This window comes from Myripristis murdjan, chromosome 11 (assembly GCF_902150065.1).
Source record: "Myripristis murdjan chromosome 11, fMyrMur1.1, whole genome shotgun sequence".
NCBI lineage: Eukaryota > Metazoa > Chordata > Actinopteri > Holocentriformes > Holocentridae > Myripristis > Myripristis murdjan.
Genome location: NC_043990.1, coordinates 30,328,392 through 30,444,845, shown reverse-complemented (window position 1 = coordinate 30,444,845; position 116,454 = coordinate 30,328,392). Strand labels below are relative to the sequence as shown.

Below are 116,454 nucleotides of genomic sequence, written 5' to 3'. Positions count from 1 at the left end.
CTTTGCTGCCACTTTTCTGCTAATCTTTTCCCAAAGCAAGAAGCCGTATTTTCGAACTCCGATATCATTTTCCTCTCTTCTCCCTTTCCTCCAGCCATTGTTTTCCATTTATTCCACTATGATATGAAAATGAACTTTCAGAGCCTTCAGACTTTCTTTGCACCAGTATTCCATTGCCGTAATAAAGTCGGCCACGTTAGTTTTCCTAAACGCAGAAGCACGGTTGGGTTTTGATGACTTGAACTGGGTGGAGTGAGGCCGTCTCTGCTGGAAAAATCTATCCCAGGAGAACATTTGCTTCACAAAATCAAATCAGATATCTTTTACTGTCACTGTACAAGGATGCACAACGAAATTTGGGGTCTGCACCTCTGAGTGGTAACAGAAGACAGTATCAGAAAATAAATAAATAGAACTATATGCACAATAAAAAACAATAGAAACAGTAAAAGACAGACATAAATCAAAAGTTATTGCACACTTAAGTTATAGCACTCATGACTACTGCTGCTTTATCAGCCTGATGACACAGGGACAGTAACTGTGTTTGAATCTGGTCAGTTCTCAGTTCCATTTGTTAGTAATGACTTTGTTGGCTGCAGAATCATCATAAGGTGGCTGTTTGAACCAAAGTTTGTTTCAACTGAAAAAGTGTGTTGGCAATTGTGAGGAAATTGAGCTAAATATTAAAAATCACTGGTTTAGTCCTGTAAACACTGATGGGCCTTGCATTCCTGGGCACTTTGTTGTTTGATGATATAGTTTTCTTATTCACGTTGATAACTTGCCAAACAACCATAGTTGGAGCATAGCTGGGTGTTGATAACAGCATCAGCAGTAAATGTCAGGTTCAGGTGTCGGTGCTGCGAAATGCAAGATCAAGGGCTTCTTCCTGGAGCCTCCCTTTGGCACTAATGCTTAGCATTCATCCATGGAGGAGTCCACCGTAGAAGACACACGTCTCTCCATGGCTAGTGGCTTCAACAGGCCAGGATGCAATGTAACCACAAGTCAGTGTGTCACGAGTGGCACAGCCCTATCAAATACACATTCATGTTTCCTGTCTAGCTGATCAACGAGCAAATCTGTGTGCATCCACCTCGGATTGAAGGCAGCAAGCATGTGCCTTCTCTGGGCCTTTCAAACGCCATGCCGGGAGAGACAGAAGGACAGAGAGAGCACGCTGTGGTACCAGAAAATAAATAAGCCTTTTTCAAAAAGTAACTGGATCACAAATGTTGTCAGGCACTGGGATCCCAAGAGGAGCCTAGTCCTGAGTCAGGCGTCCACTGTAGCCTCTGCACACAACATCAAGACTGCTGCAGATGTTCATGGCTCCTTAGGTAGTTGGACAAACATACATAACCCATACATAACAAATTAATTTGTTGGAAATCTTATTATAATGTTTTATAATTAAAATTTCAAAGACTACTGTCTTTTGAACTCCCAAACAACCTACCCACCATTCACTCACCTTGACAAATAAAACTGATTCATAAAAACGGTAAAATAATTAAAGTAAAATGTAAAAATAAAATTACAAGAGTTACCAAAAGTTATACAAGTAATAATCAAGACAATGATGTTAATGTTAGATTTGACGATACGGCATGAGCATCACTTCAGGATATGTTTACAGTTTCCCCTTCTCTTCTCCTGAGTTCCATATCCTTTGCCTGTTTTATTCATTTGTTTTACTATTTTTTGCCAATTTGATCCTTTTCCCCTGGCCATTGTGTTTACTACTTTCTAACTTATTTTCAGGTATTTCTTTTTAATTTGCTCATCACCTTTATTCCAATGTTTTTGAAAGAAATCAAGTGAATTTGCTCAGGTTTCAAACATCTAAATGTCTTAAATCCATTTGTTACAGGTCTGCTTTCTCATATATTGCTAGGTTTCTTTGTGCTGCAGAGCACTTGCTGGATGAATCTAAAACATGTCAGTACTGTATGCTCTCTGTCTGAGAAAAACACATTGCGTAATTGTGAGTCATCCACCAGGAAGACAGGTGAGCTCTGTGAAACTGTAAACAGAATTGTGCCATACGTCAAGGTACAATGGTGTTACAACAGTTAGTTCAATATGTGACAGTGGGTGGGGTGTTTACTGTTTGGTTGCTGCTTGGACCTCTAATACCTGGAAATGCTGCTGAACGTAGAGCTGTGGGGGCGCTGGAGGAGACTGCTGTTATTGGGGAGCTGAGCCAAATAATCTGACTCACTGAAAAGAACCAAAATTCTCATCACTATTTCCCACAACCCCCCTGGTTCCACATGGAGACCCACCACTTGGTTGGGACCATTACAGAAACAAAATCCTGGAAGTCTTACTTGGCATCAGTCTTTAGGTGTTGCAGACAACCATGGAAAAAACAAACAAAAAAAAAAACTAAGGCACTCCATCTTTGAATGAAGCAAAATAATTTCTTCTTTGAGCAAAGCAACCATGGTCAGGACCCATATTTTGAAAATCCTTGAGCTATATTCCCCAGTAAAGGTTATATACTGTCGTCACCAACAAATCCTCAAGTTTCCAGTTCACTTTCCATCCTTGTGGTGGCAGCTGACTCCTGTTCCTGGAGTGAGACGTGGTGTACATGTGAAGAGTTTCTATGAGGAGTGACTTGTTTATCTGTCATCTGAGAGCTTGTGCAACTGTTCCCTCCCGGATATTCTCTACTAGATAAACATGAAAAAACAAACAAACAAAAAAAAAAACATCTAGTGAATTAAGTTGATTTGTGGAGATGTGATTTTCAGTCACTGATTTTGACTCTGGATTCATGCATTCATGCACTGCCTGTCCTTCACCATGGCCTGTTTCTTGTCAGTGTGTGGGGGTTTGTCACGCCTGCTTCAGCCGCTCTGCCAACCTGGGAAGGAAGGAATGTTGTTTCTCATTCACTGATCAGGACAGATCAAGGTGTTTGACAGCAGAGGAGGAGCTTTAAATGTATTTCAGAATGTATGGTCATACAGCTACAATATTTGTTAATAAACACAAAATCTAAATGAAATGATTATTTTTCTTAGTTTTTATTTTATTTGGGTATCTCAAAATGATGAATGTACTAGCAGTAAGCCAATGGACAAAATGTTGTGAACCCCAAATATTTTCAAACACATTTTGAATTTTTGTGATTCTCAGCAGGTCAAACATGACAAGCATGTGTTTTTAGAGTTTATATTTGTTTCTACACAAGTTAGCGTCCTTTTATTGTCCTCATGTCTGTCATTTGATTCATTTATGATGGAAAACAGTGAAGTGCAGCAACTCTCCTAAAACGCTCTGTGTTTTGCTATGGGAGTTAGTGTTAGGCATTATTATTTGTCTGTAAAACTTGGTGCTCTTTCCAAATAATGATTGATGATACTCTATACTGTAGGAAGGATTTTATGCATTCTTAGTACTGGAGGTAATGGCAATGTCCGATTGCTCTAGACTCAGTGGCGGATTTAAGAAATTTGGGGCCCAAGGCAGAGGCAGGCATGGGGCCCTCTGAGATGAGAGGACAACACACAAAACAGGGGCCCCAAGACACACATAATACAATAAGCATTCTGCTGGCATTTTAGCAAAAGTATTTTAATCAAAAACATAATTAATGTGTGCAAATAAGTAATAACTGTATTAACCATAAGTGTATGAGGAGTTTTATGGGGCCCTCAGGAACTTGGGGCCCTAGGCAACCGCCTAGTTTTGCCTAATGGTAAGTCCACCCCTGTCTAAACTAGCATGTGGGCTTCTGACAATTTATATTAAATATGATGTCATGAACAAAATGCCACTCAATCTCAAGGCAAGGCTGATTTAGAGACTGTTATGTGTTACTTATGGTCAGCTGCCCAAAGGCTGTGTTGCTGGTTAAACTGGTAAAGTGCTGTGTTGCTGGTTAAACTGGTAAAGTGCTGTGTTGCTGGTTAAACTGGTAAGTGCTGTGTTGCGTTAGGTTTCATGTATCTATTTCCAACCAGTGCAGAACAGGTTCTGTTCAGGACTCATGGAACCAAGGTGCTGACCAGTGAAATGGCCCATGTCTGCACCAGTTTAGAGTGGAGCCGCTGGGACGGTGGTGTTGCTGGGTCTCTGGTCACTGACTGTAGCTATGCTGTGGCTGAATGCAGCCCCAGTCTGCTGGTTTGCAGGTCTGTGACCCAGCACACTGGCAAGAGGTTCATAACACTCCCCCATGTTACCTTGTCTAGAGCCATTTTTCATGAGGTCCCTTCTGGGGTCTTGGTACTCTTTCTTCAGTTTTTTTTTTTAACTTGTTGATAATTTGGTCCTGGGCTCCAACAAACCCAGCCTTCACCAACTCTGCAGCAATTCTGAAATACAGTTTACTTTTTCTAGAACTCACTTCCATATTTTCCATGGGATGTCCAGATTGAAAGCAATTGTTTTGTTTCTTTGGCACACCACTGCATGCACTTCAATTTCTCTGTCGTCTCCATTTTCCCCTGTAGAATAATACACCCCAACTCTTGTCGCTGTGGCTTCCACTTCAGGTGTCACGACTTCCAGCTGTGAACCAGAAAGGAACCAGTTCATTGTTGGTTGAAAAGGAGAGAGACAAACTAAGTTCCTGTGTTCAGATTGTCACTAACCCATGAGATTGTGGCCCGGACTTCCTCTTGCTTGCTGAATTCAGCCACTGTAGCTGCTTTCTATTCTGGGAACACTAGAGCTGACTGGACACATATTATCCAACAACTCTTAAAACTGTATCATTCTGCAGTTTATGACATTAAAATAGCAAATAATATATATGGGGTCTATGAGCCTGAGTGACCATATATAAACCTCCATTTTCCCAGTGTGACGCTGTGTGATGGTAATCCTGACCTCAGGGGAAAGCTTTCAGTACTGTGGAGGAAGCTAATCAGAGTTTTGTCTTGTTATTTTCTGCAATCCTCCACCCACCAACCTATACACACACACACACACACACACCATCAACTGGTGTCCCTTCTGGGCAGTGATTCTGATGAGACTGAAAATATGTTGTTGTGAAAGAGAGCCCTTTTCACACTTGAATTCCTTAGCCTTACCCAAGCTAAGCCTGAGGCTACAGTTAGCCCAGGGCTTAGATCAGCCTCTATTCAAACTTGTATTAACGTATTAAGCGTGGCCTTACAGTTGGCCCTGGGTGAAGGATGCACACCTGACAAAGCCCAGGGTTCATGTCTTCAGTACACTGTGAACACAGTCTTGATTGGACAACAAACATTGTGTTGGTTTTAAAAAGTATTTAGACTATTGATTTTGTTACAATCTTGATTCTTCCCTGAGTCACATGACAGACCTTGACCGTGACTTTTTGAGGATATACCCAGGAAATCAGGGCGAAGCATACCCTTGGGCAGGGCTTTAGTTGGGCAAAGGCCATGTCCCCAGGCCATGTCCCCAGGCCATGTCCACACTAAGTCAGTTATGTTGGTCTCACCTTTGGCCTTCTGTCCACACTGACACTAGGTTTAGTTAGTGTAAGGTTGTTGTTATAGGCCCAGGCTTTAAGAGGAACATCAACAACAGACAGACAAAAGACAAAACAAACGAGAAGACGTCTTGGCACGTCATGAGTCGGTATAGTGTAAGTTTCTTGAGTCCTACAAGACAATGTAGTACAAACTACTTCCTGTTTGGAAACAGAGCTTACAGCAGCGCTCCCTGATCACCAGGACTCTGGCTGGGTGGACATCCTTTGTTTGTTCATGTTACAGCTCTCACTTCCTCCCACTGAGCTCGTACCAAGAAACTCCCAGCACGACTGGACACATCTATTATTTCACAAAACAAACACTGCATTAAAAATGCATTGTGTCAGTGAAAATAGGAAACACGGCCTCATAAAAGTTGCTTATCACACACAATATTCACTTCTTCAAATTTTGCAGTCAGTCAGTACAGTAATTTCTTCTGGTTTTATCTGATTTATTAACTTTCTGCCAGCCTACAAAAAAGGTCCTATATAACACAAATCTACAAAAAGCACAGTGATTGTAATGTTCTTGTGAAAAAATTATTTTGCTATCATAATTAATTAATAATTAATAATATTACACCAGCCTTTATTACAAACAAATCATCAATCAAGCAGTTCCTTAGCCACAGTCAGGCCTGATATATAGAACATTTTTCAGACCGAGATAGTCCAGATATTGCAAACTCATTTAGTGGTACAAGTTGGAGAAACTTCCAGCTTGACTGCACATGACATTGTACATCATTTTTAATAACTTCCTAGTTTGCAGCTCCAGGACATGGGCTTGAACGAGTGTATTTCCCCCTCAGAACATGAAGTACCCTGTGGTGTCTGTGATGGGATTCCCGTGGAGTCCTGTGTGTGTCCTCTCCCATCACCTGGCAACACAACAGAATCATATATGCTATTATATGTTGCCATGCGTTGCCAATATTTGTGGCAGGAAAGAGTTCCAAGTCCAGCTCCTTACTCAGTGCTGTCCCAGGAGGTTTGGGGGCCCTGGCCAAAATTAATCTGGGGGTCTTTGTGCTTTCTCATGAATGGATCAATGTAGTTTCAAATGATGAACACACTGTCTGACACATGACCTTAAGACTTAGCAGCATTTTGTTTGGAACTGTTTTAATGTGTCTTCACTTCAATAGGTACCAAAGATCACACTATGTGTTCAGATTGTACCCAGTCTTCAGTAAAACTCAGGTTATTACTAGTGTACATGGAACTGCATGTTAGCAGAAGAATGGTTAAAGGGACAGTTCACCCATTCTCAAAAATTGTATATTGTTTCCTATGTGTTATGTTCAGAGCTCCCCCTGGGGTGAGCTGAGAAAAAAAAAAAGGAAATCTCTTGGTTTAGGAATCTTTGCACACAGTTTACAGACCATGCTCTTGATTTCATAATCAATACCCTCGGATTACGAATAGGCTTGGTTAGAGTACAGAGGGTTGAGTAATATCAAATTTTTCAAAATGGATGAGGCGCCCCTGTAAGGTTGAATAGATGACTTCTTTCCTTGTGGTGCAGCTTATTTTCCACTTGCTTTGCTGAGGGTATAGCCAGACAGTGCATTCCCACCCTCACTCCCACCCAGGTGTGTTTATTTATTGTCCTTTCACAGGCCCTCATATGAGTATCCACACACACACACACACACACACACACACATAGAAAGAGAGAGAGATCGAGAGTAATGTACAAATACTCATGATGATATGAACAGAGCGATACTCAAAGGTTTTCACATTTGAGCACACAAGTACAATCAGATACAGTTCACCTGCAAGTTCGGTGTGATGCAGGTTTCATCTTGCATGCTGTGGTTGACTGTGATGTTGTATGTGCAAGCAGAGAATAGCTTGGGGTGCTTTTCACTGCTTTTCAGAAACCAGCTGAGGGCGGCTGTATTGGCTGTTTTTCAGTCGGAGCTTGTTGACACTTTGCTCACCTTCAAAACAGCAGGGGGGAGTGGCCCTGCTCTGTTTTGACTGAAGACTGTTTTACCCTCAGGCTATTGATACAGGCTTAATATCCTTGAAACATGACAATACACTACGGCTGCGCACGACCAAGAATTTTCCTAGTCAGCCAGTCATTGCACATTTATGATATTAACTTACTTATTTCAATACAAGGTTTTGGGCTCGTCAGAAAACGATTTGCGTTCTGGGACAGAGAGAGGGACTGCTGTTTCATTGCTAACACTGTGTAATATCCACAGTCTTTGGTAATTTAGCCAAGCTTGTGACCAAGACATTCATGACAGCATGACCTGAGTAAAGCCAACCTCTGTGGCCAGCCGAGCCTCATTTTGACAGGATGAGTCAGCCAGCAGCCCCTTCCACATGCTGACACGGAGGTTACAAGGTTAAATGCGGCTCAAGCTCTGTGACTGCTGCTGAGCGTTTCAAACAGAGGTCACAGTCATTAGAGACTGAAAACAACTATTATTATAATGTCCGTTAAGCATATCAGTTTATTTATGTGTGTGTGTGTGTGTGTGTGTGTGTGTGTATTACTGGAATTTTGCTCATTTTGTTAAGAAGGTTAAAGTGAAGATTTCCAAGAGTTAATTAGCTAATAAGTTAGTTTAGTTTGTTAGGTTTTTTTGCTTGTTTCGTTTGTGTGTATTTTAACCTATAAAAATACCATTGCTGTTACTTCCTGAAAAACAGTTGAGAAATAATGTACAAACAGCAGCCCATGGTCCTCCGACAGTGGCATGCTGTTTTCATGCAATACACTCACAGCACACTGCATGTTTTGCAGTGCTGAGTGCTGATTTTTCAGTGTGATTTAGAATTAGCTCTTTCAGCTGATACGACTCTGGGGCAACTGCTCCAAACTGCCTATCACATTGAATTAACCGTGATCGTTGCAGACAGGTAGAAACAAAGCCATGGTGTTTTTGTTTTTTTTTCAGGCTCAGATTAAAACTAATGTTGTCAATTCCCTATGAGTATGCAAAGACATAGAGAAAAAACACCAGTTTAAATAAATACTGACACTGGAGGCACAGAACAATCGCTTCATCACATTTTTGGAATAGTTCTTCAAAAATCACTTGAAAATGACTCAGGCTGTGTGAGCACAGGCTGAGTCACTTGTAAAAAGAAAGTCTCCTCCTAAAGCCAGCTCCTCTCAACAGAAAACTCTGAACTTCCTCCAGAGGATGCTGACATGGCCTGCCTGCATGGTAGACGCATGAACAAGGCCTTCAGCCAATCACAGAATGCATGACAGCAGCTGCTCGGCCAATAGTAGCTCTGTTCATGTTTCTGCAGTCGGAGTGTAATGAAAAGGGGAATTTGTATTCTGGATGGGTGGAATGCCAGACACACACACACACACACACACACACACACACACACACACACAAAAAAAAAAAAACAAGAGGAAACCACTGACATGTCTAGTTAGAAGGCAAGAATCATGAAATCATATAGTCAGAAGGTGATTGTGTAAAAATAGAAAGCACAAAGTCGTCTCTGTTTTATGCAAATGTCTGACAAGGAATTTTTCCTGTGTCCTGTACTTGGTTTGTGACACATTACAGATCAAAGTGTGTTCATGTTACTGTGGTCATTTCTCTTTTAGCACAACTGAAAGAGCAGCCTGCTCTTATAACTAATATCAGGGAAGGGGGAAAAACCGCTTACATGAAAACACATGTAAAATTCCAATGTAATAATGTCATATGTTATATGTTTTGGTTATGAGCAAGGCATGAAAACATAGAGGTCTTCCCTCTGCCATTCCCTCCTCCTGTCTGAAGAAATGTGGGTGAAGATAAAAATACACTACAAAAATGTTTAAATCCTTGTTTGAGTTTGTAATGTGTATATATTATTAAAGCAATCTGTCATTATCCTGAAGGAAATGCCAGATGTGTGTGACATGGTTGAAAGTTTGTGGGTAATTCTGTTGTTTCTGGTTTAAGGGATGGGATGGCTTTATGGTACAGAATATGGTATGATGTCCTCTTAACTCAGGAGCCCATGGGCAGGCTTTCATATGTTCTTATGGTTCTTTTTTCTTTTTCTTTTCCTTTCTCTTTTTTTTTTTTTTTTTTTTGAGGGAATTTTGTGGTGATTATATCTTAATCATCTTGTAATTTAATTTTAAATATCTACCCCAAAATTTGACAGATTTCATTCATCTAAGCTCAGAGAAATGTGGGTCTTCTTAACCAGCGTCTGCTCATTTTCACCGATGCACGGATTATTATCATCTGACTCCGTCTAGCACAGTGTTAGCCTCTATGCTGCCCCCTGGATGTGCAACCACAAATTCTTGTAAGTGGGATCTTCTTGTGTAGACTATCTCTGATAAAACTGACTGGACCACTTCCCATTTTCAATAACAGGTCATATCAACCCCACATCAGCATATTCATCTGTCACCATACACATCATACACTTCTACCTGGTTAATTCAAAAACACATATGTTATATTATAAGATATTATTGATATACAAGGATACAAGGAAGTTTATTTGTCATTATACAACAGGTTGAATAATAAAATTAAAGTGTGGTTCCCTCTTGATTGATTAATTGATTGATTGTGTGAAAATAGAATTACTAAGCCTGGAGGAGTTCATAATATTATAGCAAGTATAATATTATGAATGTTTGCTCATGGATCTTGGGTATTTAGTCCTAATCCAAAGTTCCAGAAGTATACAGCACCTCATTGTTTTAGGAGACAAGACTGAGCTGATGATATGATCAGACATGCCTTTCCTGTAGTGAAGCACAGCCAAACCCCACCGGAACAAACAGGGGAGGGGAGGAGAGAGGAAATAGATGCTTGGAGGAAACCCACAAAGAGACAGGGTGTGCTGTGACCATGCAGCATGTGAGTGCTCACCCTTGTGAACAATGGCTTCAGCCAATAAGGAGGCGATTCAATAGTTGTCTAAGCCAATCACAGAGCCTGTCAAATAGCAGAGAGGGCAGGGTGACGCATGCAACGCCATGGTATCATAACAGTACTGTATGTATGGGTTGATGCCTGTAATGCCAAGTATCTATAAAATGCTTTAGCCAAGAGGTTGGAAATAAAGTTCTTTACAATAGTCAAGAAAGAGATTAGAAAACCCAAACAATAAACAGAGTCAGAGCTGTGTGTGTGTGTGTGTGTGTGTGTGTGTGTGTGTGTGTGTGTGTGTGTGTGTGTGTGGTTAAGTAGACTAGTGAATGACAGACTGTAGCAGAGAGTTGTGCTGTGCTCAATGAATGGATCTTGAGTCATGAGTGACTGAGAGCAGAAATCTGCTGCTTAAACCTGGAGAGCTGGTAAAAGACGTAAGCTTTTTCCACAGTGGATAAGAACCAGTGGATGTACAGGGGTGAAGATGGAGTATTCCTTTAAAAGGATTCTGTGTCTCCATAGAGTTTATTCTTGTCAGGGTGGAAACAACACTGAGACCATCACATGACATGAACGCTCCCCACTGAAGAACAGCAAAGAGGACATTTATTTATATGTAAATGTCATGGAGCTTTTTTTTTTTCTCTTTTTTTTACCATTGACTGGAGCAGTCAATCTCTGGAGCTCAGTTTCCTAGAAGTGTCCTACTAGAGGCACACTGTGAATAGAAACTGGAGCTCAGATTCCTAGAAGTGCTGCACATACTGAACTCTTGACCAGTGTGTGTGTGTGTGTGTGTGTGTGAGAGAGAGAGAGAGAGAGAGACTCCTGTATGCTGTCTAGTAGTCAATATACACCACAGTCTTTTTGGGCAGAATAGGTAGATTAATAGCAAGTATTAAGTATGTAGTTTGGAATTTTAACATAGAAATATATGTTTTACATTCCAATAATTTCATCAGCCACCGATTAAGCTCCCTGCATTTTGCCACATCGCCGACTTTGCAGTGCTTGTGTCTGTGGTGACATTCCCAGCATGTGGAATAAAAGACCTTTGACATATATTTTCGGAGTAATTTTGGCTGTATAGCCCCTTTAGAGCTTGACAAACTCCCCACAGGAGATGTTAGGGCTCAGCCAGAATATAGGCTTTAACTCCTGTCCTGCAAAGTTATTAATAATGGAGAACAAAGCATCTGGGAAATAAAGCATTCATCTTACATGAAACAGCTGCCCTATAAGATACTTGTATGGATAGGTACTGCCGATAATACTGAATGTAATCATCAGCATAATACGGAAACAAATACACGTGTGAAATTATTTAAAATTCAGAAATGTGTTAAATTATATTATGGCTTTTTTATGCTATTGCTACTGACATTATTTCATTCTTCTCACGGACCAAAATGGGAGTCTTTTTCTCCCTTCTTACTATTGATATGTGTCTTTTTGACTCTTCCAAGACAATGTTTGTGAACATTTTTTATTTTGTCAAATCATAAAGTGGCACTGCAGACTTGGTTAGACCACGTGTTTTTTTATGTGTGATGATGCTGGATTCTGCTTAGCTTTTAGTGGATTAGTGATGTTATGCTTTAAGAACATCACTTGGTGACTAATGTTTGCATCCTGTAACTATCCTTTGGGTAGTATACTGAGTCTGTATAGATATGTTTTTCATGCATCGTTTGTGTATTATGCTATTCATTGCAATATATTGTCTACATATTGTGGTTTTGCTTATAATGTGGATTTATATTTATAGCCCACAGATATTATGTATTGTCGCCTGTCACTTTGGAGGCTAATTTGGTTTATCTGTTGACTCAGTTGGATATGCCTTTGTCTGTAAGCGCCACCTCCACTGCTCGATATTTGTGTATAAGCTAATGCAGCCACTTCCTTGCAGTGTGCGGGATATCTCTCTTTGATGAGTTACACATCCCATGTCCCACACACATGCAGAAGACAAAAAATATGGATTGTGCATGTTGATGCCCACAGTCCGATGATCATGTTCAACACATTGTTTGTCCATGTTACAAACCGGTGGCATAACGGACAGGGCTTGATCACCTGATAAGAATTTAAAGATAAGAAATTTCTCTTGGGAGAAGTAAAGCTCATGGTATCTTTATGGCTGGTTTGGTCACATTATTGTCTCCTATTTGTCATCTCATCTCCTAACACTGTTGTTTGGTGTCTGAGGCTGTGTCTGTAACTGACCTAAGGACAAAAACATTTGAAAGAAAACTTGGACATAAGTTGTCAGCGTCACCTGGCCTGCACAGACATCCATGGCTGTCCTGCTTCATTCACAGTGTGACTGTGGGACGAAGGGAGCCAGAGCACATGTATCTGGAGCAGACATGACCTCAGCACTCAGGAATTTTCAATGAGTAACTGTTGGTTAGTAACACAAAATGTAATCCTTGAATTTATTGTCATGTACATGTACATTATGATCATCATACACAGCAAATCAATCATGTCTTTTCGAAATATGTGCAATTTAATCATGCAAAATCTTCCAAAATTACTGCTCAATATTAGACAATTTACACATTTTAACACATAAAGCTCCTCATTTGTTTTTTGCAGCTTTTTATTTATTTATTTTATTTATCCTTTATTTTACCAGGAAGGTCCCATTGAGACACAATGTCTCTTCTTCCAGGGAGTCCTGGTGGTTTTTGTGCACAGATTTGACTGCATGAGGAACGTCTCATGGTTGCGGTGATTCAAAACCTTTGATCTCACTACTTGCACTCTCTCTCCTCATTCACTGAGTACGTTTACATGCACACCATATTCCTGTATTATTTGGAATATTCGCAATATTCCGGTTGCGCACAAGTCATGTAAACATGCACCAAACCTGATTAAGGTCATATTCCGGTTGGAGAGAATTCCGAATAAAGACCCCTGGCATATGCCTGTTCCAACCGGAATATTGTGCCATGTAAACACTTAGTCAGAAAATGCCCCGTACCGGAATATTCAGTTATGTCTGCACATGCTCGATTTGCAAGGAATCCTGGGGTGTCTTTGTTGCTATGGTTACTGCAAGCAGGGAGAACAACATGGCAAACAGCATGGCGAAAAGCAGCAAGGACCAGCATGTTTGGAGTGAGGAGGAGACTGCAGTCTGCCTTCAGCTAATGAAAGACTTCATCATGGAGGATATCGATGGGAGAAAACACAGAAATAGTGACAGCTTCTTCTTCTTCTGTATTTCCGGCAGACCAGACGCCTATACATGTACTGTTGCCCCCCGCGGCTGAGTGTCACATCATGTAAGAGAGTGGAATACGCCGAAACATGGGAACATGCCAACTAACATGTACATGGAATATTCCAGTTGCCGCAGCGCATATAAACACCTTATCTGGAATATTACCTTAACTGGTTTCAAAGAGTTAAACACTCTAATACATGTATTAGCTGTACAAGAAGCCATAGAAGTAGTGGTGGTAGAACTAACAGTTGTAATAATAGTAGAAACAGAAGTGCAAGAAGCAGAAATAGGAGCCATAGAAGAAACAGCAGAAGTAGCTATCATTATTGTAATTATTATAATTATTATCATTATTTTCTTTATTATGGGAACTAGTTGCTTGATATACTGTACAAAGTGAAAATCAAATCTCCTGGTCTCACTATGAAATAAAAGGAAACCTAAAAAAAAAAAAAAACATTCACCGCATATAGTGGAATTTCCACCATCAGAAAATCATTATGAAAGTAAAACTTACTATGGTTTGTAATGAAGTTATCAACTATTTTACCTGCGTTAACATTGCAACATTTCTCAGGATTTGAAGGATTGAGTCATGAACTTCAGATAAAGGTTTCTTTATCATTTTGTGTCTTGGCCACAGGACAGAGGGAAGTATCTGTGAAACCTGTTTCCTTTCAGTTGCCTTGTGTTTCAGGCACGAGTCAGGCTGTGTTGATGAACTGGTAAGCTCGTCAGTGGCCAGCCCACATCCATGCTCACACCTGAAAATCAAGTGTTCAGAGCGTGACAACCAATTACAAGCTGCATGCACAGCTGCTTTGAGCCAATCCCTGCTTGAAATGACAGTGCCATGAGTTGATGGTGAGAGTGTGATAAACAAATGGACTTTTTTTTTTTTTTTCCCTTCCACTCACCATGAGAAGGCCTCAGCTGGGCTGGATGAACAGACTTTCCACAGCAGGCCCAGTGGAAGCCTTAAGAGCCAAGCTGGTGTGTGACTTAACCTGTCTGTCTTATGGCCTGCTGCATGATTTTCCTAGACTGTGAATTAGGAATGGGGGAAAATGCAATTCAGCTGCAAATCCTGATCTGTTTTTTTCAGTTAACCAGTTTATTTTTTTTCAAGTACACAAGTGGGTAAATAATGAACAGACAAAATTCAATTTCTTCATTAAATTAAGTTATTAAGGCATTCATAATCACAATTAAAGGCAAATGAGTAGGAAAAGAGGAAAAAAGATTAAAAGTCAGTAGACATTGCTGTTAATAGTAAGGGGAGAGAGAAGGAAGAGGGGCATGGAAAACTAATATAATAACAATATAAATACAATGATAATTTTTAAAGTGTATTGATCAAATGATTCAGCATATTTTTGATTTAAATTAATTTAAATCACTGACTTTAAGAAAAAAATGTAATGCTTAAGATGTATAAATAGAAAACATCCCATGCTTTATGTTACCTTTAAAAAGATGTAGCATATGATTATGGGACCAAAAAAAATTTGCTTTATATGATATCACTGACCGCAGATGAGTTAAGTATGAATTAGGAGCATCACCAATGATGGACATCAGTGCCTATTTAACTTAAGGATGCATCTTTTGTGTGGAAACATGTTGGTGGGTGAGCTGAATAAATTCTATACTTTATATGGAGAGACGTGAGCAGCCTTCATGTGTTGGATGTGACTTTGAGACAAAGGTTACCTTATTTTGTTTCATGGCTCTGTCTTGAAGGGTTGTGGACTTGGCAGACAGACACAAACAAAAACACAATATATCTCTGTGTACAGTATGTGGGATGTAAATAACTCTATTCCATAATGGGAAATATAGTCATAGTCAGATATAGTGTTCACCCATGGCTTACTTGGCATCGGTGACAGTCCTTCTCTATAAATGCCAACACATAATGTGGTGGAGGTGGAGGGGTGAGGAGTTTCCTCTCTGTGGGAACAGCTGCTACAGGGGTAAACAACGGTGTCTGCTTTCTCCATGAGCTTGGGGCTCATTGTGGATGCTGCCTTTTAGGTAGAGAGAGAAAGCCAAGCCCCCAGCATTGACTGCTATGAGACAGAAGAAAGCAATACAGTGTCTGAGCCATTGGGGTCAGTGCTGAGCATTTGCCAAACAGACTAGACTATATGGCAGTGAAAAGCCATACTGTCAGAAATAGGGGTAAGCAGTCCATTTCTGTATTCCAAGGTACAGTCTATACAAATGAACTAATTATTCGACCTCAAGGTAATTATGTGAACCTTTTTCAGAGCCAAAAATATCCACATATATGTTTCCAGGCAGTACAAGGTCCATATACAGTATGTGCCCTTTCCTCTAAATGTTAAGGTACAATATCAAGAGACAGTGTTTGTTTGACCAAATACAATCACTTAATACATAAATGATGTAGTTGAGTAGCCTTGAAATGAAATAGGTTTTATAGATTTGTGGACATGGAAAATAGGTCATACAATTCTCCAGTCAATATCGTAGTCATAATTTAGGAAAAAGACTGCTCTCTTTAAGATACAAAACACAAGGGGACAAATAATTCCCAATGTCAAGGGTACAAAAGTTGCAGCTGAGGGTCCTGCCCCACTGACAAACTGCTGGACCCCAAAAGGTACAATTATGAGCTTTATTTTCTGAGAGAGTATATAGTGATCACTGCATTTGATTCCAAATATTTACCAGTAACTGGACTATTACTGTCATTTTCACCAGTGTATCACGTGCACACAGTCTTACCGTAACGTTTTTTCCTTTTACGGACAATTTTAGAAAAACAAAAGTTTTACCTTCTTGACAGTTCACGCCGAAACTGTCAAGAAGGTAAAACTTTTGTTTTTCTAAAATTGTCCGTAAAAAGAAAAAACGTTACGGTAATTTACTTAGGACATAATGAACCTACACCACCTGCACACAGTCTTACTGTGAAAGGCAGCCTCAAGCTGCTTGTCATTGTTTTTCTATGGCCTGTTGGTGGCTGGACATCAAGACCTCTGGAGTATTCTGATAATTAATTATCACTAACTAACTAACTAACACTAAAGATATTGTGATGGTGGATTTTTACTCTAAATGCACCCATAAATCATTATCAATAAAAAAAAAGAATACAATAATTCATTATGTGCTATTTTTTCGGTCCATTCCAATGGATGAAAAATCTGAACGTGAGAAACTGCCTAATAGTAAAAATGCTGATAAATAGTCTTAAGAGACCTCTTTCATCAAATGAGATGAATGACATGAGTTTATTTATTTTACATGAATAGTTAACTCATATCTGTGAATACAGTGGATAAAGTACTTTTTAACACATTGCATGTATATTATATATTATTTTAACAAAATTATTGGTTAAAAAAAAAAAAAAAAACTTAATTTCCCAAGTATCTTCAGAAAGCAGTATGTTCAAAGCCTCCTAAGTTGTATATTCTGTGCACATAATCAATAGGATGCATTGTAAGCTGATGGCATTCAGATCACCTGTCCATTCTAATGAACAGATTTTTTTTTTTTTAATTATAAGCTATAATTTTTCATGTGATATTTTTACATGTATAAGTAATATAATAGCTCATGTTTACCTTAAACACAGTTTAAGCATAAATGATATACTTTAACAATATGATTAATAGATGAAAGTCCTCACGGTCAGCCATGCTTGTTGAAAAACAGGGTGTGGCTCTACTACAGTCCACTGTAAATGATGTGGAACCCTGATTGGCTTATAGACATCCAGTCAATCACACACGTAGTTAGGAGTTAGATAACAATAGTTATAGATCTCGGCATCATAGGAAAGTTCAATTGAAACTGAAAAGTTAAATTATAGTTAAACTAAACTATCACACAGATGATGTGCCACATTTTACTTTCATTGTGACAGCAGTCAGTGTGTTTTGTTGGTATACACTGAGGTAACAGCTGGGCATGACAAGCTAGCAGAACCTGCAATAGCACTTCCAAGAACTTGCTCTGGTATTTGGGGACTCACATGTTTCCAAACACACTTGCTCGCGGTGCATTACATAAGATGGCACTGGGTTACTGGACTGCAGTGAGTACAGTCCACCTCCCAGTCCTTATTAGGGACCAATCTCCTCTCTGCATATCAGTTATGAGAAGCTTAGCAAGCCAATTCATCACTTCTTCTTTGAACTCCTGTTTCCATGTTAGCAAATGCTAAGGTTAGGGTTAGGGTTAGAGAAATGTTATCAGAGATAGGGGTAGTTGTCCCTATCTCTATCTATCTATCTATCTATCTATCTATCTATCTATCTATCTATCGTCATTTTCTTTCCATATTTACGGATTGTCAAATTGAGTCAAATCATCTGTGTCATTATGTTAAACAACAAACTGTCATGTCAAGTTCACAGTCGAGCTGTAGAGATTGTTTAAAAAACACATGTATTTGCATTTCCATCTGTACTAATTGAGCATGAGTCTAACAGCATTCTAACATCATCTTTCCTGGGCCTGGCTGGACATGCAACATTGTTGTCTATTGGATATCAATATTTTGCAGCTATGCAGAATCTGAAATTGTGTTTGACTGGTTGTGTGTCTTCTGACAGAGTGCAATGACTCCTTCTGTAATCACAGTGTCTCTGATATCGTTGTCTAATTTCATTTCAAAAGCTGGCCAGTAATATCTATAAGTAATATTCTCTTAATATAGAGGGCAAAGCTGGAGTACAGAATCTGAGTTTTAGTCAATGCCAGCCAAAAGGCCACCAGAAACCAGGGACCATGTTGGAGAAATGTGAGAGACTTCAGAACAAACAATACTTGACTACCAGGAGTAAGAAATAAAAAGCAAACAAATTTTTATATTATTGCCATCATTAATAATAATAATAAAAAAAGGGGTCTTCCACCAGCACATCATAAGAGCACATCACTACAAGTTGTGGAAATGCATGAAAATCCATCAAACTACAAGCAGTGGACTCACACTTCTAAAGTATGTGAAAAAGGGTGGAACCAATCACAAGCCCCCTTTCTCGGGTCCTGTCTCAACCCCCCAACTTCTCCTGTACCCACACTGATAAAACACACTAACAAATCAAAGCATTATTTGTGTACTTCTGAATATCGTATTCGGGTTCAGGTACATACTGTACCTAATCTCAGTCCCCTGTGTGTTTATTTCATTAATCTGATCTAAACCATGTAATTTATATGAGAAGTTTTCAGAGATCCTTAGTTTCAGTTTGAATAACCCAGTAACTAAGAAGATGAAACATCAGACATCTTGTAAAAACTTGAGGCTGCAGAAAAAGGCTCAAAGGTAAATTATTCATGCATTGGTATGTATACACACCTGATGAGTCATGAAGCCCTGAAAGCCAGAAATTATAATCACCGTCAGACAGACTAATAACTGTCTGTACCATGCTTCCCATGTGTGAATCACATTCTAGCCTGAGGGCATGTTCGTTGGTTAGTTGTTGTAATCAGATATTTCAGTGAGGTGTAATCACAATCTGAAACAAAAGTCTTGGATCTCTTAAATCCAGACACAAACCAGCGATAAGTAAGAAGTCTGCTTAATCCCGCTAATAAATAATAAACTTTATAAAGAATCAGCTTTATTTTAAAAAAATAATAAAAGGGTATACAAGTACAAAAGTGCAAAAACTATAAACAGTAAAAAAAAAAAAAAAAAACTAATGTATCTGATCTAATGTAATCCACTGTAATGTAAAGTAAAACATTCTAATCTAATCTGATTTAAAGAATGACAGCGCTCTAGTTTGACATAGGTGACATAGTCCTTGTAATACAATGCCAAGTATGCACACTGGTAATGGTGTGAAATACCAAGTATTGATCCAGGACATCAAGAGTTACCAAGAGTGTCCAGACATTATAGTGTGTGTTATGCCAGACTACGTTTCTACTTTTGGCCTTGAAGCTGCTTCATGATGTAGCTACAATTTCAAAACCGCTCCTGTCCTGGACATTCCATCCAATTCGCCTTGGATTGACTTTTCTCTCCATGTGGCAGCTGATGTCTTGGTCTCTACGTGGCTCCAGACAGAGTTAAAAGCTTTGTGGCTGGCCTCAGTGAGAGAGTTAATGTTAGGCTTCTCATCATTTGGCAGCATGTTCTTTGTTTCTTTGTTATGACAAAGAGCCAGTGGAATGACAGGATGATGTACCAGTGAGACTGTGTGGCTGAGACAGGGGAAGGACACTCGGTTCCCCTGTTGGAGAATCCTTCCCAAGTGGCCAGGACCACTTCCAGATGTGGCTCTTGCAGAGATGGATCTATACATAGTTGCATGTTTTTTCTTGCATTACCATTCAGGCTGCATATGTGGCTGTATGTGGGTTCAAACTCCAATTGTAACTACGCGGACCCCCACGTAGCCCCCACGCAGGCCCCACACAGACAACAAGAGCTATGATTGGTCCGCTGAACTACATCATTTCCGGGATTTCGCCCCTCCGGCGTCACGTCCTGTTGTTGTGCCGGCAGCGTCATTTTTAAAACAACATGCTGCTGTGATCGCATCTCGACTCGTCGGTTGATTTCAAATTGTTTGGAAAGTTTGGATGTCTTCTATTCCGATAACAGCTGCTGCTCCTTTTAAAAATGGCGCTGCTGGCATCCTATGTCACAGGGTCTACGTGGGTCTGCAGAAAAAAAAAACGCGCCCCCTAGCGTTTTGGCGGAGAATTGCTTAGCGTGTTACACAGAGGCATACAGGGCACACACCATCAACTGCGTGCGCGTTGCGTCGAGTGTCCACAGAACCATAATCCGGCCTTCAGTGTAAACAGAGTCTGAGAGGCTACTCACATTACCCTACTTGTGCCGTGCCCAAACACGTCTGACCCCAAAATCTGGATTATTTGACTAGTGTGAGCGCTCTGCTCCGTGCTTCAGTACAGTACACTTCCTCCGCTCTGGCATGGTTGGAGGAAGTGTGCTTCAGTACGGTACGGGTGTTCATGCACGAGCACATGCACGGTCACATATGCAGTGCGTGCACAGCGTGATTAACTGTGAATCACCACATTGCACAATCAGTAATCAACCATGTTGTCTGTGTCGTCTGTTGTGCTGCTGCAACCGCGTTTAAACTAAAGTCGATTTATGATGACGTCGAGCCATGCGTGTGTCGTATTCCAACGTGATCACGTGCGTACCGGAGGCAATCGCGCTTGAGCACATTTGGGCTTGGGGTAATGTGAATGCAGGCCAGCAGGGGACTGGGGAGGGGGGGCATTCGTGCTTCAGTACAATATGGGTCACCTGGCCCTAATGTGAGTGGGCCCTTAGAAACACAACCAGCGCCCCTAAGGATGTCCAATATGGCCACTAGAGTCAGGTCACCTGAAAGCTGTCCATACACCCCCAACACTGTCAATGAAACACAAGCAATCTGTTTTTTTTGTTGTTGTTGTTGGTGTTTTGTCTGCCAATGTCATCTCAAGTCACATGTCAGAGGTTATTTGTGTGGTCTTCAGCTCTGGCCACTTCCCTTTGGAAAAAGCTACTCAGCTCTCCTCAGCCTCTAATCTTAACTTGGTCAACAGTGTTTGCAGTTCATCGTCTGATTACTCCTGGCTGATATGAAAATACACACAAACCACTCCCACCAAGGTCAAGGTCAGGAACGAGTGAGCAGGTGTGACATACACATCAGAGTGGAACAGTCTCCAGGGAAATGATAAAAAGAGTGGCGTGGGTGGTTTGCAAACAATACAGTGAGCTCTCTGCCTTGTCTTTGGCTTCCCATCTACTTGTTCACTTCAGTCAGCATGCTGTTATCTCCAGGTGACTACTTGTAGAGAGTATATTCTTCTCAACTAATCTAAGTACTCCCATTTTTCATCTGTTGGAAGAAAAATAGAGGACCATACCAGTGATTTTGAATGTTTGACCACTTTACAACAATTTACCCACATTTGACATTGCAACAAACCATTTAATAACCATGCAAAGGCAGTAAAGATTTCACAACATATTATTAAAATCCCTTGATTTTCAAATTTGAATTTTTGTTCAATGGCCATTGACAGTCATAATCACAAAACTGATAAGTCTTAGCAGAAAAGCAAATATTTCCCCAAGGACTATTTTCCAGTGGAGAAACTGTTTCACTCTTCCCAATTTCAAGTCATCAAAACCCGACAGTGCTGCTGCTTTTAGGAAGACTAATGTGGAAGACTTGGTGATGGAATCCTAATGTGAAGAAAGTCTCTGAAAGTTCTTTTTCATATTGTAGCGGAATGAATGGAAAACGATGGCTGGATAAAAGGGAGGAAAAATTAAATTGGAGTTCTAAAATGCTTGCTTTGGAAAAAGATTAGCAGAAACCCATTTTGTAGGTATTACACTAAACATGCAAAATCACTGGTATGTTCCATTCAGGCCAATATATACAGTATATATAAGCCTGTAACTATTCAAGCCTGTCCTGAGGGACCTTAAATACACAGGCCCAATCCTGATGTTACCCCTCATGTGACACAGATCTAATGTTTTGTGATGATGTTTTGCAAACAGCAAAAAACTGCATGGAGTTGCACTTTGAGGTCTGATCTGGACCACATGGCTATGTGCTACACAGTCACTTCCTAAGCATGCAACATACACACATGTATTTGCCTCTTGCATCATTCATCTGACACAGTTGTCACTGAATCAGCTCAGCTGAGCCAACAAGTCAATGCACCATGGAGGATGTGGCCAAAAATGCATGCTTATTTTTGATACCTGCTTATTCATGAGGCACTGGGGCCTATTCCAGCATGCATTGTGCAGAAGGCAAGGAAACACTGTGGGTATGGCACCGGTCCATTTCAAACACACACCGATGGACAGCTTAAAGTAATCAGTTTTACCTGACCAGCTTGTTTGTGTGGGTTTCCTTTGTGTGTACCAGCTTTTCTCATCATCCAAAAACACACCAAGAGAACTTGCTAACTCCAGAGGTTAGTCTTCAATTGAGCTTCTTACAACAGTGCTAACTGCTGAGGCATGGTGAGACCAAACAGAAGGAAATGGCAAGTTGATGCCTTAATTCACTCAATACCCAAAGTCACATACATGAACAAAATGTCTTGGAACAAAAATGGATGTGACCTCTTTTGTTATTGGTGCTCACTGCAGTGTATATTTCTATGGGATATATGAGTTACATCTTAGAATACATATTAGCATTCATCCAAAAAAAAAAAAAAAAAAAAAAAAACAGATTTTATTTTATTTTATAGCCTCCCTCAACAGTGTTGGACAGGGGTTATGTTTTCACCCTATTCCTTCTTTTTGTTTGTTAGCAGGTCATGTCAATGTTATTAATGGATTTGCAAACAACTGTGGAATAGTTAATCATGGGCCAAGAGAGAGCTGATTCACCTCCATGGGTGTGGTCTATCATGAAAAGGTGCAACTTCCAAACAGAATCCCATAAAACTCTGTAGAAAGCTTGTTCATGGGGCAAAGAAGAGATGATTAACCTTTCATGCTGAACGGCCAAAGGGGAGTGAGGAGGTGGGCGTGGCCTACCTCAAAAAAGATGCATACCTCCAGCAACTGAAATACTCAAAATCAACCACACACACATAACTATTTAATATTTGAATTTATTATAAATAAATTATAAAAAATATTACCTTCCATTAAAACATAACATTTGGTCAACTATGTGATGTGGAAATGGCAGATCTTGAGAACTGCACAGTTTCTGGAGGTATACACTCTGCTGAGAGAAATCAGTCTTACTGTATGAACAGCATTTCAAAACTGATCATGACCACATGAAGCCAGTCAGGCCCTCCAAAAAGCCATGAGCTGGAGCATCAGCTGGAGCATCAGCTGGAGCTGATCGGTGAGAAGGTTCAAATACATTTCTATTGGACTTGTATGGACTCAAAGCTTTAGAAGCAGCAGGGCATTTAGTGGGGACGACCCAAGTGTGACCCAAAGATAACAAACTATGTCCTTATCTATGAGCTCCCAGCAGAGGCTGCATGTCACCAACATACGCAAAGCAGAGAGCATACCAAAGGAAGACATATGCACAAGCCTGTCTGTGCATGACAGCAATACAGACTGGAATGATTTGTCAACTATTCTACATAATATTAACTCCACATTGATCAAGTAGTATTTCTTCATGTGATAACCCCCACCCCCCACCGCCAAATGCCAAATACCCCCCCATCCCCAAGAAAGGGCAAAAGCAGTTCATATTTTTCCAACTTTTATTTTATAGAAAATTAACCCATAGGGTTTCATACAAAAATACTTGCATATAAAGTATTAAGGATGCATTGCAAAGTTATTTTCTCACAGATCAGTCTTTAAGAATGATACATTTTTGTGGAAGAACAATAACTGCGATATGCCATCACAGGCATCTTAGTGAAATGTTGTCTAGGACAACCCCAGATAAGTTACAATGATTATTCTCACATAAAGTGCTTTCCTTTATGTCTGAGTATGGACGATCCTGTTTGGCACTTGTGTCACAAAATTATAGCTCTTCTTCAAGCCCCTACCTTACGGAGCAAAATTAGGTTTACACACTGTGTGGGGGTTTTTAAGGATCAGATACATTCTCTTACATTAAAAACATTGTTCAAACATAAGGATGGAACAAACAAACAAAAAAAAAACAGGAACTCTTAGGCAGTAGTACAGCAAAATGCATCAATCAGAAAGTGCAATACCATATAGGAATAAACCACATTTTTGAAAATACTGGTACAGAACAATAAATGGGAGATGCATGGGAGTCCCTTAGCATCTAAGGATATATTAAACATGCAGTAACTCTCAAACGCAACCAATATTCCCTTGACTAATATCTTTCAGGATCTTAAAAAAACCAACACAAATTGCCTGGACTACAGATAACAACAAAAGATGGTTCCTTTTGTGAAATCCCACAAGGAAAAAGAGCTGGACTGGAATGACAATACATCATGAGGAACAGACAAATCCAACAAGCAAAGATACTACTATCAGCTGACGACAAATGGATAAGTCGTGCTTGGCCCCATTTGTAAAGTCAAGGAGTGATTGCATGGTTTATAATGGAGAGAGAGACTCACAATTTCTAAAAAACAAAACTGCAAAGTCTCTGGAAGGAGCAGCTTATTCATACACAAAGGCTCTGTGGCTTGATCTTCAGGTCAATGACCCGAAGAGCACCGTGAGGAAAATTCAGCATCAGCTTAGATGGTGAAGCGTGGTAAAGATAGGCACACATCAAACTCTTTCTCTGGACTTTCCATTCCTGGATGTAGTCGTCTGTTCAACACGTGTCAGTAGTTTGGACCTTTCAACTCGTTTTCAAGTGCCTTAGATGAAGACAGGTCCCTGAGAGCTGGACCACAGTTTAAGTAGTGCCACTGGGTTTCAGCAGACTGGCAGCATACGACTGTTTCCATTATACTCCTCCTCAGTCTGAAAATCACAAAATATGTCAACATTAGTGAAACCCTCTCCATTTCTATACGGAAAAGTGCTGTTCAGTGAAGGCTCTGTTTTCTGACATGAAAACTGGTCAAGGCGCTCACCTCAGTGTATGCTGGTGGTGGTGGGAACTGGAAGGTGGGTGTGTTCATGAAGATGGGGCTGTCATCTCCATCAAAGTCATCCAGCAGCGGCGTCAGAGGCTGGTCCAACCGGCAGTCGCGGGTGACATCGCAGTAGCTGGGTGGCGCAGATGGCATCCTGAGGGAAACCCAGCTCTGGGAGGCGTTGCTGACTGAGCCCTCCTGGCTGCTCACGCTGTTGGATCTGCTGCCAAGGCCAGCAGTCCCAATGACCAGAGGTAGTTCAAGTATCAGCTTCTCACTCCCAGGGATGTGGACGTAGATCTGAAAGAAGAGATATGAACACATCCTGAGTATTTACCTTAATAACATGAGAGCCACAAAATCCAGATCAATCAAAAGAGAGCCAAAATCTATGCTTTGAGCAAGATGCACAATTGCAAGATGGCTTACCATGAGAGCGTATTCCACACGAATAATGTTGCAGCCCAGCATGGAGGGTTTGATCTTGGGCACCCTGATGGTCTTTCCTTGCCAGGCATCACACATGCCAGAGATGATGTGGTTTCCACGGACTGAAGACAGCTTCTGGCGGAAGACCTTAGTCCTGCCGTTGGCCTGGTAGGTGTGCTTGGAGATGATGGCAGCCTTGGGCACAACAATTCGGGAGCAGGTATTCTCAAACTTGGCACTAATGCAGATGTCTTCACCTTCGCAAAAGCCACGCCGGTCTATTTTGGCGTTAAGTGACACCTGACCATCAGGGATGAACATGCAGGTGACTTTCTTCTCCTTCATACCACCTGTAGGAGACTGAAATATGCAGAACAATTACTCACAAATCATCAGAAGCCTCCATATCACACTGACTTTTAGGTATCACTTCGTACAATAATACAAACTTATTTTTTAAACTGGACAACTATTTGGTACTCAAGGAGAAAGGACCAAGTGGCCAAAACTTAGTCTGTGGGGTGTAAATCCTTGTTTTGTTTTGGTTTTTTTTTTTCTTTTTTTTTTTGTCCTAAGACAATTGCACATGAACTTACCAAAAGATCTGGGGTGTTGACATCCAGAGGCTCCTCCACTTCAAAGGGTGTCTTAGACTCAAGGGCAGGCTGGCCAGGTCTCTCCATCAGGGCCTTCACGTAGTACTGGACATAGCCAAACTTTCCCTTGTAGGATGACACCAGCTGCCTGTGAGCATGAATTTAGAATGGGTTAGGCTCATCTGTGATAATATTTAATCAACCATTTTCAAAGTGCATTATATTTCCTTCAGTAAACTGAGACAAGGATTAGATACTTACCCATGCTGAGGGAGCTCAAATCCAAACATGTATTCATACTTGTTGCCAGGCCTCAGGACCACAGATCCATCATTATCTGTTGCAAGACAGCAATAATATTAATACCCATGTTACTCTACTCCATCAATGAAATACTAGGCACCTCTACCGATTTCTGTCAACACCAGTATGAGTGGATGCCAAGGCCTGAGGGGCCCTCATCAGATAGGTCAGCTCTAACAGCTGGTAATCCACTGTAACTGAGGGGGGTGGGGTGGGTGGGGGGGTGGGGGTGAATATTAATATCACTGAGGGAATACCAGTGTAGTGAAATATAAGAGCTTCCACCCTACTATAACCTTAGAGTGCGATTGACTTGAATGAGCATGTAAGAAGTGGGAATTTCCTGGAAGAGGGGAATCCCATCCTCCGGTTAAAGGAGTGACTTAAAACTATTACTAAGCTGTTTCCCACAGTAAGTTTCAACTACTTGCATTATATTAACTTTAAGTAAACATATTCAAGAAAACGCCGTTCTAAATTGCTAAATTGTTACTAGATCCATTCCGCTGTTAGTTAAAGACAGTTCTACCATGAGAGTTATACCAACATAAAAGGTGACAGCACATTCTATGGGATGTTACCTGTTGCCTGGCCGTCCAGGTGGACCACTTCCTCATATCTCAGGTACTCGGTCTCCTCTCGGCAGCGCTGCTTGCCTTTAGCGTATTCCACCTTGGCACAGCCCAGACCCAGCACCCTCATAGCTGACACACGGGTCACCTCCGACACCTCCACCACCACGCGACCAGCAACCTTGTCTCCACCGCAGTAGAAAGTCTTGCTAGGATCCGAGAAAATAACCTGGAAGGTTTTGACCCTCTTCGTCATTGCCACCATGACTGCTTAAACAAGATATCCACGAACAATGAAAACTTTGTGTTTAAGCTTTGCTAAACACCAATGAACGGTGTACGCGATGGATTTCCGATAAAAATTTTTCTACTGTCCGTATCCCTCTCTGCACATGCTAGTTCACTCTGCTGTAAACAAAGGCGACGCCTGGGTTTTATATGACGAGCCTGAACTGCGCATGAAGAGCAAGAATGAACAGCATGGCTCAGCGCGTGCACACCGCTGCCATTGGTGGAAAAGCGATGTTTGTGTCGGCACTAGCCAATCAGCACCCGAGAAGAACGCGTGGACACCGCATGGCTGAGAGACTCTAGAGCATGGTCAGCAGATGTGTTGACGCGAAGATTAGAAGCAAGAAGAAACACAGCCAAGGGCACATCACGTAGTAAACATTTGAAGGCAGGGAAACTAGCTTAACAGCTACATTTAATGAGTTCAGTGAACACAACAAATTTTCTCGCAGAATATCAGCACCAAACAAACGCCTCTTCAGACCAGACACAGAAAAATTTCACTGAGATGGTTTTGGAAAAGATGTAGAAATATGTTTACAGTGAATGAAAGTAATGATTATCATGACCTATTAAAAAGTGCAGTGTAAAAAAGTGCAACATATTAGAGAAGCATTTTAAGAAAAAACAGCACCTCTCAAAAGGGCTCCATACATTAAGGCTGTACACATAAAGTGCAGATATTTTACATGTGCATAATATTTGCATACTTGTAAGTCAAGCACACATTTGTTTGCTTTACTTATGCACATAATATCATGTCATCACAAATGACTTTTTTTTTTTTTTTTTTTTTTTACCCAGAGGAAAGCCACTCCTACATGCCATAGCTGGTGTATCACAGGTTATTACCATGAGGTCCTTAGATACAGTACCTAATCAAAATACCACTGTCTCTTAGACACAAAAGCAGTTTACATACTTTATAAACCTCTGTATACATTCCAAGCACATTCTCAGTGACAAGTGAGAAATTAGCAGGTTAGTAGTGAACCATATATTTGCAGTTAATAAATAATTGTAAGTGTACAGTGCTGTTAGGTGTGGCTGACCTGGCCACACTGGACCATATTAAAAGGAGGGGTCAAGGTCATAAAGATAGAGGGAGCTTCCGTGTCAGACTCAACACCGTAAACTGTCATTTAGAATCTGTGAAAATGCTTTTAATGGTAATACAACTTAAATCCTGAGTATTTGATCTTTTGAAGACAAGTAGAAAAGATCTATATGCTGCCAAAACAATTCAGTCCACTTTTTCAGTCTTCAGGTCAACTTTTTAGCAAAGACCTCACTTAATTCATTTAATTTGATTAACCAAATATTGGACACCTTACTTTGACCTGGTAAACAACCTCTGCAGTGTGTGTGCCCTTAAATCACAGAACAAACCACAACAACAAGAACAGCTAGAATAGACTTGATTACCCTTGATTATTGTACCAGTTTATCACAGGTGAGCCCAGGGCTAGTTTCCACCCCCAGAGGAGGTGTTTTTGAGTATAGTATCAAAAAACTTGTGTTTTCTTGAAAGAATCTGGGCTGTTTACAGGTTATCAGATGCTTGCAGGTTTTAGATCGCTGGATATTAACATAATAAGACTGTAGTCTGTTCCATAGATTGAATTTTTACTCTTGCTTTCTCTTGTGCCGTATGTGCATCTGATTAGTCAAGTCCAGTCTATTGCTGATGTGAACTGTATGAGTGAGGAAATTTCACCCCTCACAGCAGATGGTGATTAAAGTCAATGGAATTTTCTTGCAACATTGTTGCAGATGGAGAATTTAGGTCGTTGCTGCAGCAAAACCAACAGGATACAGTCATGACATGAAAGCACTCTGTTGGGGGATGACTAGAGGGTGTTTTGCCTGGTGAGCTGTCTCGGAAGTAACAGTTTGTTCCAGAGGATGAACTTTCACCCCCTTTACTTTCAGAGACCAGGACGCCATCTAGAGGACGGTTGAGCATCCAAGCTTTACTGTAACAGATCTGATTTCTAAATGAAGGCCTGCAGCTCCACCCAGGGGCACTATTTGGCACTTGTGTTTTGTGGTCATTTGCTTTTTGTAAAATTGTCTTGACAATATGAATTGAAACATGTAAGTGTTACATAATGATAATTCTAAATAATGGAGAGTTTTCATAAATTAAGGCTTAACGATAGCTTCATGTTCCAGGTCCTTGTCAATAGCCATGCATTGTTGCCATATGAAGTTTCTCACAATCATCTTTTTAAAGGAATTTAGATGTATAGGATTATGTTGCCTATGAGATGCAAAAATATTTCCAGCACTGTAAAGACCAGTGGTTCATGTGTCCTCAGCTAAATGAGGATTAGTTTAATTAGTTTCATTTCACATTTAATTCACTAGAAATTGCTAAAATGCAGAAAAATGCATGAGGGATTCTTTCTGGTTTAATCTCAGCATGATTTGTCAGTGTAAGACAGAGAAACAATCTAACCGCTTTCACACGCATATAATACTGAACACACACTATAGGGCAAAATCACTGGCTTGTAAGTCAACTTGGGGGTCCAAAACATGAAAAAGTCTTAAAACCCCTTGTATAGACCTATACAACTAATCAAATAAAAGTACATATGAAATTATAACTTAATTTTTAAATGATGTGGTGTGCATATTAGCCATTTATTTGATTAATTTGGATTCACAGCACTTGTTCTGTAGCCTATTTGCTGCATAGTGTTTTAGGTACTAATCTTACATCTAGACGTTTTTTTGTACCCTAACTGCCTCTAAACATTAATTAAGAAATATGTCATTTTGGTCCTCACATTGAATTAAATAATAAAATGTGAACAAGGACCTCTTATTTATCTGCTCTAGCGGTTCATCAGGGAAGAGCAAGGATTCTCACTGATCATGTCTGAGTCTTTGTCATGGTTGTTATTTCCTACCAGCTGATTGTTGTTGGTGGCTGTAGTTTTATGTCTCCTTCATTTATGTCTTATGTAAGTAATACAACAGAGTTGGAGCTTTTAATGATATGATCCAATGCCTACCTCAGGTTAATCACATGACTCACGGAGTCCACAGTTAAGGTATTTATTAGGAATTCACTGATTCACAACTATAAATATACATATAATTTTTTTTCTTTTTGAACACATTTTTTGGGAAATTTTCTGGTCCTACTCTTGTAACGTTTTCAGGTTATTTCTTTTTAGTTTGTCCCATTTTTTGGCAAATTCCTTTTCATATTTCTCTCACATGGGAAAAACATGGGGAAAAAAGGTGATTAGCAAATTTGAAAAAAACATACCAGAACATTTGTAAAATAAATAAAAAATAAAATAACATAAAATAAAAATAATACAAGAAAAAAAAATCAGAAGATGATATATACATACACACACACACATACACACATACATATATATATAGATATAGATACACACAAACACACACACACACACATATATATATACATATACATATAAATATATGTGTGTGTGTGTGTGTGTGTGTGTATACACACACACACACATATATACACACATACATAAGTACATTTAAAAATACAGTCAGTTGTTCATCGCTGTAGTTCCACAATAGCTGATGACCTCAGTTGTAGCTGCCTGAGGGTGTGTTACATCGCATTAAAGCGCTCTATTCATGATTAGAGAAATGACTACAAAACGACAGTGTAACAAAACTCTACCAAACAGACTGGATTATGTTGTTTATTAAAGTGAAATGAAAGGTACAAGTCTGATGCCTGAAAAAAGATCCCAAACTGTCACTTCAGTTCAGTAACTGTCAAACACATATACAATACTTCACTGCCTAACTGCTGTCTGACAATTGGACATATTAAACACACAAATAAACGTGTTAACCATGCACACACAGTACTCAACAATATAAAAGGCAAAAGGGTGTGACTTTTGAGTTAGCTTTCTTATAACCATTTGTAAAATTTATTATGGAACTAAGGAATGACTTCAATGTCAGACGTTCCCGCTTACTGTCTAATATACACATTGCAGGCAGGCGCGCACACACGCACACATGCACACACGCACACACGCACGCACACACACACACACACACACAATCCAGTAAAGCCATAGGTGAGTATTTAAGAGGATGTAGGATCACACTCTAATGTGGATTGTCTTGCGGTAAAACTCATAGTCTTCTGGTACAGTATCTGCAGAAAAACAGAGATATGGAATTAGGAAATTTGAGCATTAGCATTATTCCAGCAACACTGAGCAAAGGGCATCACAAAACATGTACGCTCCTTAAGCCCACCAGAAAAGACTCTGAGAAACAGCAACCTTTCCTTGCTTTTTGCAATGGAACACACAAATAACCCACCCATTGTGGCTGACAGAAGGTATATCCATTTGGCCTAAGAACTTAAATGTGACTTGTGATGGATCTCATTTGAGTGCCATTTTTTTTTGCTTGGTCTTTTTTGGGGTCTGTACTCTTTCAGTTTTTTTCATTTGTAATTTGTTCCTGGGTTCTAATGAAACCAGCCATCTCCAACTGATTAGCAATTTCAAGATACAATTTACATTTCCTAGTACCATCTTCTATATTTTCCTGAAATTCAGGAAATGTCCAAATTGAAAAAATACTTTTTTTCTTTGCAGACGACTGCACGCTCTTTGATTTCTCTGTTCTTGTTGTTGAAAAGGCCAATATGTGACCATGACCTAAAAGCTGATGGATGGCCTACCATTGCACCGGTAGCCCAAGTTGGACCAGATGATTTGCTCTTGGGAGAAACAGAACACGCCCAATCTGCCTCCCTTCATGGAAGAGTCGATCACCACACCTGAATCTGCCACCAGTGTTGTGCCTTCATATAATCTCACCCTGCCAACAAGACAGTTCATTCAGTTAACCTTACAACATACACAAGCACTGTTACACTTGGAATGTGCTGGAGGGGTTCAAGATACTGCTGTGGACAAAAAAAAAATCATAATTCAGTAATCAGAAGAGGAAACAAAAAAAGATGTGCCCATGTACACCTACAGAAAAAAAGACACACCACAGGAATGAGCACTTTACGCCAAAAGTCAAACATTGCTACTTTATATTTTGTCTGTGTTAATGAGTGACACCTGATGTATCCCACATGTGGGCGATGACTGAGGTGCCAGCGGTAGGACGTCCGGTCCCTCCAGCCCACATTGCGAGGGTCCTTCCACAGCAGGGTGACCTCACCCGCGGTGTCACCCGTGTGCCACAGGGCATTACGCAGAAACTCACCTGGACCTGTACGGGATTTCACAGCCTATACAGATAAAAGAGGTCAAGTCAAGCTCTGGCAGGTGCAAACTGCAGTGCTATAGAACATCTCTGGCTGTCGTTGCTCAAAGGACGCTGATTGGTCCTGATTGCATGTTTTGAGGCTTCCAGTCAAACTTATGCATGGGGCCTCCATTCAGTGGCCTTGAAAGCCTAGCACACTGGAACTTAAGAAAACACATTCAAAAAAGAAAAAATAAGCAAATTAAGAAAACATCTTCATCAATCTGACAACACATGCAGCATTTAGAAAACATGTTGTAAACCCAGCCAACACCACACAATATAGAAAGACGCAACATTTAGAAAACACGCTGCAATTCCAACAAACAACATGGAAGTGTTTCCAGAGGACACTTAAAAGTAATGAACAACAGTGCTGTCAACAGTGGGCGTTTCTCAATACCAAGTTTGCCAAGTTCGGATTTGCAGACTTTTGAAGTTCGGACTTGGCGAGGTCGACTCAGGAATACAGACTTGGAGGACGGATGGTTGTTCTGCAATTGGAACAGCAGTGAACTTAATGACTTCTTCATCTCAACTGTCTTGGCAATATTTAATATAACCAGATATCCTATAGTGTTTATAATAAAATAGAAAAATTATATAAACACTATTCTGTCTTTTCATAATCATATTCCATTGAATTTAGCTAATTTAATTTAAATAAATGACAGCCTACAGCTCAGAGAGGTACTATTGATATTATAATAATTACTACAACTCTGCCTCATTCTCATTTTCATGGGCTAATTTATAAATTTTACAGTTATGAGTTCTCTCCTCCAGTGTTGCTGGTTGGTGCAAAATGCATGCTGGGATACCTGGCTGTTCCAAGTCCACATAAGTCATCAACCGATGCATCCTCGCTAAAAGGGGCGGAGCAAGAACACATCCGGGAATTTGGACCGAACTTGGTCAGATGGGAACTTTGAATTGGAACAGGACTTGGGTCGTGACTGATGACGTTTCACAAGTCCGCAAGAACACAAGAACACAAACACAGAAAAAAACGCCAAGTGAGAAACGCCCAATTAGTTTAGAGACCTTGGAAATGTGTGTTTGATTGAAGAAGACAAATGTGCAAGCCTGCCAGTGTTTTTAGCTGACCTTACATGGACCTTTTATCAGCCTACTAACATTAGTCACACTTAAAATGCAAAATTCATTTTCAGCATTCCTAAACTAATTTTGAGAGTCAGTGTTTACAGCAACCAGACGTGTTCATCATTTTTAAGCATCCACTGGAAACATTTCCCTTGTTGTTTGGTGTAACTGCCGCATGTTTTCCAAGTGCTGCAAATGTGTTGTCAAATTGATGAAAATGCTTTCTAAATGTTTTCTATTTGCATGTTTTTTCCTCAAGTTGCAATGCGTTGAGCTCTCAAGGCCTTCATTTTACAGCTCCTTTAAGTACGTAGTATTACCAAAATTAAAGTAACTCAATCTCTGTAGCTCTGTACCCTCACCTTGAGCTGCAGGCCTGGCTGGGCCATGGCCCTGAAAGGAAGAGACTGCCAGTATGTCTGCTCAGTCTGCTTCCACATCACCACATAGAAACTGGATGAGTCCTGGTAGCCAAATATGAAGCCCACATAGTCATCATCAGTAGCTGTGTTAATGTGGAACGTCCCCTCAAAGTCCACTCCATTAAAGGCTGTGTACCCTGACAGGCAGAGGGAACATTTCAACTGACAGTCAGTAAGTAGGACAAATTCCATGTCAACATAAGCAGAAAAAGCAGATGGGGGAAAAAGAGAGGCAAGTAAAGAATAGCTCTAGGTTATATAATTTAGGGTTTGCGGATTTACCTATAGCTAAACCTGGGTCACTGTTCATGGTTTGGACAATCTCCATGCCCTGAAAAAAGGAAAATATGTTATTCTGAATATAATGGCATTAAAATTTAGCTATCAGTCAGCATTAATAAACATTCAGACAAAAATCAGTCTGTGATCCATGATCTCATAAAAGCCATGACTATAAGTTTGGTTACCTAATATTTCATCTCATCTAACAGAATGTAATCTATTCATCCATTTATTTTCATGTTAGGAATGGACATATATTTTCACCAGTGGCCACCTTATTGAGGACTATCCAGTTGGGGTCAATTTGAGCATCTCCCTCTGGATCCAAGATGACCGTTTGGAAAGAGCGGAAGTCAGTCATGGTGACCTCTGAACTCTCTGGACAGGCGTCTAGTGAGTCTACCACTGAGTCACCATCAAAATCTGTCTCACACAAATCACCAACACCATTTCCTGGTTGAAACAGAAAAAAGACAGCTTAGACAGCTTAGACACAAGAAAATAGCTTTACTGTTGATATTTTTTGGAAATCACAATCATCAAACTTAGATTTTGTTTGTTTTGTTTTGTTTTCAATTAAGGTGGCTATTTCTAGGAATGTTAGCTGGGGGGAAGTCCACCTCAATAGCAGGAGGCTAACAGTTAGCATTTGGGGCATCCAGCCAGTATCCAGCACTCAGTGACAATGAGAGGAAGATAGAGCCACTACTGTCCTACATAACAGTGAGGGTGGAAGTGAAGTAATCTAAACTTTTTCAAAATCAGTGAACTATCCCTTTAATGTTCGTGACAAATTTTTACCAGTAAAGCCATCCATACCATCATTGTCTAACTGGCTGGGGTTTGCAACAAGTCGGCAGTTGTCCGGTCCAGGAGGTCCTATGTCAGGGACACCATCATTGTCATCGTCATCATCGCAGTCGTCTCCAACCCCATCATTGTCAGAGTCCAGTTGAGAGCTGTTAGGAATGTAGGGACAATTGTCTCTGCTGTCCTGGTGGCCGTCACCATCCCTGAAATCAACACGGTGTTAACATTAATCACTCTCAGATACAAGACTAGACTTCAGAAACAGCACAGTAGCAACTCTCATGAACAAACATCTCTTAACTGATCCAGGAAAACTAGTTTTGTCGGGTAACATCCTGCTGTGTATTCATAAAGTTCACCATACTGGGTTCAAGCTACTGTTGGTTTAGTGCCTTGGTTATGGCAGTGGTGGAGTATTTTTTGGGAAACTTACAACCTGTACTGCATTACATTTCAATGCCAAATATCATACTTTTGCTTCCACTACATTTCGATGAAGGTTGTCATTACCTGAAGGTTGTCATTACCTGATACATTTAAGTATAATTTTGAGGTCAGCTGCTGATTTTTTTCTTCTTGTCTAAAATGTGATTGGCCAGATGCTGAATTCCTCACAGGAGAAAAACCAATCACTGTACCTGCTCTCAACTGGGTTTGATGTACAGTTAGGTCCATAAGTATTTGGACCAGAGGCGGTCCTGGCTAGTTTTGCGCCCTGGGCGAACCGTCCCCCACCCCCACCACATCAGGCCTATCATTTGTTAACATCCTATTAACTAAGAATAACACACTAGAAATTACTCCTAAAGCTATATCACATATAGCTTACAAAATGTCATGTCAGTGTATAGGAAGTTATTTAGGTTACCATAGACCCACGTATAGCAAAAAAAAATTAAAAATTCCACAGTCAGGACATATTGTTTACCAAATCCACAGACTAACAGGCCAATGTGAACTTGCACTTGTTGTGTTGCAAACACAAACTAGCCTATGGGTGAAATTAATTCCATGACATGATGCCTAAAATTCTAATAGTTGCTAGTTCAGCAAAACTAAAAACCAAAAAAACCAAAAAAACAAACAAACAAACAAAAAAAAAACTTCTGTGGCTAAGTGGCAATATATTAGCAAGAGGCTAATAAATAGGGTATAGGCTACTGTTTCATTACATGCACAATTAACGTCACGCATAGAGACTTGCATACCTTTATCTTTTGAACGTTTCTCCTCTTCTTCTCTCCTTCTCTTTCTGAACTGGGCACCTGATGTTTTTTTTTTGGCCTTTTGTCCATGATACTCCATTGACTTTTTGTTGTTGTTGTTGTTGTTGTTGTTGTTTGGCATTTTCACATAACCCAATAAATTACATGTAGCTATAAGGGGTCTATATTAATTTTATGAATGAAATACAATTTATTTGGAAGCAGCAGTTTGTGTTGTTTGGCCTGGGATCTTTCATATCAGAGGTTAGTCTATCCCCCGCCCCCCTCCCCTTTGCTTTTCCTGAGACTCACAACCTGCGCACAGCCTCTGCAGTCGCAAGTTGATCCCCCGCCCCCCTCCCCCTTGCCTTTTCTTCTGACACACATGACCTGTATACATGACTCTCAGCAGCAAGTTGACGTGATAGTAGGGGCGCCTTAGCGCCCACTGCACCAACTTGACATGGAAATGAGCGATATTAGTGTAGAAACGATTTTTTTTTTTTTTTTTTTTTTTTTTTTTTTTGCGGACGCACTTTTTTTTTTTTGGACGGCGCTTGTGCGCCCCCAAGTAGATTGCGCCCTGGGCGGTTGCCCACATTGCCCATAGCAAAAACCGTCCCTGATTTGGACAGTGACAATATTCATAATTTTGCCCTTGTATAGCACCCCAGTGGATTTGAAGAAACGTTTTGAATACTTAAATATTTTTAAAAGCAGGTACTCCAGTATGTTAATTCACATAAAAATGTGACTGAGTAGGGTAGGCACTGAAATATCTATAAATTTAAAATGATGAAAAATACGAAAGTCTTAATACATTTTTAGTCATTGAAGGCATACTTTATTTTCATAATTGCTCCTATGTTTGAAGCAAACTGTAGAAAAACATTGTTATGGTTTTGAACTAAAGGACAAGCACCCCTATTGGTTGTCTTTGTTCTTTCCTCTGGCAAAACCTTATTTGGGTGGAAAGTTTAGAGTGCGGGGTTGCCTTTCCATATAACCAAAATCGTGGAATGTGCCTTTAACATACATATAAAAATTAGTTAATGTAATGTATCCATGGACATTAGTCAACAGGGTGTCACTAAAACTTAGACTTGCAAAGCCCTTCAAAGGAATAGTTGACTTCAAAATGAAAATACAGTCATAATCCACATGTCACTTCAAACTGCAAACTACTAAAGTTAAAATCTTTTTACTTCCTCCAAAAAACAAGCGAATAAAAATCCAAGATTTTCATCATGATCTCATAGTTATGCATGCAGTGTTCTGAGGTCTGAAATGAGGGTTATCCTGATGACAGTTACTTACATATCCTCGTTGGTGTCACACACATCGCCCACCAGGTCGTTATCTACATCTGACTGCGAAAGCGGGAGGAAAAATAACAGGTATTATACGGTACATGGCATATTTCTAAATGAACAAAAATGGATAAAAGTATGAAAACTCATTGTGTAAACCACTGCACAGTGAAATAATGTATAAAAACAAGGGCTGAAGCAATATAATGGTCTTTTTTGGAATATCAGATATTGGTGTGTCCATGTGTCTCCATGTGAAAGAGGTAAATCTTCAGTTCTTTTGAAATGATTTATTCAGTATTGTTTGACAGAATTTCTCTCAAATGCTTTGAACTTGCAATATCCTTTGTTCACCTTGTTTAAACATTCAGTAAAAAGAAATTAATTTTTGCATATTAACTTTAAAATCCACAGATATTGAATATCAGCACAAAATATTGGCCATCAGCATCTTCGATTAAAAAGAATACTAAAAGGGCATTACTGGTGTGAGAGAGACTTTTCACATCCATTTTGGAAAGTTTGGTATTATTTCACTCTCTCCCTGAAAAAGAAAAATTTCTCGGAGAAGTAACATGAGCTACATGAGCAGCCAGTTTAAAAAAGAGATAGACTTTAAAAATCTTGAACCATTCCTTTAATTTAAGACAGGGTGAAATGACTGAAAAAGAAATTTTGATGGGTCAGTTAACTAACTGTCCATGTGATTTCACTAGATTAGTGGCCTGTCTGACCTGCATGGGGTCATTGACATCAGGGCAACTGTCACAGGCATCTCCAACTCCATCTTCATCCCGGTCTGTCTGCATGGGGTTTGGGATCTTGGGACAGTTGTCCAGCACATTAGGAATACCTATAGGGATAGGAATAGTGCTATAGATTAGAAGTGAAAAAGGCCTTTAATGATGTAATCACATCTACAATTGATTTTCTTTTATCTGAATCACATTGGAAAATGTAACTTTGTATGCATGTACAGTTTTGCGTTTGGTTAATTTAGCTTCACACTGCCAATTAGTGAAGAAAGTAATCTTTTCCAAGCATAGATTTGTCTCATTAACTCGTAAACCTCTTGGGATTGTATCCTATTCTATCCTTTTTGTAAGATTATTTTTTGGCATTTCCACTTTACTAGACAGTGACAAAAGAGAGAGACACTTTCCAGTCCCTCCAGGATTTCACAATTTCATGATCAAAATAACAATGCAAAGTAAACCAAATCATGTGAAATCTGCGCAACCTTGCAATTTTGTCCTATCTCTGCAAGTTAGCATTCTGCAACCATTGCATTTTACCAAAGTATCATTGCACACATTACCAAATTTCCATTTTTCATGTTCTGAACAAGCAGGCATGTTCAACACCAATGTTTTACATTTACCAACAGAAATTACTGCCAGAGACATTGCAAAGTAACTTCTTAATCACCATGATAGAGGCTACAGATCTAGGCCTATAGGAAGTGCTAAAGATGAGTTTTTAATTTTGAGTTGTTTCTTCGGTATGGCCAAAATTGCACCAAAGTTTTTGAGAGAAGCTGCCATGAAATCAAGCATTTTAGGCTGCAACAGTCTCCAGAAAACTGTGAACTGCTGCAGGCAGTTCTGCGATTGGCCTCATAATTCGTAACTGAGCTCTACATGACTCTAATTAGAATGTGAGGTCTAAAGAGACAAGACTGAAACAAAGAAAACTTTGAAATCGACAGAAGGTGGACAGCTATTATACCATCTCCATCAATGTCACTGTCACAGGTGTCTCCGATGCCATTGCCATCAGTGTCTCTCTGGCTGCCGTTGGGGACATTGGGACAGTTATCACAGGCGTCACCATATGAGTCAGTGTCAGAGTTCTGCTGGTCTTTGTTGGGGACAAGGTAACAGTTATCCTGCAGGGACATAAACAGACCAACACAAGACAGTATAACCAGAGCTATTTAGTGGCTTTGGCAGACAAGGATATGACATCCAATATCTCTGTCACACTGCATTAACTGTTCTGCATTAACCAAAGACTGGACATTAATATAGGTCAATGTAGGTTGGGACAGCCTTAAAAAACTGGGAACTCCTGAACAAAATTTCTGTTTCCTAAATGGAGAGTATTCTAAGTGACTGATGAATGGCGTTGTACCTTGAGAGTTTTTGATCGCATATCTGTTCTGGTTTGATTTTAGTGTCTTGTGTTACAGAAAAGGCTGGTGAGGTCTGTACCAGGACTTTGTTCAAGGGATCATATGATCAGAAATCACTTTAAGAAACTGAGCTGGTTGGGAATTCAGGCCAGAATAACAAAACCAACGCTTAAATAAGGTCAATAAGACTGTCAAAATCAGAGCTCCCAAGAACCTGGACAACCACTCTGAAGAACCATCACCATCTGACACACAGTCCCCCCGATCAGTTTCGAAAAAAGACAAAGCAATGCTTTGTTTTATATACCGGAGCACTAGATTGAAGGAGCTTCTTACCTTTAGCCTTTGACATGATAGTGCTTCTATAAATGTTAAGACTGAAGGAAACAGGTGGCTCTTTGAGTATCCTAATGAAGCTCAATCATTATGATACTAGATAAATGAATTTAAGAAAGCATTGAAAAATGCTGTGTCATGTATTATGTATGTCTTATGTAACATGTATGTTATCCAAAGTTGACATTCTGATAAATGTCTGAGGTCAATAAATTGAGGACTGTTTCTATGTAGTTACACAATATAAGTAATATTTTCATGTAATTACAATAATTTGTGGAAGTACTATGAGGTGCTTTGTTCCTGATTCAAGGTTACTATGATTAGGTTATTTTTTCCTAAAAAAGAGTACTTGGTCTTGTTTTTTATATTAGCACTTTGTTTGAATTCATTTATTTGCTAAAAGCATAAGAGATGTTTTGCTATGGAGGTGAATAGAGACACAGTATTGTGGATCAGCAGCTCAGAGAAACTAATGAGGATATATAGCCGGTATGTGGATTCATATCACACCCATGTAACTATACAACCCAACACACTTAAATTTTGCTCTAAAAGGTCCCTATAAATCATAGCTTGCCCACCTCCACTGGAATGTCTCACCTAGTGGAGAATCTTGGGGGACGTTTGGGAACAAAATAGCACCAGGAATGAAATGTAAAAAGTGAGCACTTCCTGTATGTAAACAAGTTAATGTGCTTTCAGGTGGAACTTTCCTGTAATTTCCAACTCTGTCTCAAATAAATCACTGCATGTAAAGCATCAAAATGAAACTTCCGTATGAATAAATCTGCAATACATGTTGAAAACAATTGCCAAACACTTATGTAGGATGAAATAATGTCAATGTTCAGTCTTGGCCAACAGGGGGAAATAAAGTTTATAGATTTCTTGGCCCCTCTTCTACTCACCTCCAGATTTTTGATGCCATCTCCATCAGCATCCTCATCACACCGATCACCTATACCATCCCCATCAGCATCCTCCTGACCCGAATTAGGCGTGTTCACACAGTTGTCCTGTCCAGAAAAACAACTTGTCCGTAAAACAATGGTTTGAAAACACTTCAACATAAATTTGAGATTGCTTTGCAAGGGTCAAGGAAAACCACATTGACCACAAATAATACAGTTAGGTCCATATGTATTTGGACAGTGACACAATATTCATAATTTTGCCCTTGTACACCACCACAGTGGATTTGAAATGAGGAATCAAGACGTGATTGAAGAGCAGACTTTCAGCTTTAATTCAAGGGGTTGAACAAAAATATGGCATTAACCTATAGTTCGAAAAGGTTCATTTGGTCTACTTTTTTCACATGAGAGTTACTGTTCCTTTCCTACTGTTCCTGATGGATCTGTCAGATCCACCAGATTGACCAGGCCCCCTGCTGCTCAGTGGTCTCTGGAGGAGAGAGTCCCAGGTGTGCAAGAGCATGAAAGCTCCCTCATCCCGGTTGACGGTATCCTTAGCCCACTTCAAGATCACAATAGTTTCATTTTTTGGAAAGTGTTTCTATTGTCTGTTAAAGTTGGAAGTGAGTGTAGACTTACAGGTCGGCAGTGGATGTCATTGTCTATGCAGGGCAGAGCTGAATCAGGGTAGCCATCTATGTCCGAGTCCGGACCGCAGGTATTCCCGTTACCTGCCCAGCCAACATTACACTACAAGACACAAGACGTTATCAGTGTGTTGACGCACTACAAAAACATTTTGGGAAAACATGGTCATCTTATGTTTTACATATAACCACAGATATTATCACAAAAACATCATTGTATGTCTGGTTAATATCTGGCTAGTAGTGAAATAATAACAAATTTTCAAAATGGCTGAACTGTCCCTTTAACACAATACAAAAAAATCCTCCCACACAGTTATGAAATGCTCTTTTACACATCAATGTATACATTAGACTGACATCAATCAAAAGCAGCTAATACATCAGTTGACACTATTAAGTGCAATCCCAGATGAAGACTGTGGGAGGATCATGTGTGGGACAGGAGGCAGAGGGAAAGAGACAAGAGTCTGACCTGACAGGAGACCTCGCCGCTGCGCTGCATCACGCAGTGAGCGTTGACATCACAGGGGTTGTAGCCCAGTGAGGCACAGGAACGACGCAGGAAACAGCCAGTGGTCTGGTTCCCCTCAAAACCCTCCTTACACTCTCCACACCTGAAGGAGCCCTGTGGGTGTGGGTGTGTGTGTGTGTGTGTGTGTGTGTGTGTGTGTTTGTTAGATACAGCACAAGTGTTTTTAAATTAATTGTAATGAAACTAGCCAGATAGCCTGACCAGAAAACACGCACAAAATATGATCAGTAGGAACAGGACAAAAACTGGTGCTAGTTTACTGTTAGAAAATATGGAAAAAGAAAAAACTAAGCAGAGGACAGCCTGAAACATGATGCTCCATAGGCAAAGGGCATGATTGCACTGACACAATACAGAATACAGAGTACGATACAGACAACAGACCGTGTTCACAGCAGCCACATGAAATAGCAGGGTAAACACAGGTATTACTCATGCCATTAAGGACCATTTAGGTCTAACAGAGCCAGTGTCCTGCTACTGTTCATGCTGGATTGCTGGAAAGGCTCTGCCACACTTAAATACAACAGATCTTTACATTAGTAACACCTGTGTTTACCCTACTATTTAATGTCAAAATGGTAAGTAAATAAGTTTTTTTTTTTTTTTTTTTTTTTTAAGAATATACAGAGGGCTTGTAAAGCGGTACAATAATAGTGGTTACATTGCCAGAAAATCTGGTTGGTGATAGTGTATGTTGCTGATGTGGTTTGAACTCACCTCTGTGTTTATGCAGACTGAGTTGGGAACACAGGCATTGGGAAGCTCCATACACTCATCTACATCGTGACACTCCTGCATACAACAGCAGCAGCACATGAGGGTGGTGTTAGAGTTATGGGTAGAAGGGAACATCATCCACTAAAGGGACATGAACTATCATCTATTAAAGGGGCAACAAGTAAGGCTTTTACTGCCCTGTGGTAGTAGAAGTTGCAGTTTATTTTATTAGTTTCATGCCACCTTGGCCGATCCCACAAGGGATTATACATCATATTTACAGAATATAGCTGAAATATAATGCATGGTCTTGCTTTGTACATGACCTTATGCTAGTCAGGCAAAGAAATTTTAACTAAAGTAAAATAGAGCACCTACAAAAAACAGGAAAAAGCACTCCATAGAGTGTTTACCTCCACCATCACTCTGCATTTGTCAGGATATGCCAGTTCCACATGTTAGATATCCACCAAAAATTAATAAAACACATTGCCACACCCCTTTTTGGCCAATCAGTGTGAAAAACTAATCTGTACTTCCTTGCCACATGAACAACTTTTCCACAAAGTTTCACAATGCTGCATGAATCAGTTTTAAACTTACATGCATTTATATGCCACACAGAAAAAGTTCTGAGATTAATCTCAGAATTCTGAGAAAGTAAAAATCTCAGAATTCCAAGAATAGTCATTCGTCAGAATTCTGACCTTACTCTCAGAATTCTGACTTAAATCTCTGGATTCTCATGTTAAGATCAAAATTCTAAGTTTTTCCTCAGAATTCTGAGATTAATCTCAGAACACAACTTTAAATGTTTGTGTGGCCCTAAGCCTCTTCTGTAGCTGCTGCTCCTGATGTTTAGCCCAAAGTAATGTCTTTATTATCAATGTATCTGGTTTAATTGGGATCAAAACTACGCATGCCTAATATCTGAGTGCTCGATGACGGCACAGAAATGATGTAACAATAACAACAACAACAATAATAATAATAATAATAATAATAATAATAATGACAATATAGGTTGCCTTTCTGTGTAAAATGTGTCATGTTTTCATCATACCTGATGGTGGCTCTTGGCAAAGTCAACTCCAACCCCACTGAGTTCAGGCCCAGAGTAGCCAACAGGACAAGGTTCACAGCTGAAGCCCTTGGCAGTATTCACACAAGTCTCCGGTCTGAAGCATGGCTGGGCCAGGATGCACTGGGGGCAGGGGGAAGGGGTTTAGCTTTCAGAGGGAGCTTGATGAATCCACAACACGACCGCTAATAATCCCACCACAGCAAAGAACATGCTAACAAATGATGAGGCTAAAGCTGGGCGATATGGACAAAATCAAGTTTCACAATAGCCTTGGTTGAATACTTTCACATCGATATTTTCATCCATATTATTATTATTATAGGGATGACTGTTAATGCTTTCACAAAATTTTCTTCACAATACAGCAACCCATATCACAATATTATGATATCCAAAATCCCAGCGGATCTTTAGTCTTATATCACAATACTGATATAATATTGGTATACTGCCCAGCCCTAGATGAGGCCCATTAAAATTTTTGTTTTCAGCACCATATTGGATTTGAAGCCTGATTAAAAAGTAAAAGTAAAACACGTTATGGCCACGGGTCTGCTAATGGCCATTTTTGCTTTCAAAATAATTGCTTTTTAAGGATAGACTCCTTTGTATTTTTGAAATTTCAGGGAACAAAATTCCAGAAAGGACACTTCATGCATACACTGTTGCATTCTTCTAGAAATACTGTACTAGTAGCTACACATATAATACCTCATCAACATCCTGGCAGTAGGTGCCATTACCCATCATGCCATCGGGGCAGAGCCCACAGTGGTAGCCTGGGTATTCCCTGGTCTCTGTGCAGGACACACCCTTGTAGCAGGGGTTGGGCTCGCAGCGAGACTGGGGCTCATGGAACCCTGAGGACACAGCAAGACACTGCAAAAAATGTTTTGGTGGACTCCGCCTGTAAGAAAACTCTTTGCACCTTGTATCTGTGTGCTGTGCCATTCATATGTTAGGTTTCCAGTCTAAGAACTAAAGTCAGAGGTGTGACACTGATGTGACAACTTTGCTTTATGGCTCACTGCTCACACATCGCCACCACAGTCCAACACAACACCTACATTACTGCATCCAGTACACCTGACCAGAGGTCAGTCTCAGGATTCTTCTTAACCTCACTCATGAATAAGACTCCAGAATACCTGCAATTTACCTCCAACTGCTCTCTTTCGACCTGGATAAGTCAAATCATCTCTTTAGCCCTTCTAGTAATAGGGGCTAATGGCCCACTGATTGCCCAAGGGCAAGGCACTGCTAACCGTGGCCTGGGGCAGAGTCAAGGGTCAAAGGCAGGGCTTACCAGGCTTTCCCACTCGCACAAAATGGGCAGGATGGGTGCCTTTTACACTGAGGCGGCATGTTATGGGCAGGTTTTGGGGCAATACTGTGGAGCTATCAACACAACAGTAGAAACATAAATGGTACCCTTTTTGGGCTGAATTTCTCTGAGCATGAATTGCGGTGAATAATACACACAGGGGGAGTCAGCCTACCCTTGTATGGACACAGTCTGTTTCTGCTGGAATCCCATTAGCCTGTTGGGAGACCTACTAACCTGTTGAACTTAATTGTTGGAGTCATACTAACCACAGGCTTGACACTCCAGGATTGTGTTCCTGATCAGTGACATCTCCTTCACCTGCACAGGTAGCATGTACATTTCAGCAGTCATTGCTTCAAATAGACTCAGTAATAATCAAGCTATTACCTTAAAATGTTGTGCTTACATGACTGCCTTGCCCCTCTTCTTTATATTTCTCACCTGTTCCCTGATGTCTTCTCGGAGCTCCCCCAAGATCTGGTTGAAGATAATCAGCTGGCTAATTAAAGCCTTTGTATGGTCACCTGATTCAGACATGGCCAAACAAAACATGTGTTCAATTAATTTCAGTGTTTTCTCATAATAATTTGTATCTGTCTGACAAGTTTTGACTGGCATTGCTTCGTTCAGCCCAGTGAGACAGGTTGGCTGAAAACCAACTCCAGTTCACAGGGGACCGGTCCTTGAGATCTGTTGTTTAAAGTGCATGTGTATTCTTTCTAGGAACCAAAAAGTATTACTGTTTAACAATGGCCCAGCATAGCCCATTCAAATGTGAAGCTTCTCATATTGAAATAACTGTACAACTGAATAATTAAAGGTGCCACATGTATTATCAATGGTGTATAATAAATACATCATTATCATATTAAATGTAATACCTTGGTACAATTCCTGTAAACAAATTAGGTCATGGTGGAGATGACTGGCAGCTTCTTACACCAATACAGTGGTTAGTGATGGTGTTTCTCTAAATGAACACATTTCCCAGAAACCATGTTGCTTCCTGTCTCTGCTCTTTGAAGAGGATAAACATGTCACATGTAACTTTTCCATCAGCCTTCCACCATTTGTCATTGCCCAAAACCAGTAAAGACCAGTCTTCTTGGTATTGGTCATTTGTTTGCATTGATTTTTAATTCCAGAACACACACTAAGATTTTTTTTTTTCAGAGAGAGAGATCTTTTTGTACAGCTCATCAATATCTGAAGCGACATTTATGACACTAAAGAACAGAAGCTGCTCCTTTCCTCATATCCTCTCGAAGTACTCTGTCAAATGACAGGAATCTATCTAAAGAGAGATCACTAGCAACAGAAATGTTGAGACAAATAACGTCTTTCATGTTTAACATGTAACATGTTTAACAAGACCAGCTGGATTTTGTTGGACTCATTTCCACACACAGTCTCAGTTCCAAAACCATTTCATAGATAGACTAAAATTTCAAACCATCAAACAGGGCCATCTCACTCACTAGTGGAAGAATAAATAGATAAATAAATAAACAAATATTAAGGGAGAGTATGCAACAGAGAAGAAGAGATGAAACTTGTTTAAGGTCATATAGTGGACTCACCCAGAATTCCATTTGCATCAGTGCTGACTGCTGAACAAGAGGGGAAAAAACCTTCAGTCCATATGATCTCCACTTCCACACTAAAACTAATGCCCTTAAAGTGGCAACTAGTACAGACTAGTTGGTTTATAATAGAGCGAGTCTGACACATCATAGAGAGGGTAAAAAAGTTACACCTATAATATCCACTCAGGATATTATAAAAACAGTAGGCTAATACAGCATACAAAAATGCATCCAAATAGTAGGGACTGCAAGGTAAGATATTTGTAATTCATTTAGCACAATTACAGCATGACACCTACCTTACAAACAGCTACTACAGTAGTTGCATTCCACTGCTAAAGTAATAAATTCACACTATGTGTATCTCTTAGCTTTTCAGCTTATTATTAATAAAGTATCATATTATCATTTCATTAATTTCCGTGAGTGTACGTGACAATGCTGAAGGCAACATGGGCTATTTTAGGTGGTAAATGTAACCTAGCGATGGACGACAAGCAACATCTTGGGCTCGGGTCAGGTTTTAATACAAAAAAAGAATGCCTGTCAGGTTCAGGACAGGCTCAGCTACTATGTTCCCGTCTTGGGATGGGTTTGGACACAAATATGTGGGCCAGTCCACACTCTAATGTGAATATGCATACCTGAGTTCTGTGAGGCAGCATCACCTTGGAAAGGACAGTCAGCCAGAAGTCCTGCTTTGGCCAAGGAGTCTCCAAGAGCCAGTTTTAGAGTGTCCAGTGAACCCTGAAATATTGGGAAACATAGAATAAGTCATGAGTTAAAGCTTGCAATATCATTACTGATGATGCAATCAATGTAAAGTCAGGGTAAAGCACAACTTGCCTGTGTACACTAAAACACTTTTTTTTTTTGTTATTGTTGTTTATGTAGTATTTGTATTTTTGCCATTTAATGCAGACAACAGTCAGACTAGACTCAAACAATATTGGCAAATCATTTATATTACGTTATACAACAGTTAGACCCGACCAAGTGATTTGTTTGAACAAGACTCATTCTGTGAGCACTGACATCCAGTACAACAGCACCCAGACATTTTAGTATTATGTATAATTCTACTTCACAAGGGTTCTGTTATAGCACAAATCAGTTCTGATGGAATTATTTGTGTTGGTGGAGCCGAAAAATTGGTGAAATAAATAAATAATCCCTATCTATTGTAGTTTAGTACAGTTAACTGAGAAATGATGCTGTTTGTAGAACTGTAGAGCTGTGATTATCTTTGGCACTTGGCCACATCACAGCCATGCTGATATTCAGTGGGACAGCACAACCTCACATGTGATTTTGCTTAATTTTGACCTGCACTGTGCACCAAATGGAGGTGCCAAACCTCAACCACGTGACAGGAGAATATTTGAACAACTTGAGATGTGGACATTATTACTACAATTCAGATTCAGAGGTCAGGCACAGTAAACCAAAGTTGGACAGCTGCAGTGGGACATCCCTTTACTGCTTCCAGAGCACAGGAATGCCCACTGCTTTGATTGGCTGGCGGAGCCAATTAAAGCACTGAGCCAATCATAGCTATGTTGTCATTACAACAAATTTCTGCTTTCGAGTTCAGAAGCATATGAACGCACCTGTTTTTTATGTCTAACATTGCAAATGCGGAGACGGGAGCCTCCCAAAAATCCACTGAGTACATGAACGCAGTGTAATGGCAATATGACAAAGTCTGAATTGACTTCCTGCATGGAGTGATGTCACATGTGTCAGTTACCTGTAGTCTGGCATAAGCCTTCTGCCCATTCCGGATATCCACCGCCTCTGCCGGGAGCGCAACCAATGAGGGCAGGCCTTGTGCCGAGTCAGATAATCGACAGTTGACATAGAGCTCCAGTAGGAGGTGGCTGCGTCTGAGCCCACCCACCCGGAGGATCAGGGACTGACTGCGTCCATCAGAGAGAGCTGGGTTCTGGAGGTTGACGGTGTGAAGCTTCCCGTCCTGGCGAACATACCTCACCAGAACTGACAGATGTTAAAGGCAGACCTATAAATCTGCTTTATTAACAGGAGATTGTTTTTTACACATTTTCCCCTCTACTGAAAACAGCATGTTAGCATTGTGAGCAGTCTTCATTGCAACAAAACAGAACCTCTAACATAACAAACAACACATACAAATATTAACAATTCTAATAATGAAATAGCAACCAAATCCCACACACACTCTTTGATGCAATTTCCAGTCAGTTAGCACAAATTTGTTAGTTTCCTGTGAAAAGGCAAGGGATGTGAAATCCTACATATTTAAGAGGCTAACATGAAATGTCATAGCTACAAATAGATATGCAGACGAGGGTCAGGATGATATGTATAATTTCAATATTGGCCTTTTATTAAAGAATGAGTAACACCAAACCCAAATCTTTGTAGAGCCTGACATCTAATGGTATTTGGTGCCATGTCACCTTCTACAGAATACAATAAGTGGTTATATCACCTAGTGCCAATGATCAACCAATAGCAGATGGCAATTTCAGAACTACTTTATTTTGACTGTGCACAAACACACACACACACACACACACACACACACACACACACACACACACACACACACACACATATACATAGATAGAAAAAATTCTTGTAACTCATAGCCCGTAGCTCTGGTGTTGCCCAATTCAAGTGTGATTTCCTGGTTCTGCCAGGAATTGGTAAAAGTTTAATTTATCAACTCGCCCTGCAAGGAGCCCTAGCTCTGTCCCAGGGAGATAATTTTCCTGACTAGCCTGTTGTTAGCCTAGCCGGAGGCTTAAAACTGTCCAGCCATAGAAACTAACTCCCTAGAATCACCCTGCCTTCAGTAAATCGTTGGCCCAAATATCTTTCATTGGCCTTGGAGCTCTTACATTTGTTATGACCCCTTTAACCAACAAATTAACTTGGAATAAAAGCCCCAAAGTGTCAGCATTTACTGACATTTCTGTGGCTGGCTAAAGTTGCTAAGTTAGACTGATCTGCAATAGCACTGCCATATACACCATAGAAACTGAACTGGACGTCAGGCATCCCATTCAGTTTCTATGGTTGACTGAAAACGGCGTCCCAGCGGTTGTCAGTCAGTAGTGAGTAGTTAGTGTTTGTTCTGACAACAGAAACTGGCTAACACGGGTACAACTTCAGACTGAGTAAGGGAGTGGAAATGGAATGGTCCTTCAGTCTGAACATCGGGCTAAACTGAGGGCAAAATGATTGACTGGAGTCACTCATGTTTGCAACATGAAGACTGACAGCCTTGGCTTGCCGTGGCAGTACTTTGTCTTTTTCCTTGATTTCCCCCTGAACCCTGAAAACAATTTTGTTTTGGCACCCAACCAAGTCCCCTTTTATTTTTTTGTGAATAAAAGAATCAGAAACACTGCAACATTTTTGGAAGTGTTAATAAATATCTAGGTGGAAGACAATTTCTAAAAGACAGTTAATATAGGCATTACCCTCACACCCTCACACAAGTGTTCAATTCCCAATGTTTTGAGTGCTAAATCAATGATTATCTTTTTTCTGGGATTAAAAAATAAAGTAGATGAAAGTAGAGGAAGATTAATACAAAAGTAGATCAAGCTTAAAGAAAAGATCAAAACCAACAGAGCTGGAGCTTTGCTGGTATTTATTCCACCCATCTAATTAATGGCTGTTTGATACCTGTGTGGCTACGTGAATGACAAAGTGACTGAATCAGAAATACCTTTGTTGACCTTGCCCATTAGCGCCACCTCCAGGTACTTCCTGTTGTCGTCTTTGTTGTAGAGGCCCAGCAGGACTCCTCCCAGCTTGGGTGGCAGGCGGACAGTGGAAACCAGATAAATGTCTGATGCCACATCCAGTGCTGCTGACAGCTTGAGCACAGCCTGGTCCGCCTGCCTAGCATCATGCAGCCCTAACAAGTCAATCACTAGGAGACGGATGGAAGAGGGGTAAAAAGGTTTTGTCAACATTTGATTACCAGCAGCCATTTGAGTGAGTATGAGAAGGATTACCAGTAGTATTATCCAAGGATGGAAGAAACAAGTTACATTTTCATTCATTTATTTTTATGTAAATATGTGTTCACTTAAAGGGATAGTTCAGCCATTTGAAAAACCATTATTTCACTTCCCCCATAGCTGTTACGTAGGACAGTAGGGACCGCAGTGGTGCTCTCCAGGTGCTAAAGCACCAATGGCTTCACCTCTTGCCTGGGACTTGATCCAAATGGCTGCTACTGTTTAAACATGTGAGTACTTGAACAGGAGTGAGCCACGGGTAAGCAGCAATAAATAATAACTAGAAGGTAGCATAAAACTATCCCTTTTTTTAAATGTTTGGTGCTTATCTTGATCTACACAAAAGCGTTAAATGACCCAGAACGACTTTTATTTTCATACACTGTAAAAGCAAATGAATAAAAGGAATTTATCACCCCTTTTGTCAGCAGGCATAATGCATAAAAGTAGGATGTATTATAATGGCAACAAATGATTTTTTGGACCCTTCAGTGGGTGTATGCAATATCAACAAATTGTTACAGTTTTTAATATAGTATAATCAGATAAAATACAGGAGAGGGACATTACTGAAAAAGGATGGAAACACACCAGTTAAAACACTAAGTGCTATCATAACAACAAGACTCATATAATATTACAAACACTAACTTATTAACTATCTGCTTAGAATACAATTGCATTGCTACAATAGCAAGTGTTGTAGCAACTGGTTATAACTACTATATAACTACATTTTCAGCTCTTGATGTAATAAGAGTACCAACTAACAATGTAACATCTTGAATTACTGCATTCTAATTATTCTAACCAAGTACTTACTTAAAGGACCATACCATTGATTTTGAATGTTTGGTCCATTTACCACAATTTCTCCACATTTTACATTGCAGCAAACCACTTCGCAAATCATGTGGGGGTACTCAAGATTTCAAAATATAATCAAAATCCCTTGATTTTCAAATGTGAATTTGTGATGGAAACACTCATCTTCTAATGTTCTGTTTCTGCAGCTAACAAAGTCATCAACATTCGAAAACCACAGAACTGATAATTGGCTGGGGAAAGCAAATGTTTCCTCGGGGACTATTTTCCAGTGATGGAATACTGGTGTGAAGAAAGTTTGAAGTCTCTGAAAGTTCATTTTCATATCATAGTGGAATGAATGGAAACCAATGGCTGGAGAAAAAGTTGGAGAATATTGGATTTCTAAAATACAACTGCTTACTTCAGCAAGAAGATTATCAGTAACATGGAGTGAATACATTTTGTAGTAATGATGCCAAACATGCAAAATCACTGGTATGATATTTTAAGCCCATTATTACTCAGTCAAAACAATATCCACCCCTTATGAAGTACTATTCATCAGTTAATATTATGATGTTGTTACATTATTTGGGAGTTAATTACATTAACAGGTAATTAATTAACAATTTCATTTGCGAGACCCATTTTATTACATTTTGATACTTATATATTATCAGTTGCTACATAATGAATAAACTCATTCATTTGCCCTTGGCCGATCAGACACAGCAGCCCTCTAGCTGACTGTATCAGCTTTGAGGGGAAGGTATTTCGTCATTTTAAGCGACTTGAGACTTCCCCTCCTCATTCTCCCAGTTTTTGTAGACCACATGGAGACTAAAGGCTTAGCAGTGTTGAAAGGAGGAAAGATCAACAGGACGGCAAGCTTCTTGCTGAGAGAGTCCTGCCTTAGATAAACAAGCTTTAATACAGCATACTGCTGCTTTGACTGATGACCTTAGATTGCATTCCAATGGCTTTGCAAATGTGTAGTGGTGACCTTTTACTTTTAGAGCTCTTTTGGGAGCATTTTGGAGGAGAAGTTACCATGCAGAGGCTGAACTGTAGTGGCAGCATGGCATGAAAATACCATCTTTGTACTGTATTTCTATTGTATTCTTTTCCATACTGCAGCACTAGTTCTCATTTGATTTATAACAAGCATTGTTCATTTTTATTTAGTCTTTTGAATAAAATGCATTTTAGTTTGAGTCACATTTAACATTTAACATTTAAGTAGTTTTAAGTAGTTCACTGTTTTGTTACATAGTCTTTTATATTTTTTTATTTTCTCTTTTTCTATACAAAGTTTTTTTTATTTTTCTCTACAAGTTTTTATGGCCTTTGCTTGGGGTGGGGGCACTGTCATTTGAGATGCAGAATAACCTTTTTAAACTAATGCTCTTACTTTTACAATGATGGGTTGCTTCTTGTATTTCCCTATGAAACATAGCTTTTGTTATTATACTGCACTAAATATCAAAGTAAAGACTGTCCATATGTCCTTTCTTCTTTTTTCTTCTCCAAAACGCGCTGTTTTTAAAGACATGTCACACAGACACTTTTATGTAATGCCCAGCTAATTTTAACTCTGCGTGTGTGCTGGTCATATCTGTGCTATCCAGTGGTTTGTTCCTTTGTGCCCCTTGCCAAACTAACATCTGGTAAACACAACCTCTGACCTCAGTTTGGAGATACCCTCCAAACTGAGGTCAGAGGTTGTGTTTACATTCATCTGTTTCTGGCAGTATGTTCTTTATTTGTTGATAACAAAGATGAATTTTTACACAATTTTCATCCAGTTTTCATCCTACAAAAGGTTTCGTTGATGAATACTGTTTTAGTCAGTTAAATTAAGACAAATAATGACAAGAAAGCTCTGCACAGAAATGACAAAGCTTTGTAAGAAAGTGACAGATTTATGTAAAAAGTTTATGTAAATTTATCAAGTACCAGAATAATCTCACTATGATAACAATCAGCTCCTTCTTTTATTTTTTTTTCCTTATATGCATAGAAAAAGAAATAAAAGTTCATTCACAAGAAAAAGTAAAATAAGAAATTGCATCTGCTGACATTTCAGTCTCTGCAGAAACAAAAACAAACAAACAAAAAAACAGCCAAAATAACATGAATTAATGAGTCAGAACATTGGCTGGAAGTGAGAGAACAAAAATACTGATGCAGCTGAACTCATCTACTACAGGAAAATGCCCCAGTGTTCAGCACATAAAATAAAAGGGGAAAATGAGATTCATTTATTCTGATCAAGGACTGAAGTCACGAAATCCCTTTTATTCCAGGACCTAGTTTTTCATTAAAACTTCCCCAAAACAGTTTGCAAAGCTGACCAGTTTTACAAGTTTAAGAACAGTTTGTGCAGTGCTAGAAACTGAACACAAAACTGATGTGTGAACATGAGGCTCCCTCTTAACTGACTAAATACAGACTGCTAAATCCAAAGCCTCAAGCTTACATTTACATGTTGTGCCTAAACTCACTGATACATCATCATTACACAGATAAAGTGCTGAATCCAAAGTTCTAGAAAGTGAGTTGAGCTCTGAAAGTGAAATTTCTTCTCACCTTGACTGTCTGAAGCTCCAGTTGAGCTCCACAGTGCAGCCAGGAGTAGCAGACCTGAGACCAGCCTCTCCATCGCCAGCAGAAGGACAGCAGACACTGTGAAAGCCTCTGAGCACCAAGATACTGAAGGCTGCTCCGAGCGGCAGGAGGAGTGGCATCAAACTCCTACCCAAATCAGAAACAGGAGCTGATCTGCAGTCAGCAGGCTCGTCCATCAGTGGACTTCAATAATCCTCAACATGGGGTCATGGCAGTAAAACTGAACCACTGAGCCCAACACCAAGGCGGGCTACTACTGCTAGTTAACATCACAATCACAGACTTGTGGGACAAAATTCAAGGTTCAGAAGTCACAACATCAGTTATACAGAAGTGAACTGAAAGGGACAGTTCACCCAATTTAAAAAAAAAAATTATATAATTTGACTTCCTCCTTAACTGCTTTAATCCACTCAAAGAGGGTTTAACATCACTTTCCAAGTGACACTTCATGAGAAGTCCATGTCCACACAGACACTTTTTTGAAAACTATTTATTTTTTCTTTAAAAAAAAAAAAAAAAAGCTCCTTCCATACAGTAGCATATCTGAAAATATCTCTTTACACATGAAGATGCAGATGTTTTTATAACATGAGCATGTGCCAAGAAGCTGAGAAGTGACTGCAGTGGCTTATTGACATTCTAAAGTTCAAAATGTCAAAAGTTCCTCCTGTGGTTAAAGTTCAAAATCTCTTCATGTCCAAAATTGTTGACAGAGGGTTTAAATAAAAGATTTTTTTTTTTTTTTTTTTTTTTAAATATCACCACATGGATGTAGCATCAAATGCACATACAACTTACTGAGTGTACGCAGACAATAGTTTTGCTCAAATTACCATTTCTAACTGTATTTTTCCTGCACTTCCTGTCTTACTCCACTCCAGAGGAGCAGCAGCCAGCACAGAGACAGACGTCAGTGCTTGAGTTGGCTATCATTTGCTTTCCTCGAACACATGTACACATGTTAGAGGACAGAAATAACAACTTAGTACTAAACGACAACTGACGAGCTTCTTGTTTTCCTACAATCCGTCCATTACTGCCATGCATCATAACTCAAACTGTGTATATTAAACAGTTTGAGTGGTTTAAGTTACTTTTCAGAATGTTAGTTGGGGGGAAGTCCAGCTCAATGGCAGGAGGCTAACAGTTAGCATTTGGAGCATCCAGCCAGTATCCAGCACTCAGTAACAATGAGAGGAAGAGAGCTCCACTACTGTCCTACACAACAGTTAGAGGGAAGTGAAATAATATATAATTTCTCAAACTGGATGAACTGTCCCTGAGTATTAAGTATCCTTCTTGGCACATATGCTCCATCTGGGACTGCTGTACCCTGTACATATTAGATATTTTTGGAGTCTCACAAAAAAACCCTAAGTGCTATTACAGTGAGCATGATGGGCTGCCTGTTATATACTCTGTATTCCAGTGCACTAAACGCCAAGTCAGTGTCAGGCAAGGCAAAGGCTAAAGGAAACTTTGGAGCCTCTCACCGAATACACAATGAGACTTACTGTGAGTGATTTACTGTCCCATTTTACAAAGAACTTGAGAAAACGGGAATCCTGTGACAGAATAAGCCAAAATATGTGAGATGTTTCAACAATTTTATTATTAATGACCTGAAATCAAGTCAACATCCCGTTTGCCAAAGTGAAACCTGACAAAACATCACAAGAAAGGATCAGCCCCCCCACCCCCAGTCACATTAACATCCACAAGCAAGGTTACATACCATTTTTGAATTACATAAATAGTCCTTGAAGATTAAGAGGTAGGTGATAGTATACCTCCTGGGGGCAAAGAGAAAAAAATAGTAAACAGTAAAACAGAGGCTACCTTCTTGGCATGTTAGCGGTTCTGATTACAAAAGTTTACCACCTTACTGGTGGTTGGGTTACTGAGGAATGCAACTCCATTACCCCCGTTCAATCTTCCAAAGTACATTACAAGTATGTGAAAGCACTCATGTCTCTTGAAAAAGATGACCTGGAGCTGGCTCAGTCCGCTTCTTCGTCATCAGCACGCTTTCGTGCCTGCAGAGCTCTTTGGGGTTGGACCCGCTCAATGCTCACAATCCCTGTTAAAATAGCGTAGCCTAGCATGGCTCCAAATGCAAACAGTGCAGACAGGATCTGGTTGCGTCTTAAGTGTGGTTCACTGTCAAAGTCACTGCCATCTGCATGGGTGGGTGTTTTGTGGCTTGAGTTGTCTGAAAGACACATGACAAGACAGATAAACAGAACGTGACAAAAAAGTTGCAAACCCAGTAACTGCAATGGTGTTTTACCTGTTCATTTTTAAAAGCTGCACTATAAGATTTCCATGTAAACTGAGTTTGGATACCTGATCCGAGCCTGTCGGGACCCATTCGGACAAAAATTTTGAAATTGTGTTCAGGCTTGTGTTGGGTTTGGTCCCGTCTGCATTATTTTAGTGAAGTTATAGTGTGAAAAAAGGCAACACGTAGGCTATTTCAGGTGGTAAATGTAACCTCGCAATGGAGGACAATCAAACTCTGGGGCTCGGGTTGGGTCGGACAAAAATATGCAGCCTGATCTACACTCTACTGTAAACATATCCAGACCAAATCAGGGACACTGTAGATCTGACAAGTTTGCCAAAATAAACCATTTGAAGGATTAGGGTTCACAACAGCCAGTTTGGCATGAAATAGCAGGTAAACACTGGTGTTACTAATAACACTAATGAAGGTTCTGTTCCATTTAGGTCAAATGGCCTGTTCACACCAAACAGGATTGGAATTATCGCATCGCAAACTTGCACGAATATGGCTGCAATTTTTTTACTAGTGTCGAAGAATTTCAGCTCACGCGAGTGATGTTGATTTTACAATTCTGTGTCATTTGCAAAGTGAAAATTTACATCGGCTGCTACAAAATTCACATCTATTTGTATCTTTGTATTGACTTTGTATGCAATTGCATTGTGTGAAAAACTAATTTCGTGTTTGGACTGAACACAGGAACAGAGCCAGGGCCTTGTTATTGTTCATGCTAATGTAATTTTACAAAATAACATCCAAAACACAGACTGATATCCCTTCACTTCACTTCAGAGAGAATTTATCAAGCTCCCTGGCTTTCTTCCTGTACTCAAAATTCCATGATATTCCAGTAAGTCCCCAAGCAATGGGAAGCCTTCAGCATCATTTCTGTGCATCAGCTGAGTGTGTTTGAGGTCTCACCTTGGCCTGTTGATGGAAAGTAGAGCAGCAGGATGTTGGAGCAGAAGTTCCTCAGATTGTCCAGGGAGTTCAGATGCTGCTGGAGCTTTCCATTGGGCAGTTTGATCTTCAGCAGAGGAGCTAGGTGGCCAAACACATAGGCATCCAATGAGGATGGACTGGACACACAAAGAGAGAACAAGTCATTTTTTTTTTAGATTTCACCACATATGCTTAAACACTATTTGGACAGGATTAGTTTTCCAGGTGGACGTCAGGTCATTTGCTGTATCACAGATGTCTTCAGTGATTTTAGTGCAGTCCGAATCAACCATGTCTGAGTTTTTTAAAAGCTAACCTCTGTGATTATTAGAGAGCAAATGACCTGCTGTTTTTCACCTCAGCTCAACTCACAGCTCCTATGACAAATTTAATCCCTTTCGAAAGGAAACCTATGTATAGGATTTAACAGATGGGCATTTAAGTAATGATTTGACTGCTTTAGAATACTGTTGGCCCTATATGATTACTAAGGCTCAGCTGCACCAACCAAGGATGAATTCAACTCTAAAATTAGATATACTGTGTCTCCTCAAATAAAAGCTGGTACTGGGGTGCCTTAATGTCTCACCTACTACAGTGCATACCACATATCAAGGCTGAGTCCATACCGCAGTGGCCTGGGTTTGAATCTGGCTCAGGCCCTTTCCTGCATGTCATTCCCTTTCTCTCCCCTGCCTTCCCTGTCTCTCTCTACTGTCACTATCTAATAAAGCAGACATGCCAAAAAATTATCTAAAAAAACAAAGCCAGTACTTAATTAAAGCCAGGTCTCCAATAACGGCCAACTGTTTTTGTCACCAAACCCAAGCAGCCACTGCTTTTCAGCCATGAAAAACCTCTTAAACGTCCTTTTGAAAATAGGAAACTCACCACATAGTCCCATAACTCTTTTTAGCCACTTTCTGTTATGAATTTCCCAATCACCCGACTCGCTGTGTTTCTGTTGCTGCTACGCAGCTGTTACATCATCTAATGATGATATCACTTGCACACCTATGGAGTTGCATTCAAGAAACTTGGATATCAAACACTTTGACAAGAAACTACCTAAACTGAAGCCGACCAGAAAAGAAGGAGGCTAAAATATGAGCAAATATACTTCAACAGAGGGAGTTAGAAATAAAGGCCTCTCTCTAATAAAAACCTCCTGAAAAAAAGGCTTGGTACTTGCTGCAGTTCAGGTAAATAAAGGCCCTGGCCACTATTTGAGGAAATACGGTAATCAGTTCCCACCAGAGGAGCAGTAGCCATCACAGATTCTAATCCTTTCAGAAACATTTAAACATAAGAAACCTGACACTGATCCAGGGGATACTGAATTTTGTTTTGAAAAGTATCACCTGGTATGTAATGAGCCTTATAGACTTTGTGTTTAAATATGAAATGTTAATTGATAAAATGCACATTTGTTTAGAATACGGATAGTTGAAATATTGTCTGTGTGACTCATAGAACCTAATCATGTGATTTGTAAACTGACAGCATGTACTCCATTTCTGTTGTTTCCCCTCTCATGCCCACTTGCATGAAAACTGGAGATCAGAAGGGGCGCAGCCAAAGGCAAGGTCCTCACTGTGACATCACTGATTGAGTGTAGCCAAAGGTGCAACATGCCTAAACTTGACTTGCACAGCTTTGTAGGGCGCAGGGATTTGATGACAGTTGGTCCATCATGTCGGTAAGCTAAATAGTACCATATTTGGCTCCTGGCACCAGTTTAGCTGGAATGGAACCAAGTTCAACACACAGTGGATTTACTGAAGCTGCTGAATGTTTGAAGCTGTCTGTGACTGCTGTAGTTCACTGTCAAGAATAAACCTGAGGCTGTCTATTCCAGTCCTCCGCTGTCTTATTTTAAAGGGATAGTTCACCTGTTTTGATAAGTCTGTTATTATTTCACGTTCCCCCTTCCTAGTAACTCATTATTACTGAGTGTTGGATACTGGCTGGATGCTCCAAATGATCGAACTCTTCTAACTGCCTTCTGCCATTGAGGTGGACTCCCTCTCCCAACTTACATTCTTGTAAGCTATGGACTTAATCAGGGCAACAAAGAGGGCTCAATATCACTTTACAGGTGTCATTTTTCAAAACTAAAATGCACATACAACTGAGTCCACATGGAAAATATTTACCATTTATAACAGAATTTTTATTAACAATCGAAAAGATCTAGCAACTTATGCACTTTTGTAGAATTCTAAAAGACAGCTGGCAAGTAATGTGGCTAGTTTCTTCTTTTCTATCACATTTCATGTATACCAGCCACCGCTGTATCTGAGGACTGCAACCACAGCTGCAACCACACAAGAAATTAGTTCTAGTCTAGATATTTTCTTTTTTCTTTTTTAAATGGTCAACATTTTTTGAGCAAGTTTGGCCTCTAAAAATTCTGCTACTAATCATTAAAGTCAAACTTTGTTTTTTTTTTTTGTTTTTTGTTTTTTAAAGAATGTTAGCCGGGGGAAAGTCCACCTAAATAACAGAAGGCTAACAGTTAGCATTTGGAACATCCAGCCAATATCAATAAGAGGAAGATTGCACCACTACGGTCCTACATAAAAACTAGGGGGCAAGTGAAATAATATCCCATTCTTCAAAATAGGCGTACTATACCTTTAATTACTTAGTCTGCAAATAAATGTCCTCTGAGTGTGATGCTGAAATGGAATTTGGTCAAAGTATTTAAGGCTTATTAAATTCAGTGCTGACACACGACTGAAATCTCAGCAGCTAGCTTATTGTACTTATATCACCATTTCACAATGTTAGTAATACACAGTTACCATTTTTAATGGTCTGTGTTGTTGGAGAGTTAAAGTCACTTACAAGTCACCAAAGAAGAACTTGTGAGAGCCCAGGCGCTGAGACAGCAGAGTCATACACTCTAAGGCGTCTCGATAGAGCTGTGGAGAAAACACACAACGCTTACATGGCTGCTAATATCGACAGTTAAAGGCAGGGTTTCCATCAAAGTATGTCATTTATGATGTACCAAATTACAAAAAAGGAAATGGCAATTAAAAAAAGTAGCTGTGGTTATATGTCCATTTGTTGGCACAGCAAAGTGTCATACATGTTTCTCGAAGATGAGTCTCATATTGTATGAACATTAGCTGGTACATCAAAATATTATAGGTGTTCATACTCCATCCTAACCTGACAAATAACTACTATTTTTCATCAGTCAAGAGGCGTAATACCAATTCCTCATTGAATGCAGCTTCATGACAGATTTTTTTATTGTTATTATTATCATCTTTGGGACTCAAAAACAAGTAAAAAAAAATATCTTTGTAGATTGACAGATTTGCAGAAAAACAGCCAAAAAAACATTTGTAGCAGGATTCCCAATCGTCTTATCTTTAATAATTTCTCTTCAAAAAACCACCTCACCAAAATGTGGTCCAACAGGTAATTAACTGTCTGACCTACTTACTATATGTTGTGACAACAGAGTGTGTTTTGGCTTTTTGGGATTTATTAAGTTACCACCCCTTTAAGTACAAGCCTCGGCCAATAGAAAAGTGGGGAGTTAATTCATAGCCTTGTGGTAATTGCCATCTGCCAGTTTCAATCTGCTGAAATCCAGTCAAAGGTACAAACTTGTTTCAGCTGACTTGGCTCACACTGAGGTACAGTGTAGTTCACTGTAGCTAGAGTGGGGCACTAACACCGTCAAGATAACCATGCATAAACTGAGTCCATGTTAATGTATTAAAAAAAGGAATGAATATAAGTCCTGTGGTGCAGCTACAGCGACTAGCCTAGTAACATGAATGTTTGAGTCATTAGCTTATGATGAGTAGTTTGGAAGTTAAAAGTTACACACACATACACATACACATACACATACACACACACACACACACACACACACACACACACACACACACACACACACACTCAGCATTAGAAAGGCCTAGGTATAACGCCAACAGGCCAACATGTTAAAGGACATAAATATAATTCTAAATACACTCCTCATCAAAATTTTAAGACCAGTTGACAAATTGCAAGAATTTACATTTCGCACTGTTGCATCTTGAGAAGGTTCTAAGTAGAGCTTCAAACTGCAAAAAGAAGAAATGGGAGTGAGACAAAAAAAAAAAATTGAGTAAGCAATTTATTGCAAACAACCATTAAACTGAAACAGGCCGTTCATACCTGACAGAAAATGACACTGAATCCACATTTTTGCCAAGATTTGGGCTTTTAAAGGCTGTGGTCTTTGTGTGACTTTTGATCAGCTGATGAACAGCCTATTTCAGTTTAATGGTTGTTTGCAATAAATTGCTTACTCAAATTTTTTTTTGTCTACCATGTTGTGGAAATCCATTTCAAAGTTTTGCATCTTTTTGTGATAGGCCACACCCACTACCACGCCCCATTTTGGCCAATCAGCAAAATTCGTTGTTTCTTTCCCCATGACCAAGCTTTCCACAAATTTTGCCATGATTTGGAAGAAAAGTCAGTCATCTCTTTCATGGGCCATGACTAACCTTTCCACAAAGTTTTGTACAAATCCATTCATAATTTTTGGAGATATCTTGCTAACTAACAAATAGACAAGCAGACTGAAAGGGGCAAAAACATAACCGCTGTCCAGCTCTGCTGGGGGAGGTAAATATTCGTCCATTACAAGGTTTCAAAAATCTAACAACACAGAAAGTCATCAAAAGTATGAGCCCAACACCAAAGCATATGTGGACAGAGGGCAGACAGAAAAAGTTTACTTGTCATCCTTGTCAATGATCCATCCAATGCTTAGAGATGCATTGGTCCACCTCTTTTCAGTTCCAATTTGATACAATTCTTAATCCATTCTTATTCTTATTATCATTATTAATATTATTATGTTGTTGTTGGTGGTATTATGTGTAATGTAACATGGGGCTGTAGAAAATCATACAGCACTTCTTAACCAACTGTTGCTGGCTCAGTCAGTGGCAGACTAATGGTACATGTCCACAGGATCCGTCATTTCCATGCTTCGCATTCACTGTCTGTAGGCAGCCGTGCAATGCATTCTGGTAGCGTCGCATTGTGTTTCAAGAGATGGGGCATTAGCGTTGCCGTCTCCTAATTTGCATAGAGGTGAGGTCTATTAGCCAATTAATTTGTCAAAATTTTCCAGACCTGTGAAACCTGCTTTTGACATGTTTCCTCATGTCTCAGAGGAGGCAGATGAGATCCATTACCTCCTTTTCCAGTTGCTCCCCTGGCTCCAGCATGGGATCTCCTCTAACCAGCCTCAGCTTCTCCAGCTGCTGGTTTTGCATACGGTTGGGCAGAAAAAAGTTGAGGGGGAAAGATATATTCTCTGCATACCAGGACCGTGTCACATCAACGTAGTTTTTGGAGTCCACCCACTGGGTGTAAATCTGGGGGAAGGAAATGGACTAGACTGGAACATGTCAGGCGTAGAGACAGAAGAGGACATAACGACTAGAATATACAACATTGACCTTACGGGTTTAAAGCAAGAAATCGTTCTGAGCCTGAAAAGTTGGCCAGATGGAGATGTATACATTATATTTCAGTGATGTATTTTATGAATCTACAACCGCTGTAGGCCTAAAATCACACGTTACCTAAGAGCTTCAAGCCTCAACTTAAGACTGCAAACATACAACAAACTTTGAACCATTTTGGAAAAAATGTTCCAACTGAAATGCTTCTCTGCAGGTTAACAAACTCAGCAACTCCCTGTGCTTCATTCATTCCATATCAGATTTACCATAAATGTGAGTTGCTGACTTGGGAAAAACACCCATGACATCTGTTTTCTAGTGGTAATTACAAGCCAGAGGAGCTTGTTATTAAGAACTGGTTCCAATTTAGTCCCCGTTCCAAATTGCCTATTTCACTCGAACTAAAAAATTACTGCTCTGATGATACATGCTTTAGACCATTTATTTAGAGTTTGAAAAAATGAGAAAGGAGGAAAAAAAACATGAAATCTGCTTGTGCAACATAATCCAAGTCTTCTGAGAGACTGACTGCATCACATAATGGGCATATGTACAGCCAAATAAAGTGGTACACACAAATAGGACATATTTTTTGACACTTGTTCTTGTATCATGTTCTCTCAACTAATGTACTATACCACATGTGTCTTAGCTGTTTTGAAAAGTAATTCTATGGCAAAAATAACTTTACATGGCAATTTCTTTTTTGAGTAATATAGTTAATGCCATTAAAGCTGTATGTAGTCTCTCACCCTTTAAGGCAGAATCTACAGGAATTGGATTTTTTTTGTAACCAACTTGTGGTTTTTGTATGCATTTGTAAATGGAAATGGTAGTGGGTAGAAAAAGATAAACAAGTATACAAACATATCTCTCCTACCCTTTTTCTTGCCACCTTTAGAGTTACATGTGTTCATAAGCCTAAGATCATGGATGAAACATAAACATACTTTACTAGGCATTCCCACAGATAATTAAAGCATATACATTCTAATATGCCTTAATACACCATAATGAATATACTGTATTACCACTGCAAGTAAGTATGTAAACACACACACTTACCATTGTAGAAATTTTGAAAATGCCTACCATGTAGATCTAAAACCCTAACAAAACCCTGACCTAGAGGCTGGATTTATGGATCTTTTTAGTAGGCTTTAGCAGGAAATTTTCTACTTGAGGTCACCAGACATTTTAAGTGCAGACTGTAAACATGGGAGGAAATCCACTGATGGCAGGTAATAAAAGGAAAACTGAGATTAGTTTAGTTTATTAAGTTTAGTACTGCAGGGACAATGAGCACTGATAAACATTTCTGCAAATGTGCCAGTTTAGCCAAGATGGCAAATTTTCAACTAGAGGCCCTGAGCAGGAGAAATGGAATCAATCAAATTTAGAACAGGAACACCATCACATATATCACAAACCAATAAAGACTAGTATATTCTGCAGGCATGTGTGATTGAGTGTTAAATTCATAGATAAAGATGATGTTGGATGTCTATAAAACAGGTGAATGCTTTGAGCCCTTTGAAATCTAAGCAAATTCACTTGATTTCTTTCAAAAATGTGAAAAATGGTGATTAGCCAATTAGCAACAAATTACCAGATCATTTGTAAAATAAAATTAGTAAAAAAGGTAATCACAAGATAAGCAAAACAAACAAACAAAAAACATGCCTGAAAATTAGTACAGTTTCAAGTGCAACAATTTATTATCAACATAACTATATACTGCATTTAAAAATCTAAAAATTTAAAAATGATCAGTGATGCATGATTGATGTCAGATTTCTTTAACGTTTTAAACCCTTTGACCCATTAGCAAGACTCTAGTAAAAGCTTACAAGAAAATTAGCAAATTATTAATGGAAAATTAGCAATAACAAATACAGAATGTAAGAAAACTACTATTATAGATAAACATTTAAAATTTAAAATTCAAATTTTTTCAAGAAAAATGCCATAAAATTATCGCAAAATAACTAGAAAATAACTTGAAAATAAACAGAAATTGAATTTTGTTAAGAGGGAGAATTAATATTACTTGTTAATTCTACTTCCTTAAGAAGGTCCTATTTTACTATCAACATGTAAATGTGTTGGGCAGGGGTGTACTGTGTCACTTCTGAATACCTAACTGTCTCCTCCCAAAAGAATTGAGCCCGGGGCTGCTGAAGATGTTCCGACTCACTCGTTTCCAGATGCATCTCTTTTCCTCAGTGATGTCTGTCCCTCATTTCTTTATCCTCCCCCGTTTTTGTTTTTACACAGGAAGCCAGACATTTTAATACAGGAAATGTTGCCCAATGTTGGTGACAGTAAACTATTAAGACAGTTCTCCTTAGGGCCAAAACTAGTAAATAAGGACATTTAGCATGACCCCAATCATTTGACATCTGAATGTGCAGGCAGCTTGTCATAAGTAATACTGCTTACTTTGAATACTGTTTGCTTAAACCAGGTAGAGCACATTTCCCAAAGTGGAATGCAATCAGCATGTCTACATGTATCAGAGATTTAAATTATGCTATTTATGAAATAATTTCTGACATCATTTTCATCATATTTGAATGAACATTTCAGTTCAGTATAAAGTGCTTCACATTTTCAGGTAGGAATGTGGTTGGTTACTAACTATATGTGTCCTTTATCTACCCATTTTTCCACCACAGAAGTTGGGACAGGTATGTACAAGGATATTCTTACATTTCTCTACACTGGTCAGTATGATAGCAGTATAGAACCTAACACAGCTATAGATGTATAGGTGAGTTAGGTTAATACAGAATACTAGTTTTCTAACACATTCAGATTTAGAGTTTTTTAACCTCAAAACCTCCAACAGGGAAGAGCCTGGTTAATAAAATTAGATAAAACGTTAAGGTCAAATTAAAACCAAATAAACTCAAATTTAACACAATTTCATGACATCAAAGGCCTAATATATCTGAAATTGAATTCAAGAGATTTTTAAAGACTGTATAAAGGACCTGCAGACACCCTAATAATTATTTTTCTGTGTGTCTGCACTAACAGCCATTATTCACCTTAGGGCTGAATGATATGGTAAAAAAAACAACAATACAATTTTACTGTAAACCTCATTAAAAGGACAATAATGTGATTTTTGCTGGGGTCTGTACCAAACAAACATGTTTTCTTGCATGTGGAAATACAATTAGTAGGCCAGGGAATCTTTGTAGCACCATAATACTTAATTATAATGCCATTTTGTTGCATCTTTCACCTTGAAAAACAAATTGCAGCCTGTGCAACTAGGATATTGTACTTGTCATACTGGGATTTCAATAATATGTCTATTAATTGTTCAGCTCTAACTGACCTTGCTGAAAACTACAGCAATGTACTTAGGACGTGTCAGGACAGGGAACTGTGAAAGGTGATGGGGTCTATAGCGAGACATTACAGTGTTGCTTTTCCCTTTTCTCATTGACTTGAAAGCATTCCTGAAACCACAGGAGGGCCTCCTCCTTCTCTTCCCATGGGCACACTTTGAAAGGACCTAGTAGCTTTGATATTTTTAGCACCAGGATCAGGAAAAAGTGCCTTTCTCCTAACCTTCTCTTTAACGTGTCTGCTGCATAGCATGGGGCACAGCCTTTTACTCTACTGACGCTCATCAACACCCCAAGCCCCTTCACAGAATGTCTTACCAAAGCAGGCAGCAGTTTCTCCTCCAGTAGAGACACAAAAGCCAGAGTGTCTGCCCCCTCCTTGGCTGAGAGGTCATAGTCAGCATTATATTTCTGAAAGAAAGGACAATGTAATACACTCCTCGTAAATAAACCCACAGGGAAAATCCAACTATCAAAATCAAACAATGCCACAATCTCCATTTAAGTAATATGTGATGAAAGCCTTGGTCATTACATACTTCATTTCAGGTTTTTGGCAACTATCCACTTTGCAAATTTAGATTATTTTTGTGCTCCTGCCAATTTTTTCTCCTGTGAATGACCAATATACAGCCATGAGACCAATTTTCACAAGGCAGAAGCATGAAGCAACGCTAAACATGTTGCTGTAAAAGATCAACTACAGTATAAAACCAACTCACCTTTGAAGGACGATGACAGTGATTTTGAGTGTTTGGCTCATTTAATATCTTGCTAGTGGAAAATTGATGGGAACAACAACACCCCCTGATTCTAAATTTTCTGTCCAAAGGGCCTCAACTGCAAATGAGGTAAGAAAGAGCAAAGACTGCCAACAGGGGCACAAAAACAATGTTTTTGTTTGCCCCAAACGTAAGGACGTTGTGAACGAAAATCTTGAACAACGTGATATTATGTCACTCACCCTCGCTGTTGTGTAGGACAGTAGTGGCTCTATCTTCCTCTCATTGTTACTGAGTGCTGGATACTGGCTGGATGCTCCACATGCTAACTGTTAGCCTCCTGCCATTGAGGTTGACTTCCCCCCAGCTAACATCATTAAAAGGACAAAAATAAACTTTCTCCCAGGTACTTTAAGATAGCTGTAAGTAATGCTGTGCCTAGCTGCTTCTTTTCCTCTGCTCCCCTGTACTGCACACATTTCATGGACCTTTCAGGCTCCTGTCAGCCACTGTTTTAACTGAGGACCAGCACAGAGAGCTGAGGCCACACAAGAAGTTTCTCGATGATTTGTGGATCGTGTCACTCGCAGTATGAACACACAGCTAGACTCAAAAATACTGCTTACCTGTTTTCTGAGGTGAATGATGATATTACTGGGTTTTGAAATACTGCCCTCCTCTCTGGTTTTCAAAGCAGGTAAGGTTCCTGAAACAAGAACCCAAAAGTGTTCGGCATCAAGATGAAGAGACAGCCACCCTTACCTCTTTGCTATCAGAACATTTCTGGTTCTTGAATTGGTTCTGGTTGACATTCTTGGAATCAAGGTGCTGACTAGTGAGGCAGCCTCAAGTTTGGAGTGGAACCACTGTGTCAGAGGTGTTGCCCGGCCACTGACTCCAGCATTGTTGACTGATAGCTGAATTCAGCCACAACAATGCCAGCTAGCCACTTCATAATACTAATCCATGTTACCCCGTCCAGTGCTACTCTTAACTGAGCCATGGAGTCCACATACTCCCTCCTCAGTCTATTTTTTTAAACTTGATAATTTGGCCTTTGGTTCTAACAAGCCCAGCCTTCATCAACTCTTCAGCAATTTCAAGACATAATTTACCTTCTTTCGTACTCCCTTAAATCGAATTTCTGAAATTCAGGAGATGCCCAAATTAAAAGTAACAGTTTCTTGGGCAGACCACCGCATGCTCTTCAACTTCTCCATATTTCCCTCTAGAATAATATATGCCCACTCTCGCTGTTGTCACAGTTCCCATTTCAGGTCCAGCTAAGTTTTTGTTCCAGCTGGATACCAACTTTTCAGGTTCTGGACAAATTCATTTTTGATCACAGTTTTCAGAACAGTTCAAAATTTTGCAAAATTTTGTTTTGCAAACTGGGATGGAGGCAGTTCCAGTTGAAAAGGCTGAACTGTGACCTGAAGGACTTTTGGAAGAATGATAAGAGCATCAGGTGCTCTGTGCCACAATGTGACCTGCTTCTTGGCAAACTTATTTCATTTAATCGAGGGAAGGGGAAGAAGTCAATCAGTACCTTGCTATTTGTTATGAGTTGACTCATAAGCTGATGATTTCAGCTCATTAGCGTTAGATCAATTAGATTGACATATCATTGTGTCATGCATTCATATGTAGATGTGAGACAAGTATTGGCCTGAGCAAAAATGGCATCTGGTCTAGCCAGTGGATTCTATCAATATTACAATGGCTGTCTGTAGTAGGCTCTTAACCTGAACTGATTCTAATGCAAGCTGTTGATCTGATTTCGCTCAAGTACGCAGGAAGATCTTATGGTTGCTCTCATGTTAACTTCAAATATGCCATGTTGATTTTTTGAATTTTACAGCTATTCCCATAGAACTATTACCTGGATGTTCAGGTAGAATTGCAACTATGTCTCCAGTAAATATAATAACCTCTGAATACACAGAGGTTACCAATGATGTACAGGTCTTCTTGTGCAAATCTGCAGTTTATAATTTATTAAGTAAAAATTCAAGTGCAAATGGACCTATTTTGGTTAAAAAAAAAAAAAAAAAAGAGTTTTCCTGATAGTATTAAGGGGGCATTTTAGTTTTAGGCAGACAATTTCTTGTTCTCTTTTTATAGACAAATGATTTTTTTTTTTTTTTTTTTTTTAATCTTTCTCCTGTCATCAGAAATGGAAAAAGCACTGTATTCTATAGAGCATGTATTGTAATGTGATGGGTGTCATTTTCATCCTCACTACCTAGGGCTACACATCGACATTCTCACCTGCAGATTATTGGAAACCACCTTACTTAATATGTAATAATTACATAAAGATTAATACTCTGATCCAAATAAAGTTTCTATTACAAAACATTTTGTTTTTGCATAATTCGATTTTTTAGTTATTGTGCGGCTAACTGTTTACTTCTGCAAAAATAAGGTGAATAGCCTTATTTTGGGTTTACCTCAATATAATGCAAATAATCACCGCGGCGGTTATTCGGGTGGGCGTTTAATACGCAAAATGGGTGCAGACCCCAGGCGTTTATAAGAACCAGGCGGCTATTTGCAGCCAGGTGATTAATTGGTGAAATACGGTATTTATTTTTGAAATTCAGCTTGCCTTTGCAACCTTTCCTGGCCACACAACAAGGGTGTTTTTGGGCACCGAAAACACAACTTTTGGAAAGCACTCTTAAGTGTAATTTTTTGGAAGCACTATTTTCCTTGAAAACACCACTATTTAAAAACACTGATGTCTTTGCTTCTGTGTGCATGCTGCCAGCATGGCACTGACCTCACACAGGCACCACTTTGATCCTGCAGTTCTTTTCTACAACTTGAATTCATTTGTGACTTTTAGGAGGAACTCAGCCTCCTCCTCTGTCCAAATAAACCACTTAGCCTTGTTTTGATCATTCCACTTCCTTTTCCCTACTGTTTTGGACATTTTAAGACATTTTGAAGTCGATTTTCTCTTACATCTATAGCTAACTGGGATGTCAGCAAGCTGCTGCACTTACTCACCTTCTTTGCTTCGCCGTTGCTTCTTTGCTCATATCAAGGAAACATATGCATTTTTGTGCTGTTGTGTATACAGAGATATTTTTAGAGTTTAAAAAAACAAAAACAGATAAAGTTGCAATGATGAGCAGGGGCATGCAAGACACTCCTGTGATTTCTCAAAATTTGGCTTTGAATTACCATTTTTAAGTTTTGCAAGAAAAAATGTTTCACAAAAATCAGTGTGCCACTGTACCAACTTAATAACTAACTGAGTAAGTGAACTTAGTCCCATGTTTGTCAAAATGTCAGTCAGGTGTGGGTTCCTATTTAACCAGGTGGGGGGCGGGTGGACTCACCTGTGGGGCTTTTCCAGGGGTTGGTAATCTTGTGAATTTTGAGTGGAGCACCAGCAAACTTAGAATATGCCTAAGAGAGAGATACAGATGGTTTAAAAAGAAATTCAAAGGTGTCATAATTATGTGAAAAGCTGTCACACCTTAATGTTGCTTTGATTTACAAGATCTGGTTACAAGGAGTCAAGCAAAGGCTGACCAGAAGGAATGAGGCTAGGCCAAACACTTGTCTTTCAATTGTACATCTTTTTTTTTTTATTATTATATCGCGCAACAGGACTTTAAAGCGAGCATCTACTTACATTCACTTTAAAAATGGAGGTATCACTTATAAATGCCTATGAAAGGTGTTTGATCTGCCTTCAAAGAGTAGGGCTACACAATATGGTATAAAAAATTATATTTCAATTATTCTAACACATATTGTAATTACTTCTGGAGAATAGGAGTTGTAGTTCAGGGTGTCTCTGTAGCTCCAGCGTACCTCATTTCCAACAGTACACAGTCACATTTAACCTTTATCAAGTAACTGCTGCAAGTTTGACATTGCTTTTATCCATACTGCAATTTCAAAACAATTTAGATTTTTTGTGCAATCATATCACAGACATCTTTCACAAGCATTTCAAGAAAAGAAATCTGACACTGAACCAGCATCACTAATCTGACATTTAAATATGTTAGTGCAGTGCCTGTTAAAATTATGGGTGGGGGATAAAATGAAGTCTGATGTCTCACAATGCTTTTTTAATGTTTTTTTATGTGTGATTCATATGTGATGATGTTCGCCCTCACAGTAGCCATTTCACTGCAGTCAGACCGTTTTTTGAAACTTGACATCACTGCATAAAATTACCTACAGTGACCTTTAGGATAATCACAGCCTAATGAAATTCAGGATAACTCAAAAAACAAAAATTGCAATAAACCGTAAAATTTAATCACAATACTTCAGAATCACAATACATATCGAATCAGCACTCAAGTATCATGATAGTGTCGACTTGGGAGATAAGTATATCATCCCAGCTCTAGTTAAAATGTGTGAAAATGTTAAGAGTATACATGTGTTTTGGGTGCAAAAGCTGAAAAACATTATGAATACATTATGGCGTCAGTGCAACATTCAATGTGAATGAGTAAGATCCAGATTTGACATGGCTCAGTAGTGTGACTTGAGGTGATCTGGACTGACTGGAGATGTGTCCACATGCTCCCTACACAGACAGCAGCAGCATCCTCACACACATCGAACACCCCAATACCGGTGTGTGTGTGTGTGTGTGTGTGTGTGTGTGTAGCGCACATAATGTTGAACAGAATGCGGAACGTAGCGCCGCGGGACATCGTTGGTGGGGGAACTGTTTTTGCAGTTGCGCTCACTAAGCAGTGGGGACTCAGAAAATGAAGCTGAAGAACTTTTCCCAAAAAGAGGAGCTGTGTCGGCTGTTTGGAAGTTCTTCTGCTTCAAAAAAACCGTCTGGCAAAGGCAAAGAAACTTTACAGGCTACAGCAGCGCACTGACATAGATTGTGTAACAAAGTGAAGAGTTCCCTCTCGGCTCTATTTTCACTGGCTAACAGCAGCACACTGGCTTAGCTTGTCTATTCAGAGAAGAGGTATCACTTCGGCTTATTTTTCAATCTATGTTATCACAGGCATACTACTGCTCATTCATTGGTAGCTGAATTGTTAGGTCTGTTTGATAAGTAATTAACATTTTTAAAATAATAATAATAATTTAACATATTGTTAAATTAGTCAAATCAGTCTGCATATTAATGCAAGTGGCCTTAAATTTGCATAATAAAAAGGTTCTGTATTTTGACTGCAACTGTCATGTATTCTGATTCCTTCACTTCATTAGAATCATGAGTGCCACCTCTTTGCATCATTTTGTGTTGCCATGTAAACCTGTGTTAATACTAGGGTGGACAACTTCAGTATTCATTCCTCATGACAGTAAAATAGGTCATTCTAAGTTAATTTACTGCAGTAATTCTTCTCTAAATCATTAGAAAATGTGGTTAACACCCAGTCGTGCATGAAAAAAGAAAATACCGTGATATACCGTGAAACCGTTATAATTTTGAAAAATACCATGATATACATTTTTGGTCATACCGCCCAGCACTAATCCTACCAGCCGTCTTAGTTCTTCCTGGCTGGTTGGAATGATCTTTTTTTATAGGTGGTGATGTTTCCCTCGCTTCTGCCCCCAGATCTCTGAGTTCAGTTGGTATGTTACTTGTTGCTTCTTGGACATTCACTGCCGCTGTTCTGCTCTCTCTCATCATTATTTTACCTCCCTCTTCTGTCTCCTTTCCTTCTCTTTGCCATGTTCTGTCTCCCTCCTCTATCCTTTCTGCCTCATCTGTAATAACACTATTTTTGACAAAAAAAATAAAGGTCAATTCTCCAGCTGTACAACATAAGTAAATGTGTCTATTAAAATGAGTGTCATATTCCAACGTATTCTCATGAAACGGTTCGTATGATATCGTACGAAAAATAATGCACAAATTTTCGTGCATATTCCTACAAATTTCCAGCAGCACGAGCGATCAGCGCGCCTGCGCGAGCCCCGAAGCGAGAGCCTTAAGAAAAATGGCGGACATTCCTTTTATTCTCAGTGGAAAATGCAATATTTTAAGAGAGCTTATGCATTCAAATGCGTTTTGATAACATTTCTAGCGGGAAATGTGCATTTCATTTCCAAAATCTTCGTTCAGTTAGTGTATATAATGTTTACTTTGTTAGTTATTACGAAGATTCTTTCAGGTTTCTATCGTTGCTATGGCTGTTGCTATGGACGCTGCTACCACTGTCGCTGATGTAGCTTCCGCTCGGAAGTCCCTTCCTCACTGACTGTCACCGTGGAAATGTGGGGAGGGAGGCGTGGGGTTAACCTGCTCTCACAGAAATCTGTGAAATGAGCATGACCTCCTAATAACGCATTGCGTGCTCCTCGCATGTAACCTGTTTTAATCAATTTCTATGGTTTTAATTCTGTGTGATCACCACACAAACGGTGTTCACTGGAAGTCGGCGAGAAGTGACGTCACGCTGTGGGTGGTAGTTCATAGATCCCGGAAGTGCAAATTTAATCGATATTCCGGAAAAAGGTCTGATTATTAGCCATAACGTTGTAACCATCCAAGGCAGACTTACCACGAGCTATGAGGATGTGTAACGATGGCATGTGCTTCAGCCGAGTCCACAAGTCCCGTATAATATCAACTTTATTTTAAGAAAACACGTTTTATTTGCGATGTCATATCACGGAGAAGCACTACATTACCCATAATCCTAGTGTTTATCAGCGACGTGTCTGATTTTACTTTCATCAATAAAGTCAATAAAGTGTAATAAAGTGCATGAAAGTTGATAATATGCTGATATGTTAGGCCATTGAACACAACCCTTTCAGTCAGCGAAACAGAGCGGGTGGAAAAACCGCGGAAACACGTCAAAATAGCACTAACGATTTATATAGTCTATATATATATATATTTTTTTTTTTTTCATAACACATCTTTACTCGTGGTATAAACATAGGCTACATGTTAAGGTTATGCTTTTGCTGTTGAAAAACTACCGTATGTATGGTTTTTAAACCTAAATTCACAATGTTTATCCTAACCCGGAAGAGGGGTACCAGAACTACAATTCGTGCAGAGTTGCAACACACAGAGGTGTCCTGCGCCATAGATTTTGTAGTTCTAATATGTTATGTCTATTATGTGATGTTGTGATCACTAATTTTTCAATCTTTATTATAGTTTTTGGGTGTGGGAAGAACGCCTGTTTGGTCAGATTTTATTTATTTTTTTCTTAAGATAGTGAAATCATGTTTTTTCCATGTTTTGACACTAGTCAGTGGCGCCCCCTATTGGTTTGCCATCGGACATGATAGTAGAGGTCAAGAGCTTTCCAAAAATGTTGACCCCATGTCTGTGCCATTTTTTGTTGCTGCACTGTAAGCCTTTAAAAGTGTCTCAGGTGGCCATATTAAGTCAATGGGAAAATATGAAATATGAAACACTGAGTATTTTAAGGGGAAAATAAGCTTTGAAATGGTCCAAATTGAAAAGTATGACTGTGTTTAAGACTAACATCAATATTATAAATAAATTTGGCCATTAAATCCCCCCTTAAAGAAGTTTGACTGATTTTATCAAGCTTGGCCCTAAAAGAGGTCTGCAGATGTACACCTGAGACAGCCTTGACTTGGAGCACGATGAAAATCAAACTTTGTCACAGAACAACAATGAAGACATCGTTTGAAAGTTCTTGACCTATGGAGTAACATATCTCAGTATGAGACCAGTGCGCAGTTCCTGCTCCCCACGAGTGCCCTTAGAACCTTGCACCTGAGACACTTTTAAAGGCTTACAGTGCAGCAACAAAAAATGGCACAGACATGGGGTCAACATTTTTGGCAAGCTCTTGACCTCTACTATCATGCCCGATGGCAAACCAATAGGGGGCGCCACTGACTAGTGTCAAAACATGGAAAAAACATGATTTCACTATCTTAAGAAAAAAATACATAAAATCTGACCAAACAGGCGTTCTTCCCACACCCAAAAACTATAATAAAGATTGAAAAATTAGTGATCACAACATCACATAATAGACATAACATATTAGAACTACAAAATCTATGGCGCAGGACACCTCTGTGTGTTGCAACTCCGCGCAGATTGTAGTTCTGGTACCCCTCTTCCGGGTTAGGATAAACATTGTGAATTTAGGTTTAAAAACCATACATACGGTAGTTTTTCAACAGCAAAAGCATAACCTTAACATGTAGCCTATGTTTATACCACGAGTAAAGATGTGTTATGAAAAAAAATATATATATATATAGACTATATAAATCGTTAGTGCTATTTTGACGTGTTTCCGCGGTTTTTCCACCCGCTCTGTTTCGCTGACTGAAAGGGTTGTGTTCAATGGCCTAACATATCAGCATATTATCAACTTTCATGCACTTTATTACACTTTATTGACTTTATTGATGAAAGTCAAATCAAACACGTCGCTGATAAACACTAGGATTATGGGTAATGTAGTGCTTCTCCGTGATATGACATCGCAAATAAAACGTGTTTTCTTAAAATAAAGTTGATATTATACGGGACTTGTGGACTCGGCTGAAGTACATGCCATCGTTACACATCCTCATAGCTCGTGGTAAGTCTGCCTTGGATGGTTACAACGTTATGGCTAATAATCAGACCTTTTTCCGGAATATCGATTAAATTTGCACTTCCGGGATCTATGAACTACCACCCACAGCGTGACGTCACGGAATCTCGCCGACTTCCAGTGAACACCGTTTGTGTGGTGATCACACGGAATTAAAACCATAGAAATCGATTAAAACAGGTTACATGCGAGGAGCACGCAATGCGTTATTAGGAGGTCATGCTCATTTCACGGATTTCTGTGAGAGCAGGTTAACCCCACGCCTCCCTCCCCAGATTTCCACGGTGACAGTCAGTGAGGAAGGGACTTCCGAGCGGAAGCTACATCAGCGACAGTGGTAGCAGCGTCCATAGCAACAGCCATAGCAACGATAGAAACCTACACTGAGAATAAAAGGAATGTCCGCCATTTTTCTTAAGCTCTCGCTTCGGGGCTCGCGCAGGCGCGCTGATCACTCGTGCTGCTGGAAATTCGTAGGAATATGCACGGAAATTTGTGCATTATTTTTCGTAGGAATTCCTACGAACGTTTCATGAGAACAGCCTGCATATTCTTTCTAGATGCATAAACAATGTGTAGGTGAAAAAAAAAAAAACGTGCTATGCCTTTTCCCACATAAACTGTGAACAGAATGTGCTTTTTGTGTTTTTTTTTTTGTTTTGTTTTGTTTTTTTTGGTATTTACACATATTGGCAAAATGCCACATTTACTAAGGTAACACTTATTAATTTAAATTGCTTTTGTGTGATTAATTTGATCATTCTTTTAATTTACAACAAGTCAGAGTCAAGTTATCCTTAGTTGTGACACAGCTTATAATGTCAGTTTAGATATGAGTGCTAAAAAAGTATCATGGATGCATTTCTGAGATATCACCACAGATAATTATTAATTTGAAAAAAAAAAAAAAAAACAGCTCCCCTGGTTTCCAAGGGTTAAAGACAGAGGAATGTCACCAAAGTGAGCCTTTAGGAACACAGCTAACAGAGCTTCATGCTGATGAGGCAAGAAACAAGGACTTTTTCCACTTAGAGCTTGTGAACATAAAACTTTATGACATGTACGGTCTGATGAAAAGACACAACGAGTTCTGCTTTCTTTAAACGTGTGCTCAGTGTGAGCTGAGGAATGACAAATATTCAAGGAGCCAAAATTATGATTTGAAGTCGCATTAGCAGTGGGAGTTGAAAGAGTGTGAGAACATTATGATGGAAGAAGTCTTCAGGCGGTCTTTCTGAGGTGCGCAGGCCGCCCCGCTCCACCCACTGCCAGGAAAACTACAGCAGAGAGACAAACCGGAGACAGATACCTGTCGAGTCAGAAGGAACGTCTGCACGTTTTCAAGGATCGTGCACAGTGTTGGCAAAGTTAATTTGAAAATGTAACTTGTTACTTTTTACTCATTAAAACTAGTGTGGATGTTACATTATTACTCAGTGGATACTGATTATTTGGCTTGTTATATTACTTTAATATTACCTTCATTAATGGTAAAGATAACAGAAGTAGTTCCCTGTACTTCTTACGCAAATCCATCTACTTATTTAAAAATAGCAGAAAATATTTATGTAAATAAATAAATAAATAATAAATGAATAAAGTGCCGTAATCAGGATTCAGATGGGCTAATGCCTACAAGGTATGACATTATTACTTTCTGTACATACTTATATTACTTATACTAATTTAATCCTTTGAAACCCAGAAGCATATGGCTGTGGATTTATTTCACGCTCCAAATTCCCTTTATTTCTTTTGTAATTTTTTGGTTGTCTTTTTTTAAACAAATTTTTGTGGTAATTTCATTCTAATTACATAATTATAAAAAAATACAAATTCTTATGTATTTTTTAAATAACTGTTTTGGTACTTTTATGGTCATTTGTTTTTTGTTACATTTTACTCTTTTTTTTTTCTTTTTTTTGCTCTTTTTCTCCATGGTTTTGAAAGAAATCAGGTGAATTTGCTCAGGTTTCAAAGGGTTAAACCCTTGAAACCCAGAAAAAAATAATATTACTTTTAAAAATAGCAGTAAATGTTATCATCAACAAATAAATAAAGTGCCATATTTGGAATTTGGGGAGCTGAATGTGCAAACAGAAACACTGCTCCTCTGGTGCCAAGTGACAGAGGCCGTGCAGACGTTACAGGATCTTTCTGGATGCTGATTTAACAATTTGAGCGGATTAAAGTGGTTACTTTAAAGAATGTCAGTCCAGCTCAGTGGCAGGAGGCTAACAGTTAGCATGTGGAGCATCCAGCCAGTATCCAGCACTCAGTAACAATGAGAGGAAGATAGAGCCACTACTGTCCTACAGAACAGCTGGAGGGGAAGTGAAATAATAACACATTTTTCAAAGTGGGCCAACTACCTCTTTAACATTCCAGCCAATCAGAAACAAGTATTCACCAAGTGTTTTGTCATGGATTTGGATTACTTTAAACTGGAAAATATATGAATGGAAGACGACCAATGCATAGGGTCAATTTAAAAATTAAGCAACAGATCAAACTAGGTTTTAGCTGGGAGTCTTTTGTTGGTTGGTTGGTTTGTTGGTTTTGCCTCCACTGGATAGTTTTGTTAGTGGAGTGGTGTGGCAGTGTTGTTTAGACAGCTGCGGGGATTGGGGGGAGATGGGGTGGGGTGGGGGCGGCACATGCTGAGGTCTACACAGAATGTGATAACAGGCCAACCCGACTCTGAAGCCAGGATAAAGTCAGCCTCCGTTTGCCCACCAGTGTGTGTGTTACTTATGAGATAAAATGTGTGTATGTGAATGTGAAGCTCTAGACTTAGTATTTTTACTTGTATATGGGTGATTTCAAAGTAAAAGCACATCTGGACTTGACCGATGTTTAGAGCTACTATAAACTTGTGTCTGGATGAGGTCATCTGGAACATCTCAAAGTTTACTTTGGACTATACTGTACATCTGATGGATGTTCATCTGGATTTGATTATACAAATTGTTCTGTTTGCATGGTTGGTGTTGTTAAACAGGTCATATTTTACTAAGTACTGTATTCTACAAAGATTAAATAAATATGAAGCATTTAGTTACTGTCTGATCTCAACCAAGTTGTGAACTTCTGATGCTCTATTGTAAAATGAGGCTGCAACTTTGATGGGCATCTTAACTGAAGAGCTGAACACAGCTGGATTCAACCAATCCAAGATTTTGAGCCATGCGCTCATGTCTGAAAGGACAAGGTGGCGTTCAGAGGCTCATGCCAGACAGGCTCGGCCGAGAGATGCCATATGTCAAGAGTCTAAATCACCAGCTTCATTTCGTCTTTGTGACATGCCATGTCAGCAGAGAAAGCTGTTGACAGTTTTTAAAATGTGCGACACATTACACAGTTTCTTCAAAAAGCCTACCATAACATAACAAGAGCAAACAGCTGAAGTACTTGTTAGAGCAATGATGGACTGGTGATCTCGGCCGTGTGTCAGCTACAAATACACACATTTGCATGTAGGGTTAATTGTTTCTGATATATCCTAAGGGTGCTAATATGTGATGAGCATAAAATATGAAAAACACTATTTAAATGCAAGGTGCACAGCTTTAATCAACTGAAATCAAAGATGTCACATGACTGTTTCTTTGTTGCACATTTTGGCAGTGCTGCACAGGTGCTGGTGGCGGTGTTGAAAAGAATAGACCCGTTTACAGCCTACGTCATCGAAAAGCTGCGCGCACAGTTTGGCAACAGAAGTACTAGTATTTTGCCCTGGCCGGACAAGTTAACAGCGTTAAATAATACTGTCAACAGCATCAACATGTCGGGCTGTTGTGTGTACAGTTGTCAAAAATCGGTATTCTAAAGGTGGACTCACGACCATTTCAAAGCAACCGAAGGCGGCTGTAGCTTCAAGCTGTCAGGTGTGTAGACTGGACTGAGGACATGATCCAAACTGCTCGCGTCTGCAGTGCCTGTTTTATACAACCCCTGGCAAAAATTATGGAATCACCAGTCTCAGAGGATGTTCATTCAGTTGTTTAATTTTGTAGAAAAAAAGCAGATCACAGACATGACACAAAACTAAAGTCATTTCAAACGGCAACTTTCTGGCTTTAAGAAGCACTAAAAGAAATCAAGAAAAAAATGTGGTAGTCAGTAACAGTTACTCTTTTAGACCAAACAGAGGGAAAAAATTATGGAAGCCCTAGCGTAGCTTGACAAGCAATTGTTCTCTGCCATACTTCCGTTACCTGAATGCGCACACAGCTCACGTTCATCATCTTTGTTTACAAACAGTAAACGGGTCTATAGCTCAAATGGCACATTCAGACCCTCCAGAATGTTAAACATGACACACAGCAAAAAGTTTTCTCTGCATTAGTTGCAACACCACCACCTGCCATCTGCAGCAGCACTGAGTGCAGTGCTTGACTTTTTACCTGGTGTTCACCAGAGACCAGGGTTTTCCCTGCCATTAGCACCAAAGTCTAAGTCTAATGTGGCCATTAATGCCATAGTCTAAGTCCTATTAGATATAACAGATGTTGACAAAGTTTTCCTTTGGGGACAGAATTTACAGTTGGAAAATTGTAATATATCACAATATGTGTTATCACAATACTCAAGATCATGTATAATGTACAAAAAAAAAATTATATATGTATATATATATATATATATATATATATATATATATATATGTACACATATATACACACACACACACACACAATTTTTTTTTTTTTTGTACATTATACATGATCTTGCATGTAGGGTTATTTGTTTCTTATATATTTTGCCAATTTTGCTAATATCTCCTGCTTTGTGGTGAGCTTATATATACATATATATATATATAGGACATATATATATATATATACAGTACAGGCCAAAAGTTTGGACACACCTTCTCATTCAATGCGTTTTCTTTATTTTCATGACTATTTACATTGTAGATTCTCACTGAAGGCATCAAAACTATGAATGAACACATGTGGAGTTATGTACTTAACAAAAAAAGGTGAAATAACTGAAAACATGTTTTATATTCTAGTTTCTTCAAAATAGCCACCCTTTGCTCTGATTACTGCTTTGCACACTCTTTTTTTTTTTTTTTTTTTGTACATTATACATGATTTCAGAAATCAGGATCAGAAATCCTTTATTGATCTCCTGGGGGAAACTGGGTCAGTTGCTCAGTTGTTCAATTCTCAAGAGAAGAATTAAATTATAATAAATAGAAAAAGAAATAAAGATAAAGAAATATAAATAAAAAATAGAAATATATATATGCCTTACAAATTTTGAAAAAAGTATGTGCATTATGTACAAAGTTGTATCAAAAGTATGTGCATGATGTGCATTGAGTCTAATCATTTTAACATGAGGGCAGTGTACAGCAGCAGTGCTGGCAGCACTGAGCACGGCAGGACCCTGCATTCAACAACAAAAAACCAAACGACAAAAGTCATGTATGGAAGGACTTTGCCTTTGAGGCAGATAAAGAAGGAAGCAGCAATGAAGTGTTTTTATTTTAACACAGATCTTTGAGCCTGATTTATTTTTAGTCATGCAATTATGCTACTGCTGATTTTTTTCCATGCAGCCAAATTTCAGCAATGTTTGGTAAGGTCATTTTTCTGTTCCACAAATTTGAAAGCAATAATGCATCAAGTTTTATTTATTTATTTATTTATTTTCTTACTTATTTACTTGAAGGCTATATGCCTCGATATTATGAAGGCTGTGTATATTTATTGTTCATTTGTTATACTAAATCATATATTTATACTTAAGTAGAGGTGATATCTTTTTCTCAGTAATATCAAAACTGGTATGTAGATTATCAATTTTTACTGGTATTGGCATTGACTACCCAAAGTGTGTGTGTGTGTGTGTGTGTGTGTCTGTGTGTGTGTGTGTGTGTGTGAGCTCTGCAGCCAGGCTGAATTCAGACAGCTTTGGGATACGGATGTAAGTTTGATCTCACTGATACAATAACATTTATGTTACAATAACATTTATGTCACCAATCACCAGTGTTTGGTCTATTCTATTCTATTCTATTCTATTCTATAACCTCTAGGACTAGGTGACATGGACAAAATCAGACGTGACGCTGATATGATTTTTACTCAGAAGAGATTTATCAATATAATCTCTTTTCAAAACCTTGTATGTCCAATTTTGGTGATTTTCAAGCTTTAGCTTAATTTAAATATGTGCAGGCTTCTCTGGGTTGAGAAAGCTCTGCAGCCCTTGGAGTTAGGAAACCTTTATAAGACAAATTTAGGAACTGAAAAATGTGTAATTGTCACACTAGCGACAAGACTGTTTTTATTCATTTCTGAGCAGTTGAAATTATGGGAATACAAGGTTTTGGTTGGGCAGCAGCAATATGCAATATTACCCATATTGCTGCTGCCTGGGGGGGCCCGGGGTGCGCTCGGTCCTGGCACCGCCCCTGCTGGTACTGGTTATGATGAGCCGGGCTGTCTAGGTCACGCCATCGCTGTCACTGCTGCTCAACAGAGCGGAAAAAGCACGCCTCGCTGCTCTCTGTCTCTGTGTAAGTCTCTGTATCTACATGACCTCGCCCAGCCTCGTTTAGTGTCTTACCAGGACGGTGAGACACTCGGTATCTATGGACGGTAAACCCCAGTCTCCTCTCCAGCAGTACAGCTCCAACGGCGCCGCCATCTTTCTCCGAGGTGATGCCCTTTCATACCGGAAGCTCTTCGGAGAGCGCTTCGTCTTCCTCCCCTTCGTCTTTTCTCATTGTCAAAATATGAAGCGCTACCAAAGAACATCTAACATTTTAGACAGTGTCAGGAAGAGAGGATTACAACGCTGACATCATTTATAGTGCACATGTAGCAGAAATTTATTATATATAACATAGGCTATATTATATATAATTTATGTGTGTGTGTGTGTGTGTGTGTGTGTGTGTGTGTGTCTGTGTGTGTGTATGTATGTATGTATGTATACACACACGCACACACAACACGCAATAGCATACACATACATACATATATATGTATGGGTTTTTTTGTAAAAAAAAAAAAAAAAAAAAGTTTCTGTATGTTCTACATTGGAGGAACCTTCACTAGAGAGAGTAATTGACCTCTTTCTGTCATGATGTTCCCAAAGGATGGAGTCAGGATCAAGAAGGGCCTTTTATTAGAAAGCCACAAGTGTTTTTCACATTGTTCTTTTTTTTATTGACAATAGCACAAATCACATGTAGGTAACATGTACAAGGATCTATACATTAAAAAGTGTATATTGTCATGCCGAGGAGAATAAAGGTCTATTTTTTTTTTTTTTTTTTTTTTTTTTTTAAACATGAGATAAGCTGCTTTTTGCAGTTTATGGGGAATTTTGACCCCAAACCCAAATCTGTGTGAAGTGTGACGTGGCAGCTGATGCCACAGGTGGTGCTATGTGTGGCCTGGCCTGCAGCAGTCTTGGATTTTTTTTTTTTTTTTTTTTTTAAGTTTTTAGCAAGTACATCAATGTTAGCTATGGAAACACACATACAATCTAACCCTTATACTGAACTGCCAAAACCAGGGTACTATATGTATACTACAAGGAAGTGGTTAACATACAGTGAATGTGAAAAATGTAAACAGCTGGAACACAGGCAGCCATATTTAACTCTGCAATGTTGTTTTAATGTCTGGTAATACGATCAAAAATTAAAACAATAACAATATAAGACAAAAAAATCAAACAAGATGGAAGTTACCTATGCATAGCAAATTTCAAGTTTTCAAGCATTTCACATTTTTTTGAACATGAATAGGAGTGAAATGGTGTAATGGCAGGCATGAAAGAGCTACAAAAAGCATCCTCTTCTCGTCTTTTTTTAGCACCATGTATTACAATTCTTCTTTGCAACTCAGCATCTCTCGTTTTTTAGGAGTTGACATGGAATGGACACTGGTATTACTCCGAGGCATACAATGATGATTGAGAGTAAGAAGGGTGCAGAGTGATGGTCTAGGCAGCATTCCATAATATTTAAAAATAAATTGCCTTGCTCACAGCTTTCAGCTTATGGATCTGCGAGTTTTTCACACTAGCAGCTTGAAACGGCAGCTGTCTTTACAAAACGGAGGCGACTGCAGCAACTTAAAGTACAATAAATAGGTTGTTTGGCTGTGCCATTTTAAAGTTATGAATTATAACACACAGTTGTTAATTTCATCCATCCTGAAATATTGTGGCAGATACTGTACTATACAAATACCTTCTGTAGAAAGCAATTTTCTGCAAACTTGCTTGAGTTGAAAAACTTCATATATGATGTATTCTAACTGCAATCCACTATATTTTTTGCATGCAGATTATGCTGCCATTTAGTATATAAGTAACCATAAGACAAAATATACTTTAAGAATATATATTTATATTTAGCAGATAATGAAATCTTTAGGAAGACAACACAAGTTAGTTTTAGACTCTTCTTGAAAGAAAAACACAATTCCACCCACTGATATGATTACAACTATCCCCAGAATCAGTAACTGGCTCAGAAACATTGCCATCCCCAACTATAGACAAACCTTTAAAACAAACATCACGTAAGGCATCCAATACTCCATAGAAATACTGAACTGAGCTTTGGCAGAAGGGTTTCTTCCATGTAATCTCTGTAGTCTATTAACAAATGTACCCTTCGACCAATCAGAGCACACTCATGTCACACTACCATCTTTAATCCTAACCGTCTCTAAACCTTACAGTTTTTATCACTCCAATATTTGGTAGTGCATTTCATTTCAACTAGTCATGTAACATGAGCACATGACCTTCTTTCCCTCAGTAGTGCCTCTGTAAGCTGCATCCTTTCCTCCAGACCTAGAGGTATGGGTGTGCTGAGCATCTTGGGACTGTGGTGCCTCTATGAACTGCTACTGAGTCTTCGACGAAGCAGAGAGGCTGGTTTAGTTTCGGAGTCCTCTACATCGCTTTCACATTGTCTCTGGAGGAAAGGAAAATGCAGTCAGCTTCAGAGCTGTCTTCAGGTTGGCTTTTGAGATATACAAAAAGTGCAACATTATTGTTGCACACAGCAATGGTTCTCAAATGGGGCACATGTACCCATAGAGGTATTTTTTTTTAATGTTAATTTACTAAATATCAGTTAGGCATAATTGCTAAAACAATTATCCTGTGTTATAATAAGTTCAATAAAAAATGTAACTGTAAAATCAATAAACCACATTTTATATTCAGTTTTCCCTCTCTTATTATGCTAAACATGCAAAATCACTGGTAGAGTCCTGTAACTAACAGACAGAAGAAAGTGAGTGTCAGACCTGAACATGAACAGGTTCACAACAAGGCTGTGTGCTGTCACCACTGCTCTAAATTCTCTACACAAATGGACCCGTTCTACTTGACATTATATTCTAGCTGACTTCAAGAGTTCCCCAGCCCCTACCTCTTCCCAACTCGGATCAAGGACAAAGATTGTCAACAAACACCTAAATTGAGGCAAACATTTATAGGTGATTTCTCCAAAAAAAAAAGTCAACTGAAACTTTTTTTCATAACTGAGCTTTTCTAACAGATAAAACTTTCTTGACACTCTATGAATAATTCATAGAATGCATCCTGACACACTGTTTTATCTGATGGTTTGGAAATGTAAGCTCAACAAACCTAAACAAGCATTTCAGGATTCATAAGATGTTCCACAATATTACTTAAGTTTCACAAACAACCCTGACCTCTGTAAGAGCAGAGCCACACCCCCTTTATAATGACTTCAAGCTGCTATCCTCTGGAAGATAGTTCTGTGCACTAATAGGAGCAGATGGTCCTTTACTGCATCGGTTACTGCACTCATGAACAATGTCAGATGGCCCTCTGCCTGTCTCAACTATGCATCAATGATTATTTATGTTGTTCAGTTGACATCTGTTGTCCAGGAAACTAAGGAGATGATCAGAGATAATTCTCTGATGTCCTTCCTGCCATCAGACACGTCTTTGCAGGCTTTACAGACTATATGCAGCTGTGGTCATGAAGGAACCACCATCATGTCAAAACTGGACATCATCACCTGGACCATATCTAAAGGCTCAATGTATCAGTCTAACCCTGATGCCAGTATGTATATAGATAAATTGTGGGACCAATGTGTATTGTGCTTAATGCTGATGTGTATGCCCTCCACAGCACTATAACCTTATACCCAGGGTTTAGTCATGAATAATAGAATCCAAAGGCTGTAAAAGGCCCAGGAATTGGTTCTGCTCTGCTTCCTTAACCTAATTTTAAACCATTGTGACAATTTTAACAAAAGATAAACTGATTCAAAAAAATTGGTTCCCAGCTTGAACCACAGAACCTGAAGTGGGAACTATGATAACAACAAGAGTGGGCATGTATTATTCTACAGGGAAAGATGAACATGGAAGACAACTCAAAGAGCGTGTCAGTGGTCTGCCAAAGAAGCTATTCCTTTCAATTTGGACTTCTCTCGAATTTCAGAAATTAGATAGACGGGAGTGGAGGAAGAGAGGAACGAGAGGAAGTAAACTGTATCTTGAAATCACTGAAGAGTTAGCAAAGGCTGGGTTTATTAGAACCAAGGACCAAGGGGTATTATGAGCTCCTCGGCAGCATGCTGGTCATAGACCAGCAAACCAGCCAACTGGGGTTGAATTCAGCCACAGCAATGCTAGAGTCAGTGGTCAGTGACCTGGCAATACCTCCGTCACAATGCTTCCACTCCAAACTGTTAAAAAGTGGGGCCAGTTTGCTAGTTAGCACCTTGGTTCCTAGAATCTTGAACAGAACTGGTTGAAGAACCACGACTATTTTAGTTAAAAAAAAAAAAAAAAATAGCTATCGTGTATTCACACTGAGACCTACGGGATCAACAAGTCAGTTCCATATAAGCTAGTGTGTTTATACAGTGTGTTTACACAGTGGTCTCACCAGCTCTTCATCTGGATCTGTACTGCTTTTACCCAAAAGCCTCAACCGGCACAACCGGTTACACACCCACACCATGTTATAGGACATCTACAGAGAGAGGGACAAACAGAAAGACAGACAGACAGACAGAGACAGAGAGAGCATTGGACAATGTTCATAGTTGCAACTTTATTCCAGGTCAGCTGATGGCGCTGTCATCAAAGGAATGTGCATGAACGGCTTTAAATGCTATTGAGAATTGTATTTGGATGCACTGATGCAGGAACTCAGTGACACCTGTATGTTGTCACATCAAGTCAGTGTAGGATTTCAAGCCATTTTAATACCTGATTAAAAACATTTTTAAATGGCTTCCTTAAATGTGCAATGTATTTTAGGAGGACGTTCTCTGTCTAATACAATACCTGAAATACAAACGGGTCTTTTCACTTGCACACCTACGTTATGCAATACTTTGCAATTAGCAAACAGACTATGCAGTATATATACTATAATGTTACTGAGGAATATTTGGTTTGACATACACATCCCCACTCACTTTCCATTTCCTCCTGGCATTGAACTTCTTGAAGTTCTTCATATTGATTGAGGAGCGATTCCTGTTGGCCACTTGTTTTCGTGTCAAGGGCTGAAAGAGAGAATGACACTTGAATCAATATAGGCAAACACTCAAGGAGAGTGATAAAGTGAGTTCTGTGAGCAGGAAAAGCAAAAGTGAACTTAGGTAAAGTACTGGGTTGTGTGGTTACCTGGACATTACAGTGTATGAGTCCACATGATGGTGCAATATGTTTATTAGTTGACTGGTGCTCCCCTGGGCTGCTAATCCACAATACTGTATTTATGTCACTTGACTCACTTCCATAGAAAAATGGCTCCAACAGCAAACAAGGCAGATTATGCCAATATCAAAACCAAAAAGCCTTGGTACCCATTTTTTGAGTAAATTAAATGTGTCTTTCATTGTTATTTTGACCCAGAAGACACAACCTAGTAGTACTTTCATTAAAAAAAATGTAATTAGACAAAAACAAAGGGTGGCAGTACTTGATTTTGATATTGGCAAAATCCGCTTTGTTTGCATTTGTTTATGCACGGAAGTGAATTACATACAGTAATGTGGATTAGAAGTCCAAGGAAGCACAAAGCAGCTAATGAGGATATTTCAGCATCATATGGACTCATATCAAGGTAACTATAAAACCCAACACTCAGTCAAGTTTAATTTTGCTTTAATATGATGCAAAGTTGAAGTAACCTTGATCCATGGATGATTTAGACACTCCTCAGCTGTCAGTCTATCACTGCAAAAGAGACAGATCAATATGAGCTAGAGGTAATGACAATAGATCAATATGACCTTGACCTAGAAACCATGACATTTATATGCTGTTAGTTACAAATATTTCATGCTTAGATTTAGATTTATCGAAGGTTCTGTGAATGATAATGTACTGCTGTCCTATTTATGTGCAATGCAAAGTTTTGCTCCAAATAATGTGATACAGTGTGATTCAGTGAGAATTCAGCCAGACACCAAACACTGCCAAGGTGATTTATTTACTACTTCATTTTTACTACTTTATCTACTATGCTGCTGTGATGTTGCAATCGACTTTGGACAGAAGTTGCGCAGTGGCCAAGAAAGAGACTGAGGACGCAAGAATTACAAGAGCTGACAAGAGGACACTGCTTTATGTAGAGTAATGGAGATCAGCTGTGACATGGCGTGTTGTCGCAAACAAATGGCACAGTTTCCTCTCAATTATTAGCCAAAAATCCTCCAATAGAATGATCTTTTAATAATTTGTGTTTGTGGTCAGTGGTGAGGGTGATACCTTCATGTTGCTTTTGTCACACATCTAAGGAGTAACTAAACCCCGAACCCAAATCTGTGTGAAGCCTGACCTCTAATGGTGAAAAGCAGTATGTCACTATCTGTAGTTCTCTATGGGTGGTGACATCACATGCCGCCACAGACCAGGCACCCTATTTTTCATCATTAGAAGGCAGGGTTCACAAAGATTTGGGTTCAGGGTTTAGTTATGCTTCAATATATTTAGCCAATGTTCAGCACTAAAACTCCACCCTGACTGCCGCAGGGGGACTACCTCAGTTACAGGGACTGAGTTGGGGTCCAGGAACCCCCAGGGCAAAAACAGAGAGTGGGTTCCTCTGATGTAAACAAGGGTAAGGGTTCCTGGTTCCCCAGAAATATTCCTGTGTTCTGAGGACAGTTCCTGCAGTGGAAAAGGGGTACAAGAATCGAACAGCCCTACTAGCGGCCTGCATAAAATGTTGGTGGTTGTATGCAACCCATACAACCACCAAAATGGTTGTATGGGTTGTCTGTGTCTGTGAAGTCTGTGTTGTTAGTAATGGGGCTGAATACTAAGCTTGTATCAATGGGAAAATGTTTTCAACCGGGAAAATGTTCCCCAGAACAAATTATGAAAATACTGTGCTGGCCTCACTTCACAGTTGAACATGATAAATAGAAGTTATGCCACAACTTAACTCATGACGCTACTTCATAGGAAAGATAGTAGCTAGCGTGGATAAATCCCAAACCAAATAAACAATTCATAAATGACGGTCTAGGTTCTCAGTCATCCAGGTCATGATTTTTCCACATAGGGCTAAATCAACTGGACTATTTGTAGATTTTTCAAGACTTCTCATCCAAGAAGCTTCTTCAGTTCTGACAGACTAGTGGGGAGTGCCAGGTATTTAACCTGTGTGGGGATGTTATTCCAGGTCATTGAAACTACTATTGAAACTCTATCCAAGTTAGAGAGGACAGATGGTTTGAAAGAGGAGTGAAGGAGTGAAGGAAGCAATCTATGTGAAGATAGAGAAACCACCCCAACAGAGGAGGAGGTCTATCTCTGACCATGCCAGAGCGGGGGAAGTGTACTGTACTCACACGGTACAGAACGATCACACTAGTCAAATAATCTGGATTTTGGGGTCAAACGTGCTTGGGCACGGCACGAATAGGGTAATGTGAGTAGCCTCTTCCAATGACTACATTTATATGCACACCATATTCCCATATTATTTGGAATATTCGCAATATTCCGATTGCGCACGTGTCATGTAAACATGCACCGAACCCGAGGTCATATTCCGGTTGGAGAGAATTTCGAATAAGACCCCTGGCATATGCCTGTTCCAACCGGAATATTGAGGCATGTAAACACCTTAGTCGGAAAATGCCCCGAACCAGAATATTCAGTCACAACTGTGCTGTCGTTTTCCCCGCTTGCAGTAACCGTAGCAACAAAGACGCCACAGAATTCCTTGCAAATCGAGCATGCGCATGGAAGACGCTAACGGCTGTTGTTGACTCCTAGGCTGGAGGAAACCACCAACACTAATGATGGTTGTCACAACAGGGAGGAGCACTAACAATCAAGGGTGCGGGAAGGGTGGTGCTGAGGGTGCTGCAGCACCCCCTGCTGAGGAGGGGTGGAATAAATGTCAAATTAATTTTACCACATTTCAAAGTAATTTTCTTTTGAAAATGACTTGATTGTGGCTGTCACTTAGGGTGTGGACGGCGAGAAAGTAAAATGTGTATTAATCTACTGCACCTAATGCAAGGAAAACGAAAAACATGTAGACCATGTGCAGAGGTGCAATCACGCCAAGACACATCACCGGACGCATGCAACAAAACCATGCGACCATGGGGACCCCTGTGGCAACGTGTCCCTGTGTGGTCGCATGGCCGGATGAATAAATGCCTCCAGAAAATAAAACAACACACTTCAGTGAGTTATACATATCTCCAAACTGGAGGCATGTCTTCATCCGATGTCAAACGATAGAGATATGTTGAGTTTTAATGATTTTTCTCCATGCGTCCTCCACTCACACCTTAACTCAGCGGTCCCCAACCACCAGTCCGCATAGGTTGGTGTCCTCGAAGAGGCCGACCAGGTAAGCCTCGCTGGCCTTCCTGCAGAGCCGGCCCCTGGTATCGAGCGCGGCCCGATACCAGTCCGCAAGACCGGGTCCTACAGCCCGACACACCCCCCCACGCGGACTTACACCCTCCCACCCCCCGCTATACGCAGCACCCCCTGGCAAAAAGTAGTTCCCGCGCGCATGCTAACAATCCAGTTGTTTAAATGTGAATACTTGGGACTGTAGTCTGTCAGAACTGAAGAATCTTCTTGGATGAGAAGTGAAATATCTTCAAGAATCTACAAATAGCATTTATGCATTGCTATACAAACAGCAATGCATAAATGACTGAGCATCTAATTCATTGTCCTCATAATAAAATTAACTGTAAAGTTTAAAAAAATGAGTGGCTTGCGTTTTTTCACTCATAACTAATGGGTTCACAGATCCATTGCAGGACATTGTGTTGGAAGTGGAAACACAAAAGTAATAAGACGGTGGCATACACACTGTCAAGAAACATACCATGAATAATACAGAGATTCTCAAACCAGTCCTCAAATACCACCTGTCCTGTACGTTTTTGTTCCAGCTCTACTGTTTCACACCTGATCCAATTACAGGCATACTGCTGATTGGTTCAAACAGATCTACCTGGACAGGTGTGCATAAAAGTGCGTGACCCATCTGCTGTGCCAGAGTAGAGCTGGAACAAAGACTTGCAGGACAGGTGGTAATACTTGTCGACGGGCTGAGAACCACTGCTGTGCTAAACGTGTTTTTGACAGCATGGGTATATTTTTGTTTATGGGTTGAATATGACCCCATAATCTGAAACTAGAAAAGTTATGAAAAGTTACTCTTCCATTGGTCTAGCCAGGGAACATAGGCTAGGGCTTTTATTTCGAGGAAAGAATATTCATCTCTGCCATCTATTTTCAATGTACAATATTAATTTATGCCGGCCCAGCCACAGAGCAGGGCCAGCTTTGACCGCAAGCCCCAGATAACATGATCTGAGAGATTAACCCTTAACCCTTAAGTGGCCAACCTTAACACTGACATCTATGGAGTCCCTTGCCAATGCTAGTGGGGCTGGCACCAGCAAGGGGCTCCAAAGTAAATGTGAGGATGGCAACAGCAGCTTAGGCTTTTTAATTAAACAGTCAGCATTGCAAATGCTGGTATATACACTCCTGATCAAAATCTTAAGACCAGTTGAGAAATTGCAAGAATTTACATTTTGCACTATTGGATCTTAAGAAGGTTCTAAGTAGACCCCTTGCAGAGGTTATCTACCTGAAGCTACTGCAAACAAACATTGAGATTCGGTCTGTTCGGGGAAAAAGGGCCAAATATATTACCTACTTGGGATTTTTCACTAAGAGTTTCTGGATGAAATCTTTGGCCATGTTGCTGGTTGTGCTGAAGTATCGCTCATCAAACTTGTAGTTCATGGCGACGACATTCCTCAGAGTCTCTTCATTTGTCTCACCTTGGAATGGCGATAAACCGCTCAGTCTGAGGAGAGAGTAAAAGGGCTAAAGCCAGACTGTGACAAAAACCCTAAATTTGGTTTACTTGCTAAACTGATAGCAGCATCTGTCAACATTTTTCTAGAAAACAGCTATATTCAATCATCTTTCATATGTGAGAAATTTGTTTCAGCTGGTGACAGTTGGTGTGTTTCCCTTTGGACCATCCAACTATCTATCCATTTTTCATATCCACTTAATCCTAATCAGTGTCATTGTCAGGTGGGATAGAAAGGCTAACACATAGATAAGAAAACAGAATCACACACACTTACACCTATGAGCAACTCAGGCTGCTTTCACACCCAGTCATTTGATACATTTGTTTCTGGTGTGGCTGCCTTATTCTTGGTCACAAAAGAACATGCATTAAAATAAAAGGTTATTTTCATATGTGTCAACATATTCACCATCTGTAAATAATAAATAACAAAACAAAGCCTGAAAGGCCTCTGCCCAGTGTGCAGTGGGATATGCTCCAGCCCCCCCACCAACCCGGGTTTCCACTCTTAAGGAAATCATTTCCAGGCCTTTTCAAGAACACATCAATGACTTCTGTACATGTTAGCTATTGCTCACAAAAGGATAACTTTGGATGATTCAGAATGGACAAAGTGGCCAAATCCTCAAGTTACACATGAATTTGTAATTTCCAGGTTTACCAGGATGTGGAGGCCTGTGTGTGTTACCCTGCTCACTGCAGCATAGTTAAAATTTCAACCACTGGGTGTCAACAAAATCCAGTTTTTCCTTCATGTACTGTGTATTCATTACTAGTCTGTCTGAAACATGGCCCATGCATCTTAGTTCATTACCAACTGCTCATTTCTTGATAAAACACAAACACACACACACACACACACACACACTTACAACTTACAGTATGTAGGTAATAACTCCAATACTCCTACAGGAACAAGCACAAGACACAGGCATTAGTCAGGCATTAGGACAGACATTAGGTAATAAGTAGGGCGTGGTTTGTCAGTCTTCTTCACTATTTCATGAGAAAGACAAATGTCTCATTGTTTCGATTATCCCTCAGTATGACGCACATCAATAAATAAAGTGCTGACTATGACAGTTTCCTCAAACAAAAAGAAAAATAGTACACTCAAATTCTAGGAATTTGAGTGTACTATTCAGGGAATAAGAAAACTAGAGAGTAGAGTCATTTCAGTTTCATTCAGAGACATAAAGTTATTGTGTTACTGTTTCAAATGCTACCAGAGTTCTAACAGCTGGAAAGGGAACTTGTGGAGTCACAACAGGCCTTAACATGCCACAAACGGGTGAAGACAGAGAGGAAGGAGCATCTGAGCGCAACATTCCAAAGCTGAGGAAAAGCTAGGTGTGCATGTATATGCACATGCTCATAACTCACACATGATATGCATACATAGTTGGCAACATACTCACCATAAATCCACTGCTGTACTGAGAGGCTCATGGTTGATCACCTCAGGGGCTGAGGGAGAGAGAGGGACAGACAGTGTACAAAAACAAGTGGGGAGTCCTCAACAGCATGTGCAGTTAAGCTAACTTATTAAGTCTCTAGCAAAGCTAGAATCTACCACCGCATACTAGGGTCACTGTAGGGAGACAAAAAATTACAGAGCTGGGGGAAATGGGGTAATATTCAGAGAAAAAACTCTTTTCAATTTTCAAGATTAAAGTGTGAAATTTACAAGAAAAAACTCACAAATTTATGAGGAAAAAAACACATAAATTCTAAGATTATAAAGTCACAAAATTGCGAGAAAAAAATCAGAAATTGTGAGAATTAAGTTGTAAATTTACAAGATAAAAACAAATTTCATTAAAAAAACTCAGATACTTTTTCTTTCTTTTTCTTCTCTCTTTCGTATACTCTTATACTTAAAAAGGAGGCACATGGCTTGACTTTGCAAGGCTGGATCCGCCACACTGCAGACCCTGGCGCTCGCCGTGTATCAGGCCTGCAGGTGATGACCTCATCAAATTCTACTTTGCAATGGGATTTACTGATAAGGGAATACTGGTGATATTAGCCCAAGTCACTGCAATGTCTCTTTTTAATTTCACCCTTGATTGACCCTAATATGCCGTCCTAAGAAACAGAGGAATGATAGCTGAAAACAGTTTGCAATGAGGCGGCAATCAACAAAGGGTAACCTGCATATTATGAAATAACCTTGAAGAGTGTAGTTATTAAAGGAACGGTAAGTATGTAATTTTTTTAACAATGTTTTTTGTCATTATTCGGTGTAGAAGTCATAATGAAACTGAGAATATGAAGTCCACTCTATGAAGAGAGAGACCTATCAGTTGACTTCTCCCGACTCAAACAAGTGGTTTTTCTGGAGATTAAAAAGTTGCCATGTAGAGCGCGTACCACGTAACACTAGGGCTAAGCTGCAGTGGCCTAGGTTCAAATCTAGCCCAGACCCTTTGCTGCATATTGTCCCCTCTCTCTGCCTTGTCTTTCCTGTCTCTCTCCACTGTGGCTGTCTAATAAAAAACTACCCCAAAAATAATAATAATAAAAAAAAAAACACTACCTCAGTTTTTACTCCTTCCTCCCCTGAAACACATTCACTTGTAGCTCGGATGCAAAATGTCACTTGTAACACATTTGATATTATTATGATTGTGTCAACTACAGGAGAAGACGGTGACTAAAGCCATCTCTTCAAATACTGTAAGTTAGTTTTAACGGTGCATCATGTTTTTGTGATACATAGTGCAACATATACCAAGCAGGGATGATTTTGACACCCCTTGGAATTACCATACAGAATTCAAGAAATCAAGGATAAATGATACACACGAATATACTGTGGGGTGCCGCCCATACTCCTGTACTCCTCCCCTGGAAGGAAGCGATGGGCCAGGCCAAAGTCGATGAGCTTGATGTTGGGTTTTGGAGCCTCTTTGTCTGACAGCATAATGTTTTCTGGCTGAATGGACAGGGAAAAAATATAATATTTAATTTCATAAAACTATTTTTAGATATTTTTTGTTGTTTTTGACTTTGGAGTCATTAAGCTCTAAATCCAAGGATGATCCCAGGACATCATCAAATCATCTTGCCTGAGATGGTGGTTATTTTTCAGAATGTTAGCTGGGGGAAAGTCCACTTCGATGGCAGGAGTCTAACAGTTAGCATGTGGAGCATCCAGCCAGTATCCAGCACTCAGTAACAATGAGAGGAAGATAGCAACACTACTGTCCTACACAACAGCTGGAGGGGAGTGAAATAATATCACATTTTTCAAAATGGGTTAACTATCCCTTTAAACCAAAGGATGAAATAAGCTAGTAAGGCATAGCACTCCCAAGTCAATGTGATCTTGATGTCAAAAGGATCAACCTAGCCTTCCATCTTAAAGTCGCCAGGGAAGGCAGAGTCAGCTGAGACAGACTGAGACAGAATGAACGTTTTGGATAATGCTCTGTTCAAGTAAGCATTTTAGACAGAAATGTAATGCTTTTTCCAGTTTTCAAACAGATTTTTTAAACTATATAATAGAAATTACTATTAGTGTCCAAAGAGAGAAAAGCTTTAGAAAACTTTTTTTTTTTTTCATTACAGTGGAAACATTATGACCACCAATGCCTCTAAAAAGAATAGTTCAGCCATTTGGAGAGGGGGGTGTCAGGGGGTGGGTCCACTGTTATCATCTGTCAAGTATTACCTTGAGATCAAAGTGGGCGATGTGCTTGCTGTGCATGAAGCCCACTCCCTCCAGTATCTGCTCCATGAACACAATGGCCTCACTCTCCAACAGATTCTCCTTGTCAGCAATGAAGTCGAATAGCTCCCCTCCACTAATCCTGAAAATGGAGTCACAGACGGTGAGAACATAACATTGGCCTTATTCACCAATATATTCCATTTTTTTCTCTGAAAATTGATACTAGGGCAGGGCTTTGTTCTTGAGCAAGAATTTCCAAAGAAAAGTCTATGTGAGTGTCATGATGTGTTCTTAAACCACAATATTGCTCACAGCTATGTTCTTATAATGATGAATCCCATTTTCCTTGTACAGTCAGGTCCATAAGTATTTGGACACTGAAACAATATTTATAATTTTGTCCTTGTACACCACCACAGTGGATTTGAAATGGAGTAAACAAGACATGATTGAAGTGCAGACTTTCAACTTTGAGGGGTTGAACAAAAACATCGCATTAACTATTAAGGAATTACAGCCAGTTTTATACATTCTCACCCCATTTTCAGAGGCTCAAAAGTCATTGAATAAACTGTACATGACATACATAATTATAATCATAAGGATTATATTCAGTCTTTGGAGGAAAATCCTTTGCAGTCTATGCCTGCCTGGAGTCTGGAACCCATGGACAACATCACCAAATTCTGAGTTTCCTCCCTTGAGCTGCTCTGCCAAGCCTTTACTGCAGCTCCTTCAGCTGCTGCTTGTTTGTGGGTCTTTCAGTCTTCAGTTTGGTCTTCAGCAGGTGAAAAGCAGCTCAGTTGGGTTGAAGTTTGCTTTCAGTGACTCTTCGCAGTGTGTTTTGGATCATTGTCCATCTGCACTGTAAAGCTCCATCCTATCAGTTTTGTGGAATTAGGCTGAATCTGAGCAGATAGGATGGCCCTATAAATATCAGAATTCATCCTGTGACTTCCATCAGCAGTCACATCATCAATAAACACTAATGACCCAGTTCCACTGGCAGCCATACATGCCCATGCCATAACACTGCCTCCACCATGCTGGACAGATGATGTGCTCTGCTTTGGGTCATGAGCTGCTCCTTTCATTCTCCTCACTCTAGAACCTTGTTCTAGAATCGGCAGGCTTTTTTAGATGTTTTTTGTAACATCCAATCTGGCCTTCCTGTTCTTGAGTGACACCAGTGGTTTGCACCTTGCTGTTTACCCTCTGTATTAATTTTCTCACAAACGTCTCTTGGCTGTAGATTTGGACAGTGATACGTCTACCTCCTCCAGAGGGTTTTGGACTTCCCTAGACTTTGTGAATGGGTTTTTCTTCACCGGGGAAAGAAATCTTCGGTCATCTACTTCAGATGTCTTCTGTGGTCTTCCAGGCCTTTTGGTGCTGCTGAGCTTACCAGTGCATATCCTTCTTTTTCATAATATACCATTAATTTGGCTACTCCTACAGTTGTTGCTATCTATAAGATAGTTGTTATTTCTTTATTTATTTATTTTTACTTTTGGGGGCCTAATTATAGCTTCCTTTATCTGCATAGACAGGTGAAGGAGGCCTTTGGATTGCATGTTACGAGTTATGATAAACAGCTAGAAAGCAAATGCAAACGCTTAATCTGTCATGGAATAACGAGGGAAAAGGCCACCCCTGGCCATGAAACTGCTTTTTAGTCAAGTGTCCAATGACGTTTGAGCCTCTGAAAACGGGGTGACCATGTATCAAACTGAAAACATTGGTGAATGCCAGAATCCTCTAGAAAACTGCTTAAGTGGGGTTTGAGAACAAATTTCTTCTTGAGAACGGTTGGTGAATGAGGCCCAATACCATACTACAACTAATATCACTACCACTAATAATAACAATAATGAATATGGCACAAGGTGCAATTAGGCAAGATATAAACTTGCGTAGAAGTGGAAGAAGACAAAGACGAGGAGGGAGGAGAAGAATAGAGCTTAGTTATCTGTAAGTGTCTTTGTAGTCCTCTCTGTTCCCACTCACACAAGTATGGATGACATTTGGATGAGCTTTTAAGTGGGTGATCACTGCGGCACTTTGACCATTTTGAAACTAAAATGACATTTGTAGTGTGTGTAACGGTTGAGTTAGAAATACATTTGCAGTGAATGGTGCAGACAGGGGCGCCGTATATGGGGGAAAAGTTAGGACAATTCCAAGGACCCTTGCTTGACAGGGCCCCCTAAAAATAGGTAAAAACTAATATAAAATTATTAAACAATCATCATGTAAATATATATGTATTTTTTTTCATGGGGCCCAAAATTCCTGGCGGCGCCCCTGGGTGCAGATATACCTCCATGTGTTTTACAAGTCATAAACTGCATGTCATCAGAATGTCCTTGTATGTTCTTGTTCAGTGTGCCATATACATCCTTCTGAAACTGGAATATAGCCTGTAATGTAAACAATGGCCAAGTTACAAATGCAATGGCTGTCAATGGCCATTTGAAGTTATCAAGTTGCCTTAACACCACCCGTGGGTCAAATAACATCTCATTTGGCATCATTCCTCATGGTTTATGGTAATTGTTGTAAATTATGCCCCATCAAAAATCTGGAAGTGAATTAAACCAGATTTCCAGTTCAAACTCTACTTGATTTAGGCCCTTAATCACATACAATTAAACTTACAAATGAATAAATCATAATATTGCTTTGGAGTGAACATTTTGTCTCTGTGAATACAGCCATGAATTCTGCTGTTTTTATCCAAGCTTCATTAGCACAGTTAATAAAATGACACAGTCAGTGGTTGGTGAAGTGTGACACTCACACTGTGTCAACAACAGCATAGCTACAGCTATACTTCCACACAGGATTTAAATTTTGTTATTATGTTTGTTATGCTGTTAGTTTATGTTGCCTATGCTCACGTGTGCAGTGCAGAGGAACACTAAGCATCATCCTAATTACAAATCTGGCATTCTCAAATATTTTCACCGTGTGTTAGGAGCATACATGTGTTATTACTAAATGAAATACATAGTGTGACAATACTTTGAGAAACCTTACTAAATGGTGTGTGAGAAAAATATTCAAATCTAAAGAAGTTTCAAACAAGCATCTACAATTTTTATACAGTTCCTAATAATTTATTCTTGAAAAAGTCAACTCACAGCTCCAGAATGAGCACCACTTCAGCTCGGCTCTCAAACACATGCCTGAGGGCCATGATGTTTGGGTGTTGCAAGGCCTGGAGGACCTCCACCTCACGCTCCACACTGCTCCTGTCCAGGCCCAGACGGCTGCATGAGCTCCTCCTGATCTTCAAGAACTTGCCTGCCCAGCGAGTCCCACTCGCCCGCTCCAGAAGTTCCCGAACCTGACCAAAATGCCCACTACATGGAGCAGAGATACATTTCAGCGTAAAACAATGGGGCCATATTCACAAAGCATTTTATCTTACCACTAAAAATCCTCCTATCAGTAAAAATTCTTAGCTAAAATGTTTGTCTAGGTTCTCAGTCATCCAGGTCATGATTATCCGCTGAATCGAGGTCAACTGGACTGTTTTTTAGATTCTTAGGGCGTTTTCACACCTATCTCGTTTGGTTCGAACTTTCAGATGTGAAAACGCTTAAAAAAAATTAAAAACATTTCACTTCTCATCCAAGAAGCTTCTTGAGTTCTGGAACTGAAGAAGAACTGAAGAAATTTCTTGGGTGAGAAGTGAAATGTCTTCAAACATCTAAAAAACAGTCCAGTTGACCTCGATTCAACTCTGCGTGTATTCCTAGCTAAGAATTCTCTCTTGAAACTTATTCAAGTTGCAGCAGGCCTGTACCCGACTAACAAGCTGTGCTCCACAAACAAACTCTCTAAAAGAGCAAAGTGACAGTAGGCCAGTACAGTCCAGTACTCTGGGTTTCAGTGTGTTTTTTTCTCACCACACACCTGTGGCATTTTAATCCATACTGGAGGGTATGCCATTGCCTTTTCAAAACTGTTGGAGAACTGGTTGGAGTACCAGCAACAGTTTGAATCAACTTGAATCACTGGCTCTAAGCCTAGTCCAACAAGTCTGCCACCCTTGCACCCTAAAGCTCTTTCATAAGTGAAGCATTCTCTGATCTACTTGTAAAACTCCTTCCCTTGCTCACCTGACGTGTCTGATCTGCAGCTGTCTTAATCTTGCAGCTCTGATAACAGTCTTCATGCAAACAGCTGCAGCGACATAAATATCCAGCTCCTCAAATTATGAATGCATGGCAGGGCAAATATAGCACAAAGGGCAGATGATGGCCCTTTTTAAGATGGATTCATGTTTTTAGACATAGTCAAAGCTTGACCATCATGTTTTCAAAGCTTATGGATGTGCACCAACACTTATTATTGTGATTCACACCACATATAGTTTCAACTAACCTTGAAGTGCAATAAAAGTTGTTTCCATATTTTGTCAGTGGCCTGTAGTGTCTTTTACTTAAACAATTAAAAAGGTTTCCTCAGTCTCTCATTCCTCGTCTTTCTGCCATGTTGTCTGCTTCCCTTTAACCTGTCATTCTTTATGTCTTCCTGTAAGCCTGCCTTGCTGCCTCCCACTGTGTGTCAGTTAGTGTGTCAGTCTCCCATCTTGTTTAATGGTCTATGGGTCTGTTCACATTGTACACATCTCTGGACTGTTAATTATTGTAGGCTAATCTGCCTTATCCCCAATCCTGAAATTCCTGTCCTGCCAGTTTTGCCCACTCTTGTCTTACCATCTCTGTCCTGTACAGCCTAGCCTATGTCTTCCCATTGTGTCCTGTCCAGTTTTGTCTGGCCCTGTGTTCTCTCCTGTCTTCTCCAGTCTGTTCGACCCTGTCTAGCCCAGTATTAGACCATGGTTCAATGTGGCCTGGCACATCCGATCATGTCATTATCTGTCGGTTGTGTTTGCTTTCAGGTCGGGTCTTGGCTACACTGAAACCAAATGTTGAAGTGGCTGGCTCTGCTGTGGGATCTCAGATCGATGTGGACATAAATTCAGCCACAATCTGGATGAGAGGCAGATTTAGGTATGGACAGCATCTTGCTGGGGGAGGCATTTACCTATTTATCTACAGTGGTGCTTGAAAGTTTGTGAACCCCTTAGAACTTTGTAGATTTCAGCATACATATGACCTAGCAGTCTACCAAGGAATGGTTTAAGAAGAATAGACTTAATGTTTTGGAATGGCCAAGTCAAAGTCCTGACCTTAATCCAATAGAAATGTTGTGGAAAGACCTGAAGCGCGCAGTTCATTTGAGGAAACCCACCAGCATCTCAGGGTTGAAGCTGTTCTGTACACAGGAATGGGCTAAAATTCCTCCAAGCCGATGTGCAGGACTGATCAACAGTTACCAGAAATGTTTAGTTGCAGTTATTGCTGCATAAGGGGGTCACACCAGATACTGAAAGCCAAGGTTGAAAGCCACTTTTGCTGAACCCAGATACGTAATATCATTTTCCTTTGTAAATAAATGAACAGGTATAATATCTTTGTCTCCTTTGTTTAATCAGACTCTCTTTATCTACTCTAAGGACTTGTGTGAAAAATGTGTTTTCAGTTGATCATTTCTCCCCTGTGAGCAGACCAATTGGATTTGTGAGTTATACTGTTGGAATGTCAGTCCCCTTTACAATAGGGTATAACTGTAAGGAACTGTAAGGATGAGGCAACACAGCTAAACAGGTGGGAAGCACAATATTTTATTCATTTCCTCATTTTGCCATATGCTGTCAATTAAGTGCCAGTTAGGTACACCTGTGAGTGCAATTTAAATTACCAACAGAAGAACACTGACGGGAATTTTGATTGACTGAAAGGACATTGAATGGGATTTTGCTCCCCTCAAAAAGGGGGGAGGGGACATGTTTAGCCATGTTGGTCATACCAATTGATTGACAATCCTTACAACTTATTTCTCATTGAAAAGGGGACTAATCAGGCTTTCTAACGGTATAAAAGACAACAGCAATCGGTATTGTTAAATGGGAGAAATGATCAACTGAAAAAATATTGCAGGGGATTTTCTCAAAATAATTGGTCGCTTCCCACACAATTACCGGTGTCACTCATTCCAGAAATGCAGGATCCTTACAAGTTGTATCTCATTGGAAAGAGGACGAATCAGGCTTTACAATGGTATAAGATACAACACTACTGGGTATAAATAAAGGGGAGAAATTATAGACTGAAAAAGCGGTGCAGAACTTTTTTTGCCTAGTATATTTACAAAGTTGTAAATGTTGGGATTATTCATTTGTATTTTTCCAAATATCTGAATAAAAAGAACAGTTTAATGCAGAACAGTGCTTCTTTTTGTTTCCTTGGCATGCATGTTCATGTGCTTAATGCACAGGCATATCCTTTTTCTCCAACAATCAAAAGTGCAGTGTGCTTGATTTGCACCTTATGCATACTTATGGTAAGATTGCACCAGAGCAGGATTAGACAGGTAAAAACCCACTTTGATGAGGTTCATTGTTAGTGTTTATATATACTCTATGGCAATAAATAAGTAAAGTAATAATATCAGCCATGTTTCACTTTGAGCAAGCTCATCAATAAAAAATATGTCACATTTTAGATACAGAATTTGTATTTTGTATATGGAAGATAGACAGTGGTTCTTTATTATATTGCAATTTCTCTGTTTATTTATTGTCACTGATATGTATGTCATGTTATATGTCACTGATTTCTATAAATGAAGAGCCTAAATGTGAGACAGTTTCAGCTCTTTTCCAAAAAACGCTATTCCTGATGTGCTATAGTAATATTGCTTATTTAATGCACATGTATTCTGATTGATGTGTGTGCACGGGGTGATATGCACGTAATGACAAGTTGAAAGTGCGGGGAGAAATAAAAAGTGTGGTGATATTTTAACATTAGCTTACCTGATGTGTTCACAACAAAACACTGACAATTGTCAAAGTTCAAATTTTGCTCTCTATGCCTTTGCCTTAACATGAATTGCTGTTGGGTCCTTCTGAGGAATTGGCCAGTTGCACAATCAGCTCCATTTTTGTGCAGAACAATAACATTATCTGCACAATCTACGGCACGATGAAAAGGGGGTTGTCAAGTATGTCCCACCTGCTTTGAAATCTCACCGTGCACTTGGCCACTCCATACGTGCTTACACACTATAGGCAAATGTACATTCACTGTGGCAGAACATCTCCAACATCTCTGTTATGGAACCAAGCGCCCTCAGCCCAAGTGTGGAGAAAAGGGAAAGCCCACTGGTCCCGGCCCTGCCTGCTTCCTCCACCTACTTGATCTAACCTTAACCCAGTCATTAGTGTCCTGTGGGTGTGCGCTTTGTCAGATTGTCTGTTTGGAATCCTGGATGAGCCCGTCTGTTTCCACTCCAGTTTGTAACCCTGCTTGTGAGTCAGTTTGAAGCTGTTGTTGGTTTTTGGTTATCCTGTTCCTGCACTCCAGTTACTGTTTCCTATTAATGTTGGTGAGCTGCCAACAGATAAATATTTTATTTTGATCCATGCAGCCTTCATGTCTCGCTTTTTCCCCTCAACTTGAGACAAAGCAGTCATCCAAGACATGAAGCCACTGGCACGCTCTCGTCATAAGGCTGCAGGCTGCACAGCTCCACATGCACAGTTTATATAGTCCAAATCCACACAGGCCAAAGGAAGGCCAAAATTCCCCATAGCTTGATGCTAATTTGGAATTGTGTGGGAAAGTTAAATAAAACACAACCAGATATATATCAACAACGTTCTGTACACATTTGCATATGTGACTATATTTTTACATATAAAACATATACTTTCAAATCTGAACACATATTTGCACATATGAAGCAACATTTGTGAATCTCAGCACAAATGTGCATTAACAAATCTTGTTTTTATTTCCATAACATCCATACCTTCCTATCACTTCTCCAATCTCATAGAAGTCCTCCACATTGTCCAGCTTAAAGACCGCCATGTTGACTTGCTTCCCTCTGATCCCTGTTGGTCCTTGTTGATCCACTAGTGACTCCTGAGTGGTCAACTTCAAATGGTTCAGCACACTGCCCGCTCTCAACAAATCTGGACCTGAAAGTAGCAAAGATGGCAGACATTACATACAGCTACCAGAAAAAAAGATCATGACTGAAGAACTGATCAAATCAAGTAAAAAAAAAAAAAAGCTACATGAGAAGTCTGTGTGCTGTTGTGCACATTCCCTTTCATTCTGTCTTTCTAATGATTATGATAATGATGATAATACAGTAAGATGGTGATAATGATTATCAACACCAAAAATCCTCTTAGTGATTACAACTCTCTGCCCCCTGGTATTACACACATTTTTGAAGAAACTGAAAGGCAGGATCCAATAAAATGACAGTGAAAGGGTTGATAAAAACATAAATAAAATTTTTAAAATATTATAACAATAATAACATGACACAATAACATAAGGCCTAATGGCTTAGTGTCTGAAGTTATGGTTTTAAATTTTAAAATGAAGAGATTTGTTTAAGTGCTGTCGGTGTTATCAGTGTTCCTAATGTTCCTAATGTTGTTAATCAGTAAAAGGTAAGTATTTCTTAGGCTGCTTTTGTTTTAAATTTATGTTTCCAAATGCTTCGTTTTATTCTGTTTAATTTCATTAACAAAACCCCTGGATGTGTAGTGCTGGATGTCCATGTTTTTATTCTATTCATTTAGCTGGGGTTTCTAACCTTGGTGGGTATGTTATGGCTCCACTATGTATCAGCTCCTGCTTTATGTAGCTGCACAGTTCCCTGTCTGCTCACAAGCTGCTAGGCCTGGCCCATTAGTCAGAAAAGTAAATGGCATTCTCAGGAGTGGGGAGTGGAGTTTTGAAAAACAATGCCAGAAAAGTGATGCCCCTCCCCCCAGGTGCCTCCCAGCTGTCCTGGGACACTGCCTCCGGGGGCATCCACCCGAGGAGCAGGCTGTTTCTCTAGCTACCCCTGGTAACCAGATGGCTCCACTGTCCCTGGTTGTTTATTTGGTTATCACATGTAGGGCTGTAATGACTCAAGAAACCCACAGTTCACTTTGCGTTGTGGTTTTTAGGTCCCAATTTCGATTTCAGTTCAGTTTGTTTTGTACGTCAGGGACAAAAAAAAAAAAAAAAAAAAAATTCCTAGTGTTCACAGTATTTTGTCTTATTTGTAAAAATAAGACATTCAGAGATTTGAGATAACAAGAAATAAGAACAAAGAAAGAAACAAATATTCTCTCTGTGACATCTGACTCAGTCTCCTAGGTCAGGTTTTCTGTTCTCATTCGTTCACTCATTTATGGCTTTATTCTGTCATACTCACCCTCCCTCTCACCCAGATAACGTCTCTTCCTGCCCCTGTGTGTGTTGCCACCACTGTGATGCAGCCACACAACAGTCAGATTCACCTGAGTCTGGTTAGTCTGTGTATTTGGTGTCTGTGTTTTCCCCACCTCAGTGCCAGGTCATCTATATCAGCTCCAGCATTTAGCTCAACCTTTATTAGTGTGTATCTGACCTCTGCTTCGTACCCTGGACTTCACCTTTGTCATCTCCTTGCTGGACCTTTTGCCAGACTACCTGCCTGTTCCCTTTATAACATATCTGCAAATAAAGACTGTTATTAACAGTGATCCTGTTTCCAAGTTGCGCTATTGAGTGTCTGTCTGTTCTCCATCAGTCGTCACACTTTCAAAGGCAAAAATCAACTTAGACTATTCAAAACAAACTTTAAAAAATGCCTTGCACTCACAATAGTCATTGACTCCGATCACCCCCTCAACCCACATTTCACACTCCTGCCATCCGGCCACAGATACAGGACTCACTCACTTCAGCAGAAGTTTTGCCCATTCTGGCACAGCAGCGTTAAACAAACTGCCTCGCTGGTCCAGCACAGACCCAGGCCTATCTGTGTGCTATACATGCTTATATGTTGGGACACTGGGCTGTGGAGGCAGTCTGTATGTATATCTGTATGTTGTGGCATGGTTATGTGTGTGTTTCTGTGTTGTACAGGCTATGAAAACAGATTTCCTGCAGGACAATAAAGACTATATCTACTTATGTATCTATATATAAATATGCTTTCAGTATATTCATTCATTCATCAGCTCAGTGTGTGGTTCAATGGCTTTCCTATAGTGGATGAGTTTGCAGTATGTGTTGTGTATTGAATGGTTTCTTTTTTGATGGTTCAGTTTTACACCCCTAATTACATGTGCAGTACCATGGCTGTCACTGAACAGGCAAATGAATTTCTTCTTCACTGGGCTTTAGTGGCAGAGATAATTCCAGGACTCTGGCAAGGTTAGGTTGGGAAACAATCCACACGAGTCCTTCACACCCACCCTATCTCCAATTTCATTAGTACAGCCAACTTGCAAGGTGAAGTCCAAGAGAAAGGGCATTGACCTGTTCATGACTTGTCTGTCCCAACCTGGAACAACTACATGTCTTGACTTAGAATCAGAGTTAACTTGAAACCATGTGGTAGAGCTTGCTGCCCAGCACTGAGTGGCAGAAACTGTCAGACCTGATCCAGCTTTATAGACTCACCCCCACACCTTCATCTTCACCTGGTGAAGAGTCTCTAGACTCAGGGTTAGAGTCATTGACTAATCCTAGGCAGAATAAATAAATGGACTGAATTTCTCTGGCACTCTTCTAGTCTACAGACCACTCAAAGCTCTTTGCCATGTTTGCCATGCATTCACCTATTCACACACAAATTCACACACTGATGGCAGAGTCTACAGGGCAAGGTGCCCACCTGCCAATCAGGAGCTGTTAGGAGATCAGTGTCTTGCTCAAGGACATCTTGACTTGCTCAGTGGAGGGGCCGGGGATCAAACCAGAAACCAGAAAACACTCGATTTCTGTAAAATAAATGCCTGCAAAGAATTAGTTTCTTTTGCTAGTTTCTTTTGTTAAATATTCCATAGGTTGGGGAACATATATTCTTAATTTGAAAGCACTCACTGTAGCATATACTTCTGCCAACACAATGAAATTATCAATATGGAGCCAGTTCCATACACTAGACATTCACCTAAAGTTAACAATTTCTCCGTACCCTGTTAGCAACTTGTTTCACATCAGGATGCACACATCTCCACCGCTGGATCTCAAATGCATCATGACATACAGTTAGGTCCATAAGTATTTGGACAGTGACACAATATTCATAGGCCCACAAACAAGCAGCAGCTGAAGGAGCTGCAGTAAAGGCTTGGCAGAGCAGCTCAAGGGAGGAAACTCAGAATTTGGTGATGTTGTCCATGGGTTCCAGACTCCAGGCAGGCATAGACTGCAAAGGATTTTTCTCCAAATATTGAATATAATCCTTATAATCATAGTTATGTATGTTATGTACAATTTGTCCAATGACTTTTGAGCCTCTAAAAACAAGGTGACAATGTATAACTGGTTGTAATTCCTAAAAGGTTAATGTCATATTTTTGTTCAACTCATTAAATTAAAGCTGAAAATCTACACTTCAATCACGTCTTGATTACTCCATTTCAAATCCACTGTGGTGGTGTCCAAGGGCAAAATTATGAATACTATGGTACTGTAGTACAAATACTTATGGACCTGACTGTATGCCTGTTGAAACTCTAGTAACTGTTATTTCAGTTTGTTATCACACACCATGGGGCCAGCGCTATTTGTTCTGTGGCTGCATACAAGCGCTCCTTCAGCATTTTGTTTGAGTGGTGTCGGCCAATACTGTGCAGTTGGACACTGTTTTTGAATAGGAAAAGGTTAAACATATCCATATTAACATGTTGATGAACAATGATGTAGGCAGTAACTGCAAAGTCTGTGGCCAGCCTTGTGAAAAATGTCTACATGTGCTAAACATATCTTCTCTTTCTCTTTCATTGCTGTGGAGTTTCTTGCCCTTCTTGTGCATAGTTCCAAACTTTCACTTCAAATTTTGCAGAAGTCTGACTTGTTCAGACATATGACGGAAATTTACGACAATCTGACATGTAAGGCATGTGTATACGGCATACTTTGATTCTGTGGAGAATGTGTACATTTAATTTTATGTTTATTATGTTTCTAATTTTTTGTCCTCCCTATTTATATATATAAGGGGGACAGAATATTAGAAACACCTCTCAGTAAAATGCAGTCCAGTACAATACCACTGTCTAAGTGCTCAATTCGAAACATAGAAGTGAATGAACACCTCTATTACTGTGACAAAAAGAAAACCTGAACATTATAGGCAGCAGAAAAGGAAACTTTACGACAGAGCAGTTGTATTGGATTGGATTATATTGTGCAGATGGACCTAATAAAGTAGCCGCTGAGAGCAGATTTCCAGGTACAGAGGAATGATGTCAGTTTGCTGGTGTCCAGCTGTAAAGGAGTGATGTTGTGTGTCAGGTATGTAGGAGTGAAGTAGATTTCCAGGTCCAGTGTGTGGGACTGATGTATTTCCATAGTGTACAGAGCACTGGTACAGTCTGATATGGTCCAGCTAGACTAGTGATGTAGTTTGACAGTGTAGAGATATGGAAGAATAAGGAGTCTGAAAATGCTGCTATATGAGCAGCCATACATCAGGGCTGCAGTCTGATCTGAATGCTGAATGCTTGTCAACATCAACAGAGTGAATTCATTCCCAACATGTAAGATCAGAAATAAGCCAGCAAAATGGCTAGAACCCAAAGGAGGGCGTACAAACTGTTTCTTCAACCACAGATCTCTAGATTTCTGACCAACGACGCAGGCAGGTCTTAAGTAAATAATGAAAATGGAAATGAAAGAACTCTATGATAATGATAAAGATAAAGAATGTACTTACCTACATGCAGACTGCCAGGGCTGACAACACACTCGTCTGTCCTCTGTTTCTTACAGATATCACCGGAGTGAATTCGTCCCTCAAGGCTGTCAAGCTGCGGCTTCCGACGTTCGGACAATGTGTCAAAAAATGCGGAAAAGATGCCATAGTTGTGACCGGTGTGACGCGCTCATGTCATGTCCGACTGAGACGAGCTGCCCCCTAGTGGTATATCCAGGTCCGTGCACCTCTCTGCCTGTGCCGCTGGTGAGCTGCGTGGTCACTGCGCGGGCCCAGCGTGTGTCCCAGGCCCACGCGCTTCTTTGGAAATGCGGGTTTCAGTGCAGATGACAGGCCTGTCTCTGTGAGCGACATTCTGAATACAGCATTGTCTCGGTCCACTACAGTCAATGCAACCACTTTGGCATGTAGTTGTTTTTTTTTTGTTTGTTTGTTTGTTTTGTTTTGTTTTGTTTTGGTAAATTAAAGTTTCACATTAAAATGTTTTAATAATATGACTTATATTTCATCAGTTACATTATTATTTATTCATTCATTTTCCAAACCGCTTATCCCAATTAGGGATCCTATCCCAGCGCTCATTGGGTGGAAGGCACTTCAATGAGTATCTATTTTGAATTTTTAATCTTTAATGCAATTTTATTTATTCATTCATTTATTCTATTTTAATGTGGGAAATATTTTTTCATATATTTTAAAAATATTCTAATAAAATTTCTTCCTGCTTATTAAATCAAACGTTTGTTTATATTTAATTTTTAATGATTAATTCCGTTTCAGTAATTTTTTGCTTTATTTTGTTACTCAGTATTAGGGAAATGATTGTAGAAAATAATTCTTCATATATAAAAAATGTTTATTAGTATTATTCATTAATATTTCATTTTGTTTATCCAATTAAATAATTATCTACATTTAATTTTTAATATTTAATTGAGATTTATTTATTTATTTATTTATTTATCTATAAATTGTTTTATTTGTTATGAATATTAGAAAGATGGTTGTGGGAAAAAATCATATTTTTAAAATAATTTAACATTATTATTTAATGATATTTCATCTTTCTTATTCAATTAAATGCTTATCTGCTTTCAATTTTTAATATTTAATGCAATTTTAATTATTTGTTTGCTTTTTTACGTTAATCAGTTTTAGAGAAACGGTTTTGAGAAATAATTCTTTATATTTTAAAATGATATTTTAAAAATAATAATTATTAATATTAGTTTTTTGTATTAAATCTTTGTCTACTTTAAATGTGTAATATTGTGTGTATGTGTAATACAATTTTAAATAATCTTTACTTTATTTAATCAGTATTATAAATAAATAATTGGCAGGAATGCATTTTTCATATTTTTTTCATAATATAATTCAAAGAATTTCAATTTCAAAGAATTCTTTGTGAAATCATTGTATCAATCAGTGTATATCGTTGACATTGTTAGGCCTATATGCTAATCTAAACCTGTAATACCCACTGCGTGCACTGGACTCTTACAAATCAGTCATTTTTGATGATCTCATCTCTGTGCATGACCTTGATGTTGTGACTTGCAGAGGATGGGTGGAAAATGTCAGATTTTGAATAAAAGTAATTAGCATCGCTTACCATAGATGCTCACACATTTTTTTTGTCAGGTATATGATGGGGACAGTGTGCAAAAATTAGTAAACTCTCATGACTATGATGCTGTCGGATCATGTCAGGACAGTTCAGCCACCTTTGCGCTGTACGCGGGAACACACAAGTCCTTTCTAGATGGTAACCCAACTCTTGCAAAACTAGGTTCAAACTCTTGGTTAGGATTAAGGGTAGGTTTAGTGTGAGGTTAAGGTTAAGGTTAGGGCAGACTAAAGTGTTACTATGATGAATTAAGTGCACATGTGCGAAAGTGTGCTAGAGTTTCGCAAATGTGGGGTTACCATCTAGACACAACCGAAAAATTGGTGAGTCAAGTTGAAAAATGTAAGCGGTTGCAGACCAGAGGTTGGACAGTGAAATCTAGGCATCAGCATACTCCAGAACTGCATGTATTCGGCCTCCAACAGAAAAAGGAATATATCCCATATTGAATAAAAGATGACTGCAGGATTTGATACAAAGAGGCACAACACTGATCCATTCCACAAAGAATAGGAATAGGAACTAAAATGTGTTTGCCTCACATGCCAAAGTAGCATTGTCTTCACAAAGAATAGCAACCTAGAATATCTCAGAACTGTATGCACAAAAACCATGAGAGGGATTTCACTAGTCAAGAGTCACTTACGAAAAAGGAAGGCCCAAGAACTTAAATCTCAGCACAGCAATTCATTTTTATGAAGCACAACAACAGAGGAAAAGCAGCGACTCTAGCATCATGTTTAGCCATGTTCCTGCTAAGGACAAAAACTTATTCAAAAATGGGGAGAGAGTAAAGGGTGCATTTGTTGAGGCTGAGGACTCATTTAAAAAAAAAAAAAGAAAGAAATTGCAAGGACGTGGTGATACAAAATGTGATGAAATTGCAGCAAACCTCAAACACCAACTTAAGCAGGATAATAATAGTGTGAGAGTCTCAGCTGTCTATTTACATCAGAATGGTGTAAAACGTGAATGCAAAAGAGGAACTCATTTCTATTTTGCCACTGAATAGTCATACGAAGGGTGAAGATATTTTTCCAGCCTCACAAACAAGATCCACCTGCCTATGCCAAATGGCATAGACAGTTGGACATGACATAGGCAGTTGGATCTTGTTTGACTGTAGAGCCAAATGGCTCTATAGCAGGGGTGTCAAACTGGTGCCATAGTGAGCCAAGAGGCTGCAGGTTTTCATTCCAACCAAAAACTCCACCAGTTGATTTCACTGATTAGTCCCTCCTCTCTGCTTGAAGGTAGGGTCATCGGTGAAATCACCTGGTGGAGTTTTTGGTTGGAATGAAAACATGCAGCCTCTTGGCCCTCCATGGCACCATACCCCTGCTCTATAGTCTTGTGCAGGTGACTCTTTTCAGGACTTTATCCATTACCATTGCATTATTTACCCACAAGCTTTGCACAGGATGATTTTAAACGTGGTCGTCACAGAGGAAGTGATGGATGATGCAATGAAGACTGTGAGTAGGTAAAAAGTCTACAAAGGAGGCTATTCTGTGCTCACATGTAGACAGCCACAAATCACACAGACTTGTTGCTGCACCCTCATATGCAGAGGCACAGCAAAGGTCATTTTTGGCAAGATTTAGTGAGCTACTGCCTGAAATCAGAGTTTCTTGAACTGTCTAAATATGGAAAATATGTGCAGCAAGAAGACAAACAGTGTCTCATGGATTTAGAATCCCTTACTGACTTATGCATAGTGAAGGGAATGTAGAGCTGCAGGGAAGAAAACAAAAATGATCCGCTATATGAATGCGCAAGTTCAGAGAGAGTCTGACAGAATTTGTGTCACTTGTGCCTGTTACCACATACGTGGGTTTCCTGTTTGGCATGGATATGTGTGTTGACATGGCCATGATAACCCTGAGAGTGATAACCCTGCCTGCTGGGAGCTGAATTTCCATTTCATTGTCATGACAAAAGAAAAAGTAGAATTCTTGTTTAAAGAGAAACTAAACCCCAAACCCAAATCTGTGAAGCCTGGCCACTAATGGTCTCTAATGGTGAAAAGTGATGTCACCACCTGTTGTTCTCTTTGGGTGGTCACATCACCTGCCTCTGAAGACCAGGCACCCCGCTTTTACCATTCGAGCCCAGGCTTCCCACAGGGTTGGGTGTGGGGATTAGTTACTCTTTCAAAAGGTTGGACTCTCCTGTGGTAGAGCATGAGCTTCTGCATTATCTGATGCAAGTCCCAAGTTGCTCAGTCAGTCAAGGGCAAAGTTATGAGCATGGCGTGGCAACAGCCCAGACTGTAAACACTACAGCATCACCTTGTCTGCTAACCTGTTAACTCTCCTCAGTGCCTGTCAGAGGCTGCCACCTTATCTCCAGAACCTGCTCCTTCATCTGCAGTTGTATCTTACCACAATCTTTGACCCTAGCCCAGTTGAGGTTATCATTCAATTAATTTAGCAGTCCTTTTGTGGTAATTGTTGTGGCAGTCATATCTTCCATACTGTATATGCTCTAATGCAGTGCTTCTCAATCTTTTAGGGCTATGACCACTTAAAGTCCCCCTCCACTCAAAAATGTGTTTTTCTTATGTTTCTGTCCCCTAAAATGCCTGACCTTTACTACACAGGTGTCTGCACGCCCCTAAATTCTGAAATTCAGACTTACCCCCGGCCAGCTACATTTGCTACGTCATAAATCCCACAGCCAATCCTGTCAGATGGGACACTGCTTTGCATATCATTAGCAGCCCAGCTGGCAGGGCTGCCCCCCAGTCACGATAACTTTGCATATTAAAAATGTTTGTTTCTGTTCATTTCAAGGCTGGGTCCTTGCCACAGCAGCCTGAGTTCAGGTCAGGCCCAGGCCCTTTGCTGCATGCAAGCTAATGAAGCTTGGTGTTTAATTGCGTGCCAACAAAGCATGTCCAGTACAGTTTGGGGGTATTTCTCACTAAGAATTTAGTGACAAATGATGTGCGTCTCTGTCTGACTGGCTGTACGTGGTGTTAAATATAGTGGAAATTGCAAGCATGGTGGAGGAAACACAAAGTAGCCAAGCAGACCACATGGTCACATGGTCTTGTGTCACCGTGTATGCAGTTACATATTTGGAAAGGTGTGTGTAAGCCTTTGTGGGCTATGCAGTAGCAACAGGCATAGCAGTGTCACTAGACCTTTAAGCCCAATTTCCCCTCGATGATCAATAAAACATTTATGATTCTGGTTCTGAAAGCTCAGTATTTTTTAAAGTTCCTTTGTAGCAATTGGTTCTTGCATCAAATACTTGGCCACTGTCATTGTAGGAAGGGAGGTGGGATGTGAAACCACTCCAGGTTTACTAATCCTCAGGCAAACAATTTCTTTCTCTCAGAGGAATGGAAGAGTGGGAGAATTTGAAAAATCCAACAGTAAAAAGCAGGAGTTGCATTCATATCCTTTGAAATCCATACTGTTAAAACTGATGATGTTAAATGTTCAGTTTATTACTGTGCATTTTGGCTTTTAAATGATTAGGCTACTTGTCATTGACATATGGGTTGGTCCCCAATTTAGCTAGCTGTAGTTTAATTGGGTTAATTAATTCATTTGACAGGGAGCATTTATAAACTTTGTAAAAAAGCACAGACACCTTCATACAAAATATACATAACATATAAGGCACTCCATATCAGTTGACTTTCTTATTTATTTGACAATTGCAAGGTATTTGACCAGTGATCACACAGCTGAGTGGACATATGGTGAAAGTTAAACATTCTCTGGTGTTGCTAGAGAATCTTCCAGTGAGTGGAGCAGTGACACATTGTTTCAGTGGTCGTGAATTAATTGTGTATTAATGTGTAGCCTACATCAGGCATGTATCTACAAACATACAAGAAAGAAAGAAAGAAAGAAAGTAGGAATCAAATGTCAGACTGTTTATGGGTGGTTGACGTGACTTGGCCTTTTTTTGTCCATAGCATCAAACACAAATTAAAAAAAATCAATTTGTCAAAACTTTTTTTTATATTGTTAAGAACATGCTGCTTTATGTTGGAATACTGAACAGCCATGGAATTCATTGCTCACTTTTTCACAATTTTCAATCCCACATGTGACCATCCCAAGCACATTTCACAAAGTTTCAACTTGAATAGAAGAAAAATAAATGCAACTCTCCTCAACAAAGTACAGGATGATAATACAGATGTCTATTTGTGATACTAGTCTTTTCCATGTCCAGGCATAATATTTTGAGGCAGTTCTGATCAAAAAGATTTTGTCCCAAAAATTGATATAATATGGTGTGACACGGTTTTGTGATATTTTATGGGCAGTTGTTTGGAAACCCTTGGGGAGGAGGGGTCCTTGTCCAACATGGACGTTCAGAAAATGATGGACCAATAGGGGGGTTACAAGGGGAGTTGTCTCTTATCTATTTTTCAGTACATCAGATCTTTTTGGCACTCCCACTTCAGTGCCTTGTTCCAGCGTCTTTTGCTGTGACATTTTTTTAATCTAAAAATGGCAAAGATAAATGACCTTTTTGTTATTATTACATGTTACCATGTTGCAGTGGGTGTGCTGCTGGCATGCTGGCATATCACCTCAAGGCCCAGTGTTGTGCTGAAGAGCATCAAAGCTCATATGGTGTGTCTCCATATGATATGATACACATTTACTCATTTCCTTTTGTAATAAGTGAAATCCATTAAAATGACAACTGAAATTTCAGATTTACTATAAATGAATGTTTGCTGTCCAGTGTTTAGTGGCATAATGTTTTTGGGTGATTTTTCTTGAACTGAAAAATCTGCGTTTTTGCACTGACAACTTGTCATGCGGTGTGGTTCATCCTGTGGTGTTCCACAATCTCACACCACAGCACAGCCTTCAGCTATTTGACTCCTCTTCTGTCTCATAGTTCTGATGCTATAGGCCTAGACTGCTGAGGACCGTCCCATGATGCACTGGGCTCTCTCTTTCCTCTCTCTTGTCTCTCCTTCCTCACATAGCCATATTCCATTAATGGATGTTACTAACTGGCCATCTTCTCTCTCCCGTAGTTTTGTGCTCTCTCCTCTCCCTTCTCCCTTCCTCTTTTTAGCAGGTATTTCTGCCTCTGGAGCTGTAGAGTCTGATATTATTACTGCTCCAAATATTAGTATTACTCAGGCCCACTACAATCAAACCTATAATTGTCACACTGTATGACAGTTTTAGGCACTAACACAACAAATCTGAATAAATTCAAATACATTTGTGCAAGAATATGTGTGTGAATGCAGGGTCTTCTACCACCCCTCCAACTCCAACCATTCTCATTTAAAAAAAAAAAAAAAAAAAAAAATTTGTTGATGAAAACAAAGTTAAGCAGAGGGCACCGAATGTGGAGCATCCTTAGGAAAGGATTACTGTTCATTTAAAACAAAATCCACAACGTTTTTGGATTTTTTACAATATACAGGTGTTGAATCCACTGGTAAAACCAACATTAAGCCTGTATTGATGTAGTAGTTCCTCCAGTCCGCCAGGGTCGCTGTTGAGCCTGCTCTCTGTACACGTCATCCCACAGCAGCTCAAAACCACTGCGCATGTGCAGGTCCGTCCAACTCCTTCCTTCCAGCTCTAGGAATCAAAGGAGAATCGTAAACGGTAAGCAGCTCCCCTCTGCTATTGCTGTTTTTATCTTACTTCTCCCAATTTGTCAGCGTCGATATGTAAAACCCTGTAAATCACCAATATTGCATGTATTTGTGCTATATAAAACGAGACTAGAGGAACTGTGTATGTGTTGAATGGTTGTAGTACTGTGTGGCTGAGGACTGCCGTGGCCCCTCTAGTACACGTAAGCGTAGTGTGGAACTGTCACCGCTAGCAGCTCGTTTGAACTAGTAGAGCAGCTAGCAAGTAATACCGCTGATTATCTTTTTCTGGCTTTTAGTTGTATCTTTGCATATAAAGGCGGTCGACGTACGATTACTTTTCTGTGTAGTTTACATATGCAGAAGTGACATTCTCACGTTACACGTAAGCATTGTGCTAGTAACAAGTATTGAACGTCAATGCCTTAAATTAGCAAGATTTTGAAAACACAGGCGACATGTCGAAGAGAATTCA

At 39.6% G+C, this 116,454-nt stretch overlaps 5 protein-coding genes across 6 annotated transcripts in view; 1 reads left to right on the top strand and 4 right to left on the bottom strand.

The window, feature by feature from the left end:
- Positions 1 to 23,958: 23,958 nt before the first annotated feature.
- Positions 23,959 to 27,486, bottom strand: LOC115367478 (thioredoxin-interacting protein). Its single transcript, XM_030063254.1, has 6 exons — positions 27,078 to 27,486; positions 26,455 to 26,530; positions 26,194 to 26,341; positions 25,598 to 25,957; positions 25,166 to 25,468; positions 23,959 to 25,052 (listed from the first exon to the last, which is right to left on the bottom strand). Exons 1-6 carry the CDS (start codon positions 27,331 to 27,333, stop codon positions 25,005 to 25,007), a joined length of 1,191 nt encoding a protein of 396 aa, XP_029919114.1. The 5' UTR covers positions 27,334 to 27,486; the 3' UTR covers positions 23,959 to 25,004.
- Positions 27,487 to 31,067: 3,581 nt separating this feature from the next.
- Positions 31,068 to 54,638, bottom strand: thbs3b (thrombospondin 3b). 2 transcript variants are annotated; one of them, XM_030063232.1, is made up of 23 exons: positions 54,486 to 54,638; positions 50,792 to 50,998; positions 48,821 to 49,068; positions 47,715 to 47,817; positions 47,065 to 47,091; positions 45,926 to 46,008; positions 45,751 to 45,802; positions 44,869 to 45,017; positions 44,137 to 44,277; positions 43,074 to 43,148; positions 42,294 to 42,446; positions 41,811 to 41,921; positions 41,166 to 41,273; positions 39,513 to 39,672; positions 38,519 to 38,637; positions 37,792 to 37,844; positions 35,279 to 35,472; positions 34,734 to 34,912; positions 34,460 to 34,508; positions 34,118 to 34,314; positions 32,462 to 32,634; positions 32,071 to 32,210; positions 31,068 to 31,533 (listed from the first exon to the last, which is right to left on the bottom strand). In XM_030063232.1, exons 1-23 carry the CDS (start codon positions 54,556 to 54,558, stop codon positions 31,478 to 31,480), a joined length of 2,850 nt encoding a protein of 949 aa, XP_029919092.1. In that variant the 5' UTR covers positions 54,559 to 54,638; the 3' UTR covers positions 31,068 to 31,477. The 2 variants fall into 2 exon arrangements, with proteins under 2 accessions (XP_029919092.1, XP_029919093.1); XM_030063233.1 differs by lacking the exon at positions 31,068 to 31,533 and having other exon boundaries at positions 32,079 to 32,210; positions 32,476 to 32,634.
- Positions 54,639 to 56,117: 1,479 nt separating this feature from the next.
- Positions 56,118 to 82,610, bottom strand: LOC115367482 (metaxin-1-like). Its single transcript, XM_030063259.1, has 8 exons — positions 82,482 to 82,610; positions 70,686 to 70,755; positions 67,962 to 68,041; positions 66,932 to 67,024; positions 62,979 to 63,161; positions 60,607 to 60,683; positions 57,736 to 57,893; positions 56,118 to 56,739 (listed from the first exon to the last, which is right to left on the bottom strand). Exons 1-8 carry the CDS (start codon positions 82,560 to 82,562, stop codon positions 56,528 to 56,530), a joined length of 954 nt encoding a protein of 317 aa, XP_029919119.1. The 5' UTR covers positions 82,563 to 82,610; the 3' UTR covers positions 56,118 to 56,527.
- A 568-nt stretch (positions 82,611 to 83,178) lies between these two features.
- LOC115367481 (death-associated protein kinase 2) lies at positions 83,179 to 108,888 on the bottom strand. Its single transcript, XM_030063258.1, has 12 exons — positions 108,751 to 108,888; positions 103,837 to 104,008; positions 99,090 to 99,311; positions 95,947 to 96,085; positions 95,079 to 95,208; positions 93,689 to 93,737; positions 93,150 to 93,176; positions 92,103 to 92,255; positions 88,081 to 88,126; positions 87,361 to 87,450; positions 86,823 to 86,909; positions 83,179 to 84,855 (listed from the first exon to the last, which is right to left on the bottom strand). Exons 2-12 carry the CDS (start codon positions 103,896 to 103,898, stop codon positions 84,775 to 84,777), a joined length of 1,086 nt encoding a protein of 361 aa, XP_029919118.1. The 5' UTR covers positions 103,899 to 104,008; positions 108,751 to 108,888; the 3' UTR covers positions 83,179 to 84,774.
- A 6,995-nt stretch (positions 108,889 to 115,883) lies between these two features.
- Positions 115,884 to 116,454, top strand: part of ssr2 (signal sequence receptor, beta) — a 4,841-nt gene continuing 4,270 nt past the window's right edge. The window contains exon 1 of the mRNA XM_030063280.1: positions 115,884 to 115,989. The gene's annotated coding sequence lies outside the window, so the exon portion shown is untranslated. The remainder of the gene's footprint in view (positions 115,990 to 116,454) is intronic.

Bases quoted from the DNA above. Each gene is read 5' to 3' on its own strand.
- LOC115367478 (XM_030063254.1), bottom strand. From the start codon at position 27,333: ATGGTGGCAATGACGAAGAGGGTCAAAACCTTCCAGGTTATTTTCTCG. The intron at 26,342-26,454 runs GTAAGTATCTAA...TCATGCTCACAG, and splicing joins TTTGAGCTCCCTCAGCATGG to GCAGCTGGTGTCATCCTACA. The intron at 25,469-25,597 runs GTAAGCCATCTT...CTCTTCTTTCAG, and splicing joins GTGTGGAATACGCTCTCATG to ATCTACGTCCACATCCCTGG.
- thbs3b (XM_030063232.1), bottom strand. From the start codon at position 54,558: ATGGAGAGGCTGGTCTCAGGTCTGCTACTCCTGGCTGCACTGTGGAGC. The intron at 44,278-44,868 runs GTATTATATGTG...CCCTGCCCCCAG, and splicing joins ACTGCCAGGATGTTGATGAG to TGCATCCTGGCCCAGCCATG. The intron at 35,473-37,791 runs GTAAGTAACTGT...TGTTGATTTCAG, and splicing joins TGTGACACCAACGAGGATAT to GGATGGTGACGGCCACCAGG.
- LOC115367482 (XM_030063259.1), bottom strand. From the start codon at position 82,562: ATGGCGGCGCCGTTGGAGCTGTACTGCTGGAGAGGAGACTGGGGTTTA. The intron at 63,162-66,931 runs GTAAGACATTCT...TCCTTCCCCCAG, and splicing joins AGAAACTGCTGCCTGCTTTG to ATTTACACCCAGTGGGTGGA. The intron at 56,740-57,735 runs GTGAGACCTCAA...TGTGTCTTTCAG, and splicing joins CTTTCCATCAACAGGCCAAG to ACAACTCAAGCCACAAAACA.
- LOC115367481 (XM_030063258.1), bottom strand. From the start codon at position 103,898: ATGGCGGTCTTTAAGCTGGACAATGTGGAGGACTTCTATGAGATTGGA. The intron at 96,086-99,089 runs GTGAGTTGACTT...CTCCATTTTCAG, and splicing joins GTGGTGCTCATTCTGGAGCT to GATTAGTGGAGGGGAGCTAT. The intron at 87,451-88,080 runs GTTACTTCAACT...TCTCTCTTTCAG, and splicing joins TAAATCATCCATGGATCAAG to CCCTTGACACGAAAACAAGT.